Here is a 119,545-nt window from a genome sequence, read left to right as displayed (position 1 = left end):
CAGCAATGTCAATAACAGGGACACGTATCCATATCACTGGAGATAAGCTTGTGCTCAGGCCTGTTCACATAGGCAGTAGTGACAGAGCTGACGGATGGCATCAGGACCCCTGAGATGCAGACCCAGTTTCTAGAAGGACTCACTATAGGATTGCCCTAGGGTTCATATCTTTGACAAAATGGGAAAACACATCCCTCTCCAGGGTGTGTTATGCCCCTAGGCCACAGCTCCCCAGAGAGAAGTGTCCCTGGCATGGAGACATTCCAGTCTCAGCTCTGCTGATGACACCAAGTTACAGATGAGAGAAGTGAGGCTCAGAGAGGTCAAACCACTTGCCCAAAGTACGCAGCATGAAAGTGAGAGGGATGAGAAGTGATGGAGACAAGTGTGACGTGAGGGCCAACTTCCTTTAGAATATCTTATAAGCAGAACCTAAGAGTCAAAGATTCTGCCTTGTTAGACCTCGTGTTAGCTCGTATCACCGAGCCTCTGCCTTTATAGATCAGATTTAACAAATATTTATTGAGCGACAATCACGGGTCAGGATATGTACTATGTGCTTTTACAAGCCATACTAGGTATAACAACCAAGCTGTAGAGCATAGTAGCTAAGAGCACGAGCTCCAGAGTAAAATCTGGTTCCTCTACTGAATAGCTGTGTGACCTTAAGAGTGTTACCTAAAGTTTCAGAGCCTGAGTTTTCTCATCTATAAAATAGAGATTATATTTCCTCTGCAAGATTTTGTAAGGATTAAATAAGATATAGATATTATATAGATACAATAATAAATTAAAAGTTAGCTATTTAGTATTATTTAATTGTAAGATTCAGGAAGGCAAGAATCATATCTACCTTGTTCTCTGCTATGTCCCTAGTACTTAGCAAAAAATGCCTGGCTCAAAGAAAGTGTTAAATAAATGTTTACTGAATGAAAGGAGGAATATATACATGGAGAGCAGGGGGAAAGGGAGCAGCAATATCTCCCCAAATATGCTCCAATGCCATGAGTTACCCAAATTTTGAGTGTGGCCACAATGATGCCCTAGCTCTTGTTTCTAGGCTATACTTCCATACAGGATCATTCTCATCCACACTGAAGGTCAAGGACAGGACTGGGGAAGCCTTACCCATGATATGGCATCCCACAATGTGTTCCGGGAGTCACGGGCAGACATCCACTGGAAGGCATCCTTCCATCCATGGGACCTTGGGCCCCTGCTTGTGCCTGGGCCATGGTGGCCAGACCTAGAAGATGTAACAGAGGCTATCAAATTCTGTCCTAAGTGGGAGTAGAGGGAGGTTAGGGGAGCACATGGGGGATGGAATGGCAGTATTTCACCTGTTGAAACTGGGCACAGGGACCAGCAGGTTGGAGGAGGTAGCCTGAGGTCCATCTGGACTGGTGGACTTGGAGGTCACCCCACGGAGGCCAGGTCCCAGCAGACGGGGAAGAGCTGTGCAGAGCAAGGATCAGTCACTTTGACATGAGTGGGATTGAGGCAACAGTGGCCCCACCAATCTTCCCTCTGACCCTTGACAGAGCCCCACCCCAGGAACCCAGGAAACACTGGCACCTGCTTCTGCAGAGGTTCTTAAACAAGGATACATACACGTGGGGATCTTTTGCTTAGTACAGATTCCAGCGTGCCACCCCAGAACCAAATAAACTAGGATCATTCAGGGTTGAGCATCAATATTTTGAAAAAGCTCCCCGGGTGATTTGACGCCCTCCTAGGGCTGACAACCACTGTTCTAAAACGACCAGACATTCATACACAAACTCTCGCTCAATGTTTGTAGCTCTTTGTCTCTAAATCGCGCCTCTTTTCATTGGCCCCGCCTACTGCACTGGCCTCTACTCATCTTTCATGAACTCCGCCCACCATCTCCGGCTACTTGGCTCCTCCCCCTTCCAATAGCTCCTCCCATCTCCTTGGCTCTAAGTTCCACCCTCTTCCTACTAGCCACGCCCACACCTAAAATTCGAGCGGCCCCTTGACTCAGGGTGCAGCGCGGCTCCTAACGACCCCGCCTCTCTTCCGCTCTAACACCGCCCACTATTGCTTTGGCTCAGTCTTCCGGCCCGCCCCCTCCTCAGTTCCAAGTCTCAGCTGCCGCAAGACCCGCGGCCGAAGGTCCTTACCTCGGCCCAGGAGTCCCGGGAGCCGCCACATGTCGTCGCCAACACCATAGAGCTCGCAGCCGAAAGAGCGCGGCCAAACCCCGGGACGGCGGCTAGAGTGGCCTGTGTGGCGCCCTCGGAGTGGCCGAGTCCCCAAGGAAGCTCACCGCCAGCCAATTAGAAGGGGGCCCAGCCGGAAGGACGGCGCTCAGCGAAAGGAAGTGGGGGGTGTAGGCGTATTGGGGCTAGCGGGGAGGTGAGCTGCGACAAGGGCACGGGGACATGGGCCCGGCCTCCGGTGGAAGAGGTGTCATTTGCTGCCCGCATAAGAAGGTTGGGGGGGGAGGTCGCGCAGAGGAGTGGGGTCGCAGGTGGCGAAGCTGAACCGCCTCAGAAGAAGGACCATTGAGACGCGGGGCGAGAGCGGCCTCGGTGGTGCCAGACGACCTTGCAGACACCGTGGAGACTCGAGGGGGAACAATCTTCCCCAGGCCCCGAGGCTAGAGGAGGTGGGAGACACCAGGCCCAGTGGGTGGAGGAGAGGAACCTTAGGGTCCGACGGAGGAAACCAGTATTCCGAGCTTTCCGCCCAAGGCCATCTGCTTGGAGTTGCCCGACTGGGTAGGCTTTGAAAACTGCGAGTGGGGTTCCGATTCCGGGGGGATCCAGCTCTGGCTCCAGCTTTGGCTCACCGTGTAGCCTCGCGCCGAGCCCTTCCCTTGTCTGGGCCTCAGTCTACCCAGTGATAGGGTCAGATGGAGTGAGCTCGACTGGTCCTTCCTGATTTGACAAGAACAACTTGAATTGCTGCTTTCAAAATACCTAAGAGGAGACTGGCCCCCTCCCCGCCCCCACGCCTGTTAATCAGAGCTCTCATCTTCAGACACAGCCAGAGTTATCTGTATTCTTTTGTTGGGCAAAGGCTCGGTTCTCTTTCCCCACACCTGAATCCGTGAAATAAAGGAGCTCAAAATCAAATGTAAGTTGCTTACACTTTCTCCCTCCTCTTTTCTCCCGGGTAGTGACTTCTGGTTTGATGGAAGTCTCTGTCTGGGGTAAAAGAGTACTGGAGGTACCTACTTTTAGACCCAGGCATGTGTATGACAGTGGTGTTAACTTGTTCAGCAATTTTTGAGCCATATGTCAGCCACCATCCTAGAATCTGAGAAGACCGAGGAGTGAAGAGCATTTGTAGCCTCCAGGAAGACATGGTCCAGTGTTTTAAGAGTGGCCTCTGGAGTCCCACAAATGGTTTGAATGGTTTCTTACTTCCTGTTATGTCTTCTTGGTCAGTTTACTTAACCACTTTAAGCCTCAAGTTCTTGATCTATAAAATAGGAAAAAGGATACCTCATGCAATTGTTGTGAGGCTTAAACAACACATTTAAACCGTTTAGCATAGTTCCCGGCACATAGTAAGAGCCTAATGAATGTAAGTTGCTATTAATGGCAGTGGTAGAGGAGGTGAGTAGGCAAAAGGCATAGATGTGTTCCAATAGAAGCAAGAGCACTGGGTTATGGGATACCATGGAATGATTCAGAAAAGTAGTTGCATTTGAGTTGGACCTTTAAATATGAGTAAGAATTTACCAGGTGGAGAAGGGAGAAAGGTATTGCAAGCAGAAGAGGCAATAAACAAAGGCCCAGAAATGTGAATATTGGGAAACTTCAGAAATATCCTTGGCTTTGGGATTTGGGGCAGCCACCTTTCACATTCCTTGTGTTATTGTGTCAAAATAAAATAACAAGCATCCTGGTTCAGCTCTCTTCCTCCTCCCAGCACTTCTGCATCCTTCTTCCTTTCAGCCTGTCTGCAGTTGGTTTCATTCCTCAAGGCTCAGCCAGCTCATCCAGCTCTTCAGTGACAACTTCCCAACTGTTTGAGCCCTCACTGCTCTCCACTTTTCCCAATTCCTGTAGCACTTAATTTCTTACCACACAATTTAGCAGTAATTATATGTTGTCCTGTTATTTAATTATCTCATTTGTGTAAGTCTAGTCTCCCCAGTTCTCTCCCTCAGGGTAGGGATGGCATTTTCCCATTTTGCATCCCACGTAAGGCTTGACACAGAAGATATTCAAACAATACACGTTGACTTGACACTTTGTGCTGATGATTATTACAGACAAGACCACCAGACCTCAATCCTGGGATTTACCGATTTGAGCAGAAATGTATTCATTCCGCATACATTGAAGGCCCTCCGTGTTTAAAGCGAGTTAAAAAAATTTGACGATGATGTCTGTTCCTGTGTGTAAAATGGCATTTCGATGTCTCTTGTCCCTAGAAGCCTGTGAGTGCTAAAGACCATTTGAGTGAGGGGTACTTGGCTAGGGCAGCTGGAGTCCTCACTGACTGACACACCAGATCACCTGTTCAGTGCTGCCCAGAGGAGCACCATCGGGGATAACAACTTTGTTCCCTTGCCTTTAGCTTCTGAACTTGCAGGCCCGAACCATTAGCCATTCTTTTCTGCTCCCAACGTTGCTCTGTGTTGTTGGCTTGCGGCCCAAAGTCAATCTGACTCAGTCCCTCTACAAAGGTAAGCTGTCTTACATCGGGAACTTACTGCCCAGATGTCCAGTTAATCACCTTTTGTTGATGCCATTGTATACTCAACACAGTGAGTGGTCTAGACATTTGTTGTTGGCTTCGGCTTGTAGACATTCTTAATTTGCATTCATCAAATATATGAGAGCTTATTCTGTGCTGGAGAATGTCCTGAGTATATAACAATTTTTAAGAATGGAATGGTCCCTGCCTTCATGGAGAAAATAGTCTAGCAGGACAAACAAATTCAGTAGACGATTGAAATCCAGAATGGTCCTTTAGTTATGTATTGCAGCATAGCAAACTCTCCAAAATTTAGTGGCTTAAAACAATCATTTTATTATCTCTTGCAGTTCTGTGAACTGACTGGGCTCAGCTGGGCAATTCTGCTGGTCTCACTTGGGGTCTGTCATGAGGTGGCAGTCAGATGGCAGCTGGGGCTGGAGTCATATGAAGGCTCAATTAGGCCTCTTTCTTTCTCCATGTAGTCCCAGGGCCTCTCCATCTGGGTAGCTGAACTTCTTAAATAGTGGCTCAGAGCTTCTAAAAGTACAAAAGCGGAAACTACCAGGTTTCTTCAGCCTTAGGCCTGGAACCTGCACGGGGTCACTTCTCCCACACTCTGTTGGTTAAAGCAACTCACAGGGTCATCCCAGCATCAGTGTGGGAGGGGAAGACACACAGGCACGAATACAGGGGAATGTGGTTTTTTTTGTGGGGAAAGAACAGGGTGCTATTGGAACACCCAGGGGAGGCTCATAACCTAGGTATGGAAGTCAGGAAGACTTCCTGGAGGCAGTGACTTCTATACCTATGAACCTGAATGAGGAGGCCTGGGAACTAGCCAGATGAAGAAGGGAAGGGAAAAACAATTCAGGCAGGGGAAACAGCTGGTACAAAGTCCCAGGGAGGCAAAGAGAGCACAATTTAAGATCAGTGCAACTGTAGCTAGGGTAGGGGATGGTGGAGGGGGTGGTATAGGATAGCAATAGCCCTTTAGTCTGGAGAGGTAAATGGGGCCAGATCATAAAGTCTTTTTTTTTTTTTAGCTTTTTATTTTATATTGGAGTATAGTTGATTAATAATGTTGTGATAGTTTCAGGTGTGCAGCAAAGTGATTCAGTTATATATATATATACATGTATCTATTCTTTTTCCAACTCTTCCCATTTAGGTTGTTACGTATTATTGAGTAGAGTTCCCTGTGCTCTACAGTAGGTCCTTGTTGGTTCATAGTCTTATATAGCGCCTACCCCCCACCCCCACCCCATGTCTGGACTCTGTCCTGAGGGCATGAAACATCAAAGAAGGAAGGAGGGGCATGATCAGGCCCAAGGGATGCTAAAAGGCTCTTGGCTGCTGTGTGAGGGATGGTTTGGAGAGGGTCAAGCCCTCATTTTCACCCTGTCCCTTCTAGCCAGTGACCTCACCTTCATCACTGAGAAGGCTGAGTCATTATCGCAGCACTGATACCAGTTCCTTTTGCTTTTTGTTAGTGGGAATTTGTATCATTAAAAAATGCAGACTCCTTTGTGCAAGTTTTTGATTTTTTTTTGTTTTGTATTAGGGAAAAAAACCAAAAACATGTCATAGAAAGCCTGCTATTTCTGGTAGCATCTGGACATGAGGTTGGCCAGGTGGTCAAACAGTTTATACTTAAGTGTGAACTGTGTTAAGGAAGAGCCTGCCTGCAAAAAGCAGGGACCGTGCCAGGCTCAGTGGATTCTACCCCTCACTTAAAAAATGGTCTGCCTGCCGGGACTTCCCTGGTGGCGCAGTGGTTAAGAATCCGCCCGCCAATGCAGGGTACATGGGTTCGAGCCCTGGTCCGGGAAGATCCCACATGCCGCGGAGCAACTAAGCCCGTGAGCCACAACTACTGAGGCGCGCGTGCCCAGAGCCTGTGCTCTGCAACAAGAGAAGCCACCGCAATGAGAAGCCCACGCACAGCAACGAAGACCCAACACAGCCAAAAATAAATAAGTAAATTAAAAAAAAAAAAGGTCTGTTAAAGGAGAGCCTACTCTAGTAAAAACGGTACTAAACGGCTTATAACAAAACCCAGCAGACCCCTGCCACACACAGCTCTCTACCCTCTAGTCCTACTCCCTAGAGGCAACAATTTTCAACTCTTTAAAATTTTCGAGAAGCAGCACAGAAGAGCACTGGAATGGGACTATCTGGCATCCAACCCAGCTCTCCCGCTTACCGGCTGGTTGACCTTGGTCAAATGAATTATATTATCTTTTACCTTGGTTTCCACATCTGTAAGATGGGAATGATAATTGTACACATCTCATGAGATAACACATAATTGCCTGGCACGTGGTCAACAAACAGTGATGTGAAGAAGGATCTAACTTGAAAGCAGCTGTGAGCACAGCTGTGGATGTTTAGCTGCACACTGTACAAATAAATGTAAGCCATGAATGTGAGTTGGAGGAAATGACAAGAACACAGAAGAGGTCTGTCTCTTTCCTTTGTTCTAAGGCCAAACTCTGTATTTGCTCCTAGTCCCATTCCCTTCCTGTCTCTTCTAGAATCTTGTCTCTATAATTATCCTGACCCTCAAGACAAGCATACATCTATGAGTTTTTTTCTTTCTATGAAATATACACAGGCCTTTCCTATCTTGGGGGGAAAATCCTTTGTTTCATCCTCCTGCCCTTTACAGCTACCATTCTGTTTCGTTCTCTCTACTGCTGGATTTCTTAATTAAATAACACACACACTGCCTCCCATTCCTTCACGACTCCCTCACTTTTCGGCTGTCTCCCAGCTTCCATCACTATTCTTCTGACACAGCTGTCACCAGGGTCATCAAAGACCACCTCATTAACCACCAGTGGGCCTTCGCTCAATCATTCTTGACCCAGAGCACTTGACTCAGTTGACCGTCCACTCCTTAACTCTCACATACCAAACCACCTCGTCATCCAACCCTTCCTTACGGCCGTCAATTGTATCATTTCCCCAAACCATTCAGGAATAAACCTTAAACTCAGGGTTGACTCAACTCCTTTCTCTGCCCACCCCCATATTACTTTTGACTCTTACTGCAAATGTGAGAAACTCATTGAAGATAGCTTTTTAGAAAAGTTTTTATCAGGATATGGAGGAGTGGGGGACAGCTAATGGACCCCAAAGGTAGAATGCATCTGGAACCCAGGAAAGCCCAGGACTGCAGACTCGGAGCCAATGATGTGAGTCCTCTCTCTCTAGCTTGCCTCCTGGATTTCTCGTGATCGGCACCCCAAAGGTGTCAGACACTCCCACACCCAGCTAGTCACCAGGTCCTGTAAAAATCGCCGTCTTTTGTGTCAGCCCCTTGAATCTGTCTCCTCTCCAGCTTCCCTTGTACTGCCTCTCCCATGCTTGTTTACCTCCTGATCACTGTTTCTGCCATTGCCTCTTCCTCCTGATGCTGAGTACAGCATTGCCCACATTTCAGTTATCTGCCCGCCACTCTTTTCTTGACCTTCCTTCTGGGCGGCTGACTCCTAAACAGGAGTAGAGTGGTTAAGAGCTTGAATTCTGGAGTCCTAATGGCCTGGGTTTGAATCCCCCACCACTTTGTTTTTGTTTTTGGCTGCGCCGTGCAGCATGTGAGATCTTAGTTCCCTGACCAGGGATTGAAACTGTGTCCCCTGCAGTGGGAGTACGGAGTCTTAACCACTGGACTGCCAGGGAAGTCCCCACCACCACTTTCTAGCTGAGTGAACTTGGGAAAGTTACTTGAATTTTTTGAGCCTCAATTCCTCATCTGTGAAATGGGGATAATACTGGTCCCTTCCTGACAGGGTTGATGTGAGCATTCACTGGGCAACCACACATGAGGTGCTTAGCACAGCTCCCTGCACACAGAAAGGACTCGATAAATGGCAGCACTTATCAGCCTTACCCTTGTTCTCTTTCCTGAGTTCTAACATCACCTGCTAGTCTCTTCCATTAGATGTCCTGCTGTGACTTCAGATCCACCTGTCGGAATACTCCAGCCACTGCTGGAAGATGCAGTTTTCTGAGAACTGGAGTGGGGGGGGTGCTGAAAAAGAGGGGTGTTCTCATCAAATGCTCGAAGGAACCCCGACCCAACCTCAGCCACGCCCCAGCAGAGAAGACTCTGAAGAGCAGTTCCCCTGTAAGCCTCCAAAAGCTTTGCTGGCTGAGTCTTGGAATCCGGGAGAGCAGGCAGGGCTGCTGTTAAGAGCAAATGAAGGATGTGAATCCAACCTTTAGAAAAAAGCCCCGGGGGTGTGGTGAAAGGAGATGTAGCAGGATCAGTGGAGCTTCGAGGTGGGTGTGAAAGGTGAGAGCAACACCCTCAGGGTGCTGAGCCGGCTTAGGCTGGGGCCTCCCTCCAGTGCTGGGGTTTGGCAGCACAGAAGCCAGAGGTGCTCCTGTTTTCAGCTGAGCTGTTGCAGGTCCCCTTTGCCGCCCTGTGAACATTCCTCATTAAGCTCCTGTGCGGAGCAGGGCGTAGGGCTTTCACCTGCCCCTCAGCCCTGCGCGCCCACCTCCCTCTCTGCCGCTGGGTGGCGGGATTTCTACTGGCAAGAACATGGTGAGGGGCAGTGCCCCACTCTCAGTGCAGAACCAGAACTGGGGGCGTGGGCAGGGAGGGTAACCTCACTGAGAGCCCTCTGCTCTGAGGCAGAGTGGCCAAGTAGTTGAGAGCTCTGGCTTTGAAGCAGAATGTGCCCTCTTTGAATGCCACTTCTGCCATGGCTATATTTGTGATCCTAGGCAATTTGTTTAACCTCTATGCTTCATCTATACAATGGGGGTAGTAATAGGCCTATCTTAATAGTTGTGAGTTTTAGTAAGATAATGCAGGAAAAGCACGAAGCTTAGTCCACCTAGACCACCCCCCACACACCCTGTCTGCTGTCTCCACCCCATCTGTGTGTTGTGTTGTCCTCTATTTACATGTCTGTCTCTGCCATTGGACTATGAGCTTCGGTAGGTCAGCAATAGAATTATACGGATCTGTGTCCTTGGTGCCCAGCTTAGTAAATACATTTATTATTGGAAGGAACTGGTAAAACAATATAGAAGATTCAAGATTCCCTCTGGCCTCAGAGTCCCACCATTTCACCACAAATAGTGGGCCTAGGTCAGTCACTGTCCTGGGGGCTGGGGATACCACAGTGAATGCAATAGGATGGGCTCCTGGCCTCAAGAAGTTAACTGTCTAGGGAGTGATGGACATCAAACATATAACAAAACTGATGATACATTACAACTGAGAGCATTGCTAGTAAGAAGCCAAGGCTGCTATGAGAGTATAGAGCGGAGACTACGTTTGGGGGAGGGGAGAATCAGGAAATTTCCTGGAGGCAAGTAAACTGAGGCCCCAAGAACGGGCAGCCTGGGTCGAAGTGGAAGGTGTAAAATAGCCTTCCAAGTAGAGGAAACAGCATGTGCAAAGGTCCTGAGGTAGAAGGGAGCTAGGCTGCTGGGTGGAAGACAAGGTTAATGACTGGAGCCTAGTGATGGAGGGGGTCAGTGGCTTCTCCAAGGCCACAGAGCTGGAAGCATAGGTTATACAGAGCCTTGTAGGTTATGATGAGAATCAGAGCCTTTATCCTGATGGCAATAGCTAACATTTATTCAATTTCATGTATATTTGTACTGAGCTGAGTACTTTATGTGGGTTTTCTCATTCTCTTTGCACAATCCCCCAGGAGGCTGGTGGTATTATTCCCATTTTACAGATGATGAAACCCTGGCTCAGGGAGGTTAACGTGTTCAAGGTCACCCAGTTGGCTGTGGCAGATCTGGGATTTGAACCCAGACATCAGGATCCCAACGCCTGCCCTCTTAACCCCTGCGTGGCCCAGCCTACGAGCTAAGTGCGATCTTTGATCCGTGCTGCATCATCCTCAAAGCCTGCGTTCTAATTTCGCCATACGTCCCCGATCCTTCCCCTTGGAACTGGGGGAACCCACGCAGAGGCCCGCTCTGGTGAGATGAGCTCCCTGGCGGCCGGCCGGACTATCGAACCGCCTCAACGCAGGCCTCCAGCCACGTGACGGGTCTGGGCGCCGGCGCCGGGAGCGCGGAACGCGGCCGCAGTGCGGTGGGTGCTGGCGTACGAGCTCGCGCTGCCGCGGCAGCTGTGAAATCTGGAGTACCGGACCCCAGAGAGCCTTGCGGGTGTGGGGAACGCGGGGCGCCGCTCCGCGTCCGGCAGGGGGCTCTCTCTCCCGGAGATCTCGGCGCCCCGGCAGCCCGGATCAAGTTCCCTCCAGCCTTGAGGCGGAAAACAGCGTTCGTTTCTGATTTAAAAAATGACTGTTTTTTAAATAGGCTTCATTCTTTCTCTCTGGCCTCTCCCAGGGCCAGAAAGAGGCAGAAAGCGACACGGAGAATCCATTCCAAACGAGCAGCCAAGGGGAGACACGGCAGCTCCCAGATGTTGATGTTTTGTTTTTTGACATAAATCTTTGCACTCATATGGGAGTCTTCATTGATTCATGTTTCCATCTGCTGAATTTCCTTTTATTTACTTAATACGGCTTTTGGGGGAAATCTTGCTCCGAAGGCCTGGAGGAGCATAAACGGTGGCAAGTGCTGTACCCCTCCGCGCTCCTCCAAACCTTGACTGTTGGGGGAAGGGAGTGAGTGGCACCCTGCGGATAAGGCTGCTGCATGTCCTCCGCTTGGGGAGCAGGCGCCCTAGGCCCCCGTTAACGTGGCTGTTCCCCTGCTAGGTGCCTGCCACAGGCTGTAAACCCGACAAAGAAATGGCAGGAGTCACACGGAGTCTGTTCCTTCTCCTTCCAGCCCACCCACAGTACCTCACTGCCTTCACGCCAGAACACTCTACGTCTGACAGTGGATGTCCGCATCAAATGTATTAAAGAGTATCTCTTCCTTCCCCGGCTCCTCTGCACACCCAACCCCAGGAGTGATTCTTAGTAATTAATAAGAGCTTCACCTCTAGAGTCAGACAGCCTGAGTCTGAATCCTGACTCTACTCTGTATAGTGAATTCTTGAACACCTTAACTTCTCTGAACCTCAGATTCCTCATCAGCAAAATGGGGATGTTTATTCTTTCTTTCTCAGATACAGTTACATTTTACAAATGAGACACTGAGGCTGAAGGTAGTTTAGAGATTTTCCCAACTAGGACAGAGCCAGGACATACTCCTATGTCTTTCTGATCCTCACCCTATTTATTCACCCCCAATCTTGCCCAGCTGCTCCTCCAGGTTTCCCAGAATAGGCCATCTGTGGCAGAAAGGGGGTACCCTCTTTTCCATGAGGCAGAAGAAAAAACTAGAAGTTATGGTTCAGGAAGTCTGACACCTTAGAACAATATCCATCTAACCTTAGAACATAGGCCCAGATTTGGGAAGGACCTACGGGTCATCTCATCGGGTCTCCTACCTAATCCATGCAGACTTCCCCAACAGGTACAGAAAACTCACCTCCTTACAGCCCCTTCTATCTGAGGGTGCCTCTAGGTATCAGGAGACCCACAGACCCTTGAATGGGACCATTTGAATGTAAGAAACATGATTTCCACAGACCAAGCCCCTTAAGACCCCTTGTTGCTAAGGCCCAAGGCTGTATCTCCAGTCCTGAGTAGAGGGGAGGGATTGCTCAAAGTGTGAGATTATTCCATAGTACATCCTTTGTGAAGCACGTTCATTCCTTATGTATATCCCATCCAGTCCAAGCTCCTCTGCATGTGCTACGTGGGGCTCTCCCTGCAGGGCAGGACATGGCTACATATCTGGGACTCTATGATTTGGTTCTAAGCTCACTCTGTAGGAGTACATGTCCTTAACTCTTCATTCACACATGCTGTTTTCAGGAACTCCCATGTTGGTAAACCGACATTTATGATGTCTCTGTATGTGCTCAGTGCCTTACAGGAAGTAAGCCTCAAAATATGATTATTAAAGAGAATCAGGGGCTTCCCTGGTGGCGCAGTGGTTGGGAGTCTGCCTGCTAATGCGGGGTATGCGGGTTCGAGCCCTGGTCTGGGAAGATCCCACATGCCGCGGAGCAACTGGGCCCGTGAGCCGCAACTGCTGAGCCTGCGCGTCTGGAGCCTGTGCTCCGCAACAGGAGATGCCGCGATAGTGAAGAGGCCTGCGCACCACGATGAAGAGTGGCCCCCGCTTGCCGCAACTGGGGGAAGCCCTCGCACAGAAACGAAGACCCAGCACAGCCAAAAATAAATATAAAAATAAATAAATAAAAAGAATCTGCCTGCCAATGCATGGGACACGGGTTCGAGCCCTGGCCTGGGAAGATCTCACATGCTGCAGCGCAACTAAGCCCGTGCACCACGACTACTGAGCCTGCGCTCTAGAGCCCGTGAGCCACAACTACCGAGCCTGCGTGCCACAACTACTGAAGCCTGAGCGCCTAGAGCCCGTGCTCTGCAACAAGAGAAGCCACCACAATGAGAAGCCTGCGCACTGCGACAAAGAATAGCCCCTGCTCGCTGCAACTAGAGAAAGCCCACGCACAGCAACGAAGACCCAATGCAGCCAAAAATAAAATTAAAAAAAAAAAAAAAAAAAGTCTGTGAGGTCCAAGAAGGAGAAACAACCCCAATACCCAACTATAATGAATGGAAATATAAATTGTTGTATTTCATACAGTGGAATATACAGCAATGAATATCAATTAACTTCAGATACATGAAACAACATAAATGAATTCCACATGGATTCATGATAAGAAAAAACTTCAAAAGAGTATATATTGTATTATTCCATTCATATGCAGTTTAGAAATAAAACTGTATGATTTAGGAATGCATACATGGGTAATAAAACTATAAAGAAAAACAAGGGAATGTTTATCACAGATATATGTAATAATAACACATAATCTATTGATATTATAATATTAATTATAAGTATATTAATATATTATAGGGGACCAGTATGGGTTAAATGGTTCATATACGTGTTTTAGACATCTTCTGTATATGTTGTATTCACAATTAAATTTCTAAAGCATCACATACCTGGTAGGGTCCTGTGAGAACTGAATGAGGTAATACAAGAAAGCGTTAAGTTCCATTGCCTGGTGCATAGTATGTGCTCAACGGAAGTGACTTTTTTCATGTTGAGGGAAATATTGGGGGCCTTGGAGAAATGCCACATAATTAGCCAATAATAAAAATTTTAAAAGGCCCTGGTTTTTCCTTTGAGACACACTGTCTTCCTATTTTGGTGGTATCTGGTATGTAAGCATAAGTCTGTCATGGGGCGGGGGCGGTGGTTGGTGATTTAGGGTTAATTGACTGTCCTAAGCTTAGTGCAGAGCTGGAAAACCTCACTCTCCTCCTCAGAGAAGACACAGAGGTGAGGGTGACTCTAGGGAGCCTGGACGGGAGGGGTAACAGCAGTGAGGAGAAAACTGCATTTTGCAAGCCTCATATGAGAGGTCCAGCCAGTCTCCGGGATGTCTCACCTACACCCTCTCGGCTGCATTGTGCTTCCTGCACAATGAGGTTGAGGCCTTGCTGTGAGGTTGAGGCCTCAGAAATCAGCACGGGCGACAGTAGGATGGCTCAGGCCCAGCTCAGTGACAGTGAGGGAAGCCATTCTGCCGACTGTGTTCTCTAAGGCAATGTGCAAGCAGCCAAGAGCAAGAGCAGTCGCCCAGCCAAAAGGTGCTGGGATCAGCCAGGAGGCTGGGAAAACCTGGCAGAGTCTTCCAGCCAGGAGATGCCAACAGAGGTGTACACCTCTAGATGCCACGTCTGAGGGTCCCAGAACGGAAACTGCTGTGCCCAGTCTTGGCCAGGAGCTCCCTAGCTGTGCCTCCCCATGGGGAGCCCAGTCTGGGGTCCTAGGGAAGGCCTTTCCCAACCAGAGTGTGCTGCTTTCCACACCAGGGATGGATACACTGCATCATGAGGTGGAACTCATGGAGAGAGGTGAGTTTAAACCTTGGATGCATTACATAGACTGTGGGTTCTTGAGCTAGAGACTCCTTAGGATTTCCCCCTTTTATTCTGACCCCTTCTAGTTAATCCAGTTCAGTAATTCCACTCACCTGATATCAGTTAAGCACATGTACTGTCCAGGTGATTTTTCTAAATGCTGGGAGTATTATGATAAATAAAGAAGACAGGGGTTCTGCCCTCAGGGAGTTTGCAGACTCGCGGGGGTGGTGGGGTGCAGAAGAGCTGCGGGAAAAGTAATTCCAGTTATGAGGTGTATTACAAAAGGAGAAGCTCGGGTCCTATGGGAGAGGATCAACAGGAGGTTTAAGACAGTTTAGTGATATTTCTCAAAATCGGTACCTGTACCTGCATCAGGTATCTAAGGTACTTGCAGAAAATTCAGATTCCTGGGCCTCATGGCAGATGCACTGAGTCTAAGGCTCTGAAGGTGGGGCCAGGGATCTGCTTTTTTTCTTTTTTTAATCGAAGTAAAATTTACATAACATACAAATAGCCTTAAAAGTATACATTTCAGTGGCATTTAGTACATTCACAATGTTGTGCAATCATAACCTCTATCTAGTTCTAAAACATTTTCATCACCCATCAAGCAGTCACTCCCCATGCTCCCCTCCCCCATCTCTTTGCAACCACTAACCTACTTTCAATGGATTTACCTATCTTGCATATTTTAAATGAATGAAATTATACTCTATATGACATTTTGTGTCTGCTTTCTTTCACTTGTCATAATGTTTCTGAGGTTCATCCATGTTATATCATATGTCAGTACTTCATTTCCTCTTATTGCTGAATAACATTCCATTATATGAATATACCATATTTTGTTTATCCATTCATCCATCGATGGACATTTTGGTTGTTTCCACCTTTTGGCTATTGTGAATGTTGCTGCTATGAACATTCACGTATAAGTATTTGTCTGAGTACCTGTTTTCAGTTTTCTTGGGTATATACCTAGGAGTGGCATTGCTGGGTTACATGCTAATTCTATGTTTAGCTTTTTAAGGAACCACCAAACCATTTTCCACAGTGGCTGCACCATTTTACATGCCCACCAGAAATGTACAAGGGCTCCGAAGTCCTCACATCCTTGCCAACACTTGTTTTTGTTTAGGTGTTTTATTTTTTGTTTTGTTTTGTTTTACTATAGCCATCCTAGTGGACATGAAGGGGTATCTCATTGTGGTTTTGATTTCCATTTCCCCAATGACTAATGATGTTGAGCATCTTTTCATGTACTTATTGGCCACTTGTATAATCTTCTTTGGAGAAATGTCTATTCAAGCCCTTTACTCATTTTTACATTGGGTTATTTGTCTTTTTGTCATTGAGTTGTAATGAGTTTCTTCTATATTCTGGATACTAGAACCTTACTGGATATATAACTTGCAAAATGTGTTTTCACTTTCTTGATGGTGTCCTTTGATGCACAAACGTTTTAAATTTAATGATGTGCAATATATCCATTTGTTCTTTTGTTACTTGTGTTTTTGGTGTCATGTTTAAGACCATTGCCAAATCCAGGTCATGAAGATTTACTGTTATATTTTCTTCTAAGAGTGTAATAGTTTTAGCTCTTATATTTAGCCTTTTGAACCATATTGAGTTAAATTTTGTGTATAGTGTAAGGTAGGGATCCAACTTCTCTTCCTCCTCCTCCTCCTTGTCCTCCTCCTTCTTTTTGCATGCGGATATCCAGTTGTCCCTGCACCAACTGTTGAAGAGACTATTCTTTCACCATTGAATAGTCTTGGCACCCTTGCTGAAAATCAACTGACCATAGATATATGAGTTTATTTCTGAACTCCCAGTTCTATTCCATCAATCTATATGTCTATCCTTATGCCAGTACCACACTATTTTAATTACTGTAGCTTTGTAGTAAGTTTTGAAATCAGGAAATGTGAATCCTCAAACTTTGTTCTTCTTTTTCAAGATTGTTTTGGCTATTCGAGGTCCCTTATAATTCCATATGAATTTTAGAATCAGCTTTTCCATTTCTTCACTGAGTCAAAAGCTCTGAAGGCGGGGCCCAGGAATCTGCTATTTGAATTTTTGAAAATTGTGGTAAAATAACATAAAATTTATCATCTTAACCATTTTAAGTGTACAGTTCGATAGTGTTGAGTATACTCACATTGTTGTGCAACCAATTTCCAAAATTTTTTCCTCTTGCAAAACAAACTCTATATACATTAAAAAAACAAACAAAAAACTCCACTGTTTCCTCTCCTCCCAGCCCCTAGAAACCCTATTATATTTTCCATCTGTATAAATTTGACTGCTCTAAATACCTCATATAAGTGGAATCATACAGTATTCATTGTTTTGTCACTGACTTATTTCACTTAACATAATGTCCCCGAGTTTCATCCATGTTGTAGCATGTGTCAAAATTTCCTTCCTTTTTAAGGCTGAATAATATTCCATAGTATGTATATACCACATATTGTTTAGTCATTCATCCATCGATGAACATTTGGATTGCTTCCACCTTTTGGCTATTGTGAATAGTGCTGCTGTGAACATGGGTGTATAAATACCTCTTTGAGACCCTGTTTTGAATTCTTTTGGGATTATACCCAGAAGTACAATTGGTGGAACATGGTAATTCTATTTTTAAGTTTTTGAGGAACTGTCATACTATTTTCCAAAGTGGCTGTACCAGTTTACATTCCTACCAACAGTGCACAAGTGTTCCAATTTCTCCACAACCTAGCCAACACTTGTTATTCTCTCTCTCTCTCTCTTTTTTTTTTTAATAGTATGAGGTAATATCTCATTGTGGTTGATGACTTGCATAGGAATCTGCTTTTTAAAAAAATAAACTTCTATTTTGGAATAATCTTAGATTTATAGAAAAGTTGCAGATAGTAGAGCTCCTGTATATCTCCCATTCAGTTTCAGTTTCCCATGATGTTTCATCTTATGTTACCATGATACTTTGTCAAAACTGGGAATCTGCTTTGTAATAAGCACACACTGACACACACACACAGTGACTCTTACACGCACTAAAGTTTGAGAGCCATCGATCTAGGGGTCAGGAAAGTCCTTCCAGGGAAATACATTTCAGCTGTTACCTGACAGATGAGTATAAGTGAGTAAAGAGAATGGGGTGTGATCCAGGCAGAGGGAAAAAATTGTGCCAAAGCCTGGGGGTAATAAATAACTTGGAGCATTTGAGGATAATCATAATAGCAATAGTAGTAATTTATTGACACTTACCATATGCCAAGCACTGGTAAGCACTTTAGAACATTATTTTACTTAATTTTTCACCACAATCCTATAAAGTGGGAAATGTTATCATCTCCATTTTATAGATGAGGTGCGAAAGAGATAAGTAGCTTGAGACTTGAAAGAGATAAGTAGCTTGCCCAAGACCACCCAACTATAAAGTGGCAAAGGCAGAATTTGAACTCAGGTCTTTCTCTTCCAGTTCCTTCTCTCCCACCAGGCCCCAGGAAAGCTTAATCATCTGCTTGCGGCAAGAAGCAAGGCATTGAACACGTGCTTTTCCCTCCCCTGGTTTACTCTTCCCACTCTCTTCCCTAGGCTACTCATCCTTCAGGGCTCAGAGAGACCTTTCTGTTCCAAAGCTGTTCCTTACTATTATTCTCCCTCATTGTATTGGTGTTTGAATGAGTGAATGAATAGAAATAAGTAGCATTAGCAACAATTTGCACTTACATACTTATTCATGTGTTTAAGGCTTCTCTCTCCTGCTATCCTATTGACCCATGAAGGCAAGGATCCAGACTCTTTGGTTCACCTAGTACCTGTAAGTGCTTATTAAGCATTGATTGACTAAATGAAGAAAGATAGGAACTCAACAGACATTTTTTGGAGATTGAATGAGTGACTTTTATTTTTGAGAAAGAAGAAAATCAGATGGGTTGTCAGATGTCATTTAAGACATTAACCATGTGAAGGATTCCCTCTCTCTCCAGCAGAAACCTCAACCTCACTCCTTCAAAACCCGTCACACCCTACAGAAAGTGCCAGTGGTTTTGATTCCTCAGAAAGAGATACAGAAGAGACCTTGGTCTGACCTAAGAAACATCTCCATCACTGTTGGGAAGTTCAAGTCCTGAGATGGGGGTGGGAAGTCTCTATTCAAGAATATTATCAAGAAGAAAATAGAACATCATCTTAATAGCCTCAGAAAGTCAACTGCCTGCAAGGAGGGAAAGGGACAAGCGACTTCCCCAACCTTTTTCCCACTGTGGGATTCTGCTTTCCAACGTAGCATCAGAGAGCTAGCAGAGTGACCATGCTGCAGGTGAGGGCATAATTGCTCCTTACCTCCCCTGGCTCCCACAGTGTTAAATTAGCTTTGTGTCAATACCACACCCGCAGCTGGGATGAATTATTGAAGCTCATTCACTGCAACGGGCCCAGGCTCCACTTGCTTTATGGGATGGAGGTGAACGTGAGCATATTATTTCTGTTTGCCTTGTGGTCGGTACATTTTTGGTCCATTGTTAATATGAAGGGACTCAGCCCTGACCAGCAGATAATCCCAGCCTCTGCGTCTCATGAGATCAGTGGAGACAGGCATAGTAGGAGGGGAGGAGCACACAAACAGGTCTGCTGGCCCCAAACTCACAGGGGCTCTTAGTTACCACAGTTGACACTGTAGTCCCCAAACACCTATTCATATACACATAAGCACGTACAGTCAGCATTCACACACATATAGATGCATACATACATTCAAACTCTCAATAAAGGTACACTCATTCACCAGGGGCCTAGGAACAAAAATATGCAGGATGCCAACGTTTTAAATAATGATTTTCTAAAAGATTGTGCAAATTTTAAAGCCTCTCCTCCTCCCCCACCTTCAACACCAATGCTTCGCTAGCAGGGCTGCCTAGTTTGCCCCTGATACTTGGCAGAGATGGATGATCTGGGATGTCCAAGGTCAAGGGTGGGGGATCTAACTGCTGGGGGCTCCTATGTGCATGCGGGCAAACAGTTTTCCTTCTCTGTTCTCCTGCAACTCCCCCATGAGTTGGTGTATACCTGGATTTAAAGATATGTTTCTGTTGCTTGGCCCAGACGTCAGAGTTATTAGCTATAGCTCTGCATTTATTCATAGACACCTGCACCTACATTCACAGTCACAAACATGCATTTACATTCCTACACACACACACACACACACACACACACACAATGCATACCCAGAGATAGGTCTCCTGGCCACATGGTTTGGTTAGAATGCTGCTGATGAGAAGGCCTCCTGACCCTATCAGCTGGTCACATGTCTCTCAAAAATCCCACCATTAAATATTTATCCCTTTGGGAGTCCCTAGTTAAGAATCAAATACCTCTGGTCAAGGCAACACATCATAAAGTTATCATCTAACATTTTGGCAGGAATTCACTTTGCCCAGGGCACTTCCCGCTCCTTGGGTGGCTGACTCTTATTCATTCTGCAGGTCTGATCTGGCCTTGCCTGCCCACTCCCTCTTCCCCCAGACTAACAAGGGAGGTTAAGTTCCTCCATTATCCACTCTCATTACTCTCTGTCATTTTCCTTAGATGCATCCACTATAACTGTAATTAAATGAATATTTGTGTCATTATAGTTGTACAGTTTGTGGCCACAGTGAACTGAGAGCTCCAGTTGGTTAGGGGCTGCCTTTCTCCCTGTTCTTCACTGCACCCCCAGTACCTAATATGGTGCCTGTGCTTGGTACACAGTAGATGTTCAATAAAATTTAAATGAAGTTGGAAGGTTTGAGGAAAGGAGAGGAAAGGAGAAAAGGGGGCACAAAAGGTCAGAGCAGATGGTTCCAAACTTTTTTGATCTTGGGCCTGTGAATATCACTAGCCTTGTCTTTCCTCACCTGCCACAGTGACATCACGGCCCCTTCCCTGGGTGATGTTAAGTTGCTCTAATGGATCCACACAGGGACAGCACTAGGATTCAAGGGGACAGAGACTTCTCAGGTGGAAGAAACAGGCTTGAGGGGCATCCTGACCTGGTCTGGCTCCCCACTTTTCCAAATTGTGACTAAGAGCTCATACTTCCAGAGCAAGCCTTGTGTGAGGAACCCCCTCTTCTAGATGCTTCCAGGTAATTAAGATGGAAGATGTTTGTTGCTGAGAAAGTACGGTATCAATAACAATAACAAAAATACTAACGGCTGCCATTTACTGAAAGCTTACTATGTGCCGAGAACTGAACCAAGCACTTTGTACATGGTTATCCATAATTATTTCAGTTAGTTCTCCAACCTTCTTGGGAGGCAAGTATGTATTATTCCCCTTTTACGGATTGGGAACAAGCTCAGAGAGATTATGTCATTGGCCCAAGGTCACACTAGGGCCAAACTAGGAAGCAGTTGAGTCAGGACGGGACTCTGGAAACCAAGATTTTACCCACCGGGATATACTACCTTCCATTTTAAGCCTGTGAGGAGATGCCAGCCCACCCCTTATTCCCTACACTTTCATACTCGCTCAGCAGATATAAACTGATACCATTTATAAACTTGGGATTTATTTGGGATCTTGGAAGCTGCCATTATTTCCTTGTCCTAGAAGCACCTAGACTCAGCTCCTGATTCCTAGAGTCAGAGAAGAGAAGAGATGCCAAAACACCTGGAATTGCAGGAGGAAGCAGAGATAGACAGCTGGAAGGTGCCAGTTTCTGGATATTCCCCAGCAAAACACCCCTGGGTTCAGACTCCTGCTTGAGAGATGGGCCCACTTAGCCTTCCCTCTGCACTTCTCTTCTCCCAGTGGTGATCCTGAGGGCTCATTTTAGAATGATGGTCTGAGGCAGGTGACAGGTGAGCCCCATAGGGCCACATAAACCAAAACCAGTCAGTGTGAGGGAGGATCTGCTACCGAGTGTGGGCCCTGTTTTCTTGGGACCTCACTCGGGGTCCTGGATTATTGTGTATAGCCCCTTCCAGGAAGTGAGAACTATTGAGGACATTGGGTCATGGTCTCTTCTTTCCCCGCCTCTCCCTAGTGCACTGACTTCAGCTTTATTCCTCCAGTGATTCGCAGAGCCTGAGCTCCATAGCTACAAATTAGGTCTGGACTCCCTTTAAGACCACTAAGGTCCCAGGCCTCATGGGGCTGAAATTTGGTCTGTCACAGATACTTTCTGGCTCATCCTTTTAACCTGCATTGATCCTGGTGTTTTGTCCTCTAGTCTGTGAACTCCTAAAGGGCAAGGTCCAAATTAGTGTTGAATGTGGTCAGTTGGCATGCATCCTCTATTGCTACTTTCTTCTACTGTGTTACAGAGACTAGAAAGCTACAATACAGTTCCTCTGACCCCCTTACAATTAAGTGCACTTGTGTGACTGGCAAGCAGAAAAGTGGAAGAGGCCTTCTTTCTGCTATTTTGGGCTTTCTGCTGGCAAGCAGGATCCTGGAGATGTGGGGTTCTCCTGTAACAGTTATTCCAGCTTCCTGGTCTCTTCTTCCTAATTCCTAGATGACAAAGCTTTGGCAGTGTGTTCTTTAATTCAATAGTTCCAGTGGTGGCCTTTTGAGTCCCCATCTTTCTGATTAAGGTATATGTATTAGCTCTCTTGGTACAGCTTCTAGGAGTCCTTTCCACAAGTCTTTTTAATGTTTTTATAAGCACTCAATTCCCATATTAAATTCCCTTCAGTTTAAAATACCTAGAGTAGTTTCTGTTTCCTGCACTGAATCAAGCCCTCAAAGAGTTGTGAAATGACTTCTTGGAAAAATTGGTCAGTATGGTGAAGGGTAGGAAGCCAGCTGAGAAGAAACAAAAATACACTATCATAAATCAGCTTCTGTTAGTGACAACCACTAGGCTTTCCCATTTAGAGTAGAGTATAACAAAGATGGAGGTAGGGGCAGAGTAGGTAGGTAGGTAGGCAAAGAAATAGACTTATATTTCAAGGGTTGTAAGGCTTATTATACATAGGGGATAGAAGGCAAACAAGTATACAGTTCAAATGTGTGAGTTCAGAAGTCTGTTACAGATCCACCATTGAATTCAGATTAATGTGTGTGACCCTTAGATACACACACACACACACACATACACACACGGCATGACTCAGGATTCTCTCTCCTAGTTTGAAAACTCAACTCCTTTATTCACTATGTTGGCCCCAAATGGGATGGAAAATGATGTAGAAGGTAAAAGACATGTGTGTGTTAGGAGGATAAGAATCAAAGTGAAGTGATAAGACTGCAGAGAAAGAAGGAAGAATGAAGTAGGAATAATGAAGGAAGAGCTGGAAGTAGGTGGGAGGGTAAAATGGGAGTGAACTTAAATTGAAAGGAGGAAAGGAGGCAAATAAAGAGGTGTTTAAGGGCAGATAAGCAAGAAAACCAACTTCCTCACTCCTGAATAACTTAATTTCTACTGCATAGTGCCTGGAAAAATAGCAGGCATTAGATGTATATTTACTGAACCGAAGAACAAAGTTAGGAAGTATGGGGGAGGCAGGATCACACAGGATGGGGTACGTGTGTACTAATAACCACTAACATTGACCAGGTTTTACCGTGAGCCAGGCATTCCACTAAGCACTTTACGTGCATTATCATTTTAAATCCACAAAGCTCTCTATGAGGCCATTGTTAAATTATCCCCATTTTACAGATGAAGAAACTGAGGCTCAGACAGTTTAAGTAACTCATCCAAGGTCACACAGATAGTAAGTGGCAGAGTTAGGATTTGAATTCTGACTTGTCTGACTTCAAAACCAGTGTTTCTCACCACACATTATGTGTATTCCCGCTTGAGTCAAAGGTGGGTCCACCCACCCCCACACACACCCCGCATAAGTTTAGAGGGGACACCAAGGGACATGTTCCCAGACCTGGCCTATCAGAGAGGAGAGGTCCAGCAGAGGAGGGATGCGGCAAGCAGCTGGGGCCAGGCCAGGCTCCCTATCTGGGGAGGGACCATATTAAAGCCTCATCTTCAACAACACACAGAAAAACAATCTGAAACTTAATCATCTCCCAGAATTATGATCCCTCCCTGCAGCAGGGAGCACATTAGCAGAGCTGCGAAGTGATAATTCAGCAGCCCCCAACCCAGCAGGGAGGGAAAGAGAAGAGGAGGGTGGAGAGAGCTAGGAAGACAGAAACAGAGGCACGGCAGAGATGGCGGGGGAGGGGGAGGCAGGGCCTGACCTCTCCTGGTTTTTTCTGTAACTCTGTCAGAGACTGAATTTCAGGGGAGTGGCCTGGTGGCACTTGACCCTTCAATTCTCCTCAGATAGGGCAGGGGTCAAGTTGTTCCTCGGGTCAGTTCTCAGCACCCATGGATCCCCATGTCCAGAGCTGCACCCATGCCCACCCAGGTCAGGTGTGGTTTGCAGTGTTAGCCTGGGTAGAGGAGAGCTCCCGAGCCCCCAGCCAGCTTAGGCTGGCCCTGACCCCCTCTTGTCCGATGGCGCCTAGGCGTATCTTTGGTCCGTCAGGACCCGAGGCGCTGGACAGCTCCCAGCCCCAGAAAGGGTTCTGCAGAGAGAGCAAGAGGGTTGGGGCGAGGCTTCTCCCCCAAACCACAGCAGTCCCCACCCTCAAGAGAAGCATGAAGGCTGCTGGGAGCTAGTGGGGGAAAGGGCTTGGGGTCATGTAGGGGTCCCGATGGAGAGCTGGTGGGGACCTGGAGACTGAAGCCCTGCGGGCAACTTCTCCAGACACATTCCTTCCTTCTGAGTCGAGACCCCCCACTGCCCCCACCACCCCCCGCCAGGGACAATGGTGCCTTCAGCCCCCGGAGATGAATGGGGCCTTTGAGAGCCGCACGCCACGGGGTCAGCAGTGGTCACCGGGTCCCAGGGCGGCCCAGCCTCCAGAGCACAGAGCCACTGGTCTGGGGTGAGTGCATAGCTCTTGGGGGAGGGAAGGTATTCTATGGTCCCTGTCTTAGACTAAGGCTGCTGGCTCCTGGGAAAGAGATTCACCCCAGATCAGGCAGTTCCTGGTAAAGAAGGATCTTAGGGGCATGGGGAGAGAGGAATCCCCTTCTCTGTGCCAGGGGAAGAGACAGTCGTGGGTCTCCTCAGGAGGCAGCAGAATAAGCTGTGGCACAGGGACGGGGTTGGGGGGGGTGAATAGAACCTACCAAGCTTTGGCTACCTCCTCTCTCCCCTCCCCAGATCAAGGTCCCACCCTCCCTTTGGATGGGGCAGCTTCCTCCTTCTCTCATTGCCCATGTCCCTTCTTCTGGGGCTGCTCCTGAGGTCTGGTCCCTCCTCCCTGCTCCTGTCTCCCCTCCCCTTCTCACACTGCACAGACTATCTGGTTTCTATGGAAACAGGCCCAGGAAGGCTCTGCCAGGAGGCCAAGGCCACTGCTGCTCTTGGTGGGGAGGGGGTTATAGGAACTGAATGTAAGGAGCAGGAGGTGAGTCCTAGCTCCCAGAAAGGGACGAAGACCTGTCGGGAGTGAGATTTTCACTGCTGGAGGGGCACCGAGAAGAGGAGCCAGAGATATAATTTTGTGATGTGACTGAGGCAGAGTTGAAGAGCTCCTTCTTGTTCCTCCGGTTCTTAGTGCTCCAGAAATCTAGACAAGCCCCCTCAGAGGGGAAATTAGTAGGTAAAGAAGGGAGACAGGTAGTACCAAGAGCTTTGCCCCTTCCTATTTCACATGAGTCTCTACTGTTTTACCCCTCCTGGGGACATGCCCACTTGAGAGAAGGAGGTCCCCAGGAAACTAGAATGCTATTGGGGGGAAAGTGGAGCGGGTGTGAGTGTTCAGGCTGTTCAGGAATCTCCCATAGGCAGCTGGAGCTAGAGGTGGCCAGAGGCCCAGGAGTGTCAGGTGCTTTTGTGGCATCTCGCCTAGCACCTCCACTGGAGTTGTGGGAGAGACTGCAGCTTCCTCCCCTCCATCCATCCTGTCAGGATGCTGGGGTATGAAAAGAACAGAGTGGAGGTGGCCAAGTAGGGGTTGGGAGCAGAGAAAGTGGAAGAAGCCTGAGGAAGGAGGGGTCAGGAGAGGGGTGGGTGGGGTGATGCAGATGTGTATGGTGAGGGCAGGTAGGGAGCTTCTTAGAGGCTTGACTGTCAGCTCCTGGGAAGTGAACCCCAGCCTTCACACCCTCCCAACGCTCCCACCTCAGGCAAAACTGCCTCTCGGGCAGGGACCGTTGGAAATCTCAGAGTCCTGAGAGATCTGTGTGTGTGTGTGGTGGTGGGGGGGTTCCCTTGGGAAGGGGCCTCCCAGGTTATCAGAAGGTTCAGCAAAGCTTCCCTGGGGAAGAAAAAGGGGTCCCTTGGGAACCTAGAGTTTCCTGGACTTGAGCCATCGGCTCTCCCTCGGCCAGAGCCCCCAGCACAGTCGTTTCGGTGTTTGCTTATTTTGGTTATTTTTTGATCAGATATTTTGGCGCTGTGCACACTGTCTCCTGTTGCCATGGCAGCCGTGACAGGGGCTGAGGCACCGTGAGAAAAATACCAAAATTAATGAGTGAGCGAAAGTGCAGCCGAGAGAAAAACAAGGTTAAAAAAAGAGTTAAAACAGTAATGAAAACAGGCTTCCCAGCTCCACAGCAGAGCAACTGCTGAAGCCTCCCCAGAGCAGCAGCCCCCGCCCAGCCTTGGGCTCCTGGCATCTCCCAGACCTCAAGGCAGAACTCACTCGCCTTCCCCCACCCAGCCAGCCACAGACGCAGCAATGGCCACTCGGGAACCCTCCCAAGTACAACAGTAGATCAGCTCCAACAGCAGATCAGCTCCCATCTTAGGTAGCATCCTGCCTTCCAGAACAGCTTCCCAGGGAACAGCTTCTCATCTCCTAGGAAACAGAGTGTGGCCTCCGTCCCCCACACAACAGTGGTCCCGCTATATTACCAGGAAATGGCCTCTCAGCTACACTTGAGCTTCAGAGCTATGGCTGCAGGCATAACAGCATCCCAGCTAGAGTCCTGCACACAGTAACAGCCCAGCCACAAGCCTGGGCAACAGCATCTTAGCTGTAGCCAATCCCCAGTATGCTGTCATCACAGCTATAGCTTCAGGACCAATAGCATCCCAGCTACAGTCCTATACACAACAGTAGCTCTGCTCTTATCCCAGGTAACAGCCTTCCTCTCAGGTACAGGCTCCTAGCAACGGCCTCTCATCTCCTAGTACCTAAGCAATGGATCCAGCTACAGTTCTACCTACGTCATATTAACAGAGAACAGCTTCTCAGCTATAGCCAGTCTCAGGTATGCCAACCTCACACTTTTAGCTTCAAGCCTTACAGCATTTCAGTTACAGCCCTCCTCTCAACATGCACACATGAACACACACACACACACACACACACACATACACACACAGCTTGGCAACAGCCTCTCTGATAATCTGATTGTTCTGGCTATACCCTAGGCACACCAGCATCATAGCATCACAACAGTGTCCCAGCTGCAATCAGAAACAACAATTTTTTCTGTTACAGTGCAAGCCTCTACAGCATCCTAACTCTCTCTTAGCCACGGCCCATCCCAGGCACATACATATCACAGCAAGAGCCTTAGGCCACAAGCAACCCAACCACTCCCACACCTAGCATCCCCCAATCCCTGGCCACAGTCTCAGCTGGAATCTCAGGCATCATCAGTTTAGAAGACCCCGATTCCCTACTTGCCAACCAGGTCCTCCTCCCAGTTTGGTATGGGGCAAGGAGTCTGGCTTCTCTCCTCTTCAGATGCAACCTCCCAGTCTCAGCCCTTTGCCTGCCCTTCTGCTTGGGGAAGACAGCCCCATCCTCATTTCTACCTTGTCCCAGGCTCAGGTCCCCCACAGAGCCCAGCCTGGCAGCTGGGGTAGGAGGGGATGGGGAGCAGGGAGAAGAGTAGACACACCCTGGTGTTGCACTGGCCCAGTTCTGCTCCTACCACTTGGTGCAGGATTTGGGTTTGACGGTGGTGGAGCAGGGAGGACAGAGGAGAACATCTGGGAGATTAGCATTTCCTGCCCAGCTCTGCGGCTGCCTATCTTGCTCAGCCCTGAGCAAGGGAGGAGAACAGAGGAGCCTTTGAATGGCTCCCAGCAAGCAGACTGGGGAGGGTTTGCTGCAGTGGGCAGCAGGCACACGCTGGGGGCAGGGAAGCTGGGGCAGCTCCTCTGTGGAAGATTTCTTGTCTCTGGGCCACTGATTCCTCCCTTGGAGCTGTGTTCAGTGATGCGGAGCGTATGAGTTTTGCAGGGGACAGGGAGAAACCACCTATAGGACAGATCCTCCTTTCACTAGCTCACCCCATCTCCCATCCAGAGAACCCCATCTGGGATTCTGGGGCTGAGGTCTGGGAGTGCAGACTAGAGCAGGGCCCAGGCCAGAAAGGGTGTTCGAGGGGGGCTGCTCTCGGAGAGATCTTGGGCAGCCCTCAGCTGGCCCGAGAGCCCACCCTTACCCTGAAGAGTGTTCCACAGAGAATACAGGTATCAGAAGGGGAGGAAGCAGAGGAAAGAGACAAGGGATAGAGGAGTGGTAGGGATGGGAAAATGCCGGTGGATAGGGGAGGAGTAGTCAGAGGCTATGGCAAATAGAGGCCCAGCAATCAGTCATCCCATATTAGGCCTTTGCACACCCAGTGCCAGGCCTTACCAGGGACAGTCTCTCTCATTCTTCTGGCCTGGAACCCACTGCGTTGGCTTATAAGTGGCAAAAGCTGGAGGTCGTATTAGACTGGGGCACTTGAGAGCCTGGGGTACCAAACCCTGAGCGAAGGAAAAGGAGTTCCCAGGCTGCTCAGACACCTCTAGATGGCGCCAGAGAGCCAAAACTGAGTGGGAGAAACTGAGTATCGAGTGTGTGAGACACTGCGTGTGACACAGTGTGTGACTCGGTGAGTGTGATTGTGACAGGGAGCGTGTGGCACTGCGAGGGCGTGTGACACAGGCCGTGACACTGCTCGGCTTCGCGGGGTAGGGACCCATGTGACTGTGTGAATGTGTGTATGTCACTGGTAAATGTGTCGGGGTCACAGCTCCATGCCGCCCAGAGGGCAGGTGATTGAGGGACCCTCTAATAGCCCGAGCTTAGGCGCATCACCTCATCCTCACACTTGTATATCTCCCCAATCCTCATTCTAGAGGAGCCCCCTTGGTCCCGTTACCCTCCCCCTCCCACGGTCCCCTCCATAGCCCCACCCCCAAGACTTGCTGCGGCCACCGACGCTGACCGCTCTGCGGCTTCGGCCAGAGGGGGAGGGGTGGACTTCCCCTGAGCGCAGTGAGAAGGGAGGGCCATTCGGGGTGATCTGGGGGTCTGGGCGGGAAGAAGGTGGATCTGGAGGAGCAGATGCCCAGAAAAGAAGGCACCGGGGGAGACATATCCCGTGCCTCCACTTCCCAGGGGGGCAGGGTAGGGGACAGGTGTTTGAGTGAGGTTAGGAAAGGAATTCGGGAGGGGTCCCAGATGGGGGCACGGGTGGGATAAGTGTAAACTGAAGAGCCAGGGAGGGGGACGATCTGTGTATACGGGCCTCGGGTAGGGGAGAGATAGCCAAAGGGGTCCTGGCTTTGGGGAGCGGTGCTGGGGTCCCCTCCCAGCAGGACCAGAGCGGTCCCGAGCTCCACCTCCCGGCCGTGTTTGGAGGGGGAGGGGGCAGGGAGGCGGGAGGGAGGCAGGCGGGCGGGCCAGGAGGGAGGGGGGGGCAGGGAGGGGGCGGGCCCGGCTGTGCTCTCCGTTCGCCGTTGGCTCCGCCACCGCTGCCGCCACCACCGCCGCCTCACACACTCGGGGAGCGGGAGCGCGGCGCGGACGCGAAGCCGCCGGGGCTGCTGTGCCCAAAGCCAGCCGGAGCCGAGCCTGAACCGCAGCGCCAGCCAGAGCCGTGCCGTGCCGAGCCGCAGCCCGGGCCGGGGCCGGTGGCGGCTCATGGACTGCAGGGCCCGCGGCCTGCGCTGCCCAGAGGCGGGTAAGGATCGGTGGCGGTGGAGGCGGTGGTGGCTCCCGGCCGGGAGCGGCCATGGCTGGCGGGAGCCGAGGGAGGGGCGCTCGGCCGAGCGAGGCCACGGGGGCCCGGTCGGTGCTCAGCGCGCCGGGGCTGAGGTGGGGGCGGTTGGGGTTGCGGCTGGGGCACCCTGGCCTCCAAGGTCCGCCGCAAAAAGCCGAGAGGAGAGCGGGTGCTGGACTGGGCTCCAGCCTGGGCGCCCTGCACCCTGGCGCGCTTGGAGCTGCGGGGATAAGGGGGCTCCAGCCGCGCGAGGGATGGAGATGGCCTGGGGCAAGTCCGCAGCCCCCAGTTGGGGGGGGCCGTCCCCGAGGATGTAGCAAGCAAGGACCCTCATTCACAACGCACACACACACACACACACACACACACACACACACACACACACACACTTGTTGGGCGACCAGCTCGGATTACTCAGGCGCTTCCAGCTCCCCGCGGGCACCCGGAGGACCAGACCACGGACATATGTACACACATACATACATATGTGCACACAGGCATACCTCCCGCACACCAGCGCCCACTGGGGCACCGTCAGTAGCTCACAATCTGCTTCAGCTTCTGCATGCTCAGCAGCACGGACACAGAACCCGTGGCCATACAGAACAACAAAACACAACCGGGTGTGACATTCGGCGACATGGACACACAAACGCAATCTCATGCCCTCACATACGAGTGTCACGGCCACAGTTCGCTAGATGAACACTCAAAACCCAGCCCCGCACACACATATTCCTTTAAGGCACACACCCTAACAAATTCTGTTACACTCCTTGGCCAGAACACAGGTACACAACACATGTCTCGCTTGCACCCCTCGACTGCACCCATAAACACAGAACCCAGTGTTTCAGCACACTCCTTGACGGCACACGCCCTAACACAGCAAGTGGCACCCACAGCAGCGCCTCACGGGCACAAACACAGAATCTACTGCTTCACACATCTTAACACTGGGTGTCACACACACCTTCCACCAACAGTGTCACATTACACCTTGCAGCGTATACACACAAACATACACGCTCTGTCCCTCTCCCTCGGAGGCCAGATTCCGTCAGGGGAAGCCGCCGGGCCACCCGGAGGGCCCCTAGCGCCCCTTTCCCCTTAGCGCCGGACAGTGAGTGTAAATTTCGGCCCAGCGGGAACCCTAGGGGCTGGCCGGACCTGCTTCCCTGCCGGCGCCTCCCCACCCCCACTCCGGGGCCAGCCGGCCGGCCGGGTATTCCCGGAACGAGCTGGACCTGGCAGGCCGCGCCAACCCGCCTCCCCGGAGCTCCAGGGCCCTAGGTCCCTTTGCAGAGGGTGCAAGCCTTGGGCGGTGTTTGCGACCCTCTTCGGACCATTTAGCTGCGTTCTCCGAACCACCTGGATCCCCAGCACACCTGGGGCCCACACACCTGTGTTCCTCTCACACCCGGGCGTCCTCTCCGCCGGGTCGCGGCTGCAGGCCAGAGTCGTGTGTGCGGGCAAGGCCCTGGGACCAGGAGGGCACGCGCGCGGCACGCGCAGGATCACAACTGGCAGGCGAGAAGGACTCGCACCCCTTCCCCCCAGCTACCCTCGGGAGCCCAGACTTCTGGCCTCAGTTTTTCAGCAGTGGTCGGAGACCATTCCTCTAGCAGGTAATATTCGGGGCTGCTTTGAGGTCTTTGACGATTGAGAGTGGGGCAAAGCCCCCTTTTCCGCCGTCCGCTAGAGGGTCCGTTTTACGAGTATTTCTCCTCCGGGCCGGGCTCGCTGCTTTGTGATTCCGGCGCTGGCTCCCTCCCCGCCCCCTCCCTGCGCCCGCTGAGCGGCTCCAGCCGACGCCGGCTTGCGGGGGTCCCTAGGCTGAGGCCCGAGAGGCGGAGGAGGAGGGAGTCCCCGCGGCGGCCCCTGGGGCGGGGGGCACCAGGGGCCCGCCGGTGAGGCGCGTTCTCGCCGCGCTCGCGCCTCGCCCTGAGCTCGGGAAGGCCCGGCGTCGCCCTGCTGAGGGTGGGGGTGGGGTGGGGCCGGCCGAGCCGGAGGCTGGCGGAGAACAGCCGCCGTCCCATCTCCCCCGACACACTGTCCCGCGTCCTCTGGGAGGAGATGCCCCGCGCGCAGGAGGTGTACGGGGAGCGCCCGCTGACCGCGGCGGTGTAGGCTGGGGTCTGCCCCGGCCGGCAGAGTCCAGGATGTCGTGCCGGAAAACGCCGAGAGCCTTCCATTACCTGCTCTGGGCCAACCCTTGGTAGCTGCCAGGAAGGAGAGCGCGCAGAAGGTGTTTGTGACAGCCCAGAGGTGTAGGTGTGTGTGGGGTGGGGGTGTGTTACTTTCTTGACGTGGCGGTCTGGGAGGATTGAAATATGTAATTACGACCAGACCAGGGGATGGAGTGGAATCGAGGAGAGAGCGATGAGAGGGGCCTCCAGAGACTGCCAGGGGCGGGGTGGTAGGGGAGCAGGTCTGGTTTCAGTTCTGGCTGCATTTAGTTTCTTCCGTTCCCTCCCACCCAATCCCCAATTCCAAAAGGGATTTCAGCTGGAAAGGGGGGTCTTGCTGGTAAGGCGTTCTCCTGGCAGACGGGCTGCTGCTGTGGCTACTTGGTCAGGGGAGCTGGGCTAGGTAGAGATAGTGAGCTAACTGCTGCGGAGAGTGGGTGGAAGGGTCAGGAGAAGGTCTGCAAGGGTGGGGGGAGGAGCTGAGCAGGAGTCAAGGCTGGGGGCAGAGGAGATGGGAAAGGAGGAGGCCCTTCTAATACGGGTGAGGTCTGCCCCTACCATGAGAGAGGATAGTTGGTGCTGCAGAGAGAGATTCTTTCAACCATGTATTGAGCACCTACTGTCTGCTAGGGCCCATGGTGGGTGATGAGGATGCAGTACTGTAGTAAGATAGACACCATCCTTGCCTTCATAGGTCTTCCCAACTGGCAGGGGATTGGCTCACTTATTTATTGAACCAATAAGCACCTACTGTTTGCCTGATGTTGGAAATAAAGTGCTCTATTCGGTGATGGAAAGCTATCTGTCTTTTACAATGTAATAGACCTTAATGCATCAGCTCTCATTCAATCCTCCCAAATAACTTCAAGAGGCAGGATTATTTCCATTTCACAATATGGAAATATGTTCAGAGAGGTGAAGTCACTTGGCCAAGGTCACACAGCTAGGAAGTGGTGGAACCAGGGTTTGAACCCCGACAATCTGACTCAGAATGCAGGTGCCTGGAAACCCTGCAGAGGCTAACAGAGGGTTGTGAAAAAGAAGGGAGAGGAGCTGAGGGCTGTGCACTTATTCACTGTGGGAAGCCTCTGAACAGCTCCACCCCACACAGCCCAGCTTGCTTACCCTCCTCTCCCAGATGTTTGCTATGTCCCTTGGTGTTTTGTGCCCACAGTGGTGGTGACTGTTGTGTAACAGTGCGGGAGTGAGGGTCAGGGCTGACCTGGCCTCTGGGACAGTGATGTCTGCCCCCGTGTGTTTCCTCTCTGGCCACAGCATTCAGCAGGAAATGGCCCCTGATCCCCGAAGTGGGCTGTCAATGAAGGTTCCAGGTGAAGCCTCACCACTGTTCTCCTTCCTCCCCAGATGTTGACACAGACGGCGTTTTCCTTGGCCTTCCCTGGACTCTGCCCCCTCACACCTCACTGTGCTCCTCTGGCCTGAGAAGAATGAGTCACTGTCCCTACTGAGGCTCTGGCTTCTCAGGGTCCTGGGTGCCCAATGTCGCTAGGTGGAGGTGGGGACACCCCTGCCGGGAAGGCAGCCAATGCCTAGGGAAGGGCAGATAAGGCACTAATCGCTTCAAAGGCTGCCGTCTGGGACTAATGACTCCCACCAACCAACCACCAGGACAAAGTTCAGAGATGGTGGGAGCAGGGCGTAGGAAAGGCCGCCTCACTGCTACTCCTGGCTGTTCTGTCTCTCTCTCTGCATCCTGGGAGGCCTGGGTTCCTTCGGACCTTGAACCCTAGGCTCTCTTATTTCTCTTTCACTCCTTGCCCTGCAGGTTTGGCAGCCCAGGGATTGCGTGTGTGTGTGTGTGTGTGTGTGTGTGTGTGTGTGTGTTGGCGGGGGTCGGGGGGGGGCGGCAGGGGTGGTACATAGCAACCACTGATTTCCATTGATTTCCCTTCCCCCATCCAGCCTTTTCCCAACTCACGTGAGGAGGCATTCTTATTTCTCAAATCCCAACTCTTCTGCTTACTACTTCTGTGACCTAAGGCAATTATTATTTCTGAGCCTCAGTTTTATCATCTGTACTATGGGGAGCCATAAATTAATAATAAATAGTACCCATTTCAGTGGGCTGGGAGGATTAGATGGGAAATGGATGTAAATGTAGTAAAATCTCTGGGGGAGTGTTAGTTGGGTTGATGATGATAGTGAGGAGAGTGATGATGATAATAAAGGTGATGATAATAGAATTTATACTTCTTTCTTAACTCCAAAGACCTAGAGTACCTCAAAGTTGTTCCCAGAAGGTTCCTGACCCTTGCTGCCTCCACCTTGCTGCCTGGGGGTTTCTCCAGGTCCCTCTTCCAGAATCAGAATTCCTAAGGGTGGAGCCAGATAATACTCATTTTAAAGGAACTCTCCAGGTGCTTAAAGAGCCTAAACCCTCTTCAGCTCTTATTGGGCAACCTACTCTGGGCAACCCTCCCCCAAACCCATTTCCCCCCCAAATTCCTCCTTCCTCCCAGGAAACCGCCCCCCCCCCCGCCCCCAACCTTCCTTGCCTTGGATATTCCCTTTTGGTTTTCTTCCCAACTCAGAAGTTAGATGCCACAATCCTTTCCTGACCCCTAAGTGTGACAGGGTGAGTGAGAGAATGTGTATGAGAGTTAGGGGGCAGGCGTGGGGAGGGGGGATGTGGGGAGAATGTGTCACAAGCATGCTATGTTTGTGCTGCCTGGAAGGCCTGAGGGGTTAGAGCCCCTGGTTGTGACCCAAGATAGGGAAGGAAGCCCCCAAGGTCAGTGCTTAATCTGTAGCTCTTAGAGCGGCTACAAATCAAAGAATTTGTAGCCAAAATTTGTGAGTGTTCATTTTTCTTGGAAGAATCTGCTGTGTGGTTTCATAAAATTCATAAAGGGGAATGTAACCCAAAAAGGTTACCAACCGTTGATCTGGAGGGAGTGAGTGGAGGCAGGCCGGCACTGCTTTATTTCTCCTCTTTGTCATGTTTAGGGTAACTCCCAAGTAACCCCCACCCTGCCAAGACTTCTGCATGGAATTGGTGCTCACAATGATCCCATGTTGTGTGTGTGCTGTGCACGGGAGGGCAGGATAAGGCGCCCAGAAGGGAATGAGGTTCTTTGGAGACAGGTGTGTTTGGGTTGAGGCTTGATGGTAAGATGAGCCCAGTGCCAGGTCCATGCAGAGAGAGGGGAAATGGCTGGAGGGTGGATCCAAATACAGCATCAGATAAATTCCTCCCTCCTTTAAAGAGATTAAGATTGCTGCTGGGAACAAACACACACACTAATCTGATAACAGCCTCACAGGCGTTGAGCCTATTAGTGCGAGGAGTGACCAGGGAGGGGGCTGTGTTTGTATAAGGAATCTGCATTCAATGACCATTTGCTGAGAGTCTGCTAGGGACCTACACAGAGAAGGATTAAATCAGACCCCAGGGAGTTCTCAGTGGAGTAGGGAAATTGGGCAAGAAAACAAGCAGTGACCATACAGAAAGTTCCAGGATAGGCTAAGCCTGAGAGGTAAAATAATCACAGTCATTCCTGAGCTGTTACTGAGTACCTACAGTGTGCAGGGTCCAGGGCAAGGCCCTGAGGATGTAGGAGTAAACAAAGCAGAGGCTCTCCCAGTCTCCGCTCACAGTCTTATAGGAAAGAGAAACAATTCACAAGTTATTTCCCAAACAGATACTTAACTACAATTGTGAGTGCTTTGAGGGAGCATTTGTTGAATACTCACTGTGCTAGGCATTTAGCCCACATGATCTCAAACTCCCTAGGAAAGAGGTAGTATTATCCCCATTTTACAGATAAGGAAACTGAGGCTCTAAGTCAATTGCTCCAGCTCACGCAGTCAGAAAGTGGGCAGCTGGGGTTTGCCTCAGACTGTCTGATGTCACAGTCCCTGCTCTTCTCCACCCTGCTGCCTTACATCTGTCAAATGGGTACAGCCCAACAAAAATGACAAATAGTCCTTGAGTTAGAACCATTGTCAGCTCCACAATGACAGATTGCATCTGTCTTGTTCACTGCTGTGTCCCACTGCCCAGGATAGAGCCTGGAATGTTGTAAGTGCCCAATAAACGTTCACTGAATGCATGAATGAGCACCTATAGTACGCCCAGCTCTGTGAAGGTGAATGGGTGGGGGCTGGGGGATGACTGTAGGGAGCCCCGTCCCTTCCTTCGGGATGCTTGGAGAGGAATAAGTGCAGAAAACACAGGAATAAGTGCACAATAACTGGGATTGAACAACACGGGCGGGCGGTGTCCCAGGCTGCACAGTGATTCATTGCCATGGGATTGGGACACACAATAAGTGGCTGTGAGTTGGAGGAAGGAGAGGTCACCGAGGGCTGAAGAGGCCTGGGAAGGCTTCCTGGGTGACCAGAACCTGCCTTCAGTGGGGTGGGTGTGGCCTGTGACAGGGCCTGGGGTGGGATTTCCAGGAGTGTGTGTGAGGCACATACTCCAGGAGCTAGGGAAGGGAGATTGAGCCTGAGCCTCTGCTGAAAGTACTGGGCTGAAGACTTTGGATTTGAATAGAAGGGCTGGCCGTGGTCGTGGTAGTGCTGGAGAGGAGGAGGGAGTCAAGACTGGGACTTAGCTGGAGGGTCTGGCTGGGGTCTGCTGATGCACAGCTCAAAGCTGGGGGAGATGGGCAGAAGAAGCAGGCTCTTGTGGTGATGGCGGTGCAGCTTGTGGTTGGCTGGGGCATACAGGCCTCTAACTGGAAGGATGTGGGGGTGGGCGGGGAGAGGCAGGTATGAGATGGGACTGGACCGATTAAGCAGGGGAGGGGCCAGATGTTCACTGAGAGACTGAGCAGGGGTATGGGGAGTGGTCAGGGCAAGGCTGCTGGTGTTATTGGCAGCTCTGTCCCAGTTAGACCTGCTGGGCTCCTAGTTGCTAAGGATAGGCTGGGGCAGCTCCCAATGCCAATTCCAGGGCTAGTCAGCTCTGACCACAGTCCTGACTCCAGTCTTGACGTCTACTCTCTCCTTCCACATACCTGCCCGTGTCTCTCCTCCCCCCCACCCCCAACCCTGGTGGAGAGGGAGGGTAGAGGAGCCCCGGGAACTGTGTGTGTACACACAGGTGTGAGTGCCCAGGGGCATGTGTGTTTGGAAGGGAGTCGGGAAGGGCTAACACCTACTCCACAACCCTAACCGTTTTCAAGCCTTGATTGGTGCCCAGTCCAAGCTGGCCCTTCATGAGGGTGGGGACATTGGGCACTAGGGTGATTACTGTCAGGAGAAAGGGATTTGAGATGTCCTACCTCCTGTGCGTACACTGACTTGGCATCTCAGAAGGGAGAGGAACGTGACGTCATCCCTTCTCCCTGCAGCCAACGTGAGTGGCCCTCAGTGTGGGCGGCGATGATCCGGGGTCTGGGGAATGTGAGGGTACCTGCGTCTCTCTCCTACCTTGTAATGTGGCGGTGGGGTGGGTTGGGGGTTGCTCCTGGTCTCACCCTTCCGCTTGCTGTCTCTCCCTATCTCAGTATCAGGGTAATTAGCATGGGTGACTATGGCAGGCAGGATGCTGGTGAGAAGGAGGTGTTGGGCAAAGCACAGAGTAGAGAGCAGGGAGGGAGGGAGGGAGGGAGTGTCAGGTGGGTCAGGGCGTTCCATGGGCAGGAACTGCTCTAGACCTGCTCCTCCAGCTGGGGCAGACACCACTGCTACACCAGCTGTGGGTGAGACTCAGGATTCTGGGTCCTGGAATCAGCGTTCTGTACTGGGGCAGAGCTCTCTCCTGGGAGATCAGTGTGTAGGTGGCAGAGGGGGAGTCGGGGGCTGGCTCTGGGCAGCCCTCAGGGCCTGGGCTCTCCTCCCAGCTGACCCCCTGTTTTGTCTCCCTCGCTTACAGCCCTCCTGATTCTGGAGCCTGCCCGGATGGGGTCCCTGAGGCACAGCCCAGGCCCTGGGGGGCAACGGTTGCTGCTGCCTGCCTTGCTGCTGGCACTTCTGCTGCTGCTGGCTCCATCCCCAGGCCATGCCACTCGGGTGGTGTACAAGGTGCCAGAGGAACAACCGCCCAACACCCTCATTGGGAGCCTCGCAGCCGATTATGGTTTTCCAGACGTGGGCCACCTATACAAACTAGAAGTAGGCGCCCCGTACCTGCGGGTGGATGGCAAGACAGGCGACATCTTTACCACGGAGACCTCTATCGACCGCGAGGGGCTCCGTGAATGCCAGAACCAGCTCCCTGGTGAGCCCTGCATCCTGGAGTTTGAGGTGTCTATCACGGACCTTGTGCAGAATGGCAGCCCCCGGCTGCTAGAGGGCCAGATAGAGGTCCAGGACATCAATGACAACACGCCCAACTTCGCCTCACCAGTCATCACGCTGCCCATCCCCGAGAACACCAACATTGGCTCACTCTTCCCCATCCCGGTGGCTTCGGACCGCGATGCTGGCCCCAATGGTGTGGCATCCTATGAGCTGCAGGTGGGGCCCGAGGCCCAGGAGCTATTTGGGCTGCAGGTGGCAGAGGACCAGGACGGAAAGCAGCCGCAGCTCATCGTGATGGGCAACCTGGACCGGGAGCGCTTGGACTCGTATGACCTCACTATCAAGGTGCAGGATGGTGGCAACCCCCCACGCGCCAGCAGCGCCCTGCTGCGAGTCACCGTGCTCGACACCAATGACAATGCCCCCAAGTTCGAGCGGCCATCCTACGAGGCTGAGCTGTCTGAGAACAGCCCCATAGGACACTCGGTCATCCAGGTGAGAGGCCCCTCCATCTAACTGTCAGGGTGACCCACATTTAGAAATGGGAGCCCACCCCAACCTCGTGAGAGTTTCCTTCACTTAAGGGCAAGATGGCCAAGATATTGTGGTGAGATCTCTTTTCCCCAGCGCCCACCTGGTGAGACCTTCCCACAAGTCCACCACACCCCAGCAGGGGATTTACTTTCCTCTGTCAAGCTATTCAGGTGACAGTGACATAGCATATGAACAGTGATCCCCCCATCCCCGAGGCAGACTCAAGCTGGAGAAACCTCTGCAAAGTGAAACCCCCTCCCAAGTCAAATGATATCCTCCTCCCCAGCCAAGTGAGCTGAGCTGGAACAAGTGAACCGCCTTTTGTCCAAGTAGAATCTCTCCAGAGATGAGAATGTCTTCCCAACCAGGGGCCCTTTAGCCACATATGAGTTTCCTGAGGCTGGAGGACAGAGCCTTGCTTTGCCCATCCCTGACAGTCAAATGAGATCATTTTAGCCAGGTGAGTCCTCAGAATTCTAGAAAACTGTACACAGATGTCTATACACCCACCTCCTCCCCTAGGCACTGTGTGCCCATGGGTGTGGGGTGCTGGGCACGGTACGGGGGGTCGGTGGCCTCTGCTGAAGCTCTCAACACCCCTCTCGATGGGAACTGCCCCAGGGGCTGGGCAGCTTGGTGGGGTCAGGGCCTGGGAGAGAGCAAAGAAAGCGTCCCTGCAGACAGGTGGGCGTATCTCCCACTGTCATCTCAGCCCTGGCCTCCTGCCAGCCCCGGCTCCTTTCTCCTTCCCCATGGGCTGAAGCTGTCTGTCTTTGATATGAGGGAGCTGAGGAGGGCTCAGCCTGCCCTGCACACCGTTACCCATCCTGGGAAACCCTTCGTCCCAAGTCCTCAAGCTGAAGCAGGGCACGGGGAGGAGTTTTGGCCTTTTTTTAGAGGCTGATGGACTGGAACCTGTAGAAGAGAGACTGAGAAAGAAAAGGGAGACAGTCTGGGATGGCGAATAATAATAGCCTAGGTGCCAGGCACTGTTCTGAATACATTATGTGTATTATATCATTTAATCTCCACAGTACAATGTAAGCATTATCCCCATTTTGCAGATGGGGAACTGAGCCCACAGAGATTAGGAAACTTGCCTGGTAACACCCACCTGATGTGTTCAGATTCCACCTTGGCCACATCCAACATTTTGGCTTCAGAGCCCATGTGTGTAAGAGCTGGGAAGTGGGATGAAGCAGGAGAATGGGGCAGAGATGAGGCTATAGGTAGACAGAGCAGAAAAGGGAGGATGGGAGAGAGCCAGCAGTGGGAAAGAGGCAGAAGGAGAACTGAGCAAGATGGGAGGGAAAGAGAGACAGAAGTCAAGAGTCAGAGACAGAGACAAAGAGAGGTAAGATGGCAAGAGAGGCAGACAGGGAGGTGGGTGACCAATCTAGAGACAGGGAGACAGTGGGAATCATAATGAAAAAGTTGGCGACAGACTGGGGGAACAGGAGCATGGAGGGGCGAGGAGAAACCATTAGAGGGGTGAGCAGAGACCAGGTAGCTCACCAGTGTTTTCACTGTCAAAAAAATCCTGATGGGAAGGAAAGGAGACTAGCAGTTGCCTGAGGGCCTGCTAGGTGCAATGCCCAATACTGTGTCAGCACCGATTTTTAGAGATGGATGGACAAAAAGAGGGATAAAGGCTATTTAGGGAGCACTTGCCATGTGCCAGGCAGTGTTACGCATTTTTACACTTATCATCCCATTTAATCCTCACCACAACCCCATTAAATAGGTTCTATTATTATCCCCATTTTACACATTTGTAGACTGAGGCTTGAGGATGTTAGATAATTGGCCCAAGGCCTCATAGTTGGGAAGTGGCGGAGCTGGGATTTGAACCTAGGACTCTTGCTCCGCTCCCCAGAGACTCTGCCAAGTTGCGCCTATCCTGTCTACCCCCTCCCCCCTCCTCCCCCACCCCCGCCCATACTGCCATCACATTCTGTTGGGCTGTGACCTAACTCCAACCCTCTTGTTTCTCCCTGACCAGTGCTACCTCATGACCATTCCCACCTGGCTCCTGTTGCCCCATTACCACCCATGTTTGTATAGACTTGGGCCGAGTGTGTGTCGGTCTTGGCGTGGGAGGACGTGCCCACTGCAAAGGGACAGACAGTTCATTGTGTGATGCTGGGAGCCCAGCCCGCTGCCAGCAGGCTCTGTGGCCTGCACCAGCCCCTCCCTCCTGGCCGCAGGCTCGGCTGGATTCCTCAAGTTGATGCCTAGCCAGCACCAGCCCTGGGAGGGGAAGAGAGATGAAACAGGTTTCCCCGGTTTTGACAGAGTAGTGACCTGGCCTGGCCCTGGCGGGCTCCCTCTGACCCACATCCCTACCTGGCTCCTTTCAAAAAAGAAATCCCCTCACCTGTGGCCTCCAGAGGGGCACGTGGGTCTCCATTCGTGCGCCAATAGACACGTGCATAAACACATACCTTCTCACATAATCACAACACGTGTGTGTGCATGCATGCATGTTGCACACATATGTCATGCATACACACCATCTCTACTATTCACACCTTTCCAGCTCTTCAGAAGGGTTTGAAGGCCAGTTTAATTGGGTGGAAGGGCTGCCCTAGTTGCTAATTGGATCCTCATCCCCATATTTGGGCGGACTAGTATAGGAGTGATAAGTAGAGTTCAATTCTGCCCTGTCCCATCTCTAGTAGTAGCTTGTAGCACCACTGAGGATTTGTGGGCTGTATCTGTGCTCTTCAGGGAAAAAGATCAGTAATATATGCCAAAGTGTCAGGATTGGGAAAAGGGCAGGGCATGCGTGTGCTGCTTTTGGAAAGGGTGCCTTGTTAGATTAGTTGTGTCTGCCATGTTCGTTGGAAAGGCAGCAATGTGTCCCTTAATTTGTTATCCCCAAACTAACCCAGCCCTGTTTTCCTTGTTTATTCCCCCTGCCCTGTAGGTGAAGGCCAATGACTCCGACCAAGGTGCCAACGCAGAGATCGACTACACGTTCCACCAGGTGCCCGAAGTTGTGAGGCGTCTTCTGAGACTGGACAGGAACACGGGACTTATCACTGTGCAGGGCCCCGTGGACCGCGAGGACCTAAGCACCCTGCGCTTCTCGGTGCTTGCCAAGGACCGAGGCACCAACCCCAAGAGTGCCCGAGCCCAAGTGGTGGTGACCGTGAAGGACATGAACGACAATGCCCCCACCATTGAAATCCGGGGCATAGGGCTGGTGACTCACCAAGACGGGATGGCTAACATCTCAGAGGATGTGGCAGAAGAGACAGCTGTGGCCCTGGTGCAGGTATCTGACCGAGATGAGGGAGAAAATGCAGCTGTCACCTGTGTGGTGGCAGGTGACGTGCCCTTCCAGCTCCGCCAGGCCAGTGACACGGGAAGTGACAGCAAGAAGAAGTACTTCCTGCAGACGACCACCCCGCTCGACTATGAGAAGGTCAAAGACTACACCATTGAGATTGTGGCCGTGGACTCTGGCAACCCCCCACTCTCGAGCACCAATTCCCTCAAGGTGCAGGTGGTGGATGTCAATGACAATGCACCTGTCTTCACCCAGAGCGTCACTGAGGTTGCCTTCCCAGAAAACAACAAGCCAGGTGAAGTGGTCGCTGAGGTCACTGCCAGTGATGCCGACTCGGGCTCCAATGCTGAGCTGGTTTACTCTCTGGAGCCTGAGCCGGCTGCCAAGGGCCTCTTCACCATCTCACCTGAAACTGGAGAGATCCGGGTGAAGACATCCCTTGATAGGGAACAGAGGGAAAGCTATGAGTTGAAGGTGGTGGCAGCCGACCGGGGCAGCCCCAGCCTCCAAGGCACAGCCACCGTCCTTGTCAACGTGCTGGACTGCAATGACAATGACCCCAAGTTTATGCTGAGTGGCTACAACTTCTCAGTGATGGAGAACATGCCGGCGCTGAGTCCAGTGGGCATGGTGACGGTCATTGATGGGGACAAGGGGGAGAATGCCCGGGTGCAGCTCACGGTGGAGCAGGACAATGGTGATTTTGTTATCCAGAACGGTACGGGCACCATCCTCTCCAGCCTGAGCTTCGATCGGGAGCAGCAAAGCACCTATACCTTCCAGCTGAAGGCGGTGGACGGCGGCGTCCCACCTCGCTCGGCTTACGTTGGCGTCACCATCAACGTGCTGGATGAGAATGACAATGCACCCTTTATCACCGCCCCTTCCAACACCTCCCACCGGCTGCTGACCCCGCAGACCCGTCTGGGTGAGACGGTCAGCCAGGTGACAGCTGAGGACATTGACTCTGGTGTCAACGCTGAGCTGACCTACAGCATCGCCGGTGGCAACCCTTACGGACTCTTCCAGATTGGGTCACATTCCGGTGCCATCACCCTGGAAAAGGAGATTGAGCGGCGCCACCACGGGCTGCACCGCTTAGTGGTGAAGGTCAGTGACCGTGGCAAGCCCCCTCGCTATGGCACAGCCTTGGTCCACTTGTATGTCAATGACACCCTGGCCAACCGCACCCTGCTGGAGACCCTGCTGGGCCACAGCCTGGACACGCCGCTGGACATCGACATTGCTGGGGATCCGGAATACGAGCGCTCCAAGCAGCGCAGCAACATCCTATTTGGCGTGGTGGCGGGTGTCGTGGCCGTGGCCTTGCTCATCGCCCTGGCCGTGCTCGTGCGCTACTGCCGGCAACGGGAGGCCAAGAGTGGCTACCAGGCTGGCAAGAAGGAGACCAAGGACCTGTATGCTCCCAAGCCCAGCAGCAAAGTTTCCAAGGGAAACAAAAGCAAGGGCAAGAAGAGCAAGTCTCCTAAGCCCGTGAAGCCGGTGGAGGACGAGGATGAGGCCGGGCTGCAGAAATCCCTCAAGTTCAACCTGATGAGCGATGCCCCTGGGGACAGCCCCCGCATCCACCTGCCCCTCAACTACCCACCAGGCAGCCCTGACCTCGGCCGCCACTATCGCTCTAATTCCCCGCTGCCTTCCATCCAGCTGCAGCCCCAGTCACCCTCCGCCTCCAAGAAGCACCAGGTGGTGCAGGACCTGCCGCCAGCCAACACTTTCGTAGGCACTGGGGACACGACGTCCACGGGCTCTGAGCAGTACTCCGACTACAGCTACCGCACCAACCCCCCCAAATACCCCAGCAAGCAGGTAGGCCAGCCCTTGCGGCTCAGCATGCCCCGGCCCCCACCCCACCCCTACCACGGGGCCATCTGGACCGAGGTGTGGGAGTGACAGAGCTGGTGTCTCGGGCCTGCCGTGCTCACCAGCCCAAGTCAGTGGTGGGAGGTGGAACCAAAGATCGGGGGACGCTGGGACCGCTGATGGCCCTGCTGCCTCACCCAGGCTTGGAGGGTCGGGCCGAATGAAAACTGAGGGTGTGCTCCGTGTCCCCCCCGCCCCCTCCGCACTGAGAGAGGCCTGTGACTTGTCACATCCTGGGACACTGGACCAGCTGCTGGGTCCTGCAGGTGGGGACTGATGGGTAGGTGAGCAGAAGGGTTTGGAGGCAGAAGCGGGGAGGGAAATGGAGAAGAAGTCTTCTCCAAACGTGGGTCTCTGTCTGAGACCAGCCATGGGTGCTTCTCTAGAGGGGAAAGGGGGAGACCTGGGGTCCTGGTGGGTAACCAGGTGGACGCTCTGTCAGGGAGGGGGGCCTCCCCATTTGTGCCTTCTCTGTGTACTGTGTGTCACCCTCTTCCCCACCCCAGACTCCTGGGGCTGGGCCCCAGTTCCCCTCCCCCAGCCCCAAACACTTTGCCCTGATAATAAAGTTCTCTATTTTTGGAGTTTTGGCTTCTTATTTTCCTGGAACTGAGAGAAGGAGCGAGAGAGACTGGAAACAGCCCTTTGTCCGATGTCCTGCCTCAGTTTCCCCATCCCTGCTCTTTGTCCCTTCCCACGTCCCAGACCTGCCCCTCTGCCCCAACCCTATCTTAATTGACCAGGCCCCTCCCCACCATGACCATGTCCATGTTTGGGGGAAGTGCCTTTCTGAGCAGGCTTCAAATGGAGCTGTCCAGCAGTGTGTCCCCCTCCCTCATGTTTGTGAGGCCTCCCTGGGAATGGCACCCTTTACCAAGAAAGCGGATGGAGATGCACCCAAGTCCTGCCCTTTCTCCGCTGGCTGAGACTTGACCTTTCCCATTTGTGCACATCGAGCATCTCCCAACAGAGGTCAGACCAGAGCAGCTGGTGGGGGTGGAGTGCAGCCTGGCTGCCTCAGGTGAAGGCAGAGAACCTCTTAATTATACCAGGCACCTTCCCTCCAGGCAAGATCTTCCCAAGTCCTTTTCCCAGCCTCTTCATCCCAATACCGCTCAACACCCAGCAATTAGCCTGCTCTGCCCTGTGTCTCCCCACCATGGTCACCAGTCTGGGCTGCCGGGAGGGAGGGCCCAGGGAGAAGGGAGGATATCCCCCAGTGCTATGGACTGACCTGCTCTGTATCCCCACTGCTGACCAGGGCTGAGGTGCCCTATCCGGCCCCCTCCCTTCCCTTCCTTCAGCTCCTTGCTCTGGCCACCCTGAGCTGCTAGCTCTCACTCACTCTCTCTCTCTCCGTCTCTCACTTCTTGCTCTCCTGGGTCTGCCCTGTCTCTGGCTGTGCCTGAGGAGGAGGCTAAAGTCTGGGTGAGGGGCCTCAGGTCCTGGGGGAGTCTCTGAGGCCAGAGGCAACCTGTCTCCATGGCGACTGAAGAGGCTTGAGACACTCCCAGAAGATCCAGGGCGCCAGCTCTCTGCTCTGATTCCGTCCACAAACTCCCCAATGCCCCGGAGTACCCGCAAAGTAAAAACTCCTAGGGGCTTTGGAGGAGTGGGGCATGGGGAAGTGAAATCTGGTTTCATCTCATTTCCCTTGGACAAATAAGCATCTCTAGGGTGACCTCCAGCAGCTCCTGACCAATCATTCTTTCTCTTTTGTTCCTCTCCTTGCTGCCACTGCCTCTCTCTTTCTTCTGTTCCTTTAGCTCCTTAATCTCTTTTTCTTTCTCAAGGTCTGAGGGATTATCCCTTACTCGGCTCCAGTCCAACCCATCCATGGAGCCACACTGAACATTCAAACACAACCAAACCACACCACCACTGTCATCATTAAAACACATAGGCTGAATCCCTACTGTGTGCTCAGCATAGTACTAGACCTTGAGGAAAAAATGGTCATATTTCTACAAGACATACAAGTAACAAGATGAGGCAGTTGAGAATCGTGGTGTCGATTCTCACCAGTGAGAAGTGCCATATATTAAAGCTTTTCCCAACTTGTTCTACCACTTCTGCCACTACTTGCTTCCATTTTTTTGAGTCTTTACAAGGTGCAACGTACCATGCTGAGCATTTTATGTGAATTAGCTCATCCACTGCTCATAACTCTTTGTGATGCAGGTCATTTTACAGAAGTGAAAGCTAGTTAGCGATGGAGTCAAATTCAAACACAAATCATCAGGAAATCTGATTGCCAGAGTCTGCTGTTTCCCGTTATGCTATATAAAAAAGGGGTTCCAAGATTAAGTTCACATTAACCTATTAAAGGCTCTGCAAAGCCTGCAAGAAGGGAAAAACCTGTTAAACTTTGTATAACTCTGGGTTTTCCAAATTTATTTGACCATGGTGCCCCCTCCCTTTCTTTGAGGCACATAGTATGAGAAAACGTGCATAGGACATGGGTGCATAGGACATGGGGGTGGGCTTCCGGGGGGGTGGAATGAGAACCTTGAGCCGGCTCTCCGTAAAGTGAGGAACAGGAGTTGAATGGGAGGCTGAGCCAACTCCCAAGGCGGGAGTGAGCGTGACCAAGCTGGAGGCAGGGAGAGGGCAGAAAGGGGATTCTGGCTGGAGTGGGGGGTATAGGAGGGAGCTGAGACAGGAGACTGGAAGACTGTAGGTTGTAGAGGACATAGATGCTTTGCCAAAAGTTCCTTAAGAAGAAGTGGGAGGCCCTGAAAGCTCATGAGTTTTGGATGAACTGAGTTTTAGAGAGTTTACTGGAGTGTATGGTGGATTTAAAGTGGGTAGAGGTGAAGGTTCAGGACTGCACCTCTAAGGTCTGAGCAAGGATGGTGGAAAAGGGCATGATGGATGGATGGATCAGGCTGACCTTCTGGAGAAATGACCCACAGGACTCAAGGGATAATTGGATATGGGATAGGGATGGGGAGTGAGTGGAGAGCTACCAGGATCCCCAGATAGATATCAACCTTCTGAGTCTGGGTGGTAGGATGATGAGATCATTGCCCATGCAGAAGCTGATTAAAGAAAAAGAATTTGGTTTCAGGCATGTTGAATCTGAAGGGTCCATAGGGACGGCCGACTGGAAATAACCAGCAAGGGTCTAGAACTTCTGGACTAGGGTCTGAGAGAGATTTTGGATCTAGGCTTTTTAAGATTTGATAGTCATAGAATTATAGGGAATATTTAGTGTTGAGTATGACCCAACCCTCCATTTTACAGAAAAGAATCATAGGAAAAAGACCAAGTGATGTGCCTAGGAGGCAGGACTGAAGCCTTGGATTACCAGGGACAGGTTCTGCAGGGAGGGAGGGCTGCTGGCTAATGTCTTAAAGAAAACTGGAAAGAAAAACACCCAACAGCCAGACTGCCCTGTGCCTCCCAGACCCTCCTGGAACCTATTCACTCCATCACCAGGTGGACGTGCTCCTTTACATCCTCCCAGCCCCAAATATCAGGTCAGTTTTGGGGATCTTGTCTATCATCACCCAGACCTTTCAGTGTTTTGGATCCCAACGTGGATCTCGAGAAGTGTTGCCTATGCCTGAAGGTGGGGTGGGAGCCAAGGTGGGAAGGCAGCTCCAAAGCTCCCTGTGCTGACAACCTCCCCTACCCCAGCTGCCTTGGATGGCACGGGAATTGTGTAGGGTATCAGGAGGGTGGGTCTGCAAACCTGGTACACCCTCCTTTGGCCATCTTGAGAACCTCCTATTGAGGGTTTTAAAGACAAAGCACCACAAAGTCTTAGAGGATTAGAAGGAGCCTGGAGACTCATCAGCAGGGCCCTGGGCCTGGGCTGCTCCCACCCCTAGCCTCCAGGGGCCCTGGGTCTGCGCCCTCCACAACTTCTAATTTCCGGTTGGCAGGAGAACCAGTGGTGGTCCCAGGTGGGTGTTTGGGGGATGGGCTGGTTGTACCGAGTGCCAAGCGGAGGTTGCCAGGTTCCTGGGATGATCATTAACCCGTGGCAGGCAGGCAGGGCTGCCATCTGGGAGCAGCCTGTCACTGTTGCCCTCCCCCCACCCCAGTCCCCGCTCCAAGCTCCTAAATCCTGGCTCTACCAAGCCAGCGGCCCCTCCCGGAAGCTCCTTCCTATTTCCTAGAAGGAGCGTCCATTCGAAGAAGCCAGCCTTCCGAATCCCTGACGGATGCTGGGCCCCTCCCCCTATGCCCAGGTCCTCCTGGGCCCTGCCCTCTCCAGTTAATACTGTTTCCTGATCTGGAGGACTGGGGAGTTTCCACTGTTCTGCTACCCCACCCCCAAGGTGCCCTGGTTTGTTATTAGGCTCCCTTTCCCTCTTCCCTCCCGCCTTTTTCCACTCCCAGGCCTCTCTGAAGGGGAACACAGTGGGCACCTGGGTGGGTGGGGACTCAGCAGGGAGTCCTGCCTATGGCATTACAGACCAGGGGTGAGGAACAGAAGATCAGAAAGAGGTTAGCACCCCACTGGATGGAGGCAATGAGAAGTTAACAGAGCAATGAGACAGGTGAGGAGCTGGAGTCTGGAGGGTGCTATTTGGAAATCAGGGAACTGTTCTGGTACTGGTGAGCTGTTTTGGAATTAGGAGTCTGTCCTGCTTTCAGAGAGCTGTTCTAAAAACTGGAGGCTTGCTGGTGTTTAGAGGCTATGCTGGAATTAGGGGAGTTGGCTGGTATTGTGCTGTTTTGGTGTTGGCTGTCTGGAATTAAACAGAGGCTGTGCCAGTACTGGGAAGCTGTGCTCTAACAAGCGGTTGTACTGGATTAAGCTTATTGTGCTGGCCTGGGGGCTGTCATAACACTGGGGCCTGTGCTGTGTTGGGACTTCCAGTGCGTGGTCCTGGCTGTCCTGGGAGCTGACCTAGAATCAAGGGGCAGTCCTCTGTTAAGGTCTCTGCTTTCTGGGGGGTTCTGCTGCGCTAGGGGCCTGGGCCTCTTCCTGGTTGCTGTTGAGGCCTAGAGGGCTAGGAGCTCTGGGGGTGGGCTTGGCTGGGGCTGTAGCCTGGTGCGGTGGTGGGCCCCGTGGCGCAGGCTGGCCGGCCGGCAGTGACACTCCCTCTCCCTGCAGTTACCTCACCGGCGCGTCACCTTCTCCGCCACCAGCCAGGCGCAGGAGCTGCAGGACCCGTCCCAGCACAGTTACTACGACAGTGGCCTGGAGGAGTCTGAGACGCCATCCAGCAAGTCATCCTCGGGGCCCCGACTCGGTCCCCTGGCTCTGCCTGAGGATCACTATGAGCGCACCACCCCCGATGGCAGCATAGGAGAGATGGAGCACCCCGAGAATGGTGAGGGGACCCCAGGAATGAGTAGAAGCCTGAGAGTGATGACAAGACCTTAGAAATAGCCTCCATCTCTTGAGCTGTCGTGTATTCAGCAGTGAACACTGTGCTGAGTGCTTTCTGGTATATATTCATTTAACCTTCACAACCGCTCTCTGATCTGAGAACTTTATTGTGCCCCCTTTACAGTGGGGGAAACGGAGGCTCAGAGAGGTTGAGTCACTTACCCAAAGTCATATACAGGAAGTGACAGAGCTGGGAGGGATTCAAACCCAGGCATCTCTGACTCCAAAGACTGAATTCAGCACTACTTTATTCTGCTTCCTGGGAACAGAGACCCTGAGAATGGGGGCCAGAGGGCTCAGGTAGTGGTGAGGGAACTTTGAGGGAATCTTGAGATAATGAGAGCTCAGAGGGCCTTGAGAAAAGGAAAGGGACCCTGGATGCTATGAGGAGCCCAGAGAAGGGTGTGATGATCCCCTGGCGGGAGAAGCAGGAGAGGGTTTGGCTGAGGAGAGGGAGTGGGGAGGCCTGGGGAGGGGAAAGGCTTGTGTGGGAGGGGCTTGGAGGGTGATGGCAGACGTGGGATCTGGGCTGGAGCAGAGGTCAGCATGGGACTGGATGGGGGGCGTGTTGTCAGAATGTATGTGTGTAGTGCGTGTGTGTGCGTGAAGGCACCTCTGGTGGCCCGTGGTGGGGAGACTAAATCAGCTTCCCCTTGGGATAGAAAGACTCTTGAGCTTAGAGCTATCCTCAGGTCTCGCCCCTCCCTCAGTCCAAACTCCCCCAGCCCGCCAAAAGATGAGAAGTTCCACACCTCACCCCTCAGGCCCAGGGCTCTTGTCTAACCTCCCAGGCCCCAGGTCTCAGAGTGCCCTCCATCTCCACCCTGCCCATCCATGCGCGATCTCACGCCCGTCTCGTCCTTTTTGTGCCCGCGCAGAGCCGGCTGGCCGGAGCAGGCCCTGAGGTGGACTGCCAGGTATGTGGGAGCTGCTCTGGGGTCTGGGGTCTGTGGGACTCGGCCCAGCACCCAGCCCCGCCCACCCAGTGCCCGTGCTCTGCTCCGTGCCACGTTGGGTCCCCCCACTCTGCCCTGAACTGAAGAGCCCCGGAGGGTTAACAACAGAGCTGTCCCCTCCTCACCTTGCACTGGCAGGAGGCCAAGCCAGGGTGAGTGGTGCCAGGGGAGTCCCCACCCTAGGTGGTGCCGCTCAGTCACATCCCTGGAGGGGGGCACCGCCTGGTACTGTCCCCAAGCGAGGGCGGGACAGGGGCAACTGTGACAGGAAGTACTCAAGGCCCAGACGTTCCCATGGAGACCCCCGCTGCCCAGCAACCACACTGGCTACTGCCGATGTCAGGCGGCCAACTTCTGTTCCCATGGGTGTTCTGGGCAGGGAGCCGGGGCAAGGCCAGGGGTGGTGGGTGGTGTAGGGGCCGGAGTGAGGCGGGGAGGGGCTGCATGAGCGTGCTTGTGGATATGTGAGTGTGTGCTTCTACGCAAACCCCTGGCTTTGTAGCAGGGCCTTGCTGTGCTGGGGTGGGGTGGGGCCCCAGGGCAACTGGGAGCATGGTGAGGCTGGAGGGGGCTCAGAAGGGAGGCATGTGCCCACCTTTGTCTGAGGATAGAGATGCCTGGTGTAGATTTGTGTGTCCACACCTCTCTGAGGGTAGGTGTGTGTGTGTGTGTGTGTGTGAGAGAGAGAGAGAGAGAGAGAGAGAGAGAGAGAGAGAGAGCAGTAGAGAGAGAAAGAGATTGTGTCTTTAATGAGGATGGGGGTTTCCTCACCCCTACCTGAGGGTAGATGTGCATGTTTCAGCCTGTCTGGAGATAGGTGACAGAGTGTGTAGATGGGGTGTGTATTTGTGCACCTGTCTGAGGGCAGATATGGTGGATGTGTGAGAAGAGAGCTGGAGGGTGGGTGAGGATGGAAAGAATGTATCTATTTAAGGATAGATGTGTGTGTGTGTGTGTGTGTGTGTGTGTGTGTGTGTGTGTGTGTGTGTGAGAGAGAGAGAGAGCAAGCATGCGGTGGATGGTGGGAGGGTGTGTGTCTATTTGAGGGTGTGTGTGCCTGTGAGCTCAGTGGGCAGGAAGGGGCGTGCACCCCTGTTCCAAGGCGGCATGGAGGCGCTGGTGGGAGGCTGTGGGGCAGAGCTGTGCGAGGCTGCCCTGCCTGAGGACCATCCTCCCCGCTCTCCCCTGCAGACCTGCGCCCTTTGCCTGACGTCGCCATGACGGGCACATGTACCCGGGAGTGCAGTGAGTTTGGCCACTCTGACACATGCTGGATGCCTGGCCAGTCGTCTCCCAGCCGCCGGACCAAGAGCAGCGCCCTCAAACTCTCCACCTTCGTGCCTTACCAGGACCGAGGAGGGCAGGAGCCTGCGGGCGCCGGCAGCCCCAGCCCCCCGGAAGACCGGAACACCAAAACGGCCCCCGTGCGCCTCCTGCCCTCCTACAGTGCCTTCTCCCACAGTAGCCATGATTCCTGCAAGGACTCGGCCACCTTGGAGGAAATCCCCCTGACCCAGACCTCGGACTTCCCACCTGCAGCCACACCGGCATCTGCCCAGACGGCCAAGCGCGAGATCTACCTGTGAGCCCCCTTCTGGCCAGCCGGCCATCCCTTCCCCAGCCACCGGCCAGCTCCCAGGCGGGCCCATGCCAGGGCCCCTGCTCCTGACCCCTCCAGCGTGGATTTCCTGGCCAGGGCCCTGAGTGGGGGGGTTACTGGCCTCATGACCACGCTGGCCCTTCCCCCATGCAGGGTCCAGGTCTTCTTCCCTCACTTCAGCCCCCAAACCCTAGGGAGCCCCCTCTTCCCCTTTATGGGGCTCCCCCCAGCTGATGCCCAAGAGGGCTCCTCTACAATGACTAGGCTCCAGTCCCTCGACTTCCAGGGGTCACCCCCTCACTTTGGGCAGATGGTAGAGTCAAGGGTGGGCAGCACACTTTTAACTCATTGTGTCCCACATGGCCAACCAGGGCGGGCATAGGATGTCCCCATTCCAGCCCTGCAGCAGGGCTGAACTGGGGAGCCCCTCTCCCTGGGAACTCCCAGAGGAAACTCTTGACTGCCAGGGCCTCCCTGAAGGGCTGTTGTTACCAAAGGTGGGGTGGGATGGCGGTGGGAGTGGGGCGGAGGCCTTGTCTTCCTGTACTGCTCCTGGGCTGGCCCACCTGCCTGCTGCATGCCCATGCCTGGTCCCATCTGGGCCCCCCCCTTCCCACTGGTCATGCAGTGTCTGTATATAAGGACCTTGGAATGACGTCCCCATTTCTGCCTGATTTGCAACTTTTCTTGTTGATGTTGTGTTGTCTCGGGGGACCCCTCTGGGGGGGGACCTGCCCTGCGCCCCCTCCTCCCTGCCGCAGTGCCCCCCACCCCAGGCCTCTATTGTTCCATGTTGTAAATACCCCTGGGGCTGTGGCAGGATGGGGGTGCCGGCCAGGGAAACAAGGGGGATGGGGGTGGGGATGGGGGAACACTCGCCTATCAGCAGAGCTGGGCTTTTATTTAATTTTTTTTAAGAATACAAATCTCTATTTTTTTGGAACTGTTGCGCTGTGCCCTGGGGTGGGGGGGATCCCCGCTCAGGCTGGCCCCCCACATCCAGATGAGCATCACGGAGGGGCCCTGAGGCTATGGGGGGCAGCTGGCCGGGGGTGGGGAGACTGTGCCTCTGGCCTGGTTGGGTGAGTTGGGAGCAGGAAGGTTTGCTCAGGGGGCAGCTGGTTGCTGCCCCCAGTAGGGGGTACCTGCCCCCTGCCCCCTCTCTGCACCCCGCCCCCCCAGCCCCTCCCATGACTGACCCGTCAGCCTGTAAAACCACCATTGCCTTGATCTCAGGGGGTGGGAAGGGCTGCCTCAGGGCACCCTGGGCTCCAGGCCCCCTTCTTCCAGTTGGGCTTCCCTTTGCCAGGGTCAGGGGTCCCGTGGCGTGGGGGGATCGGGGGGCAGAGAAGCCCAGTCAGCCATGATGAGGTGGGATTCTTTTCTTCACCTCAGGGGGCCAGGGTGTGAGGGGCATCCTGCAGAGGCCCCATCTCCCACTGTGGCCATCTCAAAGCCTCAGCCCCTCTTCCTTCCACAAACCCCCACTGCCTTGGCCCATACCTCTCCGGCTCCCCAGGGGCCCAGGCTGGGAGGCTGGAGACTCAGGGTACGGCCCTTGCTTGACCTAGTCTAAGCTTGGGGGGCGGCCCGAGGGTGGGAGGGGTGGGTACAGGCTGCTGGGTCGTCTGGTGCCTTTGGGAGCTGTGCTGCTGGAGTCTTGACTCCTGTAACCCCAGAGACCCCACCTCCACCCCTGAAAGCCAGGGGGCTGAAGAATCACCTTGTTCTCTGCTCCTTGCCCCTAACTTGGCTTGGGGTAACAGTGCTGGGAAGGAGAGCATTGTTAGGCTCATGGCCCCAGCATACACAGCCCTTCAGTGGAGGGCGGGGGGATGTAGAGTGGCCTGGGGTGGCAGCAACCAGGTCTAGGGATTGGCCAAAGGCTCCTTTCCCTGGGGGAGGCCCAGGAAGTGGGCTGGGGCTTGTTAAAGAGACAGCCCCTTACCCCTGCACAAACGGGGCAGGTGCAATAGTGGTGGAGTTGGTAACGTGAGGTGCCCAGCTGGTGGGTCAGTGGCCTCGAGGGCTATCCTGGGTCCTGGGGGTCAAGATTCTGGCAAGAAGATTGTATGAGGCCCATTTGCTTGGTGGAGAGGGTGGTCCAGACAGGAGGCATTCCTGGGGTCAGTGGACTTCCCCTGGAAGCCCCTGGTGGCCTGGGCACCCTGCCCTGGTCTCAGAGACCCCTGAGCACTAGGTGGAAGGGCAGAGGAGCATTTTGCACAATGGAGAAGCCAGAAGGAAGGGGGTGGCCCAGGTGGCTGGGAGGGCTGAGAAGCACAGAGGAGCCCTTCCCACAGGCAAAGGCAGAGCCCCTAGCCCCCTGGTTGGGGTTGGGGCACTGAGTCTGTCACCACCTGGGCACTTGAGAGGTGAAACCAAAGGTGGGCAGGGGATGGGTGACAGCACTGGGGACCACCCCTGTTGGTCCTAGGTCTGTGAAGCCCTTCCCCAATGCCTTGTGTCGCGTACAGTTTTATGTACAAATAGGCGACATTTGGCCAGAGGAGACCCCGCTCAAACCCAGCCTGACCCAGTCAGTGTCTTCCTAGAGGGGACCTAATCTGTCCCTACCCCCTACTTCAGAGCATGTCTCTTGGTAGGGGGAGGGTATATGGGGACATACTTCTCTCCTAGGGTCCCTGAAGCGTGTCTCACATCCCCGGGGGAGGGTCTCTGGGGCATCCCTCACCTCTGGGGGCTCCCTAGGCCCTATCTCTCCCCTTGGGAGTCTCTGGGGGGGGGCATGTATTCCTGCTGGGGACCATGGGAGCATGTCTCCCCCGCTACCCAGGCTCTCTGGGGAGCCTGTTGTCCTCCCAGGGTTTCTGGGAGTACTTAAGGCATGTCAGTCTTGGGCCGTCTCTCTTCCCAGGGAAGGGGGCTATCTCTGAAGCATGTCTGGGAAGAGATGTTTCTGGCCCTCCCTGCACCTCTCCCCCAGGGGTGTCTCTGACCTGCAGCACTTCGGATGAGACTGGGCAGCTCTGAGCTGTCTTTTCTCCCAGGGGCTCTGGGATACCTCTCTCTCCCGAGGGCCCGGCCTCTGGAGCCATTTCTTCCCTGTGTGGGGGCCGTCTCCTGGTGTTTGGTTGGCTTGTGTTGGCCAAGAGAAAGCCTCTTAGGGGGCGTCTCCACGCGGGACTTCTCTGGGAGGGGGGACTGTGTCTCGCCCATGGGGTTCCCGGGCGGTGTGTCTGCCCGTGGGGAGGGGGAGACTGTGTCTCCTCGGGTTATCTGAGTGGGGAGGGGGGCCGTGTCTCTCTCGTGTGTTGGGGGGGGCGGGGGTCGGGGAGGGGGGTTTTGGGCGCATCGGATGCCCACACTGGGGTCGTGTTTCTCTTGGTTCGTGCCACTTCCCACCGCCTCGCTCCTCCCGGGAAGGGCTCCCGTCCCGCCCCCACTCCACCCCAGTCCCTGGCGCTGCGAGCACAATCCCGTCGATTTGTAATGATTTCCGTCTCTCTGTCTTTCTCTTTCTCTGACCACCCCCGCCCCCCACCCCGCCGCGAGCATGCGCAGGCACCTCCCCTACCACTCCGGTTCGGTTCGTTTCCGGTTTGTTTGCTGAGCTGTCAATGAAAGACCCGTGTAATTATTCCCGAGCTTTACAATAAAAGTGTGAAAACCGGACCCCACTTGGCTTCTTCTGGGCCCTCGGGCCGGCGTCCCGGGGAGAGTGGAGGCTAAGTCTGGGGTAGAGACCTTGGAGGGGGGTCGGGGGACGCGGACGGGAGAAGAGGGATCGAGACCCGCATTGGGATTAATCGGTGCCACGCAGGGATGGGGGCAAGAGGACGGAGACTGAGGACATCTACTTCATACGCCTCAAAGTGGCCCCCGTGCCATCCGCTGGGCCCGATCCGCTCCCGGCAACCCCATTCCCACCGGAGCTGACATGCAGGCTAAGGGGTTAGGCTTGGGGGGCGCGCCGCGCTGCGGAGGGTTAAGCTGTGCTGCCTTCTTCCAGGGGGCATGTATCCATTCCCGCACCCCTCATTTAGCAACGAGTTTGAATCGTGGAACTGGATAGGAGAAGGGGCGGGAGACATCTGTCTGTCTGTCGCTCCCTCTCACGCTCAGGAACGAGGGTTGGAAGTCGATGTATGGGGACCCGAAAAGGTCTCAGCCCCCGTCCCCGACTGCGCTCCCCTCCCCCTGCTTCCGGGCCCGAGCGGCCCCGGCCTCCTCAGTCCGGCTCCCGGGTAAACACCGGCTCCGTAGAGGTCGTAGAACAGAGACCGGATCAGCCGGTTTCCCGGCCCCGCCTCCCGAGGCGCCCCTCCCCCCGCGTGCGCTTCCGCTCAGCCCGCGTGCCGTCTACCCCCGCTCGCGCAGCGTGGGCCTGGCTCTCGGACCCCGGGGTTGGTTCAGCTGCTGGGATTAGTCGAGAGCAGGGACTAATCCTGGATGAGCCTCCTTGTAAACCCGGATCGACCGCCGGTACGGCGGAGGTCGTGGGGGCCCCTTTATCCATTCCCATACTCCGGGCTTCGCAGGGCCTGGACCCGCCCCACGCCCCCTCGCTACAGTCGGAGACAAGTTGGTTGGATCTGCTGTGCGGAAGAGGTAGGGGCCGGCGGGGGGCAGCGTGAAGACACTGCCAAGATCAGGCCTGGATCAGTCGCGCCCCAGAGAGCCTGGCAGTGGGTTGGGGGGTGGGCATCCTGAAAGGAAGGGCAGAGGCCCCTCTGGCAGCCTCTGAATCCACAAGGGGTGAGGTCAGCTCCCTGGCTCAGTGTGCAACTCCGTGCTCCCCACCGATCCTCCAGTTACAGAATCTCCAGCCCTCCCTCTACCTGTGGCAAGGGTGACCTGCCCCTAACCTTGAGGCCTCACCTCCTGATCACAGGAGGCACTGAGTCAGCAGGAGGGCCCCATGTCATCTCCACCCCTGACTTGGCCAGACAGTGGCCAACAGCTCCTCCTGTTGAGGCCAAGCCCTGGCAATGATATCAGGGGTCAAGGGACTAGGGTACTAGAATCCTGTCCCTGGTTGGTGCATTCATACCACAAACATTTCACGGTCTCTATGGGAGAGGCAGACAGGTAAACAATGACCACATCATGTGTTCAGCCCTGCCCTGAGCCATAACTTCAGGCTAGAGAGCCAAAGGTGGTGTCTCCTCCAGCACCGTCCAGCAGGCTTCCTGGAAGAGGTGGTACCAGAGCTGAGTTCTAAAGGGCAGATGGGGAAGAGCCCAGTGAGGAAGGGGTCTGCATCCCAGGCTGATGGAGCAGTGTGTGCAAGGGCCTGGAGGTACAAAAGGAGAAGGTAAGGTAGTTCAGGAGGGCAGGAGAAGTTGAAGAGGAAGGCAGGGGCCAGAGCTAGCAGGGCCTGCTGGTCAACCTAAGAAAGGAAAGGGAGCCACTGAGGGATTCTAAGCCTCTAAAAGAAAAGGTCAGATTTATGTTCTTTACAGATTCTAACTGTCCTCTTGCCTTCTCTGCTGAGGTTTCTCTGGAGAGCCTGGGTTGGAGGTGGAGGCATATACCCACAGACAGCAAGGAAGAGGAACCAGGGTACAGTGTATATTAGGAAATTCGGTCCCCACATCCTTCCATCACACCTGGAGTTAGAGAGACCTACATTAGAAATCTGTAGCACTTCCTAGTGGTATGAGCTTGGGCAGGTGACTGTGCCTTGGTTTCTTCATCTGTAAAATGGAGCTAATAATGCTTACCATCACAGAGGATCATTGTGGGGCTTCAGTGAAATCATGTGTCCACTCTTTTATTTAACTCATATTTAACACCTACTGTGGGGCAGGCTCTGTGCCAGCTGCTGGCGTTACAGCACTGAATTAGACAGGCATGGTCCCTACTGTCTCTTAGAACTTCCATTCCAGTGGAGAAGACAGACAATAAACAAACAAATGAGGTAATTATAGATTGTGTTAAAGCGCTGTGAAGGAAACAAACAGTGGGACACAAAGGAGGATAACTGGAGGTGGGGGAGAGAAGGGGGCTGCCCTACTCAGTGTGGCCCAGGCAGCTTCTCTAAGGGAACCTGAAGATTTAGAGCTCAGAACAGAGTATTCCAGGTACAGAAAATTGCAGCTGCCAATGCCCCAAGATGGGAGACAATAAGGAATTTAGCCTGATTCCTCTAAGATGCTAGGCTTCCTGAGGGAAGGAACCTAGGTCTCTCACTTCTCGCCACCTCCTGGATAAATACTGGGGGAAGTAAATAGAAATGGAGAGGAATTTCCAGCTTGCTGGGTCACCTCCCCGCCCCCATCCCCTGGAGTGTGTTGTGAAGGGGGTGCTTTTGGCCTCTTCTCAGCCTGCCCATCTGCACAGCTTAATCTTCCCTCCAGCTGTTCTATACAGGAAAGGTCTCTGCCCACTCCTGTTCCTTTCCTGGGGTTCCCAATCCTCTCCTTGGACAGGAGGGGCAGCTTGGGCCCCCGCCCAGAATCTGATGATCGAGAGAGCCTGGACTGAACATGATTTAGTATCTGACCTGCAGGGGTTGAGTGTTACTGGGGCCCTCTGGAGTCTCCCCCTCAGCTGGGATCTCACTTCAGGGAGACCTTGAGGAAAGCTTCCTTACGCGTGGATACATTTCACACACAGCCACCCGTGCTGCACAGCGCACACAGCTCCTCTCACCCGCTCACATCCAGCTGCACATTATGTCTCCATGGCAACCAGAAGGCCTGGTCCATGGATGTTAGAAATAAGTGCCAGAGGAAGAGGAAAGAGAGAGAGAGGAGCAGCATCAGAAATAAAGAGACTCAGAAAGATAGCCTCCCAAGGAGGCCCCCTCTCTTTCCTTGCACCCTCTGCCAGGAAGACTAGAATGGACTCAGGGCCTCAAGAATGGAGGACCTCAAGGTGGGCACTAAGCAGTGGGCTGAGGGCTGTCTGGACACAGGTAATAGGGGCCCAGTGGGCAGTGAGGGAGGAGCAGGACCAGGGGAACTTGAGTGAGTCTGGAGTTTTGGACTAAGAATACTTGGTCTGGGTAAAAGGCAGAGGAGGTGTGTGGGTAGGGATGCGAGACTTAGGGGAGCTACTTTCCCTTCTTCCTGGCCTAATTGGCTGTTCAGGCCGAAACCACCTCTTAGTCACTTAGTCTAATTAGAATTGTTCTGGAGAAGACAGTGGGGGAGGGGAAGGAGAAGCTGGGGTGTGAAGGGGGAAGGGTGGGAGGAAACGGAGCTGAGTGGGGATGGGGAGTGGGAGTTCCTTCTATCACCTTCCATCCTTTCTGTCACCATCCAGTGGATGGGCTGGGCTATAACTGTCCAGGCTGTGGGTCACTCTAATACCCCCGCCCAGCTGTCACTCGTGTTCCCTCACACACACCTGCTTTCTGCTCAGTGTCTGTCTCTTCCTCTAGCTCTCTCTTACTCTCTCTCCTGCTCTGCTTCTCTGTCTCCTCATCTTTCTTTTTCCCCTTCTTCAGGGTCTCCCAATCTCTGGCCAACAATGTTTGCCTCATAAACAGGTGAAGATTTTGGAGTGCTGGCTGGGGCTGATCCACTTTGGAGTGGAGGAGAGGCAGGGGGGCGGGATTATACTGAGAGCAGCCTCAGCTTTTGGGAGTAAGAGGGAAGGGGGCAGACACTGCCCAGGCATGACTTCCCCCCAACAGACACACACACACCTCTGTTCCCACCTCCCTCCCCTAACCAAGTGTCATCACCTCTCTGGAGTATGTGGAGCTTGGCCTCTGGAACTGGACTGTCTGGATTGCCTTGGACAAGTAACTTAACCTCCCTGAGCAGCAGTTTCTCTAGCTATGAGATGGGGATAATCGATCCTAACTTTGTAGTGTGGATTTAAAAGGATGATGCATGTGAACTGCTTAGCACGGTAAGTTATAAGTGCTCAATGAACTCAGCTTTTATCCTCAGTCCCCAGCTCCTTTCCTTTCCCAGGCCCTTCGGGAACCAGGACGTGTGCATCTTTCCCTTCTCCTTCTTCTGCTTCCCCATTATTGCGGCCCCTAAATTACCTCTCAGTTCCTAGACTCAACCCCATGGCCTTTCTCTCAAGGCTCCCCTCTATGGGTGGGTGTCCCCGTTGTGGGGGATGAGTATGGAATAGCAGGTTAGGCTTGGACCCTGCCCCTGCCCACGGGGGTAGGGGTTCGGGACATACCCCTCTCCAGTCTGGGGACTGGGTTTTCCCTCCTCTGCAGGCCTGGAAGAAGACGAAAGGGGACAGCCATAAATGATGTAGGGGAAGTGCACTTGCTGAGGGGGACAAGACGGGATGAGCAGAGTCCAGAAGCCTAAATATTTCATGGGGCTGCAGCACCGGGAAGGGCAAAGTCCCTGAGCTGTGTTTGTGAACGTGCTCTGGACTCCACATGGCTTGGAGCCGTTCCACATGCTCATTCCCCCTGCACCCCCGGAAAACTGCCCGCAGTGACCCCTTTCCTGGCCAGGAGCCTTCCCAAGTTCTCTCAGCACTTGCAAATTTAATTTCTTACAGCTGTGGTAGTTTGTTCAGGTTTGAGGCTGTATTTTGACATGGTCATGTTTTTCTTGCCCGTGTACTCAGTTTCCCGCTTTAGATGCCCCGGGACTGGTACTCTTGCCCCTCATCTCAGTGTTATCAGGAGAGCCACGTAGTTGGCAAGAGGTGATGGGGTGGGGGCAGAGGCAGGGCTGGCGGGAAGGAGGTCTCTCCGATTTTCTGTCTGTGTCCGTCATGGTTGACTGAAGAGCAAGGCATCTATCTGAGCAGGGGGTGAATGGGCGGAGAGCAGCAGGGTCTAGTAGCTTCCGTGTCCACTGCTTACAGATGACCTGGGGGACAGCCTCTGCCAAATCTCTGCCTCCAGGTGGCCCCTGTCGGCTGCTCTCCATGGTCCTTTTCCTGACTCCACATCTAAGTTGGGGATTAGAAAGTGCCCTTGTGATCTCTGTCACAGATTCCCCTTTATCCTTTTCCTTGACCTTGGTCAATCTATCATTATTTCATTTATTTGTTTACTTGTTCAATTTCTGTCTCTTCCCACTAGAATAAAAGCTTGCAGGAGGCAAGAATCTTGTTTAACTTATTTACCAGCCCTGAATGAATGAATGAATGGATGGGAGGAAATCTGCTTGGGGAGTCTGCAGCCAGAGCAAGAAAAGGGAGGCAGAGGGAGGGCAGCCACAGGTGAACAGGGATACAGGTGGGAAGGGTTGTGGTGGAGAGGGGGAAGGAGGTGTGGAAAGTGAGGGGCGTGGGTGGGATGGGGATGAGAGAGAGACTGAGGAAGAGGGGGATGTGAGGAGGGAGCTGAGATGGAGGTAGATGAAGCTGGAGCCATGAGGCATGGGCTTTGGGTGAAAGGATCCAGGCCCCCAGAGGGGCTAGAGGCAGGTGCCTTTGAGCAGAAGGAGATCAAGCCTGGAATAGAAAGCCAAGGACAGGCTCTACCCTCAGCAAGTCTACGCTTGGAATTTGGGTTTGGGGCCAGAGTGGGTGGAATGCAGAAACCCACCAGGAATAGCTGAGCCATGGGAGTTTCCCAGGGCCTGCTGGTACCATCAGTGTCCCTCCAGCTCACCCTCACCCCCAAATCTGGGCCAGATGCCCAGACAGAGGTCCCCTTCACTTGCCCTTCTAAGCCCATAAACAGGAAATGCCCCAGGCTGCGCTAACCAGTGCCGCCCTCAGAGAAAGAGCCAGGGATCTTCCCAGGGCAGGAGGGAGGTACACAAAGCCAGTAGGGTGTCCTGACTCTGATTACCCAAGCTTCAGAAGCCTCCATCTGCCCAAATCAAAGGTGATGGCAATATCAACTCATTAGCACTAAGCCCCTAGAGGAACCTGGGCTTGAAAGAGGAATCCTTTCCCAGGGCTCTTCCTTGTCCCTGGCCCCCTCCTGAGCCCTGGGGCTTCCTGAGAAGGCAGGCAAGGGACAGGGGTGGTAGCCTGGGGTGCGGTTGGGGAGACTCCCATCAGAGAGATGGTGTCTCCCCCAGAATTGGCCAGAGTGGCTGTGGAGGGGGAAGCAGAAAAGATTGGAGGTGCTGTGCACCTGCAGTGGTTGTCATGGCAACCTGACTTGCATCCCAAGAGGGTGGCCTCTCCCTCAAAGCCCTATGAAGCCTGGAACACAAGCGTGGACACACACACACACACACACACACACACACACACACATGCAGCTTCGCAGAACTCTACCCCTGAGAGAGCCCTATCAGCTTCCTCCCTCTTCTGCTCTCTACTTCCCCAGGTGAGGCTGAGACCAGGGACGGGGCCATGAGAAGAGGCTGTATCAGGGGGCTAAGGATGGGGAGGCCCTCCACAAAGCAGGGTGTTGGTGTGTGGGGGTGTGCAGTGTGCCTGGGGTGGTGTCCCCAGTATGCGCAGAGAACAAGTGCCTACTCAGCTCACCCACTGCCAGTCCGGCAGTCAGACCACACAGGAGAGGGATTTGGGAGGGAGATGATTATTAACAAAGACAACAACAATCACAGTTAACCTTAATTGAGAGCTTATTAAATCCCAGCTATGTGATTGTGGCGAGCATTTTAGAGGCAGTGTCTCATTTGATCCTCACAACAACTGTACAAGGTAGGAATTATTAGCCCCATTTACAGATATGAAAACTGAGATGCTAAGAGGTAAAGTAACTTGCTCCAGGTCCAGGAACTGGAAAGAGACAGGGCAAGACTCTGCAGGAGGAGGCAGAGGACAGGGGTGCCAACGTCTAAGGCCACTTCTCCTGTCCCCAGGCCCGCAGGATACTCCCTCCCGCCCGTGTGCCCCATGCACTTCAACAGGGCTGGTCTGGTACTGCACCAAGAGGCAGGGCCCGGTAAGTCTCAGTGCCTGCCTGGGCTGAACTGGGGCAGCTGAGGGCACCTGTGAGGGTGTAGGGACACAGCAGCGGGCATCGTGATTGGCACGAGCCAGGGGAGCGGCTGGCAGCCTTGCTCCTGGTAAACATGAGGAGAGGTTACTTCACAAGGAAACAGTAATTAACTTTAATTAGCACCTTGCATCTCGGAATATTATTAACATCTCAATTTCTCTAATCAAGGCAGCAAGAGAGGGGCGGCATCTGCCTTGCTGACTCCTTCCTGGCCGTGCTCCCTGGCTTGGCATGGTTCCTGCCCGGCCCCCACTGCCTGGATGGCACCCAGGAGCACTTCCTCAGAGCCGGGTTGCCAAGGGGAGCCGGGGAGTGAGGGGAGCCTGGACTGCCAGGGCAGAGAGAGCAGGTCCAGGTCACGGATGCAGGAGCCGGCAACAGGGCAGAAGGACAGGGGCAGGGCTCTTTGTGTGGCCACCTTATGTTTCCAAGTAGACTATAAGCACCAAAGGAGGACGAGGCCGTGTTCCCCATCAGAGAACAACGTGGCTGCCTCACTGTCCCCTCTTCCTTCTTCCCTGTCTTCCTTCCTTCTCCCCTCTCCTCTCACTCTCCCTTCTTCTCCTTCTCTGAGGTCTTTCTCTCCCTTCTCTCCAACTCCCCTTCTCCTCCTCACCCTAAGTTTCCATTTCAACATGAATCTATTAAGCATCCTTTACAGGCCAGGGGCTGGCTTCCACCACTGGGGATGCAGCAATGGACACCACCGGATAAATCCTGCCCTGGGGAGTTTAGAATCCCACGGAGGCAATAAGGCTTGGGCATAAAGAACTGTAATTGGGCTCCATCCTAATAGGCATCATAATGGAGGTGCAGATAGAAGGCTGGGGGTGGGGTGGGTTCTAGGAGGGAGGAGGAATGGGAGAAGCAGGGCCCCTAATGGTGGGGCACCCGGACGGAGACCATCTTGGGCACCACAACGAAGGCAGAGGGATCCTGAGGCAGCAAGGGCACTTGGTGCTGTTCAGCCCTCTTCAGAAGGCCATCAGGGAGGGGAGGCCCTGAGGGCACAGGAGTTGCCTCTCTCATCATTACAGCCACCCTCAATGGCTGCTAACCCCACCAGGCATCTGATATTCATAACTGACTGTTCTCCTTGGTCTAATTACAGCGGCCTGATGCTTGCACAATTGGTTATCTATTTGGCAGTGTCCTCGTGGCTGTCTCCCATTCCATCCAATTTGTATTTATTGAGCACCTACTACCTCCCTGGAGTAGGCTCCAAGGGCTGGGGCTCCTCTCACAGGGTGTGGAGGGGGTCACAGTCAGTTGAGCTGCCTAGAGGCCTGACATCTCAGCAGAACAAAGGCGGTATGTTCCGGGGGTTCCCCCAGGGAACAGGCTGGTTCCACATTGGCCTCGTCAGCACTCCTCGCCTCGGCTATACTTGCGCCTACACAAGTACACTTCCCCTCCCACCTCTGTTCTAACAGAGGACAGTGCCAGAAGGCTAAGGTTCAACTGCAAATCTTGTCCAACATTAACCCAGAGGGCAGGTTAGATGTTCAGTGGAGACCCCGTGTCATGTTGCCAGGTGCAAAATGGCACCAGTTTTGTCTGACCGCCCTACTGTGGGCCACGGAGCGGGAATGGGCATTTGTTTTTCTTTTGCTCTCACTCTGCTTGCCAGTTATGATCATCTTTGGGTGAGGCCTACAGCATCGCACTGAATTCTCACAGGAACATAAAGAAGCAGGGATTCTCATGCCCATTTAACAGCTGACAAAACATGACAGAGGTGACGGGTCACACAGGTGGTCAGAAAGTGAAAGCAGAGCAGGACAAGCCCCACTGTGGCCGACTCAGGATCACTTTCCTAATCTCGGTCTCCCCACTTGATTGTGAGCCCGGCCTCGGCCAGGAGCTGGGATGCTGGGAGGGGCCTGAGCAAGGCCCCTGCCCTCAAGGACAATGAGAGAGCGGCCCCTCGCCTGCTAGCAAACCCTAGCGCTCTCCCCTCCTTCCCCTCCCTTCCCCCGGCTCCTCCCCACCCCCACGCCAGCTCCCCAGGGCCCGGGGCTGCGCCTCTGTAATTGTAGAGTAGCCTGCACAGGGCGGGGAAGAATCTGACGTTTCCAAAGGCCTTTTTGATGTCGGTGATTATGGCAATGACGAGGCTGTCCATCTCCTACCAAGACTGGGGCCTTTCTTTGTTTCTCTCTCAACCGGGGTCTCTCTTGCTCTCTCTGCCCTGAGGACTGGTGTTGTCAGGGGACCAGCACTTGCTTCTCTTTGTGGGAGGAAGGGGATGGACCGGGCCGATGTGAAACCTGGGGAATCAGCCCACCCTTCACCTTCCCGGAGCTCTGGAGTGTGCTGACGTGAGCATTAGCATAACATTTGCATAAGGAACAATTGAAGAGATTGGAGTCTTGCCCCAGAGGAAACACCTGCAAGGAACTGTGAATGAAAGCCTCTCCCGCTCCCCACTCTGAGATCCCTCCCACCCCCAACCACAGGATGGGGGGAAGTGGCAGGAACCCAGCATGCCTAATGATGATGACAACGACGATGACGAAGTGATCACAGATCACAGTTATCACTCCCGGAGTGCCTACTAAGTGCCCGGCACTGGAGAGCATCTTCCGTCTACACAGCCACCCGAGGTGGCAATCTTATTGTTCCATAATACAATTTACAAAGGAGGAAGCTGAGGCTCAGCCGCCCCGAAGCCAACTAGATGATGTTAGTGGCAGAGCTGAGTTTTGGAATGGGGGTGTGCCCTCATGCCCTCAACCACTCACGGCGGACTGGGGTGCTCTGGGCTCACCTCGGGCGCCAAGATCCAGTCTCTGCGGGCCCAGGGGATCCCAGGAGGACTGGAACAAGGGCTCGAGACAGGTTCCTCCACACGGACACACATGGTCACACGCATGCACAGCCGCTCTGCCCTGCCCCCACCCGTGCTTCTGGAGGCAGAGGAGCTAGGCTGACTTGGCCCATAACCAGGTTAGCCAAGATCCAATTAGCTAGTTAGCACAGGCAGAGCTGGGGGCAGGCAGAGCACGCAGGAGAGCGGGGACGGATGGGTCGAGTAATGTGCAGAGACAGCGGCTCCACGCTAACCTGATAAGCAGCTCCCAGCATCGATGAGGCCCAGCCTGGCAGGCGGAGTGGCCTCAATCCCGGGCGGCTGGTTGGCGTGCGGGGACAGCCTCTGATCCCCATCCCCCGGCTGCCACACAGCCCTTCACAGTGCCCTCCTCCTCCGGCCTCCCCTCAGCGGCACTCACTCCCGCCCTGCCTCCTCTGAGGGCTGCGGGGAAGGCAGCTTCCTCGGGATACATTTTCATCCAGATGAGGCTGGGATGTCTGCCTCAGGGAAGGAAGGTACGGGTGAGGTGAGACCACCACCTCCTCCAGGTGGGAGGGCGGGGGTGAAGCAGCTGGAGGAATTATTGGGGAGGGGTGTTAAAATAATAACCGCCGCTATTTGTGGAGTTTGCTATGTGCCAGGCACTGTGCAGACCATTTATGTGTACTCTCTCTTTTACGCCCACAGCAACCCTTTGCTGTAGGTACTATTAGAATCTCCATTTTGCAGATGAGAAAACTAAGGCTCAGAGAGGTTAAGAAACTTGCCCAAAGTCAGGCGACTATCAAGACTCCTCAGGCTAAAACCACCACACAATACTACCCCTGAACCCGGTGTAGGATTAATAATAATGTAACTGATAGTCATACTTCCTGGCTTTTCTGTATATAATACTTTTGCTTTAGAATTTACAAAGGCTCTTTGGATTTATCCTGACAAGTCCATAAGGTAGATGTTTTATTTCTAATCCCTACTTTGCAAAGAAAGAAATTGAGGTTTGGAGGGGCAATGTGACTTGCCTGAAGCCTCAGCTGGTGAGTAACAGTCAGAACTTGAACCCAGGCCAGGACCTTCTGCCCCTAGTCTTGTGCTCTTGAGGAGACAATGGAAAGAGAAAAAGACATCCCATCCTTAAGTGAAGGGTGGGTGGTTCATCTATTTACTTATCGTCACAAGCTTGCTGGAAGGATTGCGAAAGGCACCGTGCTGGGCACGCTTACTGGGGGGTGGGGGGAGAAAGCGAATGTTTTCCTGCCTCCGTGGAGCAGGTGGAGAGGAAAGCCCTGAAGTTCAGTGTCCGGGGACATGGGGCTGCGTTGGCCAGGGGACTCCAAGGAATGAAGGGCCAAGAGAAGGGTCTGCTCCTTACGGCACCAGATCATCTCTGGTCTGACATCCTCATGTTTTTCAGAGGCTGCATCTGAAGCCCAGGGAGCTAAGTAACTCCCCAGGGTCACACAGATATGGGCATGCAAACCAGGGCTCCGGACTTTAAGGTGAGGTTTCCCCTTAGCCCGGGGCCTCCCATTTATAGCAGGATGGGGACTTCCTAATCTTCTGAGCTCTAAGTCCTGTCTGACATCCCCTCACACCCACCAGGGAAGGAACAGATGCTGTGCCAACCATCCCTGGGGGGGAAGTGCTCCCATTTCCCTCTTTCTGTGCTCTGGGGGGAGGGAATCAGCTGAATTCTTGCCGCTTCAGGCCATCTGGGGCTTTGGGGGTGGGACCCGGGGATGTGTGTTAAGAAGGACAGCATGAGGAAGGCACACACCAGTGCGGGGCACAGCGTTTGAGCCACGCCCCGGAGAACATGGGTGCACGTCCGTGTTGCTCTCTGCCTTCCCCAATACCGGCACCAGAAGGGTTAAGACGTCCCCAGCCCCAGGGGACTGAGGAGCTGCCTGTGCAGGAAGCTGCTCTCCCAGTCCCCAAGGCCTCGGGGAGTGGGGAGGGGAGCAGCTTGCTCAGCCTCTTTCCCAGGCTCCTCAGCCTCCCTGGGGATCCAGCTACATGCCGGAGAGGTGACCCTTGACCCTTCCCCCTCCCCCCTCCTGCCCTCCCCAGCCTAACTGGGTAAAGACTCTGATCCCTGCTCAGGGTGCTGGGAGAGTGGGATCCCCCCTACTTCCTCACCTCGCTTTTCCCACCATCTCACTTATTCCCCTTCATGCCTCCCTCCACTCCCGTTCCAGAGTCACCATATTCAGACCCCTGAGTTTCTCCCCCACCCCGGCTCTGGGCCCCCAGGCCTTTCTTCCCAGCCCCCTGCATTTGTAATCTTCTAAAAATAAAAGCCTGCGTTTCAAGTAGGCAACTCCGGAAATACACAATCCAGCCCAGGCATCCACCGGGTGGGGACAAGAAAGGATCGTGTCCAGAGAAATACCTAGACACAGCAGCTTCCACCCTCCCAGGTAAACACAGGAACGCAGCCTGTTCCTGATGAGAAAGAAGGCAGGAGTGGAGGATGGGCACAGGAAGAGGGAGAACACTCTCCTGGGCGGGGCTCTTGAGCTAAGGTCCCTAACAGAGAGGGTCTGGGTCTCCCTGTGGCCTCCCCTGTCTGTCGTCATGAACAATTGCTCCTCTCCTACTTCCTCAGCAATTGCTGGGCGAGGTGGGGGGCTCCTTTCCCCCATGGCCAGCCCCGTACATCCAGAGTCAGAACTGAAATCCAGGGAAATCCCAGCAGGTTCGGGCCCTATCCCCTGCTCTGCTTCCCAGGAATGGGCAGGATGGCCACTTTGGGCAGCGCTGTTCAGAGACATCTGTTCCCCATCCCTCTGCCTCCTCCTGGACCCTGGCCATGACAGAGGCCAAAGGGGTTCAGGAGTGGCACCATCTAAGATCCCCTTGTCTTTCCCAGCTTGTGATCAGATGGCCATGGGAAAGGGGGCTCCTCACTGGCCGGAAGGGACACTCCAGACCCTCTGTGGCTGACCCAGGCTGCTTCCACAGGGTGGCAGAAGGACTGGGACCAAATCGTGCTGGACTTTGATAAGATTCACGCCCGCACTGGGCCTGATGGACTTTCTGGCTGGAATTTGTGTAACTGCCCAATCCTGGTACATTTGGGGACCCCACGAACGATAGTAATAATTGGAAGAGTAATAGCTAACATTTTTTTAAGCACTTACTGTGTATCGGACCTGGGCTAAATACTACATGTGCTTCATTCTCAGTCCCCTCAGGAGCCCATTTTTATCATCCCTAATTTACTTATTTTTAATTTTTTTGTAACTTTAATTTTTTACAATTTAAAAAAATTTTCGGCCTCACCACGTGGCACGTGGGATCTTAGACCAAGGATCGAACCCACGTCACCGGCAGTGGAAGTGCGGATTCTTAACCACTGGACCACAAGGGAAGTCCCCACCCCTAACTTATTGGCGAGTAAACTGAGGCACGGACTGCTCACAGAGCTGACCCTAGCCCCAGGTCACACTAGTAAATGGCATCCCGACAGCCGACTGACCCTTGCTAACCCCAGCCTGGCAGACTCCTGCAGCAGCCTCACAAGCCCCGCTGGCCTTACATCTCCTTCAGCGGGAGGCTGGGCGGGGCTGGCAGCCTCAGCAGGGCCCGCCCACAGCATAAGAGTGAAAGAGACAAAGACTGACTAGAGAAGCTGCCCCTCTCTCTGGTCGGCATCTTGGGACCCTTTCCCAGCCTGTTGCCTGGCCTTGGTGCTCTTCCCCACATCTGGCTTTTGCATCCTAAAAAGAATTAGCCCCTCCTCTCAGGCCCAAAGGGAGCTGTCCAGCTCTTCCTATACAGCACACGATCCCCACCCGAGAGCAGGCATTTTGAAATGCAGCCTTTTGGGTTTAGACAAAATGTATCTGTCACATGGAAATTCGATGGTGTGCCTGTGCCTGGGAGAATCCCACCATTAAAGTTGGTAACACAGGTAAACACTTAGGCCAGCACCCGGCATATGTACAGGGAGTAGATTAGGGGGTCACTCATGGGACCCCTGAGATGCATCACCCATGGTAATAATAATGCTCGCATTACCAGCTACCAGTTATTATCAATCACAAGCCTGACCCTGTGCTGAGCACTTCCCAGACATTTAATATTTGCAACGACCTATAAGTTACATGCTACTCTTCCTCATCTTACAGATGAGAAAACTGAGGCGAAAGTCTCACAGTTAGTAAGTGCTTGAGGTGGGATTTGAACCCAGGCCTACAGATAAGTGGCTTTCTTGTAGTCACTCTGCTCCTGGCTGATTGGCCCTTGTGCATGTCCCACAAGTACACAGGCCCCTTGGGTAAAGTTGGCAGCATTTCCTGAAACTCCAAAAATGCTCCAAGCAGTTCTTTTTTTTTTAAAGAGTTTTTTGATGTGGACCAGTTTTAAAGTCTTTATTGAATTTGTTACAACATTGCTTCTGTCTTATGTTTTGGATTTTTTATTTTTTTGGCCACAAGGCATGTGGGATCTTAGATCCCTGACCAGGGATCGAACCTGCACCCTCTGCATTGGAAGGCGAAGTCTTAACCACTGGACTGCCAGGGAAGTCCCTCCAAGCAGTTCTAATGGGAATGTCCTGCAACTTGGGTCAGGCTTTGCTTTAACCCTCTAGTTGGCTGCTGGCCAGCACTCACCTTCCTGTGTCAAACTCTTCTGATCAATAACTAAGGGATGCTTTTATGCTCATAAAGCACCCACTAAAATACCACGTCATTATTGTAATACTTGATAGCTCCTCCCCACCAAAGAATCCCCTTTCCCTTCTCCTGTTTGTCAGCTGAGCTACTAATTTATATGTTCTGTTTGTCCTTCGCTTTTAGGTCCTACCTGATCCTCCCTCCTACTGTGACCTTGGGGGTCCAGGATACATTCCATGCAAACTCCCCCTCACCACTCCTACCGGTATGGCCTTGAGACATGCATTTAACTCTAGCCCCTCTGTTTGCCCACCCTGTTATCTCTTTCTTAATACTTCTCTGGTCACATCACTCCTGCTCCTCCTCTGATTGTCTATGGTGTCCCTATCACTGCCTCCCTCCCCCGAGCCAATGGCACTGAACCGCCCAACATGTGTAAGTGTGACTGCATGGAAAATGTAACTTTCAAAGAGCCTGAAGTTGAATGACAGTAAACAGAACCTTGGAGATCCAGACATCATCTAGGGTATACACGGACTCAGCAGCAGGAACTTAGGCATAAGGCAAGATGGGAGAGAGAGGGATGGGATGATCAAATGAATGAGCTGGAGGGAGAAATGGGAAATGAGGGAAGTGATATTGATTCACCCAGGCCAAAAGAATCCTTGACTGTCAGTGTTGGAAAGGCCCTTAGAGATCAACAAGTCCAGGAGTGGCAAAGGAGTTTCAAGTCATGAGCTAATGCTGAATGATGAATAGCAGCTGCCTGGAGTGTGTCCTGAGAAGAAATTGTCGTTATTGATTAGCAATGTCTGCCATGGGCACTGGATTAGAAATGGTAGCATGCGTGCCAGAATTTACATCCCTGATCTAGTTTCGACCTCTTCATTCTGGAGCAGCTGAGAAGCCCAGAGGGGAAGAGACTTGTCCAAGGATGATACATTGGAGCAAATCTCAGGGCCCTTGCTGTCTCCTAAAACCCAAGTGAAGGTTGCACACACATCCTAGACAAAGACAAGGGACCCAGGGAAAGAGCGTTCTCCGTATGGAATAACCAGTAAAGGAGCAGCCAACTTGAAGCTGTGAAGAAGACTGTGGATGCATCGTAGACCAGACACTGGGTGAGTGCTCAGTTCTCACTAGGTGATCAGTTGACCGGATATGTCCAGCACCCTGGTTGTACCTCCTCTGACCTCTGGCCTCCCACCTAGGGAGGACAAGGAGGCTCCCTGGAGCAGAGGCCTTGGCTCTCTCTAGACAAAGAGTAGAGAACACAGTCAGAGTGAGGCAAAAGGAGGGGGAAGTGGTCTTGAGGCAGGGATGGTTCCCATAGGAGCAAAGGCACTGACTATGCCACAATGGAGAGGGCCTTGGAGAAGATGGCAATTAGGAGGCAAGCACACAGGGACCTGTGCAGGTTTGGTATGTGAGCCAGAGGAGAAGAAAGAACCTCCAGGTGACAAGAGCTGCAGAATGGGGATAATGATACCCTGACAAAGCAGTGGGGGCTTGGAGCCTAGCCCTGCCAAGGTGCTGGCACAGCTAAGCCATGACGTACCACTTCCAGGCTGGGGGATGTGGGCCGTGGAGGGGCAGGGAGGTGGGCTGAGGTGCCCAGCATCAGCACAGCCTCAGAGGTTTGCTATTGAACTTCTGCCTCCCTCCCTGTCTCTGTTGCTTTTCCCTTCTCTTCCTTTCCCAGCCTATCTTTTCCTTTCTCTTTTTTTCTTCCCTGTACTGCTCTGTACAACAGAGTCTCCACCAGGAGAAGAAATGGGGAAGGGAGTGGTGAGAATGGTGGTAACTGAAAGATCTGGGAGGTGCTTTCATGCAGATCACCTCCCAAGGCTCTGAAAACAACCCAGGCTATGAAGCAGTCCAAGAGCAGAGAATCAGATCCAACATCATACCCAGTTTTTCACAAAAGGAAACTAACACCCAGAGAAGTGAAGACCTCCCCCAAGTCAGTGTCACGCTGATTTGCATCCCACTTTCCATCTCCCTTCTGCTGCTAGCACTCCCATATTTTCCCTAGGGAACCACCCCTTCCCTACCTCTGTCCATGTGGTTTAGAAAGTGCTGAATAAACCTGACCGTACCCAAGATCTCAGGGTGCCATATGACTGGAGCTGGCCCATCTGTGCCTTCCAACCCTGGATCACAAGTCTCGATAACAGTTGATCCCATAAGGTCAGCACTGGATGTTTTGTGGAACAACTGGAAAAGGAGTGCTTTTTTTCCATTGGGTTTGTCACGTTGGTAGGTTTAAGCCTGGCGCTGCTTAAAACACTTATGGAGTGGCTACCAGAGAGTAAAGCCAACACAAAGGAAAGGAGAGACAGATGCCAGATGACATCGTCTGAGTGCCTGGATCCAGCTATACCTGAAGACTAACCTTAGACTTTTCAGTTATGTGAGCAAAAAAAACTTAAGCCAGTTTGCGTTGGATTTGCATCCAAGAGACTCTAAAGCAGCTTAGAGAAACAGAAGGAGAGAAAGACCACCCAGAGACAGAGACAATTGCAGGGGTGAGGACCAGGTCTGATAGGAAAGTGTGGGAGTGGGAGGGCTGGTCCATTAGGATCACTGAACTGACATTTAACAGTGAAACAGGAATACCAGAATTTATTGGAGGGAACACACAGCCAAAGATGATTCTGCAGGTGGATTAATCTGAGGTGGGGTGAAAGTTTTTTTCCTGCTACATAAGCTATCTGTGTACTGACCAAAGTCCACCTGAGCCCCCAGCCTGCACAGGGTGTGGGTCAACAGAGGGTGGGGAGGAAGGCACGGTCAGTTGGAGTTTATCTTGACAGTCAACAGCCAGTTGCAACGGACGTCCCTACTAATAGCTCTTATGACGCAAGCCTCATTCCAAGACAGATCTTTAAAGACAAATGAAAACATTCAACTTATCCCCGCTTATCACGTGAGCTCAGCATTGCCCCCCTCCCCAATCCATTCCTTATCAGAAGTCCCCAGATTTTATCTGATTTACAGGATGCTAAACTTAGTGATAAACAAGAGAGACTGAAGGAGGAACTAAGTCACAAGCTTGACTCATCCACAGTCCAGGTTGCTCAGCTCCGACATGTCACACATGCAGCAACCCAGGGAAGGTGACCACAACTTTCCTTGCTGTAGCGGCACGATGTGCTGGAACCCCATTGATTATAACCTAATGAGATGACCTCCTGGGGACCACCAACCTCGGGCCTCCTCTGTGCTGCTTGCAGGAGGTGCCAGGTGGGGATGGGCATGGTGGGAGGAAGTCATGCCCTGCGCTGATAAGAAACTCCCTTCCCTTGTCCCAGACACACCGATGTCTGCCTCTCAGGGGTGAGAGGGAGGACACGGCCCTAAAGAAAGACAGAGAGGGTGGAGGGTCTGGTGCCTGGTGCCTGGGAGTTATTTCTCTCTTTACTCTTCCCCACCTCTCCCACTTCCCCTCACTGGGAAACAATCAATGCTTTAAAAAAAAAAAAGACATAAACAAAATACATATATGTAGATGTGTACCTATAAAATTCAATATATAAAAATACATACAATGTTCAAGAAGTTGTCATTCCCCCTGTTAACTCTATGTTTTAGAGATCTTTCCATGCTTTGCAGTTAAGGTCAGCCCCATCATTTCTTACAGCAGCATGGTAATTCTGTTTATTTATCCACCCCCTTATTGATGGACATTGAGGTTGTATCTGACTTTTATTTTTTACTGTTGCAAACAAGAACATCTAATACATTTTGTGCAGTGAACACCTAATAAACTTTGTGCACACGTATGAGTGTTTCTTGAGGATTCATTCCTAGAAGAGAGATTGCTGGCTCAAAGTGTGTGTGAATTTTTCGTTCTGAAAGATACTGCCAAGTTGGAGCGGAGACCTTTTTCCTGTGAAGGAGCCATCCCTGGGGCTGAACCAGAGATGAAAGGCACCTGGGGTGGAAAGAGCATGAGCTTTTAAGTCAGATGTGTTCAGGTTCAAATCCTGGCTCTCCCATCTTCTTCCTGTGTGACCCTGGATAAGTCACTTAACCTATCTGAGCTTCTGCTTCCTTAACTGCAAAGTGGGGGACCATAAGCGTTGCCTCACAGGCTGTTGCAAGGATCAACTGGCTTCCTATAGGCCAAGCCTCTAGCATGAGGCTGGCACAGAGTAGGCTCTTGGCTGAGGTTAGTACCTTTTTCCTGCCTGGACCCCCTTCTGCATTCATCGTGGGAGGCCACCTCTGGGGAGAGGCTGGGGAAGGTGATTTATTAGGAGTGTCAGGACAGAGTGAGGACTCCACAGTGGCTCCTTCTAAAGATCACCCAGGCAATTCTGGGAGCTAGGGACGATTTCAAGTAAAGTGTAAGGATTTGCTTTGGAGAACACAGCCTGGGGGCCATCTCCTGGAGAACCTTTCGCTAAATGATCCCTTCACCCCACCCATTGCCCTCCATGTTCTCATGGAAGAAAAAGTGGGACGGCTGGATTTTATCATAGGGAGTGGCTGGACTGCTCTCGGTACAGAGAATGAAACAAGAACACGCGCAGCAGACAGGACTAAGGTTGGGTAGCAGGGTAAGATCTCTGTCTTGAAAAGCCGACGTGTGGTGGGTGAGGAAAGCGGCAGGGCTGCCCTGCTGGAGATCCTGGCCCAGGAACTGGCCCGTCTGCCACGGTTCAGGGGCAGGGTGGTCCTGTGAAGGGGTCCGGAAAGCTGGCGGGTGTGGCCATTCTTTGAGAGTAATGGCCAGATTGTGTCCGCAGGCCCAGTCGGATCCCTGGCAATGCTCAGGGCCCCTCAGCTACAGGTTGCTGTGCACCCTCCCCCGACCTTCAGGGCTATGGTTTCTTCCTCCTGGAGACCACATGGGATGTGAGAATCCAAGACTGGGCTGCCCTTCCTCGAAGAGGATGAGTGTGTGAGCCCAGAGGCTGCTGCGGTGGGGACCACGGTGGCGACTGAGCCAAAAGAGGCAGAGCGCGCAGTGTGGTGGCAGCCATGGTGATGACGGCTCTATAGCTGTAGCCAGAATGAGTGATGGCTTGGTCCGGGAGGCTGTGGGGACCTGGTAAGGAAGTGCTCTGTAACTGGAGTCTGAGCACTTGGTTTCCAGTCCCAGATCCACCTATTGCAAGCTGTGTGGTCTGGGGGAAATAGCTTACCCTTTCTGACCTCAATTTTTTTTTTTTAAAGGAATTCCTTTATTTTTATTTATTATTATTATTTTTTATTTATTTATTTTTGGCTGTGTTGGGTCTTTGTTTCTGTTCGAGGGCTTTCTCTAGTTGCAGCAAGCGGGGGCCACTCTTCATCGCAGTGCGCGGGCCTCTTACTATAGCGGTCTCTCTTGTTGCGGAGCACAAGCTCCAGACACACAGGCTCAGTAGTTGTGGCTCACGGGCCTAGTTGCTCCGCGGCATGTGGGATCTTCCCAGACCAGGGCTCGAACCCGTGTCCCCTGCATTGGCAGGCAGATTCTCGACCACTGCGCCACCAGGGAAGCCCTGACCTCAATTTCTTCATCAGTAAAATGGAGACGCTAATACCATCAGTCCTATCTCCCTCGGTGTCTCCGACCAGCACGTGTCTTTATACCAGAGGGTGAGAGCCAATTCAAGTGGAGCTACTTTGCTAAAAAAGCCTGGAAGGGGAGGAGACGACTGAGCAGAACTGGTCACATTATCCCCAGAATGATTTCTTGTGTCCCCTGGAGACTCCTGTGACCGTGACTCTATTTCCTGGTTCCCAATTCCTGGATTCCCGGGTAGCTGAGGTCCCTGGCTCTCACCTCACTTAGCATCTCCCAGTGATGATCTGGCTTTCTGCCCAGGCCCCACTCACTGGTGCTGGTGCTGACCCTGCAGGTCCCTGGCTCCCTCCACCTGGCCCAGAGACAGGGCCCAAGCTTGTTGGAAGGAGCTAACAGGAGGCATGCATGAGAGCCAAATGCTGTGCATAACAGGAACTGATTATGGTCGCTGAGGGCTGCGCCTGAGCAGTCTCACCCAAGGGGCACTTCTCAGGGGTTGGGAGGGTTTTGGCTCTAAGCATGATTCTGGGCTGAATTGGGGCAGGTGGAAAGGCAGGGTCAGGGGTGAGGGTAGGCAGGGAAATGTGTCCTTCAGATGATCCCTTAGTGCATTGCGGAAGTGGATCCTAGAGTGAGTAGCTTTCCTCAGTGCCCATACCCAATTTGTGCTCTAGAGAGATGGGCAAAGGACAAAGTATGAGACTCCACCCAGGAAAACCAACTCTCCTCATTGAGATGGGAGATGAAGCCCACTCAGTCCCCACCGCTGCAAGAAGAGTGAAAGAGAGGACTAGGGTTGACCACACTGCTTGTCAAATAAATGGGAGGGACCAGTGCTTGTCAAATAAATGGAAGGGGCCAGAGCTGGGGTGAGGATCCCCAGTGCAGGAGGGATGGGAAGGGAACTATCCTTCATTGGGCACCTAGGAGATGCTGGATACTGCACCTGCAAACTTTTATTCATCCTCATGACCACCTTGAGAGGTAGGTGCTACCTCTGCAGCCCCATTTAGAGGAGGAAACTGAGGGTCTGAAGGTTAAGTCACGCTGCAATGAAGAGGCTGACAAGGGATCTAAACCCAGGACTGCCTTTCTGACTGCTAAATTGGTGCTCTGTGCTCCTCGCCTACTTCCCAGTGCTCAGGGCCCTCCCTCTTGCATACCCACCTGTCCCAGGCCTGGCCTCCCTGCCCTCAACCTCCTCCAACTACTGCATCTCCTGAGAGCTCCTTGAATCTCTTCATTCACTCCTCACTCTGCTTCCTCTTTGGAAACCAGCCATAGGCTTTTTTTCTTCCATCTGAGGGAGAGAAAATTATCTCATTCCCCACCCCCAGGTCTTTCCATCCTCTCATCCATCCAAACCTAAGCATCTCTCTCTCCTCCCCATCCCCCCCCTTCCTTTTTTTTTTTCTTTCTGTTTATCCATCACTAGAATCCAACCCCCATTCCCTCTCGCCTGTAGGTTCTGTGGCTATAATCAAATCATAACTTTTATTAAATTTAAGATTACTTTTTAATGGAATCAATTTCTTGTGTGGTGCTTCTCTGCCTGCCCGCGGGCTCCGCCGGTCTGCGCTCAGCATTCCCACCCGCACAATTGTCTCTGCCGCGGGCGTTTCTGGCTAAGCTGCCTGAGAAGGAGGGGCAGGTCTGCCATCCCTAAACACACACACAGAAACACACATGCAGGAGCACACACACCCACACCAAGATGTACCTTCCTGCAAGGCCCCAGATGCATAACCCCCAAACCCCAGGCACCCATGCTGAGTGGTGGAAGTGGGGGAGCCAGATCGAGGTGGCAGGGGCAGGAGGAGGGAGCTGCAGAAAGACTGAGGGTGCAAAACAAACGCGAGCCCAGCAGACATTTCTCAGCCTGTTAATTTCCTACAGTTCTGTTTTCCAGCCTCAGAAACAAGCTGGTTTCTGCCAGTGCACCCCCTTCCCCTGCCTGCATTGTGTAGCTGGTGAGTGGGGAGAAGTTGCAGGGAGGAGCTGGGGGCGGTGGGAGCAACGAGGGGACGCGGGTCCTCGTGTGATTTATAGAAGGACAGGCAAGATGCAGAGATGCCTCAGAAGCTGTGACCCCCGAAGAGAAGCCCAACTGGCAGATTTGCAGGCTGGACTGGTCTAACCAGACACGGGGCCGTGGCTACAGGAGGAGGGGAGCCTGGGGGTGCTGCAGGGAACATTCTGGAGATAGGAGGAGGAACAGGGACAAGACAGGTCAGAGGGCCACCTTGATGGGCAGGGGTTGGGGAGAGTTATTGGGGGAGTTCTCATGGTGAGGGTCTATTGAGGAGGGTTTGCTGATTCAGCAGAGACCTGGTGGCCTCCTTGAGCTGTCTGGGCAGCCCTGGGCTCTGCTCCAGCTTTCCTGGGAGGCTCCCTGGACAGTCTCAGGTGCACATGATCATGGGCGGACAGGTGGATCTGAGGCCAAAGAGTGGCCACCCCTCAGCTCTTCACGCTGTCCTCAGTGCACCCTGCTTACTCAGTGTCAGGAGGGGGACCTCATGTCCGTGCAGGCAGGTGGCGCATAGCTTAGTGGTAGGAGCACACTTTGGCATCAGGAGGTCTGTGATGCTTTCTGTGTGACCTTGAGCAAGTGACCTAACCTCTCTGAGTCTGCATTCTCATCTGTAAATGAGGAGTCGGCGAGATGATGCATGAGGAACATCTAGTGTAAAGCCCGACACATAGTCGGAGCTCAATAGGTGGATTAGTATCAGTATTTGTACTTTGTCTTCTAAGCACCAACCAAATGCAGATATACACACATCCTGAAGGCCACTGAGCCAAGGGGTAGGCTGGAGGGCAGTCCCCACCATGCAGGCCTGGCTCCTGGATGTAACTCATGCCAGGACCGTAGACCATGATATGAGTGACGGTGCCAGGACTGGAACTCAGGACATGGCAGGGCTCTTCTCCCTCCTGCAGGAGGGTGAGTGGCTGATGGTGGGGAGAGGGAGGGACTGGCGAAGGCTCCTGGACATGGAAGGTCAAGCCCACTCCCCTAGACCTGACTGTCAGGGACCCATGAGCCGGAAGTAGGGGCTCCCTCTGGGGCAGGGATGAGGGAGAACTTCCTGCGGCTGATTCTCCCCTGCAGTCTCTGAGCCACCTGTTGGTTCTGGAGACGTTAGAGGGCTCTGACCTTCTGAGGGCGGGCCCAACAAGAGGAGTCTGTAAAGATTTCATCAGGCACTGTGCATGAGTGACCTCTGCTTCCCATTTCTGTCCTCCGACCCTAGCGGGAGGGAGAGACTGGTGGAGAATATGAACATGGGGCAGAACTGGGAAAGGCTGCTTCCGTTAGGGAAACCTCACGTCCATCACAGGATAACTGAAATCTGCAGCACGGCCCCATCCGAGCTGCACTTTGGAGCCTCGAAGCTGCCTTGGGGCGAGGGGCAGCTGGAGCCCCCGCCTCCACAAGGCAGGAGCTGACCTCTCACCTTTCACTCCCCCCTGAAAGGAGGCTGGTCCAACCTGCCCCAGCATCTGCCTCTGTTTGACCTCAGGGATAGGCATGCCTGCTGAGTCTACACCTGGACCTGCAAACCTGTAGGGTCTTGTCTGGGCCTGGATGTTCCCATGTGTGGGTCACACATGGAAAGCTTTACTGCCCCCGGGGACTTTTGAGGTCTGAATATTATTCACTCCAATTCTCCTTTCACTCACAAGGCAACCAAGGCCTAGACAAGGGTAGAGCCTGACCAAGGTCTCTGGAACCTTCCCAGGCTGCCTGATGTGCTCTGCGCCGCTGACTGTGGGTGTAGCTGTAACCCCTATTTACCCTTACATCGCACACCCTTACACAGTGTTTACGGCGAGCTGACACTTTACATGTAGTCCCAGCAACCCTCCAAGACAGGTACTATTAACGATTCCCGTTTGACAGATGAGGAAGCTGAGACTCAATGAGGTTGAATAACTAACCTGAGCTATAAGTGTTAGTTATAGTGTTGTAAGTGTTAGCTGGAATTTAAAACCAGAGTGTCTGGCCCTGGGATCTGGGCTCCTCACCCCTTCCCTATGCTGCCATTCCTCACCTGGGGCTTCATATCAATACATTTGCCCTCGCTTTCCCTTTTTCCTGTTCCCTACTTTCACCATCATTGTTGCCATTACTGCCACCTTTCCAGTTCTCATTTTCTCATTTCTCATTTCAGTCTAAGCCAGATAATCACCCTAGACACAGGGCAGGTTCCACGTCGCTATCGCACTCTCCTTTCTCTCGATCTTCCCTGTCGTCTTTGCCAACGTCATCTTCAACATTATCACATTAGCATCAGCTCAGCATCACCTTCGCCATGTAAAAATCCATAACTGCAAAGGACTGTGTCCTTATAGACCGATGTGAATCTAACTCCTGCCTTGAGATGAGACGGGACAAGGGGAGAGAGCTTACAGTCTCCTCCAGCCATATATACTCCTTCAACTAAAGATACAAAGCCAGAATGTGGAAAGGCAGTCTCCCTCTTAGAGACTTTTCTGGAAATAAGAGGTGGGGGAGAGAAGTTGCAAACAGCCAGAGTTTCTGTTGAGGGAAATTAATCAATGGCCAAGGAGATTGCTTGTCATCTTTCAATATCTATAGAGATAACAAGCCTCCAGGGATTGGAGTGTCAGAGCTCCAAGGGAACAGAAGATCAGAAAATATTCTGCCCAACCTGTGCCTCTAATGAGCTACAAGGGAAAGATGGAAGCATAGGCAGCAGTTTCCACCCACTTTTGGCGTTGGCCAATATCCCATCTTCCCAGCCACAGTAGCTCTTACAGCCCCTGGATGCCAGCAGCAAGCAACACTGCCCAGCAGTTTTAAAAATTGATTATTCCTTTGGGTCCAAATTCCACCCACCTCCCAGCCCAAAGAGGCTGCTGGTTGGCTCTCCATGAGTGTTAGCTGCCAGGGGTGCCATAGTCCTATCCAGCATCAAGGGAAGGGAGGGCAATTACTTCCCGGACCAGAGTCTCCATCCAGAATTCCAGCCAAAGCCCCAGAGCTCCCAGGATCTAGAGGAGTTTTTCCCCCTGGTTGTGTTTGGAATTGGCTGGTTTTCTGGGCACCAGGCCCAGCTCAGTTTAATTTTTGTTTATTTTTATGTACAGATTCTCTTCTGTTTGGGGAAGAGCTTTGTGTAAATTATTATTATTTATATGATAAAGAATAAATCACACAAAATAAAAAACCCCACAATCTCTTTTTCTCAATAGAATTACTAAATTAGGGGCTGAAAGGAACAGCGGATATGCTGGGGTTTGGTTTCAGGAAGGCTTTGGACATGGATTCTCACAAAATCTCTTAGTAAATGGGCTCTGTTATCCTGGATTCGATGCTACTCACAGCCAGCAGAGGCATATGGGGCCTCTCAGGAGGACCACGGTGGTTTGGGCCTAAGGGTGCTGGCTTTCTGGTCCTCCAAACATCCCATCCCTTGGGAGATGAGTCGGGCATTTTAAAGTGACTTGCTAACTCAGAGTGGGAAAAGGGGAAATAGAGGAGTTGGGGATTCTTGCCAGAAACATGATCAAATGCCCTGAATTGAGGTGGGGGTAGGGTACATAGTAGTTACTTGAATAGTGGCATTATTGCATCAGGGGAAAATGAGCCAATCATTTCTTTGCCTATTCATTAAATTTGCATGCTACGAATCTATTGGTTGGAATGAAATGAGTCAGGAGGCAGGGATGCAGATGGGCAGAGGACCAGCCTGGCCCAGAGAGTGTCCCCAAGTGGCCCCCATCCCCAGTCAGGGTAGGAGAACATCAATTCATCAGTAGCACCATCCCCCCCAACCTCTGTGTCCATTCTTGCACAAAATTGTTTGGGGACTAGAAAAGCATACCTTATGATCGGAATCCATTCCGGGGCGAATATGCTAAAGGCCAGGAAGAGGAACAAGTCAGAATAGCTAATTTTTTTTTCAATCTCCTGGGATCTCAGGCTACCAGAGATTTTAAAAAACAGACATACCTGGCAGCATTGCCTACCAGCTTTTGCTCAAGCTGCGTCCCCTTCCTAGAATGGACTTCTCCTATCTGCCCACCCATGTTCTACCTTTGCTTCAGGCATAGCTAAGACCACCATTATGGCTAGACCCTCCTCTTGAGCTTGAAAATCCACTCTGCCACTTAGTAGCTGTTAAGTAGCTGTCTGACTGTTAAAAAGTCAGACAAGTTGCTTAAACCCCTGAGCCTTAGTCTCTCCATCTGTAATTGGGATAATAATAGCAATTGCGTACACGTGCGCACGCACACACCCAGAGACACAGGCTTATAGTGAGGATTAAGTGAGAAAATCCATGTAAAGAGAGCCTAATATGTGGTAAGTGCTCAATCAACGTGGTCATTATTTTAAATAATACTCCAATAAGCTATCCCAGAGCTCCCCAACCAGGAATTAACTGTGCCTGCCCCTCTAACCCCACCCCCAGCCCATGTGTACTCTGGGAGCCCAAAGCTTCAAATTCTAAGATTTCCACCTAAATAATTTTTCACAATCTGCCCTGTATCAGCTTTACATATGCTTATGGCAGTCCCTAGCCATGCTTGGCCCTTAGTGGATACTCAGTAAGTCAATAAATGCTTGTTTAAAAATTTGCCCAATGAGTCCTAAATCCTATAAACCCCACTAAATTCTAAGTCCTCTGTTCTAGCACGTATGCAATGCTTGGCTCAGTCCCTCCCAGTAGAATAGGGCATGGGGAGCAATGGGAAGTGGGGGTGGGAAGAGATGGAGCCTGTGAGGAGCTTTACTGCAACCAGGCCACATGGATCCATCTCTTTCCAGCCCCTTCCGTAGGGCACTTAAAATTCTACCCTCATCTTTGATTACCTAACAGCTGACCTGAGGCATGTGTGCTTGTACAGCTCCTTGTCCAGCCAGAGGGGATGGGTATTGATCAGCTGAACCAGGGCAATGAACTGTTCAGGCCGTGACTCTGGACTGTCTAAGAGGCCCCTTGAGAGGCGGTCCAGGCAGGCCCATATCCATTTGCCCATAAATACCTATGCATTTATATATGTGTATCTGTGGGTAAACACTGGTCCTTTTACCTTGGAATACATTCAGTAATTCATTTATTTGTTCAGTTATTATCTCTTGAGGGCCTACTATGTGCTAGCACTGTCAGATGCTGTAATGTGGTAGTGACAAGACAGACAAAACTCCTGACCCTCCAGTGCTTACTTTCTAGTGAGAGGAGAGAGCAAGAGTAAACATGAAAGGAAATAATTCAATTTCAGATTGTGAAAGTGCTATAAAAAAATAAGACAAGCTAAAGGTATAAAGCGTGACCGGGCATATGGAGGGAGCTCCTTTAGGCTGGGTGGGCTGGGCAAGTTCTGAAACCTCAGAAAAATCTGGGAACAGATCATCCCAAGCAGAGGGAGCAGTAAGTGCAAAAGCTCAGAAGAACTGCTTTGGGACCAGCCCCTCTAAGTATTTGTGTCTTTCTGAGGCAAATTTCAGTCAGCTCTCATTGCACGTACACATTTGTGTCTCTCCACTGCTCTTAGAATCAAGTCCAACTCCTCACTGAAGCTTATAACCACTACACCCCCGCCCCCGCCCCTGCCCCCAGCCTCCAATCCCACTAGCTTCTTCAGTTCCTTGAATAAGAGAAGCTCCCTCTTGCCACAGGACCTTTGCACAATCTGTCCCCACCACTTTGAACCCTCTTCCCTACCTCTTTCTCTAGTTAAAGCCTATTTCCTTTGGATGTCAGGAAGCCTAGGGTGGTCCACCCTTTTCCCTTCCACAATTAATCAGGTTCCTTTGTTAGATGCTTTCATATTATCAAGTTCCTTTAGTCAGATCCCTTATCTCACTTAGTAATTATGCATTAATTCTTGTGCTTATCTGATATTAGTATCTGAGTTCCCCACCAGAATTACAAACCTCAGGAGAGCTGGGATCTTGTCTGTCTCCCCACCTGTTAGCACAGTGCCTGGTACCTGGAGGGCACTTAATAAATACTTGTTGAATAAATACTTATGGATGCTGGGGTCAGCTCTGGGCCCCACCACCAGGAGTCCTCAATGACACACTGGGCAGCACAGATGGGAATAGGTTGGGGGAGAGACTCAAAACCATGTACTAACGGGGCCTGGGGGGAAAGTGGGGTTGTTCAGCCCAGGAGAAGGAAAACCTTTTAGGGGGCTGCAATGGCAGCCTTCAAATTCCAGGAGTCCTGTCACTCACCAGAGGAAGACCACATTAATATGGGAGCCAGAAAGTAGAGGACTGGGCTGCAACCAGGAGGTAAGTGACGCTCCTTCTAAGGAAGGTCTCATAATAATGAGAAATTTCAGGACTGGAGCAGGTGCCTTATAAGCTAGTGAGTTCCCTGTCCTTGGAGGTTTATTGTAAGCAGATAGGAGAAGAGAGAGGGGGGGGTCCTGAAGTCTCCCTTGAAGCCAAGGTACTGTGATTGGGGTCTACCAGCGGGTTAGGTCCCTCAACCCCGCTGCTAATCAGTCCTTTCAGCTGTAAAATGGGGGCCCCAGGCGCCCAGGGGTACTGTGGGGAAGCACGGTCACTTCCAGCTTCCTTCTCGGTGGCTGCTCTTCCCCTCCTCCCTGCCTTGCTCTGAAAGGGCCAGGGAAGGAGGGGGAGGGGAAGGGGGTGGGGCTGGGGCTGGGGGAGGCTCTTCCGAACGTCTTAAGTGGCTCCCCAGCTGGAGCAACGGTGCATATTTTAAGTGGAGTTTACAGACAATGGATCTCTCTGGGGCTTGGAGGGGAAGGAAGCTGAAATTCAGGACCATTCTGTGAATTCCCAAGTTCTTTGTATCCATTGTATGGGGAACAATGCTGTTTGTTCAGCACATTCACTCAAGGTGGGGCGCTGGCGGGGATGGTTAAGCCCTGGCCTTCGGAGTTTCTTAGCCGGGCGGCTGCTCAGGAATGGGCGACCCTTTCAGGGGAGGATGGAAGCTGGAGGAGCTAGGGGTGGGCGGGATGTGGGGAAGCTGCAAGTCTGGCTGGGTGGGTTTGAGTTACAGGGCAGTTCCCCAAGGAGAACAAATTGCTCCCTTCCAACTCCTCCCCACCCTTCCCAAGGGATTCTAAGCCTCCAAGGCTTCTAACATTGACCTTAATATGTTGACCAAAGGCTACAAAGGATCAAGGTCAGGTGGTAGAGGGGTTCATTTACTACGTGACCTTGGACAAGTCACTTCCTCCTTGAGACTTCACATGTTTGCTCTGTTTCCACAGTTGAGGGGTTGGCCTAGAGATGGTCTCACAACTCTGCCAGTTCAGATGTTCCTTGGACCAAAGCTAGTCTCCCCTCCTATACCCATCACATCCCCAGCCTCATCAAGCTTAGGCCCCTCCCTGATCCCCAGAGTCTCGCCCAGCAGTGCACAGTCTTGTTTGCTGTGCATCCTCAGAGTGAAGGAAGGAAGAGACACAGCCCCAGTTTCAGTCACAGACCCTCACTAATCAGACTATCCCTTTTATTGCATACATTATCTCACGCTGCCTGGATGAAAAGCTCTGCTCTCTCGCTAGCTGATTCACCTTCACCTCTCTGAGCCTCGGTTTCCCCTCTGTAGAAGACACATGACAATAACGATATCTACATCACTGGGCTCTTATGAGAATTAAATGAGACAACGCACCTAAAGCATCCCTGTCTGAAAGGGAGGTAGGGCTCATAGATGTTAGCCATGTACAGACAGCCCTCCCTACCATGGGTTTCACATCCGTGGATAGTAAAACCCATGGAGAGCCAAATGTATTCATTGTACTGTGCCATTTTATATAAGGAACTTGAGCATCCTCAGATTTTGGTATCCACAGGGGCTCCTGGAACCAATCCCCCATGGATGACTATACCTGTATATAATTACTATCTCTTTTTTAGATAAGGAAATCAAGGCTCAGAGAGGCAAGCATCACACAGTGAGTAAATGAGGGCATTATAATTCAAACCCAGGCTGCTTGATTCTGAAGCTGAGTTGCTGACCATGCTCAGGGCCTCCTGCAGTGGTGGGACTGCTGCCTGCTTTGAGCAGGCCTTGCCTGACTTTCCAGTAGCACCTGCCAAAGCTCAAAAGCCAAAGAGTCGTGTTGTTTAACCAGGGCTGGGGTCTGAGGCTCCCCTCTAGCCCTTCCTATAATCCCACTGTAAACTGGAACCTCTCCACCCCCCAACAGCCTCTGCAAGACAATGTCTTACACAGGAGGAGGCGCCAAGGCCACGGTCAGGAGCAGCCTTGGTGCTCCCGGGCTGAGTTCCAGGGCTGAGCCATTGCATCTGGCCTCTGAGCGACAGTTTGGCTGGTCCTGGAGAGAAAACCTGAACTTGGAGGCTGAGAACTGGCCCTGTGTTGCTCTGGGGACATCAGGGAGCCTGTCTGGGCCCTGGATCTTCACAGAACCAGAGCTGAGACAGACACAGGTCCATGAACTGAGACAGAGCTGGGAACAGGAGGAGCAGAGGCCCAAGCCTTGGGGGTCCACAGGTTGCGCGGGGCGCTGAGCCATGGCTCCTCCCCATTCCTATCCTACCCCTCCACCCACACGAGTCCAGCCTCACTTCCACCCTCACCTCATTCAGCCGTTTAGCTCCCTGGTTCGTGGATCTCGGTTGAATGAGAGGAGAAAGAGAGGAGTGGGGGAGACAGAACAGGGTCCACTCTGCCGATGTGAAGCAATTCTCGTTCTATGAATGAAGGTGATGTGGGTTCAGGGTGGAGGGAGGCGGGTGGAGGGAAGCACTGGGTAGGGCAGCCTGAGATGGTGTTGCCATGGGAACAGCAGCCTGTCAGGAGCCCTGGCTTCAAAGCCGAGGTGTGAGTGTTGCAGGTTCCTGGGGGAGGCGGATGGCGGATGCAAGTCTGGGGTTGGGGGGGGTGCAGTTCTGATATGAGTCCCCTGGGACTCCAGCTCCTGGATCCCAGATCAAAACCCTAACCTGGGAGTGAAGCGGCATCACGCGATGCTTCCCAGCAGACACCTCTCAGCCTCAAACCCTCCCTTGCTGAGTGTAAGGCAGGCACGGGGGTGGAATCTGCACTGTGGGGGAGGCTCTGATGGAAGTGCTCTGCCAACACTACCTTCTTCGCTTCAAACGGGCCAGGAGGGAGAGGGGCTCTTCCTCCGCGGGGGAGGGGGAGGGGAATGGGGCTTTGCTTTGTCCTCCAGGCTGGAGTCAGGGGTCAGGTTCCACAACGACATGGTCACCTGAGGCCTCTGGCTCCAGTTCTCCGAGGGAGTGGCCTTGGAGCCTGGGAATGGGGCTCAGAGAGAAGCCTGGTCTGGGTGTGAGCCCTCCAACGGCACGCTCACTCCCATCACCTGCCACCATGACCCTCTGGCCACTAGGGGGGGCCATGGTGCAGCACCCCCGGGAACTGCAGGACAGGTCAGTTCTGAGAAGTCAGGTGGCCCAGTGAGGCAGCGTGGCTGGGATGTGGCCTCATGGCATTTGCTTTTCATGGGGATGACCCAGCGAATTCAGGCCACAGCGAGACCTGAGGGCCTTTAGGAGGCACCCAGCACCGTGTCGCCGCCAGTTCTGTCCCAGCCTCCTCCGGCTTGATGCCCAGCTGCCTACTCAGACCTTTCCAGAGACCACCAACCAATCTAAACAGCTCTCAAGCACCTACCACTCGCCAGCCCTGTGCTGGGCACCGCAAGCGGGTCCGAATGTAACAGGAGAGACGGACGCTTGCACGGCATCCAGCGGCGGGAACTGCCGGCACTGGAGTCATGGAAACCTGGGTTTGAGTCCTCACTGTGCTTCTACCAATTGGGTGACCTTAGGCAAGTTACTTCACTTGAGCCTCAGTTTCTGCGTCTGTAAAGTGGTGATGATAACAGTACCCAGCCCGTGGAGCTGTGGGAAGAAAATGTGCTTAAGCCTTTAGCGCAGCGTCTGGCACATAGGAAACCCTCGATAAAGGTAACTCTTGTTATTAGGGTGAACCATGCGGAACGGTAACACGGAGGTAGAAGCAAAGTGGCAAGGAATCTTGGAGAAAAGAAAAATCAATCTGCTGAGAGCCCTCCTCAGGGAGGGCTTCCTGGATGTAGTACCTAATATGAGCCTGAAGGAAGGATAGGATTTCTGGCTGGGGAAGGACAGAAAGGGTGTACCAGCAGAAGGAACTTCAATGAGGAAAGGCATTTAGAGCTCTTACTTTATTTTATTTAATCCCTGTAATATAAATTGGCAGCCTGAGGTGAGGCATCTCTCTCTCCTACATCCCTATTTCCCCGAGGCTCTCCCACCCACTAGGAACCCTGCCCCGGGGCTCCCTCCTCCTGCACCTCCTCCTCTTCATTTCACTCTCATTCCCACTCTTTCCCTCTTCCTCCTCCTTCCTTCTTCCCCTCTGGGAAGTCAGCTCAGAGAGAGCAAGTTGCACAAACGGTGACCACTGCTCTGTGAAGGCTTAGGCCAGTGGTTCTCAACCAAGGGTGGTCATACCCACCCCACCTCCTGCCCCCAGGACATTTGGTAGTGTCTGGAGGCATCTTTGGTTGTCAGGACTGGATGGTGAGGGGATGCTACTAACTTCTGGTGGGTAGAGGCCAGGAATGCTGCTAAATACCCTAGAATGCACGGGACAGCGCCCACGACAAGGAGGTACCTGGTCCCAAATGTCAATAGTGCTGAGGCCGAGAACCTGGGCTTAGACCAAGAACTGCAGTTGGGGAGAAACTCAGCCTCTGCCCCAGGCTTCTGACATCCCACCTCCAAACCCTGACCCAGGAGGCGCCGATCCCCTCCCCGCCATCTCTCTTCTTCTAATCCCCTCAGCATCCTCTGGCTTCACACTCCCACCACTCCCTGGCCTATACCCCTTCCCCCAGGGTCGTGCCCCCCTTTTTTCCTCCTCTCCCTCGGCTGGTGCTACAAGGGCCTGTCAGGCAGGAGTCAGCCTGCAGGCTGCATGAGGCTTCAGAGACCGAGCTGCCTGCTGCACTTGGTGCTGCTGGCCCACTGATTGGCCGAGGCTGCTGTTTCCATGGTGATCCCCAGCAAAGCCCAAGGCCCCGCTTGCCAGCCCCCTCCACAGGCCCTATTCAGTGGCAAGAGCAGCAACAGGCAGGTTAATAAAATAGGAGCCGTGTGAGGAACCGGGCTGTGGGCCGAGGTCCCAGCGTGGTGGCCTGCCCAGAGGAGGGAGGGAAGGTTGGGGGTGGGGAGTGAGGAACTGGCTTGCTGCCCAGTCAGCACCCTTCCCACTCCAGCCAATTGAGGGGACTCTACCCACAGCATGTTCTGGGGCTGTCCTAGCCCTGGGGACTTGGGTGTTCAGCCCCTGGAGTGCACCTTTCTGCAGTGGCCTCTGGAGGCATATCCTCTCTGCCATCAGGACCACCGGACCCTGAAGCTCAAATGGGAGGAGTCCTCGGGCTGGGGATGGGAAAGGAGAGAGATGGAGATGGGGTAAAGGAGAGAAATGGCAGTGAAAGATTGGAATGGGAATCAGGAAGGAGGTTGGGGTGAGATGAGGATGAGGTGGGAGGAGAGTCGAGGTTGGGGTTGGAGAAAAACATGAAGAGAATGAGGAAGGAGTTGGGGACGAGGCTAAGGGGAAGAAGGGATGAGTTGGAAGAAATGGAGGGTGGACTATGGTAGATACTGGGGAAAGAGGTGAGGCCAGGATGGGGATAGAGGGGGAGCTGGTGGAGGGTGCCAGGCGGAGATGGGATGGGGTTGAAGGTAGCAGGTGGAGATGAGAGATTGGGATGGGAGCTGAGACTGAGTGAGATGGAAAAGGATGGAGGGGGAGGAGATGGAGCGGAGAGTGAAGGGTGAGATGGGGAGCGTCGTCTGGGGATAGGCACAGCCTCCAATTTATTCACCACTTATCCCCGGCACACAGCGTGGCAAGAGTAGGTGCTCAGTAAGTGTATGCCTGTCACATAGTTGGTGCTCAACACATGTTTGTGGAATGAATGAAGGCAGTGGAAACTGGTGGGCTGTGTATGCTGGGAGCATGCTTGCGCTGGAATCAATGACAGTGACACCAATGCCTCTCTTACCATCCAGTATCAACATTGAGTGCTTCTCATTTAGTACTTTCAATAATCCTTTGAGGCAGGCACTATTACCATTTGACAGAAGTTCAGAGAGGTTGAGTAACTTTCCCAAGGTCACAAAGCTCTAATCCCAGCCTCAGATGTGGTAGACACATGGTCAGCTTCTGTGTCTGGCCAGAGACCCAATCCACACAGATTGGGAGCAGGGAAAGACGGAGTCTGTGTCACAGGGGCTCAAGGATGGTGTCTGGCTGTGATGCTGAGCTGGGTGTCAGGCTCCTGGGTTGCCGGCCCTGACTCAGCCACTCACTGGCTCCATGAGTCACTTTTCCCGTGGGCTTTGCTGTTGCTTGGGGCAGTATTGTAGTCACAGCTCCCTCCCCGTGAAAGACCCTATAGCAGTTCTTGCAGTGTGGTCCCTGAGGTCACCCATTTTCAGACGAGAGGGGAGGCCAGTACTGATGGCCCAGCTCTGGAGTGGAAATGGCTTTGGAATAAAATAGAATTTGTGGTGTGGCCTTGGACATATGACTTCACTTCCCCAAGCCTCATTTTTCCCATCTATAAACAGGAGAAATGATACCTCCTAGGGTGGTGATGTAGATACAAGGAGATGACGTCTGGGAAATGACTGGCACAGAGGGAGCTCTCAGTAAATGCTGTTCCCTGCTCCCGGGGCCAGGTTGCCTCCTCAGGTGCCTCTGTTTTTCCTGGGAAATGTGTGATCCGTTCCTCCAGGTCCCAGAGGAGAGAAGGGGGGAAGGGACCTCCTGCATCCCAGTGTCTCTATTATCACCACTCTCAGAGGATTCAGTGTGAGAGGTGGAAATTGAATTTCATAGACCTAGAAAAAGAGGATGGACCGGGGGTGGAGGGGAGCGGTAAGCCCCAGTAATGACGCGTTTTTGTCTCCCCAGAAGAGGTAAGTGGATCCAAGATGAAGGCATGAGGGGGATTCCTCCCCATAACACCTCCCCTGACTCTAAAGCCCTGCTCCCACCCTCAGCATCGCTGGGAAGGCCACAGAGAAGCCTGGGTGCAAGAGCACAGAGCCTTCCAGGCCCACGCTGATGGGCTGCGGCCCCTCCAGCCTGCCTGTGGCTAGTCGAGCTCTGGGAGGCACGGTCGGGTGGCCAGGCCAGCAGCTAGGAGCCCAGGCCTGGGAGGGCAGTGGAGGCCGCAGCAACCTGAGCACTCGATAAACCATTAATTCTTAATAAACGACAGGCTGTGCATTATTTAACAATAATGATACTTTCTGTTCCATTATAGATTAAAACACCGGCCTCTTCTTATTAATCCTGCATTTCAAAAGCTTGTAAATCCTGAGCAGCCGGAGGAGATAAAAGCCGGCTCATCCCCATCCCGGGGCTGACATGCTTGCCCTGACACGGTGGCTCTGTGGCCGGGCCTGCGTGTGCACACGCGTGTGCCCTGGGCCCACCCCTGCCCCCCGTCATGGACAGGAGACAGGAGCGCGGCTGCCTCCACTCTCTGGCTGGCCTCTGGCTCTGAATCTCTTGTCTCTCACTTTGTTCCTCCCTCTCAGCACTTTTCTCTTTTTCTGTGTATCGTTCTTTCCTATCTTGTTTCTCCCTCTCTTTGTATATTTCTCTCTCCTTGTTTTCTCTGTCTCTGCTTCTTTCTCTGGCTTCTCCCATCCCTCCTTCTCCCTCTCTCCCATTCTCTCTCTCCCTCTCTATACACACACACATACATACACGCGCACACACACACACACACACACACACACACACATATCACCTGCTTCTCCCTCATTTACCTTCACACCATTCAACCAAACAGCCCTACAATATGCACAGACTCTATTCCCATATGGTATTTGCTTTTCTCAGGGGTTCTCTGCGGGGTAGGATGGGAGAAGGGAAGAGAACTCCTTAGAGAAGGAAAAGGAGGAGCACAGAAAACCCTGAGACCCCGCCCGCAGGTTGGGTGGGTTCTGACCTTGAACCTGCTTGACATCCTCTGAGAGCTGCACAGGGACTGTCCAGTGCTGCCCTGGGGGATGCTCAGTGCCCTCCTGTGTTACCCCCAGGCTCTGTTCACATCCCCACTCAGGGACCGGGAAATCACTACTGCTGCAAAACTCCTATTATTCAAGAGCAAGTAAGAGCCCATATTCACTTTCAGACCCCCTCTGCAAGTGACAGGCCTTTGGGAATCTGAAGGCCGCCATTCCAGCCCCCTGATACTTCTAGTCTCACCAGCCGAACGTTCCACCAGGCCTCCTGTGCCAGTGGGTTGAGTTCCCTCTTCATCCTGATTCCCCTGCTCTGTACCACCAGGGTGGGTCAGAGAACTATTAACAGTGGCCCTAAAGCTGACCACAGCCCTTCCTATGGTGCGGCCAAAACAGGTCAGTTAGACCCTCTTCCCGTCTGGGGATCAGAGACTGTAACTGAGAGCTTGGGAAGAAAATTCACTCTGACCTTGAATGTCTCTCCCAAGGTCATTGTGAAAAATAATGTGTCATCGTTTATTGAAATTTTACTACATACTAAGCATGCCCTCTATATCCTTTATCTCATTCAATCCTATGAGATCCATTCTAAAATTATTTCCATTTTGCAGATGAAAAGACAGACTTGGAGGGATTGGGTTAACCTGGCCATGGTCACACAGCTAAGCAAGTGGTGAAGTCAGAATTTGAACCCGGTACTGTCTGACTCTGAAGCATTTAAATTCAGCAGGAGACTGCAGCCCTAGAAGGCTAACCTCAGATCTTCTCCCCAGATATTTTGAACTAAAAGTGTCTTCTTGGTCCACTGGGCCCCCAAAGACAGAGGGACTGGTGTCCCTGAAGCTAAACTGTCTCTCCAGGATTGGACTAACCATGTCTGGCGTGGGCTAGCCAGCTGGAGGTGTAGATCAGGTGGGGGGCTCTGGTGGCTCTGTTTGCACTTGTTGGACATTTCATCAGGTCGAGGAGGAAGAGATGGTCCCTTGCACTTACTGACTGCCTCTATATGCTGGGCTCTATCATCTCCTTTATTCCCCACTACAACTCTGTGCAGGGGGTGTTAGGCCCATTTTAAAGAGTGGCAAACTGAGACTCAGAGAGGTTAAGTTTAAAGGGAACCATGCTTACCCCCTGTTCAGGAGTCTTGGAGCTTGAGTGTGATGCTTTTTTAGAGTGTGAGTGTGTGCAAAGGGTAAATGGGAGGGGAACAGGGGGTCAGCTTCAAGAAACACAGAGTTGGAGAGGGGAGGTGAGCAGCTAGCTTTCTTCTTTTTTCTAAATGCATGAATGGGAAATTTAACTTGATCCCTTGTGGCTTCTGGGCCAACCCCTGAGTGAAGTCAGATGGCTTTTGCAAAGGAAAATTTTATCCATTTTCTGGTTTTTATGGGCCTTCCTCAATGAGCAAAACCTCTCCTGTTGGTGCTTAGAGAGGATTTCTCTGCGTGGCTCACTGTGATGCCGTGTAATCTCCCCAAAAAATATGGCACTAATATTCACAGGGTTAGGGTTAGTTATTTTTATGTCTTTGTCATTTTGTTTCTCGGCAGCTCTTTCTGCTGCCTGGAAAGGACGCGGTGGACACTTTATTTCCAGAGTCATATTTTTTAATTTGATCAAAGCAAATTTCACTCGTTCTCTGTATAAATTATTTAACTCATTTCTTTTAGGTTAAATGTCTCAATAGGAAGATAGAAAGTCCTTCCATCACATTTTCTTCTAGGATTTAATCAGCTTCTCTAGATGGTATGAAGTTCTTGTTCAGTCCCCCATCCTTCTCTGTCTTTACGTCTCCCTCCCTCCCTCCCCCTCTCCCTCCTTATCTGCTCTTCGTCCTCTGCCCCTAACTCCTCCTGGGTCCCTCAGGCTGGTCCCAGCTTCAGTCCCCCCGATGACTCGGGCTAGGAAGAATGTGGGGAGCCTGAACACGCAGGGCCCCGCTGTCGATGAATTACCAAAAGGCACCCTTCCTCTGAGCCGACGTGGCCCTAGCAGGTCCCTGGCTTGGCCAGCAGAGTTAGGGTCGAGTGTCAGGCCCTGCTCACCCCCTCAGCCAGGCCTCTGTGAGCAGCCCTGCCTCTCCCTAGGCCTGTGCTGCCCGCACCTCCATTCTCCCTCTAGGGCTGTAGCCTCCTTCTGAACTCAAACGCGAGAGCCTCTCCCCAAATTCTAGCTCTGTTTCCTAATGAAAAACTCCATCCTACTCAATCAATTGCCACTGTCAGCGGTGGTTTCCTCAGTGTCTTATTTCACTCTGGTCTGGTTCCCTCAGCCCCAGGGCCCTCTGTGTAGTACCCACTGCCCGCCCTCCCCTCCCTGGGCCTGGCACCTCACTCTGCTGAGGGGAAGGGGGCTCAGGCAGAGGTTTGGGGGCTGAGAAGTAGTGCCGCAGAGGAGGGAGGGCCTTGCCTCGGCCAGGCAGCCCCATCTCTGGCCCCGGGCCCTGTCAGGAGGAGCAGAAATCGGCAGAGCAAGCTCATTACCCCATACACACGCTCCCTACCCTCACATCACAGCGTTTCAGCCAAGAACAAGTCTCCAGTGGGAATTCCCTTTCCTCTTACTTTTAAAATATACAGTAATTAACAAACTAATGCTATTAACTGCGACAACGAGGAAATTACAATAAAATCACTGCAGAGTCCACAAGCCCTCGGCCTGGTGGTGGGTGGGTCTCAGCTCAGGCTGGAGAGGAGAGACCCAGTCTGGGCCCAGGTGTCATCGTCTCAGCCACAGCGGGGTCCCCTCAGGCTGGGAAACTTCTGCAGGGGCTTTGAGTCCTCAGCAGGCTGAGCCAGGGCTCAGGCACAGCTGCCGCATTTCCTGTGCAGGAAGAGTCAGGATCCCGGCCATTCTTCCAGGCCCGGAGGTTCACTCTCTTATGAAACCCTTAAATAATAGAGTTGTGGCCTGGTGCTGACCTGGGCATGTCTGTGAAGACATGGCCCCTGCTCTGGAGCAGGCCCAGCGACTTCCCTTCAAGGTCACGGGAGGTTCCCACAAGGCAGCCCTCCAGAGGATTCAGCTCAAAGAGAGCCTGGGGGAGGGCCCGCTGGACCACCGTGACCTCCTTCTCTGGCTCTGCGGGAGCATCTTCAGGGTCACCCTATCCATCCTTCTGCATTCTTTCCAGCACGGCCAGGCTGGGCCTTTCCTCTCGGGGGAGGTTTTGCTCAGGCATAGCCAAAGACCCCAGGAAGGAATAGGCTTGTTGTTGCCCGACTGTCTGGAAGTCTGTTTACAGTCTGACTTCAGTCCTTCATGTTGCAGCCCTGTGTAATTTCCTCTGGTGAGCTCCCAGCAAGCCTGGCCCATGAATTCCAGGGGCCCTTCCTACATGTGCCTCCCCACTCCAGGTTCACTATATCCCCTGGTGGTCCTCTGCATCCCCTTCCTCCATCAGGTGGCCATGGTGACCGGGAAAGGCAACGTGTTCTGGTCCTCCCCCCACTAGACTTTGACTCCACTTGCTTATTGACAAGTGTCTGCTCAGAACTTTTAGAAAGGCTGTTCAGAAACCCACAGAGAGGTTATATTGTTGTTCCTGTTTTACAGATGAGAAAACCAAGGCTCAGAGAGGTTAAGTGACTTGGTGGAGACCACACAGCCGTCAAGATGCTGCGTCAGGACTTGAACGGCGCATTATATGTGCCCACGTGACTCTATCTGCCTTGTCTCCTCTTGGTTCTAGGGGGAATGAATACTCCAGGTAAGAGGACAGAAACTTTCAATTTTCTTTTCTCTCCATGACCATGCTGGGCTTGGGGAGGTGAATAAAAAACTAAAAAGGTAGCTCATCTCATTTCCCTTTACAACAGCATCATGAATTGGGTGCTATCAGCACGCAGATTTTACACATGGGAAAACTGAGGCTCAGAGCAGTGCAGTGCTCTGCCCAAGGTCACAGGGCTGGCGGTGTCGGAGCCAGGAGTTAAACCCCGTCCTGTCTGACTCCAGAGCCCATTCTGCCTTTAGCCACTTGCTCGAAGAGTGAAACAGACTGACTTGAAGTCAGCGACAGTGAGTCCAGCCAGGGAGAGTGATGAGTCCGAGGACCTCATTAGGAGCGAAGCTGCCACACACGTCAAAAACCCGACCGCCCAGACAGCCCCACTCCAGCTTCCAGCATGCAGTGTAAACATCCTCACTAATTCACCAAACTCAATCACGTTACCGGGATGGATTTTCCCATCATTACTCCTGAGTGAGTGACAACCTGCTCAGACACTTGTCTTCCCCACTGCCTTCAGAGAGTTTCGGAAATCAGAACGCTTTGCTCCCTAAGTTGATTTCAACTTGTCCTAAAGTCATTTTAATTGGTGAAGCATCAGAGGCAATTTGGGTAACTTTCTGAGAGCCCCTTCCTGCCAGCACTGAGCTACGGGGAGGGGGGTTCTCGAATGCCACCCGGCCCCTGGGTGGCACTTTCTCCTCCTCTGATTGGTCAGGAGACCTCGCTCCACACTTTATTTTCTTGTTTTTTGCTGAGGTTCCTACTGCTGGTTCCTGAGGATAACAAGATTCATTTTCTCAATGGCTTTGACAGATAGGATTGTTATTGTTATTACACTCGTATCCCACCTTTCCTCTGAGGAGCTTAAGGCGCTTTACAAATTTGAAAATTATCTAATAATCTTCCAGAACCCTGAGAGAGGGGGAGAAGCTGCAGCTAGAGGCACTGCAGTACAGCTAGAGAATCCCCACATCCCTCGCCCCTGCGACCAGGCAGGGTGGGCGTGTGGCCACTGCTGGGTTGAGGGCACTTGGGGCCGAGGGCCTTCAGTGGTCCTGCTCCCCCGTTGAATAAGGAAGAGGAATATGTCTGGGTGGGAGAAGGGAGAGAGGAAGGAAGAGAAGGAGGGAGACAGACCCAGCTCCAAAGGACAAAATCCAATGGGAGGAGCCAGGCAAGGAGAGTTTTCTTTAAAGACACAAGAAATGAGAGGAAGCAGGAGGCTCCCAGGGGGCTTGTGGGTAAGAGAGCTGAAATTCAAAATGGAAATCTACCAAAGCAGCAACTAGGCCGGTTGCAAAAGACTCAGCTCCGGCATGAGAACATGGGCAAAAATATCGAGAACCCAAATTGCAAATTTAGATGGCTGCTTTCAGGTGGGTGTGGGAGGCCTCTGTGGACCTCTTTTTATGTTTCACCTGGGGGCTGAAAGGTGTGCTGCCATTAGGTCTTTGCCAGCCTGACATCCTATCATTCTGTCTTCCTTTAGATTTCCTCTTGCCAGTGGCCCCAGTAATTGTAGCACCTTCACTAAGCAGGAAGGGAAATCTACTATCAAAACGATGGAAGTGCTCAATTGTTTCACCATTATTTTCTTGAGAAGGTGTGCAGACCCCACCTTTTAGGAGGCTGTCCTTTTGGGATTAGGAATTGGTGATGGTTCTAGGCTATAATCCAGCATAGTATTGTGGTTAAGAGCTGGGATCTGAGATCAGACAACGTGGTGACCTTGGACAAATTACATAACTGCTACACTGTGTGTGTGTAAAGTGCCTGGCACTGTCAGTCTTGAAGATGGTGAAGATGACGAGGAGGCAATACAGACGCTGGTGACATGGTGTGATAGTGTGATTTATAATAAGAAATATATATTTGGTCTTTGTTTTGTTTCTGGCACAGAGCTCCTATAACCCTTGGTGGCAACCATAAAGATATTTTTGTTATGTTAATGAGGTGACTTTTGGAAAGCCCCTAGGTCACCTAAGGATAGGGCTGGTTGCCAGGGGACCTAACCATGTGATTAGAAGTTTGGAACTTTTAGTCCCACCCCCCTAACACTGCCCTCCCAACCCTGCCCCACGACTTCCAGGGAGGGGAGAGGGGCTGGAAATTGAGTTCAATCACCAACAGTACATAGGCATGATTTAATCAATCATGCCTATGTTATGAAACCTCCATATAAACCCAAAAGGAACCGTACAGAGAGCTTTCCGGGTTGGAGAACTCAGGGAGATTTGGGGAGAGCAGCTTGCCTGTAGAGAGCATGGACACTCCACGCTTTCCCCCCATGCCTTACCCTGTGCATCTCTTCACCTGGCTATTCCTCGGTTATATCATTTTATTTAAAAAATGGTAATCTAGGGCAGTGGACCCCAATCTTTTTGGCACCAGGGACCAGTTCTGTGGAATACAATTTTTGCACAGACGGGGGGCCGTGGGGAGGATGGCTCAGGCGGTAATGCGAGTGATGGGGAGCAATGGGGAGCGGCAGATGAAGCTTCACTCCCTCGCCCCCCCCCACCCCGCTCACCTCCTGCCGTGCGGCCCGGCTCCTAACAGGCCACGGACCGGTAACCGTCCGTGGCCCGGGGATTGGGGACCCCTGATCTAGGGAGTTCCCTGGTGGTCTAGTGGTTAGGATTCAGCGCTTTCACTGCTGTGGCCCAGGTTCAATCCCTGGTCGGGAACTGAGATCCCACAAGCCATGAGGCGAGGCCAAACAAAACAAAACAAAACAACGCCCCCCCCCCCAAAAAAAAACGGTAATCCAGCAAATGAAATGTTTCTCTGAGTTTTGTGAGCTGCTCTAGCAAATTAATTGAACCCGAGGAGGCGGTCATTGGAACCTTCAATCTGTAGCACAGGTGACAACCTGGACATTCAATTGGTGGCTGAAGTGGAGGTGTGGGGTGGCAGTCTTGTAGGACTGAGCCCCGAGCCTGCGGAATCTGATGCTATCTCCTGATAGCGTCAGAACTGAACTGAAATATAGGACACCCAGCTGGTGTTCTAGAATTGTTGTTGGTGTAGGGAACCCCCCCCTTTGGAATCGGGTAATTACAACCCTTTATATGGCTACCCTTCCCTTGAGCTTCTTCTAAAGGCCCGTCCTCTCTCAAGGACTAGGCAGCCTGGGCAAGACTCAGGGGCAGTTGGCAGGCTGGGGATTTGGGTGGGAAGGGTGAGACAGGGTCTAGAGACCCAGCATGGTGGTCTTTGAGGCATCTACTCTTCATCCTCTCCCCACCCCAGGCCCACCAGACTATGGCTGTCATTCCAATCGGCTTCGCTGCTCTGATCTGCCCCCTGCAGCCTTAAATGATGCTGGAGGTGCCGGCTGGCTGCATCCCCTCCTGCTCCTCTAGCCAGCACCTCTCCCTGAGTCTCCACTGCGGCTCTGACAAGGCTGCTTGGTGCACACAGTCTTTAGAGAAGGCCCGGGCCCCCTCTGCTGTGACTAGGGGTGGGGGGGAGGTCCCCTGCTTAGGAGCCCAAAGGAGGACACTAGGAGGTGGAAGTGATGCCGCAGACCAGAGTCCGAAAGGCAGGTTGGGGAGGAAGAATATTGTAATTCCGGATGGGGAGCTGGAGGGGGAGCACAGAAGCTTTTGAGTGTGAAGAGAGAACGCAAGATGGGGAGGCTCCGGTAGCTTTCCCCATAGTCCTCCTATCAAATGAGACACAGTAGGTACTCACTAGATGGGAGCTATTAATATGTATACATACTTCTTAAATAATTAAGAAATTCTAAAACACTCAGCCCTGCAAGGTGCTATGGAGAGGGTAGCGTCCGTCCGTCCATCCATCCATCCATCCAATATTTATTAAGCACCAACTCTGTGCTAGACCCTATGTAAGGCACTGGAGCACAACGATGAACAAAAACAGACATGGACCCTCCCCGCACAGAGCTTAGAGTCTAGTGAGGGAGACAGGCTTTAAATAGGCAAACACACAAATAAAGAAATGATTTTAAAAGCAACCTGTGCCTTCCATCACGCAATTAACAATATCCGGGAGAGCCAAACTAAGGGGGCCAACTCTAGAAGGATGGCCAGGGAAAACCTCTTTGTGGAACTGCTGGGTAAGATAAGACCTAAAGGCGAGTGGGAATTGGCCAGGAGCAGATTGGTGAGTGAGCGCAGAAGGGACAATGGGAGCCAGGGCTACAAGAAGACTGATGGATGGGTTAAGCAGGGCCTGGGCCATGCAAGGTCTTGGAAGGAGGTGGGATTTTTGTTTTGTTTTGTTTTCATATTTAAGTGCAATGGGAAGTTACTGAAGGAGAGTGATCTAATTTAAGTTTTTAATGCTCTCTCTGGCGGTTGAATGACAAATGGATTAGGGAGGGGGATGAGAGCTGAAGTAGCAAGACCAGTGAGCCACTATTTCAGGAGCTAGCAAGGTAGGGAGGCCTCCCATGTCGTCCCTCTCTACCCACTTAGGGTCTAGAACACAGCCCGTCTCGACTTTGGCTGAACATTAGAACCACCTGGGGAACTTTAAGAATCCCAGGCTGTCACCCAGGCCCAGGCCACTTACATCAGCATTTCTCAGGGTAGGACCCAGGACCTACAGTCCTTTTTAAAGCTTCCCAGGGGATCTCAGTGTACTCTTCCAGTATAGTCTCCAGCTCCAAGAGGATGGGGAAGGGAATTTACATTTACTGAGCACCTACTGTGTGTCTGCTGCTAAGCCCGTTTAGTTGGCTCACATCCATTTCCTTAATCCACAGCTGTGAGAGATGGATATTACTGCACCCACTTTGTAGAAGAGGAAACCGAAACTCAGAAGAGTCTTTTCTACTTTCTGGCCTTGAGGAAGTCCTTTAAACCTCTTTGAGCCTCATTTATAGTGTGTGTAAATCAGGATGGTATCTACTTCATAGGATTGTCAGGAGAGTTAAATGAGGCAGGTTTGCCCACATTTGGAACATAATAACACTTCAATATATTATAACTGTTATTAGTGGAACCCAAGGCCCTAGAGTCAGTAAGTGGCAGAGGCAGGATTTGAGCCTCTGATGTGTTCTGTCTCCTCTAGGCCCCTCTGCTATAGCACAGGGGCCGCCTCTGCGGAAAGGCTGGATTGTGAGTGAACCCCGCCCAGGCACAGGGATCGGAGCCCCTACCCAAGCCTGGGAGGCAGCACCCACACCCACACTCCTCCAATCAGAGCTGCACTCACACCAGGCTTTCAGCAGGGTCTCCCTGCTTCCCTCTGAAAGGAGGGGGTGGGAACGATTCTCCCTTTTCAGAGATGGGGAAGTGGCTTGCTCAAAGGTGTAAAGTTAGAGACAGAACTAAGAATGGCCCCAGGTCCCCTATTTCCCTGCTGCAGCTATTTTCCTCTTGCTGGGGCAATGGAGGGGCAGATGAGGCTTGACTCAGTGCCTAGAGCTAGTGTTGGGATGCCAAGAAGGGCGGGTAGTCTGAGGGTGAGGCCTGGGGCCAAGGGCCCAACTCCTCGGATCCAGTGCTGGTGGGTTCCCTGGCTGACCGGTGGGCCCAGCACCATGAGAGCCCCGGTGCCATCCTTCTCTGAGAGTGCCTCCAGCTGGAGCCCAGAGGTTTTTCTGAATCTACCCTGGCCATGCTGCAGATGCCATGGGGTCTACTACTGACATAGTAGGACAGAGCAGCTGTGAACACAGGCTCTGAAGTCAGGCAGACCTAAATTTCAACCCCGGCCCTGCTCTTCTGAGCTGTAATACCTTGGACAAGTTTAACTTAAACTAAGCCTCAGTTTCCTCATCTGCAAAATGGAGATAAGTAAAAAATAATGTAGATCAAATCAAGGATCTTGATAAGGAAGGAGCTCCAAGACATATTATTGGTTGAAAACAAAAATGCAGAAGAAAACCAAGATGCAGAACCGTTTCAATATAGCATGCACCAAGCTGAATTCTTAAAAAGGGATCTCTCATGCGTGCATGTGTGCGCTTGGATATTACAGATACTATATCAGAAAGCCCACAGAACAACCCTCCTCTGGGGAGTGGGGCTGGGGTGGGAGTAGGAAGAAGAGTTACTTTTCTTTGAATATAATTGGTTATAACTGGAGCTGTTTGAATTGTTTACCTTGTGCAGGTTTTTATTTTTTTCAATTAAAGTTTTTCTTTTTTTAATGGGGTTAATAATACTTACAGGGTTGATTCAAGAATTAAATAAATTAATGCATATAAAGTGCTTAACACAACACCTAGCACAGAGCAAGTACTCAACTTCATACCACAGTATTTGTGCAGCAGGTGGTAATTTCCGTTGGTCCCAATTCTTCACTCCCTCTGCCGTGTATGCACACCCCCTCCATGGCCTCAGGACCTGCTCTGGCCAAGCGGGCGTGGTTAGGCATGCTCGTTTGCATTCCTGCCTTTTGCACACACAGGAAGTCCACAGTTTAGAATAAAGCTCAGTTTAGAATAAAGCTCAGCTGAGCCCAGTCCAGATCCACCAAAACCCAGTCAGCCTGCAGGAAATACATATTGTTGTAGGACCCTAAATTTTTGGAGTGGTTTGTTATACAGCATTATTATGGCAAAAGCTGACTATATGGCAGGTCCTGTGCTAAGTATAGGGGAGACAGGAGTGAGTAAATACAGACACCACCCCTGCCCTCATGAAGCTTATACTCTAATGACAAAAGGGCTATGAGAGCATTTAATGGCAGAGAGGCTTGATCTAGGCAGAGGGTCAAAGAAGGTTCCTTGAGGAAGTGACTTGAACTGAGACCTGAAGGATGAAAAGCAGTTAACTAGGTGAACTCCTCCAGATAAAGGAACAGAATGTGCAAAGGCCCTGAAGCTGGAAGGAAACACAGCTCCTCCTAGGGGACTGACAGTGGCTGGAAAACAGAGAAGTGTGAGATGGTGAGGTGGGTGGTGCACATCAGGCAAGGATTTTTTTAAAGCAACGGGAAACTATGAAATGGTTTGGGAAGAGGGTTTGGTGGAAGGGAGAGGAGGGCAGGATCAAATTTATTTTGGAAGAGGTCATTTGAACTGAGGTTATATACACACTGGAGTCATGTTAGTTGAGGTGGTATTGGAACTATTACAACATCTGCGCCCATCTCTGTATCTCAGCCACATTTGTGTCTATATCCCTAGCTGTGTCCTTGCCTTTGTATCTGGCCTCAGAAGCTCCAGGGCCCCCAGTTCCTTCCCAGATTACTGGGGTCCTTAAACCTTATGGTCCTCTTCATCCACACCACATGGGTATGCCCTGTGCATCTCTAAAACTCTTGCCCATCTTCTAGGTATCTTTGGTCTCTCCAATCTGGGCTGTGGTTGCTGGTCCTAGGCTGATGTCTCTGAACCAGCAGAGGCTGATGACTGCCCCCAGGGCTCCTGAGTCCGAGGCTGGGTGATGACTCCTCCCACATGCGGCAGAGGGAGAAGCAGGAGGCGCAAAGGGCCCCGGCATCAGCAAAGCTTCCATCAGTGCAAATCAATGCAAGATTAAAATTCATGATGGTTCCGGGGCACAACTGCAAACAATTTGTTCAGTAAACTTTGTTTTAATTGGCATTCGTAGAATTTCCTGTTAATCAGGCCCCTTGGGCTCTGTGGGGCTGGGTTGCTCTGTCTCCCCATGACAGGACAGGGAGTGAGAGGAAGGGTGGGTGTGAGAGGAAGGGGGAGGGAGGATGGTCAAATGTGGGTATCTGTAATGATGTGCCTGGGTATGTCTTGCTGTGTGGACTTGAGCACCAGATTGGGGTGTCCACAGATGACTTTGACCAGGAGAACCTCTGTGCCACTCCAGGCGGGTCTTTGTGTTTTAGGGGGATGGGTGTGCCTGAGTCAGAGTCTATGGGCCAGTTTGTTGGGGAGTGTGTCTGTTCAGGTGTGTGCCTAGGTGCTGGGGTGATGCGTATCTGTTGGGGCGTCTGTCCGAGCATGTGTTGGGACCTGTATCTAAGTGTTCATTTGTGTTGGTGCCTGCACACATGTAGCTGTCCAGGCATGGTCTGGGTCTCAGTGTGGAGGGGCTGGGCCCACAGCACTCACTTAGCCTTCTCTTTGGCTCCAAGAGATAGTAACTGGTGATGATCAAGTTGGGTCCTGACCTCAGAGGGTCTCCTGTCCACGAGTCCCTGGTCTATCCATGCTGGCTGTCACTGAACAGGGGCTGGGCCCAATGGTAACCTTCCACTCACACCGTGCCCACTACCTCTTTCACTGGGGCCCTGTTTCCCATCACGCACCAAAGGCCGGAGACCCAGGGCCTAAAGGCTTTTGAGGGTTCTGCTGAAAAATGTCAGTGACCTCATATATGAACAGAACTCACATGAAGAAATCACAAGTAATAAACGCTTAATACAGGTCTCCAAAATGGAGCATTATGCGAACTGCAAAGCTGCTCAACTCGTATGGTTACACACAAATCATATGCAGTGTGGGATCTGGCTGCATTTCATTCTGTTTGATATTATGGGAGGTACATCCTCCAGGGGTAAGAAGACCCAAGAAGGTGTAGAGACGGTCCTGGTCAGCTCCTCAAGCTCCGGCAGCGAGCCCTCCCCACCCTGGTCCCCAACTCTGCTCACTCTCACAAGGAGCCAACCTCTGACCTTGAACAGTGATGGGGTCACCTTGGCACACTGTCAGACCCTCACACACAGAGACTGGGAAGGCATGGCCGTGTGTGTGTGTGTGTCTGTGTGTGTCACATGCCTCTGAGTGCCAGGGCTACCTGCAGCTTGTGTCTCTGAATGGGTTTGTACTCAAACACAGAGAATAAGGGCAGTGCTCGTATTATGTGTAAGGTACTGTGTCTGATGCCCAGATGGTTAGGATGCTTCTTCCTGTGTGTGTGCGCACGCGCACATGTGCATGCCCAAGCAGATAACTTGCCTGAGCGTGAGGGCAGTTAGGGGTGTGCTGGCTTGGGGGGGGGGTGCGGGTGGCCCCCACCCCAGCATCCCTCACAATCATTATCCCAGCAGGAGCAGCTCTTGCCCTGGGGCCCGTCCTCACTGTTTCAAGCAGCTGCTGCTTTTCCCCAAATTAACCCCTCTGCTCCAGCTTCTCATTTTCTTGCTAGGGGGCCATGGGCTGGCTGGGGAGGGGTCTCCGGAGGACAGTGCCCCCAGCAGGCAAGCTGATCTTCCACAGACACCCCCGCCCCACCCCTTGTCCTGTGCCTGTGACAGCAGCGATTCTGTGACTGGGTATCAGAGTGTTGGTTGTGTGACTCCACACGCGCCCGTTTGTGTGTGTATTTGTGTGTGTGTATGTGTCAAGAGAGAGAGAGAGGGACTGGAGTTGGGTCTAGAACGTGAATGGTTCAAGAGCAGACAGGAATCTCGAAAATAGCTCATGCAGCTCTATGTCAAGAAAACCAAACAACCCAATCAAAAACCAGGCAGAAGATTGAAATAGACATTTTTCCAAAGAAGACATACAGATGGCCAAAAAGCACATGAAAAGATGCTCAGCATCATTAATTATCAGAAAAATGCAAATCAAAACTACAATGAGGGGCTGCCCTGGTGGCGCAGTGGTTAAGAATCTGCCTGCCAACGCAGGGGACATGGGTTCAAGCCCTGGTTCGGGAAGATCCCACGTGCCGCGGAGCAAATAAGCCCGTGCGCCACAACTACTGAGCCCACGTGTCACAACTACTGAGCCCATGTGCCTAGAGCCCGTGCTCCACAATAAGAGAAGCCAATGCAATGAGAAGCCCGCACACCGCAACGAAGAGTAGCCTCCGCTCACCACAACTAGAGAAAGCCCGCGGGCAGCAATGAAGACCCAACACAGCTAAAAATAAATAAATAAATAAATAAATTAAAAAAAAAAAAAACTACAATGAGGTATCACCTCACACCAGTCAGAATGGCCATCATCAAAAAGTCTACAAATAATAAATGCTCGAAAGGAAACCCTAGAACTACTATATGATCTAGCAATCCCACTCCTGGGCATATATGTGGAGAAAACTGTAATTTGATACATGCACCCCAGTGTTCATTGCAGCACTATTTACAATAGCCAAGACATGCAAGCAACTTAAATGTCCACCGACAGAGGAATGGATAAAGAAGATGTGGTACGTATATACAATGGTACATATATACAATGGAATATTACTCAGCCATAAAAAAGAACAAAATAATGCCATTTGCAGCAACATGGAAGGACCTAGAGATTATCATACTAAGTGAAGTAAGTCAGACAGAGAAAGACAAACATCATATGATATCACTCATATGTGGAATCTAATTTTTAAAAAGTGATATAAATGAACTTATTTTCAAAACAGAAACAGACTCACAGATTTCAAAAACAAATGTATGGTTACCAAATGGGAAACGTGGTGGGGAGGGATAAATTAGGAGCTTGGGATTAACATACACACACTACTGTATATAAAATAGATAACCAACAAGGACCTACTGTATAGCACCTGAAACTCTACTCAATATTCTGTAATAACCTATATGGGGAAGGAATCTGAAAAAGAATGAACATATGTTTATGTATAACTGAATCACTTTGCTGTACACCTGAAACTAACACAACATTGTAAATCAACTATACTCCAATAAAAAATTTTTTTTTAATTAAAAAAAAAAAAAAAGAGCAGACAGGGCCCCCTGGCTGCCTGGGAGGGGTGGGGCTGTCTCTTGGTCCCAGCATAGGGGTCCTGAGCCCCTCTGGCATTGGGGAAGGGCCAGAAGAACCTGGATTTCAGGTGGCAGGGACGTGGCTTTGCCCGGCTGGGGATGTTGAGGGTCCAGTCTAGGCTTATGCAGGGACACCCAGGGAGGCTCAGCCCAGGCAGAGGGTGGGCAGCCTCCTCCACCTGCCCGCAGGGCCAGATCCAGGCAAGGGAGACTCATGATCTCAGCAGAAGTTGCTGAAAAGAGAGGGAAGCAGGAAGACAGATGAAAGAAGAGAGAAGTGGGGAGAGAGAGTTAATCCCAGAGAACCTTGGTCTGAGCACCTCCCTGAGGCCAGGGAGGAAGGAGTGGGCTCCAGAGAGTCCACCTGAGACCCAGGGAAGGTGCAGACAAGGGAGCCCAGGCCTGGGGAGATGGATGGACAGATGTCTCCGCTATGGGCACTCTGAGCTCCTGTGACTGTGTAGAAGGACCCAATGCCATAGCACAGATCTGTAGACCATGTGAAGTGGGTACAGGGACATCAGCCTCTAGCGCCTTGGCTCTGACTTTAAGATATTCAAGTTCTACCATGTGCCCCTGGGATGCAGTCGTAAGGGAGACTCCGGCCAGCCCTCGTGGAGCTGCAGGCTACTGGGAGAGGCAGGGGAGGAACCAGCGAGGGGATGGGGGAAGCTCAGGGCTGTGGCGGCCCAGATGAGGCACATGACCCAGCCTAGGGATTAGGGAACATTTTTGGAGGAGGTGACATCTCAGCCCAGGGCCTGAATATAATAACAACACGGATTATCATCTGTAATAATAGTGACAAACAATAGCAATACTGAGCAACCTATCGCATGCTAGATATTTTATCTTGTTTAAGCTTTATAACTGCCCTGTGAACTAGGTACTAGAATCCCCATTTTACAGATGAGAAAGTTGAGGCTCAGAAAGGTGAAGTACTTTGTCCAGGAACAGAATAGCTAATAAGTGACAGAGCCAAGATTTCAAGTCCAGCAAAATCTGCACATTCACCCCAGTGAGACAGAGCCTCCTGTGGCCCTAAGTCACCTTTCCTAATTTCAGCAGCAGCCCCGTGGGCCTCTGAACACCCCCTCTGACCCTCAGAGGTTAGCCTGGCAGCATGGACCAGGCCCATGCGGGCAAGATGCAGGAGAAATTGGGAAGGGCAGCTGAAGTCCACAGGCCGGTGTTTGCAGAGACTGACATCTACTTGGCCTTGTTTTCATTGCTTTTTGGTTGAGAAGGGAAAAGGCCCACGTTTTTATGACACCAGCTTGTGATTCTATTTTCTGTTTAAATTCTGGGTGAGGGAAAAATAAGAGACATCAGAGAAACCTTCAGAATCTCATTTCAAGAGTCTGAGCTGCAGATAAATGAGCCTCCTCCAGAAACGCTACATCAAAGCGAATTTTCTCAGCTGTATTTTCTTTGTTTTAATAGGGCCATTTACTACATTAATATTCCAGGAAGTCATTTTAATTTCATGTTTATCATCCATTGGGAAAGTTAAACAGGATCAATATGGAACCAGTGGCAAATTTGGGGATCTTGGGGGAGAAGGGGAGTGTTTGGAGGCTATGGTGATTCCACAACCGGGAGTCCTTAGGAGGGGGAGGAGGCTGGGGAAGGGAGGAAGGGATGGGAGGGGTGGGGGAGGGGAGGGGAGGCTGGGGGAGTTGTCAGGTGGTAATTGTCTGAATCCGCAGAGAAGGAACAATTACTGGGCAGCTACTAGTGTGAGGCACTGTGCACACCTTATGTTTTTCAATCCTCACAACAACTCAGGAAGTAGGTACTCATTCCCATTCCTCACATATAGGGAAACTGAGGCTCAGAAGATTTGTCACATGTCCAAGGTCTTATAGAACTCTGATTCATAGACTGATTCATTCTTTCAAAAAATAGGTGTCATGCACCTGCTACGTGCCAGGCATTTACCTAGCAGCTGGAGGCTTTAGGTCAATGAAAGTTCATTTACCAGAAGTCTAAGGCTCCATGTCAAGTCCACGGAATGCGTCTTTTTGGCGAATTGCCTGCTTCCGAGGAAACAGGTGGATCCCTGCCCTTGTGGAGGTTACGGTTAGGCGGGAAGACAGTTATTCATAAAGCAGTCACACAAGTCAAGATGAACTTGCCCCTATGGTAAAGGCTTGGGGCTGGAATGGGGGCTTCAGCTAGACTGGCAGGTCAGAGGAGGCTTCCTGGGGGTGGTGATGCTCCAACTGAGATCTGAGGGAAGCGAGGGAGGCAGCTGGGTGAGAGGGAAGAGCAGAGTGGTGTGGCAGGGAGCAGCCCCAGTTCCAGGGAGCAAGAGAAGGGAGCACCCAAGTTGGGAGGAGCCAGGGACCTGGCAGGACAGCAGACGTGATGGGAACTCCTGAGCCAGGTAAGGACTGAAGGAGCCCAGAAGGCCGTGAGGCGGATGTACACTCTGGGTCAGACTGTGTGCACTGGAGTCCTCTGAGCTCTGTAAGGCAAAGCCGGGCAGCGGCGGAAGGAGCCGGGTAGGAGGCAGTGGATCTTGAATAAAACCCAGCGAGCCGAGGTGTCTCCGGGGACGTGGAGGAGGACAAGGGGGGTGGAGCTGGATCTTAAAAGCAGGGGATCGCTCTGCAGGGAACTGACAGGTGAAGAAGGCAAACTCTTGGAATCATCCGTGATCCTCTTTCTCTCACACTGCCCACATTTTATCCTTGAGCTCATCCTGTTGGCTTTACGTGCGCAATAGACCCAGAACCCGACCTCTTATCACCACCTCCACTGCTCCCTCGCTGAACTCAGCCACCACCTACTCTCACCCAGATTATTGCAACAGCCTCCTAACTCTTCTCTCTAATCCTGCTCTTGACCCCAACAGTCTGTTCTCAGCACCACAGTCAGAGTGATGCCTTTAAAACATAAATCAGATCATGCCTAAAACCCTCTGGTGGATTCTCGTCTCATTCGTCTCGTCTCATTCAGATAAAAGCTAGTCCTTACGAAGGTCAACAAGGCCCACACAATCTGCACTTCCCCCATAACCGCCTTTGCTAAGGTAGCTCCTCTGGCCTGCTTGCTATTCCTAGAATATGCCAGGTATGGTCCCACCTCAGAGCCTTTGTAGTTTGCAGTTGCTCTTCCCTCTCCCTGGAATGCCCTTCCCCCTTGGGTGCTTGCTCACTCCTGCACTTCCTTTGAGTCTTTGCTCCAGGTCACTTTGGCTGCGGCGGCTGGCGTGGTGGCAGTAGGGAGACATCCTCTGACCCCCTATTTCAACTGCAGTCCCCCCATCAGCACGCCCTCCCTTCCTCTTACTGCTTGGTTTTTTTCTATCACATTTCTTGCTTCTAACAGGTGTTATAATTTACTTACTTATCTTGTCTGTGGTCTGCCTGCCCTGACTGAATGTATGCTCCACAAGGGCAGGGATTTTTGTCCCTTTGGTTCACTGTTACATCCCCTGCGCCTAGAACAGTGCCTCCTCGTCACAGGTGCTCAGCCAGCCAGATACGAAGGGGCACCTCCCCACTTTGGGAGGCAGAGAGCAAAGGCCCAAAGAGAATACTATTTCTGTGCTGAGGTGTTTTTGATTTAATTTTTTATTTCATTGACTCCTAACAACAGCCCTTTGTGGTGACAACTATGATTGGCCTCATGTTACAGATGGAAAAGCTGAAGCTCAGAGAGGCAGTGAAGGAGTGGCAGAGCTGGGCATCCTTCAGATCTCAAAGGACAGGCAGTGGTGCCAGATGGCCTGAGCTGGTGCCAGGTGCCTCCATGCACCATCTACAAGACCCTGGACAAGCTTCTGTCCTCTCTGTGCCTCCGTGTCCTCATCTACACAATGGGAACAGTCACAGTACCTACCTCCCAGGGCTGTTGGGATGATTCAGGGTAACAGTACACGCACATGCCTTAGTGTGGGACGCTTGGAAGACACTTGGTAATGCTAGCTGTTATTATTCTTGGAGCTGCACTCTGCTGCCTGAGTCAGGCCTCTGCGCCCCTCCCCACCCAGGGGTCTCCACAGAGTTTCCACAAGGGACCTCAGGTCAGCCCAGGGCTCTGCCTCCAAACGGCAGTGGCCAGGCTTGTCCACTCCCATTTGTTTAGGCAGAATTTAATTTCTCCCTAAGCTGAGAGTCTTCTGCCCCCCTCCTGCCCTCTCTCTTGCTCTCATCAGCGGGAAAATGAGCTCCGGGAGCTTTCCCCTGGTCCAGAAATCCAAGGTGAAGAATTTCATTAACAATCAAGAGGACATAATCAACATTCTAATAATTCCAGATCCGTACTCCCCCTTTTGCAGCCCCCCCAAAGTGCCCCCATCCCCCCCACTCCACCCCATTCCCAGCTCTCCCAGACACACTCACCTTGACAAAGAAATCTCATTTCCTCTCCAGCCAAATTTGCTTTGCTATTAAATTCAGCACCTTACCTTCTGTCCTGACAGTGAGGGGTTGTACTCCAGACTTCCTGGACTTCTCCTGCTTCTGAAAGAGACATGAATGCGAAGGATGGGGTCATGATGGACTTGCTTCTCTTACACCTCCTGGAAGGTTCCACGGTGGGGTGACACATTTTCCCCCTAAGGACTCAGGTCCTCCCTGCCCCGTTGCCAGAGAAGCAGAACTTCTGGTGTGTGTGGGGTGCTCTGGTCACCTCTTCTCCAGGACTGTAGAGGGATCGAGAGCTGGTCAACGCCCTTTTCAAGTTCATTGGCATTTTACACAGTACAAGGGCCCTACCTCAAACCCCCCCACCCCAGCACTTGGGGAGATCTAGCCTGTACCACCTTCTGGCTGTTTGATCGTGGGTAAATCAATCTTTCTGGGCCTCAGTTTCATTATCTGTAAAATGGGGATGGTAGCAATAATGCCCTTCTCTCAAGGTCACTGGGGAATGAAATGAGATACTGCTTAGCACAGTGCCTGGTATGGAATGGGCACATAGTGAGTAGTCGTAGTCTGTCACAGCATCTTTGGCACTTGAATCCTGAGCCGTGGTACTCACCATCCTATCTCTCACCTCACTCCTGCCTTCATCCCCTTGGAGTACGCTGCGTTCTTATCGATACAGTGAAGCATGAGACATGAGTGTGTTAAACAGACATTTACAATCCAGTGTGGTCAGAACTGCGACAGGTGAAGTTCTGGGGGCTTTTGGAACCCAAAGTGGGTGTTATGTGGTGGTCAGAGGCTCTGGTGGGAGCTGAGACTGGAGGAATGAGGAGGGATTTGCCTGGAGAGGATGAGTGAGAAGGGGCTCTGAGCATGGAAACTGTCAGTGCAAAGAAATGGAGGTGAGAACTCCCGGGGGCTAGAGAGGAGAGCCTTATGGGGTGTGCGTGGGGGGCAGTCAGGAGCCAAGGCCAGAGTGGTCAACCAAGCCTTGGAAGCCACCAAGGGGAGTTTGGCTTTTATCCTCAGGGTGTGTGGAGCCACTGTGGAAGGACACCAAGGAGAGTACTGGCCTGACTGTTCTAGAAACTTCTGTCTGGCTACAGTGTGGGAGGGAGACAGGAGAGGGGCAAGGGTGGACGTGGGGAGATGAGTGAGGAGGGGGTTGGGGCCTGGGCTGCTGAGGGCTGCGGAGAAATGTGCCTTCCAGAGGCATCCTGGCCAGGGCTGGCGCTGACTGACAAGGTGGAGCTGACAGTGGCCCCCTGGAGTCCGGCTTCAGCACCCACAGCCACTGCGGGCACCTGGAAGAGGCACAGGGGCCCCCTGCATGTCTGGGCCCCGGGGGTGGCTTCACGTGGCCCAGACCTGTCTGAGAAGGTGCCTGAGGAAGCCCTGGGCTGCTGGAGTGGAGCCTGGAGTCCACAGTCATCCTGGCCTGGCCCAGCCCCGTGCTCTGTGCAGCTGGGGCCCCAGGATCCCAGGCTCAACAGAGGCTGTGGCAGTATGCCGAATTCTCTAATCTCTGAAGCCTCCTGAAATCCCTTTGGAGCCTTGAGCGGCCCTGGGGTGCACTTCCCTATCCTTGTGCTTCATGCACTCACGCTACACCACACACACACACACACACACACACACACACACACACACACACACACACACACACACACACACGATGACCCTTCCAGGCTCTATGATGAGCCCTGGGGGGAGGGGGAGGAGGAGGAAGAGGGAGAAGAAAAGATATCCCCAGTTCCATTCTCCATGGCTCAGGCAGAGATTAACCCCTTAGGGGACAGGGGAGGGACGCTACTGTGCTCCAAGTGACAGGGTGCTCTCCCTACTGGAGCTTCAGCTGGGCATCAAACCTAAAGACCCCTTCCCTTCTAGCTCCTTCCTAGGGCACACAGCACTGGGTCACGTCCCCAACCTCTGCCCTACTCCCTAAGGGGATCTGCGGCAGGTCTGGCTGTGCATGTGTGCGCGCATGCGTGCGCGCGTGCGTGTGTGTGTGTGTGTGTGTGTGTGTGTATGTGTGTGTGTCGGGGAGAAGAAGGGAAGTCTTGCCTCCGTTTCCAGCAGGGAAAGGAGGAAGAGGTTAGACAGATGGTTACAAGCCTCCTGGAAGCTTTCCCGCCCTCACCCTCCGGCCCCCAGTCCTTCCTCCATATGGCAGCCACATTACTCTCCTGCCCCACATCTTTCTATAGCTCCTCAGTGCCCTCAGACTCAAGTCCAAATTCTCCAACAAGGCTGACAGGGCCTCCATCCATTCTCCAGCCTTGCGTTAACACCCCTCCCCCAGAGCCTCCAGGCCTCTTCCCACTGCTGTTCCCTCCGCTGGTCCAGCCCCCCACCCTACGCTTCTTGCTCATTCTTTAGATATCAGAAACCTTGAAGCAAAGTTTCTCAGATTCCTCTTTCAAGCTAGAAAAGTCTCCTCCTTTGGGCGCCCCAGGACACCACTGGCCTCCCCCACCCCCAGTGAAGCCTGTGCTTCTCCTATCCTCGCTCTGATGGCTCTGTGTCGTACCTGCCTGGCCCTTTCCCTCTCGAGGCTGTGAGCTCTGTGAGGGCAGGAACTTGCCTTTCTAGAATCCTCAGTGCCCAGCACCATGCCTAGTATTCATTAAATATTAGTGGAAGGAAAACCCCAGGAATTATCAAAATGGTGTTATCTTTCAGGCTAGAAGCTGGCTGGAGATCACCAAAACAACCTCTTGTTTTTGGAATAAACTTGCCCAAGGTCACAGAGAGGGAGTGGTTGAGCCAGGAATAGAATGCAGGAGTCCCAACCCCTGGGCCCTTGCCCTCCCACAGTGGGATCCAGGGAAGAAGTGGAGGCAGCTGGCAGGAAGTGGACACAGGGGGCGGGGCTCGGTCTAAGGATCCCGCAACAGCAGTGCCCACGGTGTTTGCACAGATGTGTGTGTGTGTGTGTGTGTGTGTGTGCTGCACTTGACTGGCTAGGAACCCCCTCCTGCCACCCCACAGTGAGGGGATCCAGTTCCCTGGGGAGGAGCCCACCCAGGACTCGGTGCTGGGGTGTCGTGGAGGCCAGGTGGTCAGACTGGACTGGGGATTTGTCATCTTAAACGCCTGTGGAAGCTGAGAGCGGATACCCAGGGGCCAAAGCAGACACTGGGGATGCAATCATAGGCTAATAGCCTCCCAGCCTGAGATGCAATGAGGGGGGAATTCCTTGCGGGCTGGTAGGCAGCAGGGATGGGCAGTAAGTTGTTCGGAGTTGAGGATGGGGGCCCACCTCTGCCAGTCCTGGCTCAGGGTCAGAGGGGCCAGGATGAGGGCACAGGTGGGTAAGGAGATCTCCAAATAGAAGGAAGAGTAGGGACATGGGTGCTAGTGAGCCAGAGGCAGGCCTTGGAGGTGAAGCACAATCATGGAAGAGTAATGGGGTGGGGTGTTTTCCCGGGACCCCAGTGTAACAGTGAAAGAGCCAAGCTAACTAACTTAGATCCTCAGCCTTTCTGAGTGGCGGCTTCCTTCCCTATAATATAGGAATAATAATAACAGAATCTATCTTGAAGGCCTATTGTGAAAGTTAAATGTGAAAAAGCATGTGGAATACTTAGCTCAGAACGTGGCCCTTATTAAGTGTTTAGTAAACCATCACAATGACGGGAAAGATTTAGGGTGGTGCTGTCACATACCAGGCATACACACAAAATTTGGAATCATACAGGCCTGGGTTCGAACCCCAGTTCCTCCACTTAGAAGCTCAATGACTTTGGGCAAAGACCCAGCCCCTGGCCTGCTATCTGTAAACAGAAGTAATAGCAGTACTTAACTTCAGCCAGGGGTGAGAGGAAGGTCAATAGGGAATGTCAACTGCCCTGGAAACAGGTTCTCCCTAAATGGTAGCTCCCAGGATGGAGCTGGGGTCACCCATGGGCCCCGGATCACAGCTCCAAATCTTCTGCCACTGAGACCACAAGGCAGCTCTCTCTGACCCCAGGGATCCTACCAACCCAGCCTGTCTAAGACAAAGGTCTGCAGATCTGGCTTCCTGCCGGAGCCTTGCGAGGGGCCAACAGGGAGATGTGACTGTGGTTTGGAGGGTGAGTTCTGTTTTGAAACTGCCACCAGATACACTGCAGCTGTGAGGAGCTGAGAACCGGCTGGATAAGTTTAGTCACAACTGCAGCCCCAGGCCCGGCCTCACCTGGGGTGGGAGGGGGAAGAGGGCATGGGGGGTTGCCATGCTCATCCTAACTGGCCTTTACTGAGCACTTTATCTACATCACCTAGTGTAATCCTCGTAACAACCCCATGAGGAGGCATAGGTATCATTCCTATTTTACAAATGGGGAAACTGAGCCCAGAGAGATGGAACGCCTTGCCCAAGCCTGCCTAACTAGTAAGCGTCAGCCGCAGGATTGTAACTCACTCGGGACTACCCCAGAGCCCAGGCTTTTCAGCCCAGCAGCTCTGAGCTTCAGGAGAGGGAAGCTTGGTTAACAACCTGTGTCACACATACTCCTGCAGGATCCCCATTCTGGAGGTCTGGAGGAATATGCAGGCTGGCAGTGTTAACAAGCCCCTGGATTCAGTTGCTGGTGGTCTAGGGACCACTCAGGGAAGGCCCAGGCTGATATCAGGCTGGGCTGAGGTAGAGACCATTGACTGGGCTGGAGGTCGGGGTGCTCCAGCCACTGTGTTCCAGCCCCGTGGTCCCTCCTTACCTGCCTGCCTGGCTAGGGAATCAGTCCAGGTGCTTTGAGATAAAGAGGAAGTCCAGTCCCGAACCTGCTGAGGTGGCTGTTTTGGGGTAAATATAAACCTGGATTTCCTGGGCCCTGAATGACTCAGCACAACTGGGCCCAAGGTTTTCCTCTCCTCTGTTGGTGGAGAAGGTAGAAATCAGTGGCACCCAACTCCCTGGAAGTCATTTCAGTGAAGAGATCTCCTCCCCCAGCTCTAGCACAGGCTTTGGAAGAGGAAGCCACACTCTGTCCCCAGGGCCCACCTGAGGCCAGGGAGACAGCCTGGTGTCACAGCAAGAGCATGGGCCAGCGTGGGCCTGAATTCAAATCCCAGCCCTGCTACTTACCGGCTGTGTGGCCTGAGTCCCAGTTTCCTTGTCTGTAAAATGGGGATAAGCGTATCCACCTCCGCAAAGATTAATAAGGAACATTTGCGAGGAAAGCACAGACATTCTGCAAATGTTTGTTTCCTTTCCTCTCCAGCCCCCAAGCCTCTCTGGCAACTGACATTCACCATCAACAGCAGAGCCGTCCCCAGACTCCTCTTTAAACTGCGCAGAACCGGGAAGAGAGGGAGGGTCATTAAGTCCACCTGAGATGAAGCGCGTGCAGAGCGCTGACTTTCACAGCTGTAGGATGGAAATCATGATGTCCCTGTTATTGAGTTACTGACACCTGGGAAAAGCAGGTCTGGCAAGGCCTTCAAAAGAAGATTCTGGCCCCACTCCCTTATTTTAAAAAAGGAGAAAGGCCGAGAGGGGGAGCTGCTGGCCCAAGGTCACCCAGAAAGTCAGGGGCTGGTAGAGGCCGGCTTGGATCCACTTCACCTGAGATTCTGCTTCCTTCGTGTCAGGAGAGACAGGTTGGGGGCTGGGGCGCTGACAAGGAGGCCCTGCTGCTCTTGGCCACTTCCCTGGCACCTGGAGCAGTCCCTGGCACATGGTGGAGATTCCATAAGGATTTCTCAAATAAATGAGTGAATGAATGAATGAGGTAGCAGGAAGACAAAGCTGCCCTCCCAGAACAAGAAGGTATCTCTGTGAGACTATGGTCACCTTGACACGGGGCCCTCAGGGCCTCCCCAGGGCTGAGTCCACATGTCCACTTTGCCCCCCTCCAGATGGCAGCTAGGGGAAGGGGGAGGGGGACTCCTCAGCGACTGGGACCAGAGCTGCAGCCAGAGGAATGGAGGTTAGACAGCAAGAGAGTTACTTGAAGGAGGCAGGGAGGCTGGGTGGCTTCTTTCAGAGCTCTTAGAGGGAGGAATGCTCTGTCTGTGTCTGAGGTGGGCGGGCAGGAGGGCTTTGTGAGGCCTGGGGTGGGGGGGTGCAGTGGCTGGGGGAACTCTGAGTCACTCTTGTTCAGAGCCTGGGACATCTGCGGGGGGAGGGCGGTCTGTGCGGGCAAAGGCCACCTCTGCTCCTCGGAGGCAGACCACGCTTGGCTCGCTCTGGCTGCTCAGGATCCTGTTGCCATGGAGATACCAAGGCTCCTCTGAGAGCATTAGAGGTACTGGGCATGTCCTGCCCTCAGCATGGTTTAAAGCCTGCGGTGGGGGTGCAGGTGCAGCTGGGGCAGCAAAGAGCTTTGGTAGGACCTTGTCGGGCACAACACCAAAGACATAGGCGACATGGCAGACACTGGCTTTAGAGTCCACAGACCTGGGCCGGAATCCCAGTTATTAACTGGTGGCCTTGGACAAGGGACATCACATCTCTGAGCCTCAGTTCCATCATCTGTAGAACGGGGTTGATAAGAGTCTTCCTAGGCTGTCCTGCCGTTCCCTCGAGCCTGCGCACGTAAAGCACAGTGCTGGGCCGGTGAGACTCAGTAAGTGGTAACCATTAGTTCTGTAATGGACATTAGGGTTGGTGCTCTGCAGGAGTCTGCCTTGAAGGCAGCAGCTCCCTGCCCTCAGCCTGCTCTTTGGGACGCCTGGGTGAGTCTGGAGAGCGGCCTGACTCTTCTCCACAGACGCAGGCGATCAAGAGTCAGGACTTATGTCATCCTTTGAACATGGGCCTGGAGGCTCTGCCGCAGGCGCATCTGAAAAATAAATAATAACAACTTGAATAATTCACAGAATCCGTGTGAATAATTCACCATGGCCTCCCAAGCACCAGCCGATTAGTCACCGCAGACCCAGGCTCTGGTCCTCTCTGCCTCTGGTTGCCCTGGGGAATGCGGCCTGGCCCCCGGGGCAGGAGGTGGAGCACATGCAAGACCACTTGCGGGGCGGGGAGCCGGGTGTGGAGAGGACTCCCAAGGCTGCAGGGGCCTGGGGGCGCGGCTGGGAGGTAGGGTCCATGGTCTCTCTGGGTTCTACAGAGACCTCTGTGCTGGGGCAGCCAAAGGGGACTGTCTGAGGGCCCCTGAGCAAAGGGGATCCTGCAGCCGGCCATCGCTGCTTCCCCTCTCTGGGCTGCATTTTGGAGACTTGGAGGGAGGAGAGCCCTTCTTGGTACATTTTCATAACTAGTGACTAGCCCACTGTAGCCCCATCTCCACAGGGACCCCAGGCTGGGAGGTGTCTCAGCCCTGAAATCAATCCTGCAAAGCCCACACAGACCTCTCATGTTTCTCCTGGGAGGTAGGATGAGGTGGGGATTAAACGCCTCCGCTCAGGACTCAGACAGACTTCAGTTCAACCACCCGGTCACTGACTATGTGACTTGACCAGATGGCACAAATGTTCCAAGGCTCCATTTCCTGGTCTGTAAAATGGGGATTAAAAACACCTGCTTCATAACGTTATTACTGTTCTGCGGATGAAATGATGTAATGACCATAAATTGCTTAGCGCAATGCCTGGCACATAGTAAGTGCTAAAAAACAGTAGCTGTGATAGATACTCATTACTTTCCAAAGATAGCGTGCTGGGGACTCGGGGCAGGAAGAGGGCTGCTCAGACGTTGCAGATGTTCACATAAGACATGATCTGCAGGCCCAGGAGACGGGCATAGACTGCCAGGCGACCCAAGGGAGGCCTGCCTGTTAAAGTGTGGGTGGCCTCCAAGATCCTCCAACTAGGTCCTCCACTCAAAACACCCAGTATCCTCCTGAGCACTTGCACAATTTGTGATTGTTTTCTTGGCTCTTTATCACATTCTGATTATGTGCCTTCCCCACTTGACTGTGAGCTCCATGAGGACAGGGACCTCATCTGTCTTGTTGACCAGTATCTCCCCAGGCCCCAGAATACTGCCTGGCACATAGTAGGTGCTCAGTAAATACTTGTCCATTGAATGAATAGATGCCTCAGCTGGGCAAGGTTTTAGAAGGCACGAGATCATGAAGAGCTGCCAGAACGGAGCCTCCACTGTGGGTGGGTCAGGAGGGGTTCTGGCGACAGTAGCTGGGTGTGCAGCTCAGAGGGGGAAGGTGGTTCTGGGGCTGGCCCCTGACACACTGGCTGCTGGTGATGCTTCAGGGGCGGGGGCAATGCCTGTCTCCCTGTTTGTTTTTTTTTTTAATTTTTATTTTATTTATTTATTTATGGCTGTGTTGGGTCTTCGTTTCTGTGCGAGGGCTTTCTCTAGTTGCGGCAAGCTGGGGGCCACTCTTTATCGTGGTGCGCGGGCCTCTCACTATCGCGGCCTCTCTTGTTGCAGAGCACAGGCTCAGTAATTGTGGCTCACGGGCTTAATTGCTCCGCGGCATGTGGAATCCTCCCAGACCAGGACTCGAACCCGTGTCCCCTGCATTGGCAGGCAGACTCTCAACCACTGCGCCACCAGGGAAGCCCCTGTCTCCCTGCTTCTTACCTCCCAGGTAAGCCTTCCCTAGACCAACAGCACAAAGGAGGCTTAACGGTGGCACAGACTCGCTGCACCTTCCCCAGTAATGATTTAATCGCTTGTTTAGAATTTCCTGTGGCATTAATGATTATCCCCCAGAACAGAGGGAATAATTGGCTGTGTTCTCACAGTGAGCGAGCTCCCTGTTAGCAGGGAGCTGAGCCTGTTCTTCTCTAATCTTCTCTCACCTGCCTGCCACTCACTCGCCAGGTGATGGAGATGGATGACCTCCTGCGTGCAGGGTTGCTGGGAAGCCGCCTGGAGCTGCAGGACCTCACCAGGGCTAGGAGGCTGCAGGGAGGGCAGAGAGACTGAGAAAGAGATGCACAGAAACGCAGACAGTGATGGAGAAACAGCAAGAGGCAGAGACAGTGAGAGAGAATGATACTGGGAATCCGTGTTCTCCGGCCGAGTAATCCCCACACTCAGCTCATAGCTTCCAGTTCTCCCCAGCCACCTCACTCGTGCTGTTTTACAAAAGCTTCTGTGCATGAATGTGAACCCTCCTGTGTGCACACGTGGACATTTCTAGGGCAGTGGTTCTCAAAGGGCGGTACCTGGACCAGCAGCATCAGCAGCACCTGGAGTTTTCTTGAAATGCACATTCTCAGGCCCCACCCCAGACCTACTGAATCCCAAGCCTGGAGGTGGACCCTAGCACTCTGATAAGCTTTCTAGGTGATCCTGGTGTACCTAAGGGTGAGATGGCCTGCTCTGATGTACAGAGTGTGTAGAGGTGTGTGAGGTGGATACACATGCTGCTGTGTGGGTACATGGCCATGTGTACGCACATGTGTACAGGTTGCCTGTGTGAGCCTTTGGACCCCTGTCCCCAGTCAGGGAGCTTCTGCCGCAGAAGCCGGAAAAGGCCCAGGCAGAAATCAGGTCCAGGGCTGCTGCTCGTGGAGAGGAGACTCAGGTCCAGCTATCAACTGCCC

At 52.5% G+C, this 119,545-nt stretch overlaps 2 protein-coding genes and 2 long non-coding RNA genes across 13 annotated transcripts in view; 3 read left to right on the top strand and 1 right to left on the bottom strand.

The window, feature by feature from the left end:
- Positions 1–2,313, bottom strand: part of DELE1 (DAP3 binding cell death enhancer 1) — a 13,993-nt gene extending 11,680 nt beyond the window's left edge. For both annotated transcript variants that reach the window (XM_082382733.1, XM_082382732.1), the window contains exons 1-3: positions 2,145–2,313; positions 1,341–1,455; positions 1,129–1,246 (exon numbers count right to left, since the gene is read on the bottom strand). In XM_082382733.1, the coding sequence (XP_082238859.1) occupies positions 1,129–1,246; positions 1,341–1,455; positions 2,145–2,175 (264 nt within the window). In that variant the 5' untranslated portion in view covers positions 2,176–2,313. The remainder of the gene's footprint in view (positions 1–1,128; positions 1,247–1,340; positions 1,456–2,144) is intronic.
- Positions 2,314–29,296: 26,983 nt separating this feature from the next.
- Positions 29,297–52,405, top strand: PCDH1 (protocadherin 1). Of its 8 annotated transcripts, XM_082381893.1 has the most exons (6): positions 29,331–29,502; positions 37,576–38,438; positions 41,407–43,602; positions 48,728–48,947; positions 49,885–49,923; positions 51,154–51,259. In XM_082381893.1, the coding sequence occupies exons 1-5, from the start codon at positions 29,463–29,465 to the stop codon at positions 49,908–49,910; spliced, it is 3,345 nt and encodes a 1,114-aa protein (XP_082238019.1). In that variant the 5' UTR covers positions 29,331–29,462; the 3' UTR covers positions 49,911–49,923; positions 51,154–51,259. The 8 variants fall into 8 exon arrangements, 6 of the variants coding, with proteins under 6 accessions (XP_082238020.1, XP_082238019.1, XP_082238021.1 ...); XM_082381894.1 differs by lacking the exon at positions 49,885–49,923 and having other exon boundaries at positions 29,297–29,502; positions 51,154–52,405; XR_014241795.1 differs by lacking the exons at positions 49,885–49,923; positions 51,154–51,259 and adding an exon at positions 46,903–47,138 and having other exon boundaries at positions 48,728–48,782.
- A 9,859-nt stretch (positions 52,406–62,264) lies between these two features.
- LOC309624152 lies at positions 62,265–70,340 on the top strand. 2 transcript variants are annotated; one of them, XR_014241797.1, is made up of 3 exons: positions 62,265–66,242; positions 66,620–66,704; positions 70,011–70,340. It is a non-coding gene; the product is annotated as an uncharacterized lncRNA (long non-coding RNA). The 2 variants fall into 2 exon arrangements; XR_014241798.1 differs by having other exon boundaries at positions 62,265–66,704.
- Positions 70,341–93,796: 23,456 nt separating this feature from the next.
- LOC309624153 lies at positions 93,797–102,603 on the top strand. Its single transcript, XR_014241799.1, has 2 exons — positions 93,797–95,051; positions 102,333–102,603. It is a non-coding gene; the product is annotated as an uncharacterized lncRNA (long non-coding RNA).
- Positions 102,604–119,545: the final 16,942 nt, after the last annotated feature.

This window comes from Balaenoptera borealis (genome assembly GCF_965194805.1).
Source record: "Balaenoptera borealis genome assembly, chromosome: 2".
Classification (NCBI taxonomy): domain Eukaryota; kingdom Metazoa; phylum Chordata; class Mammalia; order Artiodactyla; family Balaenopteridae; genus Balaenoptera; species Balaenoptera borealis.
The sequence above is the reverse complement of the archived record's forward strand: the minus strand, read 5'-3'. Positions and strand labels throughout refer to the sequence as shown.

Bases quoted from the DNA above. Each gene is read 5' to 3' on its own strand.
- PCDH1 (XM_082381894.1), top strand. From the start codon at position 29,463: ATGGACTGCAGGGCCCGCGGCCTGCGCTGCCCAGAGGCGG. The intron at 38,439-41,406 runs GTGAGAGGCCCC...CCTGCCCTGTAG, and splicing joins TAGGACACTCGGTCATCCAG to GTGAAGGCCAATGACTCCGA. The intron at 48,948-51,153 runs GTGAGGGGACCC...TCTCCCCTGCAG, and splicing joins GATGGAGCACCCCGAGAATG to ACCTGCGCCCTTTGCCTGAC.